The 107,795-nt window shown below is 63.5% G+C and overlaps 11 protein-coding genes and 1 non-coding gene across 32 annotated transcripts; 7 read left to right on the top strand and 5 right to left on the bottom strand.

Moving 5' to 3' along the window:
• The first annotated feature begins 15,350 nt into the window (after positions 1–15,350).
• Positions 15,351–25,180, top strand: TALDO1 (transaldolase 1). The gene is made up of 8 exons (XM_061202323.1): positions 15,351–15,494; positions 19,098–19,221; positions 21,862–21,969; positions 22,196–22,327; positions 24,082–24,257; positions 24,342–24,539; positions 24,734–24,879; positions 24,979–25,180. Exons 1-8 carry the CDS (start codon positions 15,398–15,400, stop codon positions 25,009–25,011), a joined length of 1,014 nt encoding a protein of 337 aa, XP_061058306.1. The 5' UTR covers positions 15,351–15,397; the 3' UTR covers positions 25,012–25,180.
• A 1,552-nt stretch (positions 25,181–26,732) lies between these two features.
• Positions 26,733–33,297, bottom strand: GATD1 (glutamine amidotransferase class 1 domain containing 1). 3 transcript variants are annotated; one of them, XM_061202324.1, is made up of 8 exons: positions 33,181–33,297; positions 31,554–31,630; positions 30,994–31,099; positions 30,518–30,625; positions 29,352–29,446; positions 28,554–28,647; positions 28,274–28,385; positions 26,733–28,197 (listed from the first exon to the last, which is right to left on the bottom strand). In XM_061202324.1, the coding sequence occupies exons 1-8, from the start codon at positions 33,242–33,244 to the stop codon at positions 28,191–28,193; spliced, it is 663 nt and encodes a 220-aa protein (XP_061058307.1). In that variant the 5' UTR covers positions 33,245–33,297; the 3' UTR covers positions 26,733–28,190. The 3 variants fall into 3 exon arrangements, with proteins under 3 accessions (XP_061058307.1, XP_061058309.1, XP_061058308.1); XM_061202326.1 differs by lacking the exon at positions 33,181–33,297 and adding an exon at positions 33,065–33,164; XM_061202325.1 differs by lacking the exon at positions 26,733–28,197 and having other exon boundaries at positions 28,270–28,385.
• Positions 33,298–40,280: 6,983 nt separating this feature from the next.
• On the bottom strand, positions 40,281–42,790 carry CEND1 (cell cycle exit and neuronal differentiation 1). Of its 2 annotated transcripts, none has more exons than XM_061203929.1 (2): positions 42,692–42,790; positions 40,281–41,327 (listed from the first exon to the last, which is right to left on the bottom strand). In XM_061203929.1, the coding sequence occupies exon 2, from the start codon at positions 41,228–41,230 to the stop codon at positions 40,790–40,792; it is 441 nt and encodes a 146-aa protein (XP_061059912.1). In that variant the 5' UTR covers positions 41,231–41,327; positions 42,692–42,790; the 3' UTR covers positions 40,281–40,789. The 2 variants fall into 2 exon arrangements, with proteins under 2 accessions (XP_061059912.1, XP_061059913.1); XM_061203930.1 differs by having other exon boundaries at positions 42,715–42,769.
• Positions 42,791–43,161: 371 nt separating this feature from the next.
• Positions 43,162–51,101, bottom strand: SLC25A22 (solute carrier family 25 member 22). 5 transcript variants are annotated; one of them, XM_061203925.1, is made up of 10 exons: positions 51,019–51,101; positions 47,729–47,870; positions 47,507–47,632; positions 47,246–47,301; positions 46,363–46,453; positions 45,573–45,691; positions 45,291–45,465; positions 45,054–45,208; positions 44,886–44,961; positions 43,162–44,807 (listed from the first exon to the last, which is right to left on the bottom strand). In XM_061203925.1, exons 2-10 carry the CDS (start codon positions 47,746–47,748, stop codon positions 44,657–44,659), a joined length of 969 nt encoding a protein of 322 aa, XP_061059908.1. In that variant the 5' UTR covers positions 47,749–47,870; positions 51,019–51,101; the 3' UTR covers positions 43,162–44,656. The 5 variants fall into 5 exon arrangements, with proteins under 5 accessions (XP_061059908.1, XP_061059909.1, XP_061059907.1 ...); XM_061203926.1 differs by lacking the exon at positions 51,019–51,101 and adding an exon at positions 48,929–48,960; XM_061203924.1 differs by lacking the exon at positions 51,019–51,101 and adding an exon at positions 48,583–48,693.
• A 553-nt stretch (positions 51,102–51,654) lies between these two features.
• Positions 51,655–60,100, bottom strand: PIDD1 (p53-induced death domain protein 1). 5 transcript variants are annotated; one of them, XM_061202320.1, is made up of 17 exons: positions 59,982–60,100; positions 59,767–59,903; positions 56,288–56,667; positions 55,438–55,851; positions 54,889–55,098; positions 54,748–54,802; positions 54,392–54,593; positions 54,189–54,314; positions 53,917–54,096; positions 53,691–53,838; positions 53,440–53,575; positions 53,208–53,358; positions 53,041–53,116; positions 52,797–52,915; positions 52,603–52,716; positions 52,265–52,464; positions 51,655–52,041 (listed from the first exon to the last, which is right to left on the bottom strand). In XM_061202320.1, exons 2-17 carry the CDS (start codon positions 59,790–59,792, stop codon positions 51,783–51,785), a joined length of 2,796 nt encoding a protein of 931 aa, XP_061058303.1. In that variant the 5' UTR covers positions 59,793–59,903; positions 59,982–60,100; the 3' UTR covers positions 51,655–51,782. The 5 variants fall into 5 exon arrangements, with proteins under 5 accessions (XP_061058303.1, XP_061058300.1, XP_061058299.1 ...); XM_061202317.1 differs by having other exon boundaries at positions 52,993–53,116; positions 59,982–60,099; XM_061202316.1 differs by having other exon boundaries at positions 52,993–53,116; positions 53,208–53,575.
• Positions 60,101–60,134: 34 nt separating this feature from the next.
• RPLP2 (ribosomal protein lateral stalk subunit P2) lies at positions 60,135–62,073 on the top strand. 2 transcript variants are annotated; one of them, XM_061202322.1, is made up of 5 exons: positions 60,135–60,244; positions 60,435–60,558; positions 61,060–61,108; positions 61,758–61,856; positions 61,964–62,073. In XM_061202322.1, exons 2-5 carry the CDS (start codon positions 60,436–60,438, stop codon positions 62,035–62,037), a joined length of 345 nt encoding a protein of 114 aa, XP_061058305.1. In that variant the 5' UTR covers positions 60,135–60,244; position 60,435; the 3' UTR covers positions 62,038–62,073. The 2 variants fall into 2 exon arrangements, with proteins under 2 accessions (XP_061058305.1, XP_061058304.1); XM_061202321.1 differs by having other exon boundaries at positions 61,961–62,073.
• On the top strand, positions 61,139–61,273 carry LOC133100171 (small nucleolar RNA SNORA52). The gene has a single exon (XR_009702413.1). It is a non-coding gene; the product is annotated as a small nucleolar RNA SNORA52 (small nucleolar RNA).
• Positions 62,074–65,271: 3,198 nt separating the features above from the next.
• PNPLA2 (patatin like phospholipase domain containing 2) lies at positions 65,272–70,354 on the top strand. The gene is made up of 9 exons (XM_061202309.1): positions 65,272–65,608; positions 67,382–67,614; positions 67,697–67,762; positions 68,120–68,329; positions 68,567–68,627; positions 68,740–68,916; positions 69,038–69,170; positions 69,382–69,504; positions 69,596–70,354. The coding sequence occupies exons 1-9, from the start codon at positions 65,422–65,424 to the stop codon at positions 69,864–69,866; spliced, it is 1,461 nt and encodes a 486-aa protein (XP_061058292.1). The 5' UTR covers positions 65,272–65,421; the 3' UTR covers positions 69,867–70,354.
• A 1,276-nt stretch (positions 70,355–71,630) lies between these two features.
• CRACR2B (calcium release activated channel regulator 2B) lies at positions 71,631–76,667 on the top strand. 2 transcript variants are annotated; one of them, XM_061202315.1, is made up of 9 exons: positions 71,631–73,435; positions 73,514–73,625; positions 74,052–74,250; positions 74,683–74,829; positions 74,958–75,048; positions 75,189–75,281; positions 75,490–75,656; positions 75,923–75,994; positions 76,226–76,667. In XM_061202315.1, the coding sequence occupies exons 1-9, from the start codon at positions 73,271–73,273 to the stop codon at positions 76,407–76,409; spliced, it is 1,230 nt and encodes a 409-aa protein (XP_061058298.1). In that variant the 5' UTR covers positions 71,631–73,270; the 3' UTR covers positions 76,410–76,667. The 2 variants fall into 2 exon arrangements, with proteins under 2 accessions (XP_061058298.1, XP_061058297.1); XM_061202314.1 differs by having other exon boundaries at positions 75,189–75,680; positions 75,731–75,994; positions 76,176–76,667.
• Positions 76,668–77,549: 882 nt separating this feature from the next.
• CD151 (CD151 molecule (Raph blood group)) lies at positions 77,550–82,264 on the top strand. Of its 3 annotated transcripts, XM_061202311.1 has the most exons (10): positions 77,550–77,669; positions 78,300–78,361; positions 78,615–78,679; positions 79,517–79,601; positions 79,693–79,893; positions 80,285–80,359; positions 80,858–80,962; positions 81,065–81,223; positions 81,357–81,443; positions 81,528–82,264. In XM_061202311.1, the coding sequence occupies exons 4-10, from the start codon at positions 79,518–79,520 to the stop codon at positions 81,585–81,587; spliced, it is 771 nt and encodes a 256-aa protein (XP_061058294.1). In that variant the 5' UTR covers positions 77,550–77,669; positions 78,300–78,361; positions 78,615–78,679; position 79,517; the 3' UTR covers positions 81,588–82,264. The 3 variants fall into 3 exon arrangements, with proteins under 3 accessions (XP_061058294.1, XP_061058293.1, XP_061058295.1); XM_061202310.1 differs by lacking the exon at positions 78,300–78,361; XM_061202312.1 differs by lacking the exon at positions 78,300–78,361 and having other exon boundaries at positions 77,553–77,669; positions 79,693–79,884.
• A 1,246-nt stretch (positions 82,265–83,510) lies between these two features.
• POLR2L (RNA polymerase II, I and III subunit L) lies at positions 83,511–85,016 on the bottom strand. Its single transcript, XM_061202308.1, has 2 exons — positions 84,855–85,016; positions 83,511–83,782 (listed from the first exon to the last, which is right to left on the bottom strand). The coding sequence occupies exons 1-2, from the start codon at positions 84,947–84,949 to the stop codon at positions 83,674–83,676; spliced, it is 204 nt and encodes a 67-aa protein (XP_061058291.1). The 5' UTR covers positions 84,950–85,016; the 3' UTR covers positions 83,511–83,673.
• Positions 85,017–85,162: 146 nt separating this feature from the next.
• TSPAN4 (tetraspanin 4) lies at positions 85,163–105,520 on the top strand. Of its 6 annotated transcripts, none has more exons than XM_061202304.1 (9): positions 85,163–85,271; positions 90,030–90,125; positions 93,284–93,363; positions 101,318–101,509; positions 102,812–102,886; positions 103,777–103,878; positions 103,978–104,109; positions 104,182–104,265; positions 105,045–105,520. In XM_061202304.1, the coding sequence occupies exons 3-9, from the start codon at positions 93,301–93,303 to the stop codon at positions 105,111–105,113; spliced, it is 717 nt and encodes a 238-aa protein (XP_061058287.1). In that variant the 5' UTR covers positions 85,163–85,271; positions 90,030–90,125; positions 93,284–93,300; the 3' UTR covers positions 105,114–105,520. The 6 variants fall into 6 exon arrangements, with proteins under 6 accessions (XP_061058287.1, XP_061058289.1, XP_061058288.1 ...); XM_061202306.1 differs by lacking the exon at positions 85,163–85,271 and adding an exon at positions 85,345–85,604; XM_061202305.1 differs by lacking the exon at positions 85,163–85,271 and adding an exon at positions 86,482–86,578.
• Positions 105,521–107,795: the final 2,275 nt, after the last annotated feature.

Below are 107,795 nucleotides of genomic sequence, written 5' to 3'. Positions count from 1 at the left end.
GGCCTCTGGGCTCCCAGGAGGGGCTTCCCCACCCTCCCAAGAACAGGCAGATGTGAGGGGCCCAAGTCACACAGCTGTCTGGGTGGGCATGAGGAGTCACTCTGCCTTCCACCCTGAGGGCATCACTCTCCAGGGCCCCCAGGCCAGGGGGTGACTGAGCACCACCTTCCCTGGTGACCCAGTGATCTCAGTACCCGGGAAGTAGGCGCAGACAAGAACAAGGCACAGGGCTTCCCTGGTGGCGCCGTGGTTAAGAATCCGCCTGCCAATGCAGGGGACGCGGGTTCGAGCCCTGGTCCGGGAAGATCCCACGTGCCACGGAGCAGCCCGTGCACCACAACTACTGAGCCTGTGCTCTAGAGCCCGCAAGCTGCAGCTACTGAAGCCCACGTGCCTTGAACCCGTGCTCTGCAACAAGTGAAGCCACCGAGGACCCAATGCAGCCAAAAATTTAAAAAAATAAATAAATTTACAAAAAAGAAGAAATTTCAAAAAAAAAAAAAGAACAAGGCACAGAAGGGCCAGATCCCCCGCCTGGAGCCCCAGAGTGGGTCAGAGCCTGGGTTCAAATGCAGTTTGGCCTGATGCGTGTCCCTAACCACTCAGGTCCCCACCTCCCACTCTGCCCTGGTCAAGCAGGGAAGAGGGAGGGTTGGATGGCACCAGCCCCAGCGGAGGCTGCGGGGGATCTGACCATGGGTGGAGCGGGGAACGTCACACCGGGGAGCTGCCCGCCCAGCACCCGCTCCGCACCCAGCTGAGCCGCCAGCAAATGTCCCCCCCAACAAGGCCGTCTCTGTCTTGGGGACAAGCTCGTCTTTGTGGCCCTCCTCCCACCAGCGTGGCATGGCTCTGAGTCCCCTCCTCTCCTCCCGTACACAGGCCCGGCCAGGAGGCAAGAGCGGCTTCCCGTGACATTTTGGGTGGAGCTGCTTCTTTTTCCTTTCTTTTTAACGTTTTCAAAATATTTGATTCACCAAAAGGTTACTGCACAAAATAGCATAGGGTGTGAGATGTCTTCACACCTACATCACGCTGCTGGGAACAGAATAGAGGTGAGGGGTACACCTGTCACCTGTGGAAGGTGGTGCTCGGCAGGGTCGGCTTCACGGGTGAGGACGGTACTGAAAGCATGAAAAGGGTCCCTACTAACCACCCGGCCCCACAGTGATTGACATCCTGAAGTATCAGGCTAACGCGAGAGGCAGAATTAGAGCTGAGGAGCTCTCGACCTGTTCAATAGTTAAACCGCACGGCGCGGCATTCCAGGTGGGGTCCACAGGTCCCTGGGGGGCCCTGAACGCTAAACAAGCTGCATAACAAGACAGCAGTACATTACAGGTTGAATTGTATCCCCCCAAATTCACGTAGGATAGGGTGATTAGGGTGGGTCCTGACCCAACATGACTAGTATCCTTATAAATAAGGGACATTTGGACATAGACACACACACACACAGAAGTCTAACCCTAACCTGAAGATGGAAGCAGAGATCAGGCTGCTGCTTCTACAAGATGAGGAGCATCTAAGATTGCAGCAAACCACCAAGGCTGGGGGAGGGGCCTGGACCAGATGCTCCCTCACAGCCTCAGAGGAGCTAACCCTGCCGACACCTGACCTTGGACTTCCAGCCTCCAGGACTGGGAGACAGTGAATTCCTGGTGTTTAAGCCGTGCAGCTTATGATACTTTGTTACCGCAGACTCGGAAACTAACACAAGGTGAGCTGCCTTTTTCACTGGGCTCCCGTGGCACAGACGGTGCAAAAGCCCCAGTGTGTAAAGCTCCTCAGCAAGGATCCCGGCGTCGCCACGGGGCAGGGCCCCCCCGTCTTCGCCACACACTCTCCCAGGGAAAGAAGCGCTTTCAGCAAACGTTCCTCATTTAACTGACTTCAGTCTGGGCCCTGGCACGTGAGGAGTCGGGTGGTGCGAGCGTCCCGCTGCGCTGGGCTCGGGCGACGGGCGAGGGGTGAGAACCACTGACCGACGGGCCGTGGCTGTTCACACCGGGGCTCTTGGTAGACGTTTTCTCCAAAACGAGAACAACAGCGGACAGTCTTTGTTGCCACGGTAAACTCGAGCTCTCTAGTGGGAATGAGAATTTTGGAACCTGCCAGCATCAGCGAGACAGCTTCCCGACCTGAAGGCCTTTCTCCGAGCTTGTGATGTAGGTGTGAGTTCCACGTGGACACGGAATGGGAGACTCTGAACCAGCGTTTTCCAAACGACCGATGCGCGATGTTACAGCATCACGGCGGGCAGAGACCCGTCCACGGGGCGAGATGGACCGAGGATGCCCGGGGCCCCAGTGAGCCGTGCACGCGGTGGGCTCCCGGTCCAGACTGCAGCCGCCCCGAGAGACGCCACGTGCTGGGGTTTGGTGTCGGAGCAGAGGAGAAAGTCCGCGAGGATCCCAAAAGGCTGTTCACGTGCTCCTGCCTTTCCAACTGCAAGTCTGGGCGAGGCCGGATTTTCTCTGGATGCTTCGACCAAGACGACATTTCCCAACTGACCGAAGGCAGACGTGGTGATGACGTCCAGCTGCCGCTGAGAAGCCTGACGTCAGGGAGATTCGCAGAAATGTGTATTCATGCCACTCTTCTTACTGAATTTTTAAAAAATATTTCTCATAGAAATCTATGCTTTATGTGTTGAATGCTGGCTCCCCAAAATGCTACCAAGGGACAGGTCGATAAAGCTACGCGGCTTAGCTACCTTGAGAGTCTTAGCAGGATCTGGGGGGGCAAGGGTAAGGTGTGTGTGAGGTTTGGGGTCTGGATTAGAATTAGGCAAATTCAAGACATAATTCGTTCAGGATTGGTGAGCACTTAAAGGGTTGGAAGTGAGTTTAGAGGATCAGCTGAGGTAAAGCATGGTATAGATGGTTTCTACAAGTCTGTCATCATTATTTTAAAAGGAAGAATAAATGCAGGTCTTTAAATTTTCATAGTTTTATTTTCTAATACAGTCAATATGGATGGATAACACACATAAGTAAAAGTTCTTTGGGGGCCTTAGTAATTTTTAAGAGTTTAAAAGTGTCCTGAGGGGAATTCCCTGGTGGTCCAGTGGATAAGACTCCACACTCCCAACGCAGGGGGCCCTGGTTGGGGAACTAGATCCCACATGCATGTTGCAAAGAAGATCCTGTGTGCCACAGCTAAGACCCAGTGCAACTAAAATAAATAAATAAATGAATAAATATTTTATAAATAAATAAATTTTAAAATAAATAAATAAATAATAAAAGTGTCCTGAGGCCCAAAAGCATAAGAATCGTTGATATGGAATCTACTGGGAGACTGACAACCAAGGACAGAGCCAGGAGCTGGGCAAAGCTGGGGAGGGTGTCCTCTGCGACCGTCCCTGAGCAGAGACTTGAACTCGGCCGTCAGAAAAGGCACAGAAACCACTTTCACCTCTCAGATGGGCAGAGTGGATGCGGGCTGAGGCCCAGGGTACCACCAGGCCGTGCTGGGATGTCCCCAGAGGACACCCCCAGGGGCGTGGGGAGTGGGAGAGACAGAAGCTGCAGAACCCACAGGAGAGATGCTCAGAGACGAGAAAGAGAGGCCCCACTTCAGCCGCCAATCCAAGGTCACCTGTGCTTCTCAGGAGCTGACTACAGATCGGAGGTTCCCACGACCCCCTCCTCTGGTTGGATTCACTTGCTAGAGCAGCTCACAGAATTCAGGAAACCAGCTTACTTACTAGATCGCGGGTTTATTATAAGGGATATTAAAGGATATGAATGAACAGCCAGGTGAAGAGATATGTATATAGGGCGAGGTTTGGAAGGGCTCCCAACAGAGGAGCTTCTGTCCCTGTGGAATTTGGGGCCTGGCACGTGGAAGGCCCCAACCTGGAAGCTCTCTGAACCCCTATCTTTTGGGTTTTCATGGAGGCTCCAACCCTCTAATCGTGGTTGGTTTCCCTGGCAACCATATCCCCATCCTTAGGGGATTTCCAATAGTCATCTCATTACCATAAACCCAGTAGTGGTGGAAAGAGACTTGTTATGAATAATAAGACACCCATTTCACTTCATGGCTCTGAAGGGATTTCAGGGATTGAGGCCAAAAGACCAAATATTGTAACAAAAGATGCTCTCATTGCTCTTAGGAAATTCAGAGGGTTCTGGGAGCTGTCTGCCAGGAAATAGGGACACAAAGTATGTATTGATTGTAAATCACAATATCATATACGGTTGTACCATGTATCTTTTATCCATTCATCCGTCATCAGACACTTGGGTTGATTCCAATTTTTAGCTGTTGTGAATGATGGGTGAACATGGGTGAAGACATAGCTCGAGGCTCTGCTTTCAAGTCTTTTGGGGATTGTGGAAGGAAAATAAAAGTGGGGTGGGGTTTGCTAAAAGCACACTTGAAAATTGAGCCGGGGAGCCATTGAGGTAGTGAGGCTTATGCACATCTCAGCCCGGATGGAATCTGACCGTTTGACCACTCACTGGCCTAATGCAGGCATCCAGAGCATCTGCCAGAAACTCACAATACTTATTGGACCCTCACCCTAAGATAACTCGTGATTCCTTAAGGACAAATATTTCCTGACTCACGTCAGAGTCAATCACAATTCTCAGCAGACAACTTTACAACCTGGTGGCTTTTGTCTTTATAAGGCCCTGACTCTCCCTCTTCCCCAGAACACTCTTTCAGTTTTACCCGAGTCTGTATCTCCTGAACTGCAACCCTTAAGACCCACATAAACTCTCTTTTCTAATTTGCAGCTTCCTGCGCTGTTTTTTGGTCGACAGGATACTCCCAGAAGTGGGATTGCCAGATCGCGTGGTAGCTCTATCTTTTGTTTTTTAAGGAACCTCCATACTGTTCTCCATAGTGATTGAACCAATTTACCTTCCCACCAACAGTGCGGGAGGGTTCCAATTTCTCCACATCCTCGCAAGCACTTGTTATTTTCTGTTATTCTGAGAATAGCCGTCCTCATGGGTGTAGGTAATACCTCTCCGTGGTTGTAGTTTGAGTTTCCCTGGTGATTGGTGACATCGGACATCTTTTCATGTGTTTATTGGCCACCTGTGTGTCTCTGGAGAAATGTCTAGTCAAGTCCTTTGCCCATGTTTGAATCGGGTTATTTGGTTTTTGTTGTTGAGTTTTAGGAGTTCTCTATACATTCTGGATATCAATCCCTCATCAGATATAGTGATTTGACATTTTTTTTCTCCTATACTCATGGGTTGCCTTTTCTTATTTTTTTTAACATCTTTATTGGAGTATAATTGCTTTACAATGATGTGTTAGTTTCTGCTGTATAACAAAGTGAATCAGCTATACATATACATACATCCCCATATCTCCTCCCTCTTGCGTCTCCCTCCCACCCTCCCTATCCCACCCCTCTAGGTGGACACAAAGCACCGAGCTGATCTCCCTGTGCTATGCGGCTGCTTCCCACTGGCTATCTATTTTACATTTGGTAGTGTATATATGTCCATGCCACTCTCTCACTTCGTATGGGTTGCCTTTTCACCTGGTTGATTGTGTCCTTTGATGCGGTGTTAAATTTTTTTAAATTAATTAATTAATTAATTAATTAATTTTTGGCTGTGTTGGGTCTTCGTTGTTGTGCACGGGCTTTCTCTAGTTGCGGCAAGCGCGGGCTACTCTTTGTTGTACGGGCTTCGTTGTACATACTCTTCGTTGTACGTTGCTGTGCACGGGCTTCTCATTGCGGTGGCTTCTCTTGTTGCGGAGCACAGGCTCTAGGCGCAAAGGCTTCAGCAGTTGTGGCGCACAGGCTTAGTTGTTCTGCGGCATGTGGGATCTTCCTGGACCAGGGCTCGAACCCGTGTGCCCTGCATTGACAGGCAGATTCTTAACCACTGCGCCACCAGGGAAGTCCTGAAGTGTTACATTTTGATGTAGTTCTGAGGCAGGAGATAGATGGGCCCCCGGCTGAGCAGCTGCAGTCTGTCCCCTGTGGACAGATACGCCAAGATAAAGAGAAGGGCTGGAGCAGAGAGGAGCTGAGTCCTGTCCAGATAAGAAAGAAAGACCACATATTCCTCATTCTCGAGGTCAAGGAGACCTTCCTGACTCCACACGTGCAGAAAGGCTCCTCAGGGACCAAAAAGGGAGGGGGCGCCACCCCATAATAGGTGGTGTCAACCTACCCACATGCCTCTGCGCTAGAATCCATCTTGGCTAAGAGATGCGCACACAGGGGAGGAGCCTGAGATAAACCAAATACAGACTCAGAGCCAGGCAAAGCGAGATGACTGACCAGAGGAAACCCGGAAGAAATGCCCCATATAAGTGATTCAAACCACCACGCGGGCACGACTCTCACTCTCAGCCCGCCCGTGTGTCTATCCACACGCACTCTTTTTCCTCCTAATACACACTTTTCTGTACTTTCTGTCTCTTTGTTGAAATTCATTTCTACAAAGCAGACAAGCCAGGGCCTTGTCACTGGCCATTGGCCCTCGTGGTCTAGTGGTTAGGACTCCACACTCTCACCGAGATCCCGCTTCAAGCCTCTGCAGGCCGAGGCCACCTGAGATCAGTTCCACTTACCTTTTTTTTTTTTTTTAAATTGCCTGTGCTTTTGGTGTCATATGTAAGAAATCATGGTGCTCCTGTATTCTTGGCCCATAGAAACTGAGAAAAAAGAAATGTTTGCTGTTTTAAGCCACTCTGCTCCAGGACAATTTCTTAGGCAGCGTAGACAACTGAGCTCTGGTTCCTTTCCATCGTTGTTACTACTGCCGTCGCCTGACTGACTCACCTTCCACACCCACCCTTGCTCACCTGACTCAACCCCCCACCCGTCCCCTCCCCCAGGACCTGCCCTTCTGGCCTCACCCGCTGTGTCCACACGGCCTTCCTCTCCCTGAGCAGCTCCCTTTCCCCCGCTGAACCCCAGAGGTTAAATCCACCTTCCGGCCCGCCCACACCTGCCCGGCAGAGCCGGAGGAGGAACGGGAGGCTGCACCCACCAGCCACATCCAGGTCTGCCCCATCTCGCCGGCCCACACCCCGTCACCCCTCCCCCAGCGCCCCGACCATCTGGGCTGGTGGACTTGCTTCCTGCAACATCCCTGAGGATGCAGAGTGGTCTGCGGAGCCACCCCCCACCCCCTGTGCCACAGCGTCTGCCCACTGCCCGTCTCTGCCCAGGTTGCTGCCCTTCCTCCCACCACCCCTGACGTCCTGTCTGGTGACAAAGGCCACGCTTGCATGCGTGCCCTGGATCCCAGCCCTCACTAGCCCTGCTCCCTTCACAGCAGACCCCCAAAAGCCTCGAGTGTCCACCCCATCCCTCCTTCTCCCTCCCACCCTCCACTGCAGCTGCCCTGGGCAAGGTCAGCACTAAGGTCCCAACTGGAGGCCACACCCCAGGCTCTGGAGTGCCCCTCCCCCACCCCAGGGCATCCAGTTCTCCAGAAGCTCCTCCCAGGTCCAGGCCTGACCTTGCCCTGGACCCTGTCCTTCTCCATCTACCCCCTCCCACCCCTGGGTGGTCCCTCCAGCCTCCTGGCTTCAGAGGCCCCACCCAGTGCCCCTCAAACATGTTTCTGCAGCCCAACCCCCGCCCTGAGCTCCAGACCACTAACCCCCCTGCTGCTTCACATACAGCACCAAGACCTCCCCAAACCAGAGACCCCTGCCCCCACCTGATGCCCTCCCTCCCCGACAGCCTGCGGGACTTCAGCAGCTGGCTGTCCCGGTGTTGCAGGGAGGGGGACCCCTTCCAGGGCCCGAGAGTGGGCTCTTGTCTAACACTAGGAAATGGATTGTCCGGGGAGACACACGTGCCAACAAAGCAAGAGACTTTATTGGGAAGGGGCGCCCGGGTGGAGAGCAGCGGGGGTAACGGGGCGAGGGAGCCCAGGAGGACTGCTCTGCCACGTGGCTCGCAGTCTCGGGTTTTATGGTGATGGGGTTAGTTTCCGGGTTGTCTCTGGCCAATCACTCTGACTCAGGGTCTTTCCTGGTGGCGTGCCCATCGCTCAGCCAAGACAGATTCCAGCAAGGAGGATTCTGAGAGGCTGGTAGGACATGGGGACTGGAGTCTCCTCTCTCCTTTTGACCTTTCCCGAGGTGTTCCGGTTGGTGGTAGCTTCTTAGTTCCGCGTTCCTTACTAGGACTTCCTGTTGTAAGATAACTTGTGCAAGTGGTTACTGTCATGCCTGGCCAGGGCGAACGGGCAGTCAGTGGTTGCCTAGAACACATCCTCTCCCCACCATGCACCCACCCCATCATGACCAACCTCTGGTCCCTGTCCCTGCCCCCAGGGAGAGCAGTGGCCCCTCACGCCTTCCAACTTCCACCCTTGCCCCTAAGTCTGTTCCTAACACAGCACCAGAGGGATCCTTTAAAACCTGAGTCCTATCCCTCCTCTGCTCCCAGCCTTCCAGGCTCCTGACACGAGTCCTCAGGGAGGGCTGGGATCCCCCCACTCCTCCAGACCTCAACCTTGTATAGTTCTTACGACAGGTGGCGACTCTGGCCTAGGGCCATTGCACTGGCTGTGTCCCGTCCGCAGCGCCCTGCCTGGCTCTCCCCCAGACCCTGGCATCTGCTCAAAGGCCAGCTTCTAGAGGGGCCTTCCCTGATGCCCCCACCACTCACAGGCCCACGGCCTCTGCCCCATGTGCTCCTGGTTGGCGTCCATGCAGCCACTTCTCTTGTCCCTGCCACCTTCTCTTTGCCTCCAGGCATCCGACCGGGTTCCCAGTGGATGGTGCCATGGCCCTGGCTGGGCCACAGGACAGTCCTGGCACTGCTGGAACAGGAGTCCTGGAGCCCTCCCTGTACACGCCGGCCTGTACGGCCACAGTGAGGCTGGACCTCCCCAGGGCAGCCTCCTGCCCACTGACCCAGCCTGACCCTTGGCCTGTCCCCAGGGATCAGTGGGGTGGGCACCTGGGTGGGGACCCCTGGGGGGCACCAAGGCTCCTGGGAGGTTTCCTGCAGCCCATGCAAGAGCACCTTGGGGTTATCCCTACCTTCCACCACCTGGGAAGGGGCTGAGCCAGGCACCGGGCCCCCTCTGGAGCAGTCAGAGCCGGCCAGCTGGCCCTCCGAGGCCCTTATCCCCAGCCCCTGCTCTCTCTCCACACCTCGCTCCTTCTGTGACCCTGAGGCTTTAGCTGTACCTCATCTCCCCAAAGTTACACCTGACACTGGCCCCACGCGGCCACCGTCTGGGTTTGCGTTAGAGCGTCCACGTAGTGGTACAGCACCTGTGGGTTCTCCAGGGCTCCAGAGGCCCCTTCCTGAGCCACACCAGCACCCTAAGGTCATGGAGTCGGTGGAGGGGGACATCAGCCATCACTCCTCACCATCTTCACGGCCACCCCCTTGCTCCTGGCCTCCTGCTGGGCACACTCTCGGTCCAGGCCTGGCACTGCCGGCCTTCCAGCGAGAGTTCGGACCCACAGAGCAGCCCGAGCCCAACACACGTGGGAAGCGAGGCTCCCAGTGCCCCTGGGACGCGTCCTGGTGACTGGCAGTGTTGGTGGTGATTTGGGGGTTTTAATGGCAAAGCCGGTAATCATGGGAGGATGAGGGAAGCTGTGGAAGGTGTTTCAGGTTTGCAGACGGATGCATCCCACCTTCTCTGATTCAGTGCATGGTAAACACCGGCCAGGGTGCGGTTCAATGGGCATCACAGCCCTCCACATGAGTGTCAATGAAAAAATTAATCAATAGTCAATCTAAGAATGACATAGAAAAAGAAATTTTTTGAGCCAATCTGAGGATTATAACCCAGGACACAGTCTTTCAGAAAGCTCTGAGGACTATTCTGCCCATTAGAGGTCAAAGCACAGGTAGACCTCTGGAAACTTGAAACCTGAAACTTTGGTTCAAGTTTTTGAAACAAAGGGTTACATGATGTGTTGACAGTTTACACAACCCAGATCTGCACGGATAAAGCGTACAAAGCAAGTAATGGGTCATCGGTGACCCTTTGCAAGATTAAGAAGGAATGTGGTCTCCTAAGGAGGTCTGGTTAATGCAGATGCACAACACACCTTAAAGGGGAGGGAGGAGGCCCAAGCGGGTGGAGAATAGTTTTATCTTTAAATTTTTCTTGTCCTGCCATAAAATATAAATTGTATTTCATCACAAGGTTGGAAGGAACTTCTGGTGTTCCCTGAGTCATCACGGTGTCAGGGGCCAGGTTCTTCGACACCTCCCTCCTGGCCCGGATCCCGCAGAGCCTGGAAGTGACCATGGCCCTGGGAGCCCCTGCCTGGCCAGACCCCCTCCCCCTGCCTGGCCCAGCTACTCGTCTGCGCCTCTGGGAAATGGGCTGCCATCAACTGTTCTCAGCCCACAGAGATTTGAATCGCGCTGAGGACCTGGCTGAGGCCAAGGGGGTGAGTGCCCGCTGGAGCACAGCCAGGGTGGGGCCTCCTGCAGGCAAACAAGCCCACGCCTTCTCCTGGAGTCTCCCCTTTCCCCCCTCCCCTGGGTGGGGCCCATGTGGGAAAAAGGCAGAGAGAGGGACCCCTGGAGAGACGCCTTGTCAGGCAACTGCCCAGCAGACTCTGCCCCACATCTTTGCAACCTTCCACCCCAGGATGTCTTGTATTGGGAACCAGTAGATGCCAGGCAGGTGCTGTTTCCGAGGGTCTGTATTTTGTTGTGTTTTTTTTTTTTTTTTTTTTTTAATTTTATTTATTTATTTATGGCTGTGTTGGGTCTTCATTTCTGTGCGAGGGCTTTCTCTAGTTGTGGCAAGGGGGGGCCACTCTTCATCGCGGTGCGCAGGCCTCTCACTATCGCGGCCTCTCTTGTTGCGGAGCACAGGCTCCAGACGCGCAGGCTCAGTAGTTGTGGCTCACGGGCCTAGTTGCTCCGCGGCATGTGGGATCTTCCCAGACCAGGGCTCGAACCCGTGTCCCCTGCATTGGCAGGCAGGTTCTCAACCACTGCGCCACCAGGGAAGCCCTTTTGTTGTGTTTTGTTCCTTGTCTACACTAAGTGACCACTACCCTTTAAATATACAGAGCTGAGGTTCTCAGACCCTGGCCTGCACCAGAATCAGCAAGGCCTTGTGGGCGGCCGGAAAACGGACTTTTCGGAAAGTTCCCAGAGGGAGGTGATGCTGGTGGTCCCGCCTCACTCCGAAAGCTCAACTGTAGAACACTCCCACCACCCCAGAAAACCCCCTGGTCCCCCTTCTGAAACCAAGCAGGACCCTGCGGGGCCCTCCTGGGTACAAAAGCCCCTCTGTGTCCCTCATTTCTTGTTTGTAGAAAAAGGCTCCAGCCTCCCAAGCCCTTCCTGAGTTCAAAGAGCAGGGACAGGCAGTTACTAATTAGGGAGGTGAGGGAGAAGCAGCTAAACAAGAAAAGTAAAGACAACAGTCAGTTCAGGATAAAACTGAACCTTAGCTCCTCCTCAAGGGATTTTCACAACAATCTGATGGAATTCTTTGAGTTGTTCTTCAGGAACTAAGACACCCGCAACCCGGGTGGATGGTGACTTACTTGCAGACCACAAGCTTGTAGACCCCAGACTGGTGGGAACCAGGAGGTTGATGACTGAGATTTCTGAAATGTCACCCTGTTACCTCATCACCAACCAATCAGAAGAAAATCCACGCGCTGATCCTGCCTCCGGAGAGTTGGGGTCTTTGAGCAGGAGCTGCCCGCTCTCCTTGCTTAGCCCTGCAATCAACGCTGTACTTTCCTTCACCACAACCCCGTGTTAGGTGATTGGCTTTGCTGCGCAGCAGGCGAGCAGACCCAAGTTCTCAGCTGGGTAACACTTTTTCTCCTTCTGTTCTGGTCTCCCCTGAGGCAGCCACTGTGGGGACTGGTGTCACTGTGAGCAGTCAGCCCATTCTTGAACTTTACAGAAATGGAATCTTTAGTGTCTGGCTCCTTTCACTCACCAGAACACTTGTGGGATTTTTCTGAGTTGCTGCAGGGGTCACTAGCCCATTACTTTTCATGGTCAGGTAGCTCCCCGGCATGGAGCTTCTGCTGATGGACATTTGGGTTGTTTCCAGTTTGGACCTTTAATCAGTGAAGCTGCTGTGATTATCTGTGTGTAAATCTTTGTGCAAATGTTTTTCTCTGAGGAGTGAGAGGACTGGTTCACATGCTTAACTTTTTTTTTTTTTTTCTTACCACACTGCGAGGCTTGCGGGATCCTAGTTCCCTGACCAGGACCAGGGATCAAACCCGTGCCCCCTTCAGTGGAAGCGTGGAGTCCAAACCACTGGACTGCCAGGGAATTCCCAGTACATGCTTAACTTTATGAGAAAACACCCAATTGTTTTCCAAACAGTTCTTTTTGTGCCATTTTGCATCCCCGACAGCAGTGTGTTCATTCCAGTTGCGCCACGTCCTCACCAGCACTTGGTATTGTCAGTTTTTAAAATTTTCACCATTTAAGTGAGAGAATGGAGACATCTCATTGTGGTTTTGATTTGCATTTCTCTGATGAATGGAATCTCTTTTCTTCTGTGAATTGTATTTCCCGTTTTTGCATTTTAGTGGAGAAAGGAAGGTCCTTTCAACGAGTGATAAGACAGGTGGAGAAAAATGACTCTTGACATCTACCTCGTAACACAGAAAAAACCAATTTGAGATTCATCAAAGACCCTAACATCAAAGCCAAAACTGAAACGTCTCTAGAAGAAACTTCCCTGGTGGCGCAGTGGTTAACAATCCGCCTGCCAATGCAGGGGACACGGATTCGAGCCCTGGTCCGGGAAGATCCCGCATGCCGCAGAGCAGCTAAGCCCGCGCGCCACAACTACTGAGCCTGTGCTCTAGAGCCCACATGCCACAACTACTGAGCCTGAGTGCCACAACTACTGAAGCCTGTGCTCCTAGAGCCCATGCTCCGCAACAAGAGAAGCCACTGCAATGAGAAGCCCGTGCACCGCAACGAAAAGTAGCCCCCGCTCGCCTTAGCTAGGGAAAGCCCACGCGCAGCAACGAAGACCCAACACAGCCAAAAAAATAAAAATAATAAATAAATACATAAATAAATTTATTTAAAAAAAGAAACCATAGGAACATATTTTTGTCACTTTGGAGTACACAAAGACTTTTTTTTTTAAGAGAAAATACAAAAAAAAGCACTAACCATAAAATTAAAAGTTGATATATTAAACTTCAGCAACAGTAAAACTCATCAAAGACACTGTTAAGAAAATGAAAAGGTAAGCCACAGACTTGGAGGAAATATCTGCAATACATACACATCTGACAAAAGACTTAATCGAGAATATACAAAGAACTCAATTCAAAGAAAGAAAGACAAGCAATCTCATAACAACCAGCAGTTACATTTCCTATGACTGATTTCGTACTTAATTCTCTTGGGACACCTTCTGTTGATGAAAAATTAATCAGTTGATCTAAGAAAGAAATGGAAAATTTTATTTGAGCCAAATTGAGGATTATAACCTCAGGAATAGTCCCTCAGAAAGCTCCAAGAACTGTTCCACCCATTAGAAGTCCAGGCACAGTTTTACAAGTTTTCTGAGACAGAGGGCTGTATATTAAATGATGTATTATCGACAGTTTACACGATCCAGACCTAAGTGTCACTGTGGCCCCTTACAAGGTCAAGAAGAAATGTTATCTTTTAAGGAGTTGTCTTGCTGATGCTAGGAGAATGTTGCTCATTATGGTTGAGCAGGTATTTCTTTCTTTTTTTAAAAAAACTAATTAATTTAATTTTTGGCTGCGTTGGGTCTTCGTTGCTGCGCACGGGCTTTCTCTAGTTATGGTGAGCAGGGGCTACTCCTCGTTTTGCGGTGCATGGGCTTCTCATTGCAGTGGCTTCTCTTGTTGTGGAGCACGGGCTCTAGGCACACAGGCTTCAGTAGTTGTGGCACTCAGGCTCAGTAGTTGTGGCACACGGGCTCAGTAGTTGTGGCTCATGGGCTTAGTTGCTCCAAGACATATTGGTCTTCCCGGACCAGGGATCAAACCCGGTGTCCCCTGCACTGACAGGTGGATTCTTTATTTATTTATTTGTTTGTTTATTTATTTATTTATTTTTGGCTGTGTTGAGTCTTCGTTGCTGCACGCGGGCTTTCTCTAGTTGCGGCGAGCAGGGGCTACTCTTCGTTGTGGTGTGCGGGCTTCTCATTGCGGTGGCTTCTCTTGTTGTGGAGCACGGACTCTAGGAGCACAGGCTTCAGTAGTTGTGGCACTCAGGCTCAGTAGTTGTGGCTCGCGGGCTCTAGAGCGCAGGCTCAGTAGTTGTGGTGCACGGGCTTAGTTGCTCCGCGGCATGTGGGATCTTCCGGACCAGGGCTCGAACCCGTGTCCCCTGCATTGGCAGGCGGATTCTTAACCACTGCGCCACCAGGGAAGTCCCTGAGCAGGTATTTCTGCCTATGGGGGAGGATGGGCCATGCATAATGCAGATACACAATGCACAGTGGGGGGAGAGAGGGGGCCAAAGGGCAGAGAAAATTTTTCATGTTTAAATTTTTCTTGTCTTGCCATAAAACGTGAATTTTATTTCACACTTCTGAACTTAGTACTACTTCTCTGGGGCAGATTCCCAGATGTGGGTTCCCAGAATCAAAGGCCCATCCTGGGGCTCTGGATCTGCAGGAGAAAATGAAACCACAGGCCCTGATTTCAGGCCACCTCACCTCTCCCAGCTCCTCCCCAGGCACCAGGCCCAGTTTGACCTAGGAGGGCTTGGAGGAGCAGCCAGGCCTGAGGGGAGGGCGTGCACCCCGCGCGCCCCAGGCCTCAGGAGGGCTGGGAAACAGGGGGGGGCAACCCAGACCCAGGCCCACACCCCCAGCGGCCCTCTTCCTGGTCCCCGAAGGCCGCGGCCCAGATGCAGGGTCTGGGGCGTCTAGGTCTCCCTGTGACTCCGCTTAACCCTCAGCCTTAACTCCTCGCGGGGGGCGGGGGGGCACCGCCCAGGGGGTGCTTCGCTCCAGGGGGGGCACCGCTCCGGGGGGGGCGCATCACTCCGGGTATCACTGCCCCGAGGGGCGCATCACTGGAGGGGTGAATCACTGGAAGGGGCCATCACTTCGGGGTCACAGCTGCGGGGGGCCGCATCCCTCCGGGGGAAACCAACGGTCTCAGGGCACCGCCCCGGGGGCGGGGCACCGTCTCCGGGACGCTTCTCCCGGCGGGACTCGTCGCTCCGGGGGTTCCGCCCTGGGGACACATCGCCCCGGGGGGCGTATCTCTTCGGGGGCACCGCCCTAGAGGCGCATCTCCCGGGAGACCTCAGCCGCACAGATCAGGTACTCCTCCGGGGGGCGGGGCGCCGTCTTGGGGGCGGGGCCTCGCCCGGGCGCAGGCGCGCAGGCCCGCCCTCCCGCGCCGCGCTTGGATTGGCCGCGCACGCGGGCAGGGCCCGCGGGGCATTCTGGGCCGTCCGCTCCCGCCGCCGCTCGCCATGTCCGGGTCCCCGGTGAAGCGGCAGAGGATGGAGAGCGCGCTGGACCAGCTCAAGCAGTTCACCACCGTGGTGGCCGACACTGGCGACTTCCACGGTGAGGCTGCGCTGGCCCCGAGCTCCGAGAGAGGGGCTTCGTGCGCGCCGAGCGCCGGCCGGCCCCGGGGTGAGGGGAGGCGGGGCGAGGTGCAGGGGGCGCGAGCGTGCGAGTGAGGGGCGGGGGCGGGCCGGGCCACCAGGCCTCCCTGGCCGCGAAGTCGGCCCCGGTTCTCCTCGGCGCCTCTTACCCGGTCCCTCCGCTCCCTTCTCCCTCGCCTCCCGCGCTCTTCAACTCGGCTCCCTCCTTCGCCCCCCCATTCCCGGTACCCCTTCTCTTTCGTCCCCCGCCCCCGGCCCCCTGTTCCTGGTGCCCCGATCCCTCTTCGCTCTCCGCCCCCGCGTTTCCCGCCCTCCTTCTCCCTCGCTCCCCGCCCTCGGCGCCCATGCCCAGCCCCCCTTCGCCTTCGGCCCGGGGCCGCCGTCCCCTCCGCGCTGCTGGTAGCTCGCGGGAGCCCGCCGTGAGCCGCCAGTGCGTCAGTGTCCAAATGCTTTGATTTGGGGAGAGACTCCAGGTCCGCCTTGGAGCTGCGGACCGTTTGTGGTTACACGGGGTAGTTTTGTTGCGCGAATGTTGACCGCTGAGCAGGAACATGAGTTAGTTCTGGGCCCAGAAAGACCAGAAACTGCGAATGACACCACCTGCTTTTGAAACCTCGTGTTGCACACACTTTCCACCCCTACCCAGGGGACAGCTGAGCACGCTGGTGCCTGCGGCCGGGTGCGGGCCAGTTAGACGTTCACCACGTTGGGCCAAGGAGCTGCGGGGATAAAACCCCATGCGCCGAGGAAAGCAAAGCTTGTCCCAGATTTAGATTTTCCTGGCTTTGAATCATGTTCCTTGGAGGCAGCAGGGGGACTTAGCTTTTCCTCCCTCTGCAGTGGAAACCCAGACTAGGTGAACCTCCATTCTGTTAGGCTATGAACAATTAAGATGTTCAGGAAGATCATGAAATTCTCTGGGTGTGAGTGCTGTGGGGCACACAGTACGGAAGGGACTTCCTCTCTTTTCTGCTTTCTCATGGTGACTTGAGAAACAGGCTTTAATTCCTCTTTGGTAAGAGTAAGTCTTTATCTAGCAGAGCCTAGGAGAGTGAGTAAGCATGTTTAGCTGCTTCAGTGTAAAAGCTGGAAACAGTGATCGGCTTGAGTCCAACCTGTACTTTAAACCATCTGCCAGAAGGTCCCCGCCTGGTCAGAGCTGGGGGCCCTGGGAGATTCCAGCTCCTGCTCACCCGGGAGGCCACGGTCTTCTTTCTACCCCCTCCCTGCCTCCCTGATCCAGGCCTCTGGCAATGACATCACTAGGATAGAGGGTGCTGGAAAAGTAGCTGCATGTATTTCTGCACCTTCTTAGCATGGAATATTTCCCATCTTTGTGAGTTGACAAAGCCCTGGTCTGTATTGTTTCCTGTCGGGTCTCACCAGGCAGCAGCCGCGGGATGGCTGGTCTTGTTACACCTTCTGTCAGTGTAGGGCCAACAAGGCGGGAGGGGTCCTGAGGAATGCTTGCTTTTTTTTTTTTTCCCCCCTGTTTCTTTTTAGAAATATCTAAACCCAAGTGCTGACATTTAAGATTTCTAAGTGAGGGCTTCCCTGGTGGTGCAGTGGTTAAGAATCCACCTGCCAATGCAGGGGACACGGGTTCGAGCTCTGGTCCGGGAAGATCCCACATGCCGCGGAGCAACTAAGCCCGTGAGCCACAACTACTGAGCCTGCGCTCTAGAGCCGGTGAGCCACAACTACTGAAGCCCACGCGCCTAGAGCCCGTGCTCCGCAACAAGAGAAGCCACCACAATGAGAAGCCCACACACCGCAACAAAGACCCAACACAGCCAAAAATAAATAAGTAAATAAATTTAAAAAAAAAAAGATTTCTAAGTGAATGTTAAGAACTTTATTAAAAAATACATTTGATGATAACGTGTATCCATAAATCTTACATAGTTGTAAATTTGTTTTTTTTTTTGTTTTATTTTTATTTTTTGGCCGTGTCGCCTGGCATGTGGGATCTTACTTCCCCGACCAGGGATCGAACCCACGGCCTCCTACATTGGAAGTACAGAGTCTTAACCACTGGACTACCAGGGAAGCCCCTGTAAATTCGGTTTGTGGTCACTTTATGAACTGAAGGTTCTTATCTTCGGGGAGTCGTGGGCCTCTTTGAAAATACAATCAAAGCTGTGGCTGCTCTTCCCAGAATGATGCCCCACACCTGGTTTTGCATTCAGTTTAAGGGTCCGTGGAGTCTGCAGTCCATCTGTCGACCCCAGATAGGTCTTGGTTTTGTTTGTTTGTTTGTTTTTAATAAATTTATTTATTTTTGGCTGTGTTGGGTCTTCGTTGCTGCACGCGGGCTTTCTCTAGTTGTGGCGAGCTGGGGCTACTCTTGGTTGCGGTGCGCGGGCTTCTCATCGCGGTGGCTTCTCTTATTGCAGAGCACGGGCTCTAGGCGCGCAGGCTTCAGTAGTTGTGGCACACGGGCTCAGTAGTTGTGGCTCACTGGCTCTAGAGCGCAGGCTCAGTAGTTATGGCGCACGGGCTTAGTTGCTCCACAGCATGTGGGATCTTCCCGGACCAGGGCTCGAACCTGTGTCTCCTGCATTGGCAGGCGGATTCTTAACCACTGTGCCAACCGGGAAGCCCCCTTGGTTTTGTTTTTAATTTTGCTAAAAGTCAGCTTTATCAAGGTATAATTTTATATGATGAAAGGCACCATTTTCAGTGCATTACTCTGGGTTTTAACACATCTGTGTAAGTTCTGCTCCAGAGTACTTTTTCTTAACTTGTCATTTTGAAATAATTATAGACTTTTAGGAAGTTGCAAAATTAGCCCATAGAGTCCCATGAATCCTTCACCCATTGTCCCCCAGTGGTGACATTTTGTGTGGCCGTGGTGTGACATCAGAACCAGGAACTTGGCACTAGCATGACACCGTGAACAGGCTTCAGGCCGGCTCCATGTCCACCGGTTTCCACCTGCACAGAGGAGGGGGCATACCCTGTGGCGGTTTTATAGTGCATAGGTTCTTGTAGCCACCAGGACGGGTAGGACACAGCTGTTCCCCGGCCACAGAGACCTCCCTCGGCCCTGAGAGCCGCCCCCCTTCCCTGTTCCCGTTCTCCATCTCTGTAGTTTGTCATCAGAAGATACTCTGACGATACTAACTTGCCCAATCAGCTTACTGAACCAGCTAAGCCTGGAAGCTGAGGGTGGTGAACCTGAGCTCTGCGCTACCCCGTGAGCCTGGGCCGCAAGACTCCGTGCACTTCCTGGCCTGGTTACCAAGAAGGGGCTAGTGTGGTAAAGGAGAATGCAGACCTGGGTGCCCACGCTGTCGGGCAGCCACCTCCCTTCTTGCTCCGGCGCTGGGCGGCCCTGGGCCCTCGGCACATCTGCTCCCTGACTTCAGTCTCCGTCGCTTTCTCATTGTGCACGCAGCTGCCTCTTGGCCAGCCTTCCGTGTGAAGTGCGGCCACACCCGGGCTCAGAAGACTTGCTGGACTCTGTTTACATGTTTAGGGCTTACAGGGGTTGGCTCGGGTTGCTGGCTGGAAGCGAGCACTCCACTTACTTCCCTGCTTTCCACAATTATTTCCCTAGCCATCGATGAGTACAAGCCCCAGGATGCCACCACCAACCCGTCCCTGATCCTAGCCGCGGCGCAGATGCCCGCCTACCAGGAGCTGGTGGAGGAGGCCGTCGCCCACGGCCGGAGGCTGGGCGGGTGAGTGCGGGTCCGGGCAGCAGCCCTCAGCTGGTCTGGTCGCTTCCCTCCCTCCCTGAGTTTAGTTCTCAGGTGTCTTAGACTCAGGGAGGGAATGCTGTCTGCTTTCCTGTTTCTTTTTGTCAGGAAAGAAATAGCCGACGTGTTATTTACACGTAGCAGGCAATACCCATTGTGCGTATACAGTTCGTTGAGTTTTATTTGCAGGAACATGTAGACACCACCCCAGAAGTCCCTCCCCGCTTTTGCAGTCAGTCTCCCCAGCCCTGGCGACCGTGGACCTGCTTTCTGGCGTTTTGTTATGTTTTAGCAGTTCTGCTGGAGTGAGATGCATTAAGTGCACTGTCCGATTCAGTCTGGTCGGTTTATGCAGTGGTGCAGCCACAGTCACAACCCAGTCCTGGAGCCTCTGCACCTCCTAGAAGGTTCCCCGGAGCCTCTGCCAGCGAGCGCAGACCGGCTCTCCTCTCCGTAGATCGGCCTTTGCTGGAGCCTCTGCACCTCCTAGAAGGTTCCCCGGAGCCTCTGCCAGCGAGCGCAGACCGGCTCTCCTCTCCGTAGATCGGCCTTTGCTGGAGCCTCTGCACCTCCTAGAAGGTTCCCCGGAGCCTCTGCCAGCGAGCGCAGACCGGCTCTCCTCTCCGTAGATCGGCCTTTGCTGGAGCCTCTGCACCTCCTAGAAGGTTCCCCGGAGCCTCTGCCAGCGAGCGCAGACCGGCTCTCCTCTCCGTAGATCGGCCTTTGCTGGAGCCTCTGCACCTCCTAGAAGGTTCCCCGGAGCCTCTGCCAGCGAGCGCAGACCGGCTCTCCTCTCCGTAGATCGGCCTTTGCTGGAGCCTCTGCACCTCCTAGAAGGTTCCCCGGAGCCTCTGCCAGCGAGCGCAGACCGGCTCTCCTCTCCGTAGATCGGCCTTTGCTGGAGCCTCTGCACCTCCTAGAAGGTTCCCCGGAGCCTCTGCCAGCGAGCGCAGACCGGCTCTCCTCTCCGTAGATCGGCCTTTGCTGGAGCCTCTGCACCTCCTAGAAGGTTCCCCGGAGCCTCTGCCAGCGAGCGCAGACCGGCTCTCCTCTCCGTAGATCGGCCTTTGCTGGAGCCTCTGCACCTCCTAGAAGGTTCCCCGGAGCCTCTGCCAGCGAGCGCAGACCGGCTCTCCTCTCCGTAGATCGGCCTTTGCTGGAGCCTCTGCACCTCCTAGAAGGTTCCCCGGAGCCTCTGCCAGCGAGCGCAGACCGGCTCTCCTCTCCGTAGATCGGCCTTTGCTGGAGCCTCTGCACCTCCTAGAAGGTTCCCCGGAGCCTCTGCCAGCGAGCGCAGACCGGCTCTCCTCTCCGTAGATCGGCCTTTGCTGGAGCCTCTGCACCTCCTAGAAGGTTCCCCGGAGCCTCTGCCAGCGAGCGCAGACCGGCTCTCCTCTCCGTAGATCGGCCTTTGCTGGATGTCAGGTTAAATTTTCATCCGGGCGAGACTGCTCAGCTGACAGTGAGCCTGCGGGGATCAGTGACCCCTGGCAGGAGCCACGCTGGGCTGGCCTGTCCCTTTCTGGCGGTCCTGTGTGCTGAGGTCAGGCGGTGTGCGGGTGTGTGTGTGACGGCTGCTCCATGCACTGGGCCGCCCTGCCCCCACCATGCGCCCCCCCCCCCCCCCAATCCTGGCTGCTTCCCTGTCCCTTCTTGGTATTCCTGGAATTGGTGACAAGTTGGTGCCCTTAGTGATCACCAGACTGGCCCTGCTCCCGTGTCCAGCCCGTGACACGCGGGCTGGAGATCTTTCTGGTCCGTTTTGGAACAGCATCATGTACCTTACTCATCTGCCCAGGCAGCTTCAAAGAGGTTGGAAAGACTGTTTTGTTCAAGTCCCCAAAGATGAAGGGGTTCAGTTTGGGAGGATGAAAACGTGGAGAATGGAAGGCAGGGATGGTTGCACCACAGTGTGCCCCTAACTAGTCACTTAAAAATGGTTAAGATAGGGCTTCCCTGGTGGCGCAGTGGTTGAGAATCCGCCTGACAGTGCAGGGGACACGGGTTCAAGCCCTGGTCCTGGAAGATCCCACATGCCGTGGAGCCACTAAGCCCGTGTGCCACAACTACTGAGCCTGCGCTCTAGAGCCCGCAAGCCACAACTACTGAGCCCGCGTGCCTAGAGCCTGTGCTCCGCAACAGGAGAAGCCACTGCAATGAGAAGCCCGCACACCGCAACGAAGAGTAGCCCCCGCTCGCCACAACTAGAGAAAGCCCGCGCACAGCAACAGAGACCCAACACAGCCAAAAAATTAATTAATTAATTAAAAAAAACCCCCAACAAACCTCATTTAAAAAAAAAAAAAAAAAGGTTAAGATGGGGCGAGTTCCCTGGTGGCTTAGTGGTTAGGACTCTGCAGTCTCACTGCCGTGGCCCAGGTTCAGTCCCTGGTCGGGGAACTGAGATCCTGCAAGCTGTGTGGCATGGCCAAAGTTAAAAAAAAAAAGGTTAAGATGGTAAGTTTTATGCTATGTGTGTTTTGCCACAATTAAAAAAAATTATTTTAAGAAAAAAGATGGAGGGAAAAGAATTTGGGAAATGAATAACAGAATTTGTTTTGTAGAATCCTGTGCATTTAAATCTAACAAGCTTCTAACCTAATTTTTTCCCTGGAATTTCAGATCACAAGAGGAACAGATTACAAATGCTACTGATAAACTTTTTGTGCTGTTTGGAGCAGAAATACTGAAGAAAATTCCAGGCCGCGTATCCACAGAAGTGGATGCAAGGTAAGGACGCAGGGCTGACAGGTGACGTGGGCCGAGGGCAGCAGCTGCTTTTCAGTCCGTGGCTCCCCACGTGGCGCCCAGGTGCTGCCGTGGCCGCTGATCCCCGTGAGCTGCTTGCCTCCGGCCCCTGCTCGAATATCAGTCCTGCTAAGCTGCTCCGAGCCGGGCACGCCACGCACCCCCTGGCTGGCTGCTGGGCGCCCCTGTCATGGCCCCGCCCCCGCAGGCTCTCCTTCGATAAGGATGCTATGGTGGCCCGCGCCCAGCGCCTCATCGACCTGTACAAGGAGGCTGGGATCAGCAAGGACCGGATTCTGATAAAGCTGTCGTCCACCTGGGAAGGAATCCAGGCTGGAAAGTAAGTGTACCCGTGAGGAGGGAGCTGGTGGGGACTCTGCCCGTCCCGGGTGGGCCTCGGGGAGCAGGCCCCGTGCGATGCCACACGTTGTCCTCATGTCGTCTTCCATGTACAGAACATAAGTCGTTTCCCAGCAGCTGTGCTCAGTGCGGAGGAGGTAGAAGCAGGTGCAGACAGGGAGCTGCTCTGGCGCCGCCCCCCCCCCCCCCCACTGCAGGGCCATGCTCGGCTGTCCTGGGAGCGCCCCTTGTGCACCAGCGGGGGCCCTGTGTTATCTGTTCCACTCCTGCAACCTTCTGCCTCTGGACGCGCCTGTTCTGGACTCGTCCGCGTGATGGAATCGCGCAGTACGTGGCCTTTGTGTCTGGCGTCCCTTGCTGGGCATGTGTTCAGGGCTCACACGTGCCGCGCGTGTGTCGGGGCTGCATTCCTCTTAAAGCTGTTGTTCGCCCGTGTGTATACACTGCATTTTCTGCGTCCGGCCTTCAAGGCGCGTGTGGTTGTCCTGCCTTCGGCGCTGTCGAGGGTAGTGCTGCTGTGAGCACGTGTGCTCGAGCTCTGCTGCCATCTCTGGTGGGCACACACTGGAGGGCGGAGTTGCTGGTGCTATGGTCATGGTGTCGGCCATCGAGGCTGCCCCGTGCCCCCTCAGCTGCACTTCGTGACCACCTTCCTGCGGCCAGGCAGCAGAGGTGCCTCTGGAGCTGTCCGTTGGGACAGGGACACAGCTGTTGCAGAGTGGGGCCGGGGCCCTGTTCTCACGGTCGACCCCAGGACGTCACGTGGGTGACTGACTTTCTGCAGGGTGGCCCAGAAGGGCGAGGGGGAGCAGTGGGGCCGGGAGGCCGCGGGCTCTGGGCGGGACCGAGGCAGGATGGCGCTGTGGTCGGAGGTGATGACGTGACGAGGTGAGGGACCGGGTCTGTGGCTCTCAGGGAACCTCTCGCCTTTGTCCCTGTTTTGAATTGTCGGTTTGATGAAGGAAGTTCTGGTCACCCACAACTCACTAGCCAGAGAGAGAGAGCCCTGGTGAATGTTCCAGAGTTTTTTTGGGTTTTTTTTTAGTGAAACGAACTAATTTCAACTCCACACATTTTTGTTTTTAAATATCTATTTATTTATTTTTGGCTATGCTGGGTCTTTGTTGAGGCCTGCGGACTTCTTAGTTGAAGCATGCGTGCAGGATCTAGTTTCCCAACCAGGGATCGAACCTGGGCCCCCTGCATTGAGAGCGTGGAGTCTTACCCACTGGACCACCAGGGAAGTTCCTCCAGAGTTTTTTGGAGGGTTTTTTGTTTTGTTTTGTTTTTGAATTATTTTATTTATTTTTGGCTGAATTGGCTCTTTGTTGCGCGTGGGCTTTCTCTGGTTGTGGCGAGCGGGGGCTACTCTTTTTTGTGGTGCACGGGTTTCTCATTGCGGTGGCTTCTCTTGTAGACGAGCACAGGCTCTAGGCTCGTGAGCTTCAGTAGTTGTGGCACACAGGCTCAGTAGTTGTGGCTCGCAGGCTCTAGAGCGCAGGCTCAGTAGTTGTGGTGCACAGGCTTAGTTGCTCCACGGCATGTGGGATCTTCCCGGACCAGGGCTCGAACCCGTGTCCCTTCCGTTGGCAGGCGGATTCTTAACCACTGCACCACCAGGGAAGCCCCCAGAGTTGTTCTTAACGAGGGTGGGGCGACCCTGTTCCTGCCTTTTCGGTTACTGAATCTCTCGCTGTGTCCCCGCTGCTCATGCCGCCCTCCCCCCGCCCACAGGCAGCTGGAGGAGCAGCATGGCATCCACTGCAACATGACGCTGCTCTTCTCCTTCGCCCAGGCCGTGGCCTGCGCCGAGGCGGGGGTGACACTCATCTCCCCCTTCGTGGGCCGCATCCTCGACTGGCACGTGGCCAACACGGACAAGAAGTCCTTTGAGCCCCTGGAGGACCCCGGTGAGTAGCACTCTGAGGCGGGGGCGGAGGCCGCGCCGTCAGCTCCTGGCGGCGGGCGTGGCAGCTCCAGGCATGTCCCCCCAGGAGTGAATAGCGTCACCAAGATCTACAACTATTACAAGAAGTTCGGCTACGAGACCGTCGTCATGGGCGCCTCCTTCCGCAACACGGGCGAGATCAAGGCCCTGGCAGGCTGCGACTTCCTCACCATCTCACCCCAGCTCCTGGGGGAGCTGCTCAAGGACCACAGCAAGCTGGTGCCCACGCTCTCGGTCAAGGCAGGTAAGAAGCCCCCCCGCCCCGCTCAAGGCCCCCATGGGGACACCGGTGCCTCCGTCACCTGAGGGTGTGGAGCCTAGAGCCGCAGGGCCAGCCTGCACTCACCTGCTGTCCAGCCCACCTGCCATGGGGGCCGCGCCAGGCAGGGGCCTTAGGGCGGCTCTGAGCCCAAGGCCCCGGCGCGTGCTCTCCCCCAGCCCAGGCCAGTGACCTGGAGAAGGTCCACCTGGACGAGAAGGCCTTCCGCTGGCTGCACAATGAGGACCGCATGGCTGTGGAGAAGCTCTCGGACGGGATCCGCAGGTTCGCCGCGGATGCTGTCAAGCTGGAGCGGATGCTGACGGTGAGAGCCCAGGGTTACGGTCGGGAGGGGCCTGGCCGGGGGGGGGGGGGGGGGGGGGGGAGGGGACGGCACACCGGCTCACACACCGCCCGTCTCTAGGAACGAATGTTCAGCGCGGAGAACGGAAAATAGCTTGGCACCTGAGGCTGGACCGCAGATATGCCGCCGACCTTGAATTGGGGCCTAATTGCACATGCATTGCGACGAATCTTGGATTTTTTTACTAATCGGAGCGGGGATGAATCACAGATTTCCGATTTTATGTAAAATTCTGCTCAGCGCATTAAAGGCGTCACTTTTCGTTCCCGTGTGTGCCTCCTTTCCCCTCCGCTGGCTGCAGCCTGGCCCGATGGAGGCAGGGTTGGGTCAAGAGCCCCCTGGGGGCCTCCAGGCAGGGGTGACAGCCCCTCACCTGCTTCTGGGAGCCTTGACACAGAAGGCGGGGACCCGCCTGAGCACTTCCTCTGTGTCTGGAGCCCGACGGCCCCGGGGCTTGTAGGCTGTGCTTGCGGAGTTGGGTGGGAGGGTGCCAGGGGCCCTCTGGAGCTGTGCGCGGGCCGGGCCCACAGAGAGGAAGGAGCCTCTGCGTCAGAGCCTCCTGCTGTCGGGACGGCCCCCATGCCCCTGAGCCTCTCCACGCTGCCCTGGGGCGGAGGCACAGCCGGGACCTGCCACAGGCCCCGGGTTCCTGTGGGGCGATGGCGCCACCTTGTGGGGACAGCGTAGCGTGTGCTGAGCAGGGCTTCCAAACCTCAAACCCCGAGCAGAGGCAGGGCACAGCTTGTGAAGACACTTTACTTGCACCCTCTGGACTTCTCAAGCGACAGGTGTGCTGCACTGGGAAGGGGTTGGTGGGGGGGCGGTGATGGGTGGTCCACAGGGGAGCCCCTTCCTCTCCCCTGGGACCAGCCTCTGTTCCTGGAACAGCGAAGCGGTGGGGGGGGGGAACGACGCAGGGTCTGGGTGAGACTGCCTGGGAGCACGAGGTGGGTGGAAGGGGCCCCGGCTGGCCCTCCAGGTCTGCACCAGTGGAGCCAGGTGTCAGGACAGGCCTGTGGGACGCTGCCCTGGGTCTGGCTGAGGGTCAACGGGGAGCCCCTGTGCCCCCCACCCCTGCCCTGGGGGCCCCTGCTGGGCCGGGCTTGTTCCCCATGGCTCCCTGCAAGTGAGTGGGGCTCCCGGAACCCCCGTCTGCTGGGGTTGGAGCAGGTGGCTGGGACTTGTGGTTCTGCAGCTGCCGCCCTCCCCAAAGGCAGGGGCAGTGCTGAGCAGGCAGGGCTCTGGGGACAGGCGCCACCCCGGGCCACCTAGCCTGCCCAGGCTGCCCCACCCATCCTGGTGCTGAGGGGGTGGTCTTGGGTTCGGTGGGGGTGGGTGCCACAGCACAGGGACCTGCTGAGGTGGGCAGGGCTTCTCGCCCCCAGCCCCCCAGCTGCCTGACCAGGTCGGGTCAGGGGGCTAAGGCTTCCTGCAGCCCCCTCCCCCTGAGGTGATCAAAGGGCTGTGTCCTAGGAGGACCTGGAGGTCTCAGCTCACCATCTTGCCTGGCCTGGGGCCTCAGGATGGAGGCCGTGGATGCCAGTGACAGACATGAAGCCCACCTGCTCACAGGTACAGCCCTGTGTAGCCAGCACCTTAGAGCATGCTTGTCCCCCGATCTGCCCCCATTCCCAGCCACAAACGACCGATCCACTCTGAATTTTTGGATTTTTCATATCTGTCTGGTTTCCTTTGCTGAGCATGACGTTTCCAAGGGTCCACCACATGGACATGAATATTGTCCAGTAGTAAGAATGCTCCTTTTATGGAAGCTACAACTTATCGCGAAAAACACCACGGATGTTCACGCACTGTTTTAGTGGAGTTGTAGGTCTTTCTCTTGGATAAACCTCAGGGTCTATTTTAAACACCCCGGGCATGTGGGGAACCCCCGGGGGCACAGGCACCTGCACCCACCCAGTGGCCACCCCAGTGCCCTGGACCTGGCATACCCAGGACCAGCCAGTGGGGCAGACTCAGAGAGCACCAGCCACCAGGGAGCAGGGCTGTGGAGGGGCCCCCGCAGAGCCCGCCTGGGTCTTGGTCTGCACAGTCAGAAGGCATCATCATTTGAAAAAAACTTTTTGTCCAGAGATGTCCATGACTCCGTGATGTGAGGACTGCAAACACGGGATGACCGATGGGGCTGCCCAGGCCCCACGTGTGCACAAAGCAGGCCAGCAGGTGGCAAGGGCCCTGACACCGGGAGATGCCGGACAGAAAGGAGCACGTGGGAGCATCGCCTCCGACTCGGGGCGCCCTGCTTCCTCCTCCTTTGTTCTGAGGGGTTGGATGCGGCAGAGCTAGTCAGGCTGAGACAAGGATGGTGACACACACGGGGCCAGAGCAGCTCCAGGAGGCCCCAGCCAAGGGCCACAGGCCAGGACAGGTGCCCTGGGGAAGCTGGAGAGCGACCAGGCTGCACTGGGACTCGGCTGGCTGGACAGCCACCTGGCATCCCCAGGACTGTCGCCGCCCCTGCCAACCCAGCCCAGCCAGCCACACTCAAGGCCTTCTTCCAAGTGGAACTCGGCTCCGTCACATCCACCTTGAAACAGGCAGAGCAGCTGCAAAACCAGGCTCGGCCGTCAGGACCCGAGGCCACCTGGGCAGGGCCGTGTGTTGTATCCACAATTAAGTGTTTCTCTCAACATCAGAAGGGACGTGGTGACACTGCAGCATCCACCCCAAGGTCCATCCTGGCCTTAACATGGAGTCGCCATCACGTTTGAAACCGTGCACTAGGCAAGGGTTAGGGTGAGAGCAGGTTTTTCAGCACCAGCCAGCGGGGCCCTCCCCACCCAGCCCCCACCAACGCCCAAAGGCCTGGGGAGACCGCAGGGAGGCCTGGGAGGAGCCTCAGCACAGAAGCGGGACCCTGGGATCCCAGCCGGCAGGCACCCAGCTTCCAGGAAGGCTCAGCCTCTGCTCCCCCCGCCAGGGTGAACAGGGACGGGCAGGGGAGCCAAAACCCCAGCCCGGACCCACAGCCGACCCTCTGTGGGGCACTCAAAATGCTCCAGGACCACCCGGCCGCCAGCGGGCCCCTCGGCGCTCCCCACCCCTCCCTGAGGAGACTCTGCAGGGTTGGGGGCTCAGCCCCTCCCCCAGAGCCTTCACCCCTCAGGGAGGATTCTCAGAGCCCCCAGCAAGCCAGGCCGGGGTGTCGTGGAGGTGGGGTCCCCGGAGGCCTGAAAGTCCAGCTGCCTCTGGGGACACCCAGGACATCTGGAGGTGGCGGCATCCGCTGGCGGGCTCAGTTCGGGGCCACCTCACTTCCTGTGGGATGGAGGCCGGGTCAAGGCGCCGGTCACAAGGCAGCATCCCACCCGCCACCCAGGCCAAGGCCCCTCACCGGCTGCCGCAGAGGAAGAGCAGGTTCTGCACGGCCGGGACGGTGGAGCCGGCGTTCTGGCCAGTGACCAGGTGGCGGTCCAGCACCACGTGCACGGCGTCAGGCTCGCTGGCTGCAGGAGACCCCCAGGGGCCCAGGCCTCAGGCCACGTGCTGGGCCGGCTCCTGAGACCCTCCTGCACCTGCCCTCCCGGGCCGGGGACTCGTGGTCAAGGGCTGGCCCCCCAGGTCCTTTGGATACTCAGCCCCAGCAGGCGGGCCTGGCCAGGGCCCCCACTCACCACTGAAGCAGGCCCCCGCGTCCTTCACGAAGTCCTCCACGACCAGGGGCAGGTGGGCGAAGCCGGGCGCCCGGACGAGCTCGTACACAGAAGGCTGCGAGGGAAGGGCACCCAGGCTCAGGGCACCCAGGCTCACGCCCGCCACGTGGGGGCTGCTGAGGGTGGAGGGGCCCGCAGCAGGGGCCGGGGCTGAGGCTCTCCCGCCGTGGGGTGGCCACCGTGGGGCGGAAGCTGCCTGTCACCGCCTCGCCCAGCATCGGGGCACACGGGTGACCAGAATGAGCCGGGCAGGTGACCGCAGGGCAGAACCTTTCAACGAGCAGAGGGGCTGGGGGTCGAGCACAGAGCCACGCGAGGAGTGGCGACCGAGGTCCCCCCCCTGAGCAGAGCCCCTGCCCCTCTCCTTCTGTCCTCTCCCAGCCACCGGCCAGGCCGGCCCCGTGCAGCCCCCGCGCCTAGGCCTCAGTCCTCGCCGGGCAGACCCCCCCAGACCTGCCCCAGGACCCGGACTCTGGCCCCACGTCCAGCCAGGCCCTCTGCCCAAGTGGCGGCACCGCTTCCTGGACCCGAAAGGAGTGACACACTCAACAGGCATGAAACAAGGCCCCGAAGGACCCCTGCTCCCCACCCCCTGCCCCATGCTGGTAACCAAGAGCCCCATCTGGGCAAACAACTGCTGCCCCCACTGGAGGGGACCCTGGGCCCCCAAGCAGGCCCCCAAGCAGGCCCCCTGCTCTCAGATGCGTGTGCACATCTTCCATACCCATCCACAGCCCAGCACCCCTGCAGCGCACTCACCCCCGTGACGCTGTAGCCTTGGAACACCCAGGACCTGTCCTCATTGGTGGCACAGCAGAGGGCGGCAACGCCATGGCCCACAGCACAGATGGGCTCTGGAAGCAGGGCCAAGGCCAGGGTGAGACACTGGAAGCCGCCCAGGCCCCTGCCAACACTCCCACTCCCCTGGCTCCCCTCCCCAGACACAACTCAGAACTAGGATTTGTTTAGAGCCCAGATCCCCTCAAGCCGTTCTCGTGGCCAAGAAACAGGTACAACAAGAGAAGGCGGGTGCCAGGTGCACCTGTCACACCGGAGCGCCGCCACCCTCTGCCCCGCAGAACCACCCGCCCGGCTCCAGGCCCCGACTTGGCCTCTAGGCACCGCGGGGCAGCCCGCCTGGGAGCCCCCCGCCTCCGAATGCAGCAGGGGGAGGCGCCCCGGCCCTCCTCTTGCCCCGCAGGCCCCTGGCTCCGAGCCTCCCTCTCAGGGCAGCCTGGCATGAGTGCGTTCCCACGGCCGAGGCGGCTCAGACAATCGCTGCCTGGGGAGAGGAGGCCCCGTTCCCACCAACAAAGGACGCTGTGTGGAGCCCCTGGGTTTGCCTGTTGGGCCCTAACGAGCATCCCATCCCCATCGCAGCGACTTGCCCATCACCGCCAATGCCAGGCCAGGGCAGTGCGCCATGTCTCCACAGAGCAGAAGTCCTCCCAGCCGCCCCACCCCACCGGCCTCTGAGCCCAAACCCCACCGGGAACAAAGCAAGCATCCTGCCTGCCCATCTAGGGGGGTAAGCATCCCCAGCCATGAGCCCCCGAGAGAGCCAGGCAGAGGGACCACAGGGGCAGCGGCCTGATGGGCACAAAGTCGGGGAAGGAGGGATGGGGAAGGGATGCCCCTCCTGAATGTGTGTGTGTGTGTGTGTGTGTGTGTGTGTGTGTGTGTGTGTACACATGCTGACTAAACTTGTCTGCTCACTGGTCAGAATCATGGCTCTTCACACCTACCCTATCTGGCTCCTGAAATGACCTGGCATCTCCAGCAACAAAACCTGAACCCCGCAGTCCATGGCCATCACCTCCCACGCCCCTCACTGGGCATCTCCCCACCTCTCCTCCCTGTTGGTGGAGCCCCACTTCCCACGAACCTGCATACACACCCCAACCCCAGTCCCGGGGACCACCTACTGCTCTCGGAGCGGAAGTGCTGCAGGATGCGAGCCAGGGACCCACTGCTGGCCAGGTCAGCCAGGGCCCCAGGACAGCTGGGAATCAGGAGGGCGTGGTACCGGGCACCTGGCGGGAGACCACAGCCCAGTCAGTCACAGACGGCGAGGTCGCCAGCTGGGACCAGGCCCTACACGGCCACCAGCCCAGCTCCTCTCTGCTCCTGCCAGCCACCGTGTCACAAGGATTGTGTCACTTATCCCCACGTGGGCTAAGGCTCCCAAGGCCCACAAACCACCTCTGTGTGCCTGCCAACTCCCTCCCCCAGACCGAGCTGGAGAACTCTGGCCACAGGACGCAGGACCGGACACGGCCCTGGATGGCCACAGTGCTTCGTGACAAGCCCCTGGATGCTCCAGGAACAGAGTGAGCGAGCACTTCGGGGCCATGACCCCAGCTGGAACCACCCCCCCACCCAGACCCCCAAGGCCCCGCACCGTCGATGGACTCGAGCTTGGCGGGGCTGGCGTAGGCCTTGAGGCGGAAGTCCTGCACCCAGCGCGCGTTGCTCTCGTTCACGTCCACGAAGTCCATGGTCTTCCCCTGCAGGAGCCCAGCATGAGACGCCCCGCTATTGGCTCAAGAAAATGCTGACAAGGGCTGGGACTGACAGCAGTCCCTCGGGACAAAGGGACCCGACCACCCAGCCCCTCGGCAAGCCTCGCCACACCCAACCCCCTCCTGCCCCTGGGTGGCCTCAGTCTCCTGCCTATAAAGTGGAAGCAAGTGTCCCACCCACCTCAGGGGTGACCCTTAGTGCAGTGAGAAACACCTGATGGGTCACTTCTGTGACCCTGAGTTCCACACCATCGAGGGCCGAGAAGTCCTCCCAATGGTAGGTCTGTGCCACCCTCACTCACACGTGACCAAAGGTCTCAGAAAATGGGGAAGAGAACTAGATGGTGCCACCGGGGTCGTGGGCCCTCAGCCCAAGCTGGCTCCCGGCTCCTCCCAGGGCGTGAAACGCTCTCCTGGAGAAGGGGGTGGCTGGACTTACCCCGGGGGTGGCCACCTGCAGATTGAAGGCGGCGCTGGCCAGTGTGAAGCAGTGGAGGAAGGACTGGGCCGACACGCCTGCGAGGAGATGCGGCCCGGTGGGTGCAGGGCTCCTCCCGGCCCCGGACCACCCTGGGGAGCAGCCCCTAGCCCCACCTCACCCCGGGGCCCGCCCCTCACATGGCTGGGGTAGCAGCCCTAGCCCCCCGGCCCCCCGAGGGGGGCTGTCTCCCCAGCCTGACCACTAAAGGCCTTTCCAGAAGGCAAACCCACGCATGAGGTTCCCTGACACTCTGCTTGTCTACGCACCGAACCACACGGGCTGAGCACCAGCCCCACCCCCGAATGCAGCCACAGAGGAGCGGCAGTGAGCGAGGCCTGTGGCCGTGGAGGTGGGGCCGCAGCAGGTGTCAGCAGGAAGCGCGGTGCGTCTGGTCTCCTCTGCACAGGCCGGGGGACGCTGGCTCCTTTCCTCACCGAGTTCCCGGGTCCTGCCTACCGCCCCAGCCCCGGGGCTGCGTGCAGCCTCTTCTGCGCATGCCCAGTCCGAAGGCTCCCGGCTGCTGGGAGCTGAGGCCCCCCACCAGAGACGCCTGCTTCTAAAGGGACTTGATCTGCATCCCTCCACCTTTATTTAATCGAGGGACCCAATCCCGAAACCTCGCCTTCACCTTTATTCACTCTTACAAATTAATACACATTCATCGTAAAGAGTCCACAAATTGGGCAAAGATGGTCTCCCCAGTTCTGCCCAGTTCCTCCAGCCCTCCCACCCCCACCTGCTCCGCCCCAGGGTCCCCTGAAGGGACTCTGGAGGGCCCGCTCGTCCTGCCCACAGAGCGCAGGAGCCTTGTCAGAGCTGTGCCCCCACCCCATGTCCTCAGCATCCCTTCCCCGTGGCACAGCCAAGCCAGTGCGACCCCTCCTCACCCTTACCCCACTCCGACCAGCCACCTACGTCTTCAGGACTGAACCCCACTCTCGATGGCTCACCCTTGAACTCCCCATGCGGGGGCGGGGGGCGTCCCTCGGTTCCTCCATCCCTCATTCTGGGGACAGCTCAGGGGCCCTGGGGCTCAGCACACTGTGACCCCATGACCCACGGTCCTCACTCCCTCGCCCACTTGGGCAGCTACAGAAGTCAAGACGGGGACAGACTCCAGAGTCGGACCCTGGGTCCCAACCCTGGTTCTCCACCTCCCCGCCATTCGACTTTGGGCTCATCACTCCTCTGCGATGGAGGCAGCAAGGGGAGGACCCAGGAAGTGCGCCAGCCACCCTCACCGGCTCGTTCCTCCCCTGCTGACCCTGAGCACCCAGAGGCCTTGGCGGAGAACCGGGCCCCACCAGCCACGGCGCCCGCGAGCCCACCGGACTCGTCCCTTCCCCACCCTCGTCCTCCGGGCCGTGTGCCGGGCCGGCGGGCAGCGGAGAGGGTGCGGGAAGGAGACACCACTGCCCTCGCCGCCCCGCCTCCCCGGCTCCCCCAGGGCGGCTGCCCGGCGTACTGACCAGACCCGCGGCGGGCCGTCATCCCCGGTTCTCGTCTCCACAGAGGCTCGGCCCGGGCGGAAGCACTCGCGGCGGACGGCCCCCGGCCCCGCCCGCCCCGCCCTCTCGAGCCTCACCTTCGGCGGCGCCGCTGGCCACGAGGAGGCAGGCTGGCCGGTTCGGGAGCCGCTCGGACGCCATGGGCCCAGCCACGGCCTGTGCGGCCTGCGCGTGCGCGGAGCGTGGCAGGGGCAAGGTCAAGGGCCGCGGCGGCCTGGGGGCTGGGCTGAGCCGCGCCGGGCGCATGCGCCATCCCGCCTCCCGCCCCGCCTCTCCCTCCCAGCCCTGGTCCGGGTCGGAGTCCAGGTCAAGGTCTGCCCGGGCCACTCCTCCGACGCCGTCAGCCTCTTGGCCCCGGCGGGCCCGCAGAGAGGTCTGAGCGTGGGCGCGGGGCCGCAGGAGAGGCCTCCGAGGGTCTTCTCGGGCCAGATCCCTCAGCAGCCCTGAGCAGACCCCTGGCCCGACTCCTGCCCGCGGTCAGAGGCACGGTTCCTTCCCCTTCCCAAGCCCAGTCCAGGGCCGCGCAGGCCAGCCTGCGAGGGTACGGGTCCCACGTGGCATGTGGAGTTGGGAGGGGCATCCTGCACAGAGGCAGCGGTGGTGGCATGGGGCCTCACAAGCCAGAAGCCTCATTCGGGATCTGGCAGTGGCCTACCTCTCCGTGTCTGCCCCTGTGTCCAGTGGGGAGGACACACACAAGATGACCTGTCATGATGACTGGGGTGCCCCCCAGGTGGGGTTGCAGGCTCGCTGCCCCTTCCTGAGTGGGTTCCCATCCCAGGGGGCGGCCCCTGTCCCTCACACCCCACCCCCTGCGGTTGAGGTGGGGCCTGTTACTCAGGCCCGGCCTCAGGGCCCACATCTGGGCCAGGTGGCCGTGCACACCTGGGGGTGATGGCGGCTGCTGCAGGGGAGCGACTGGCAGGTGACTCCTCCTCTCGGAGCAGATGCAGGAGGGCCTGGGGACCAGACAGATCTACAGCCAGCAGCCCAGACCTGGTGACTGTCTTCTGGGAAGGATCTAGACCTGAGAGGTTGGGGCTCCCCCTTCAGAGCCCCCACCCGTCCTGCTGAGCCCCATCCCACAGCCCTTGCCCTGGGTCACACCTGAGGTGTAGGGTCACCCACTTCCCCCCGGCATCATCTACACGGTATTCAGGTACCTCCTTGTCCAATAGCGAGTGCCCGGGTGGGGCAGGTGAAGGTGGGGGAGGCCTGGGGGCTGGGCACAGGGGCTCTGCTGTTGGGGGTTGTGACGCCCTTGAACCTGGGCTCTTGCACTTGTTTGGGACCCTGAGGCACAAGGTACGTGGGGATCACAGGTCCTATTGTCCTGCACCAGCGTTTCATTCCTGTCTCTGGAACTTGCTCACCCTGGAAGCCAAGGCCGGGTGAGTGGGGGGCCATTCCTGGGGGGCTTGGTGACCAGTGCTTCAGGTCACCCCTGCTTTTGCTCCCCTGGCAACTTCCTCTTTTCAGAGCATGCCTGAGCCTTTCCCTGGGGGCCTTTGCACTTCCTATTCCTACCTCTGGAATGCTGGAGTGCCTCTCTGCCCATCAAACTCCTAACCATCCGTCAAAGCCCATGGGCACTAAGGCACTGTCTACCCAGTTCTCCTGTTCTGAGAACACCCCATGCAAGGACTGCCCTGAGTGCCCCTTTGTTAGCTCAGCCTGACTGCCGAGTGGGCCTCCCATATAAGGACTTGGGATTGGGGCTCTCTCAGGGTGGGTGTGTCATGGGCAGGCCAGCTACCCAGGCAGCAGGCAGAGTGACCCATGTCCCAGGCCCAGGATGCATCCCTCTTCCCAGCAGGGCTAAGGCCCCTCAGTTCCGGGTTCTCTTTTGGCCAAGGCTGGGCAGGGTGGGATCCAGAGACTTAGACCTCAAGCACCTGTGGGTTATGCAGACCCCGCACCAGCCCCTAAAGCCTGGGGCGGCTGAGGCCAGGGCAGCGGGCTGGGCACAGGGTCCCTCTGCCTCGGGTGGGGCTTCAGCAGTACTGTTGAGAGGACAGATCAGCTGGTTCCACTGTCTGACCCCAGGCTGCCAGGGCCTGGCCGGAGGACATCAGGCAGTTGGGCAGGCAGTGGCGAACTGTGGCCTGGAGTGGGGTGATGTGACAGGGAGGTGGGTTCTGTCTCAAGCTGGCCCATCCCAATGCCCAGGACATCAGGACGGAGCAGCGGTCACCTGGAGGATCCAGAGGAGGGTCTGAATGGGGTTCCCCTCAAACACACCTCCGGGTACCACTGGGCTGGAGGGGGGCGCTGACTTACAACCAGGCTTTGTTCCCACGTGCTGGGGTGGATCCCAGGGACGTCCCCTCAGCGCTCTCTGCAACACACAGGCGTGCACTTCTCTCCTGCCGGGACAGGTGCCTGATGCCAGGGCTGGGGGGCGGGGGGCGTGGCATGTGGAGGTGGTGAGGCCTTTGCTCTGCTCAGCAGCCCTCGGGCAGCCAGCACCGGCTCCAGGGGCCGAAGGCACCAGACAGGAAGCCCAGGCACGGCGGGACCAGTCACTGGGGCACAGGGAGCCTCTGCCTGCCCGGCCCTGGGACCTCCCTGAGGTCAGGGAGCCTCGGGGCCAGGGGTGCGCTGAAGGCCCAGGAATCAGAGAGGCCCGATGCAGCAGCCAAGGGGGAGGGTCCGCAGTAGTGAGCCGCCCGCACCTCTGCCCTCCCCAGGCCTCGGTTGTTCTGCCCTGCTGGAGGAAGAGCGTTTCCAGAGGCCCCTACCTGGCCATGCCCATGTCTGCGGAGGGCAGGATCCTGAGGCATTGGCATTCCCACCCCCGGGCACACCGAGGATGCGTGCCAGGGTGGGGTCCCCAAAGGGAAGTTACGCTCGGGAGAGGAGAGGGTGCTAGAGAGGAAAGCAAACTGGACCCCTACACCTTTTGCGTCCCTATACGGTGACCCCATGTGTGACACAGCTTATCCTGGCAGCCCCTCCCTCAGTGCCCAGCCCACTGGGGCCTCCGTCCCTGGAGACGCTGCTGCCATCTGAGTTCTCCTGGTTTTCAGGTGTCCTTGTAAGTTCGAGTGGGATTTACAGTGTGTACTCTTTATACACTGAATACTTTTTATAGCTGGTATTTTGTTTAGACCTTAAAAGTAGTTCTGGGACTTCCTTGGTGGTCCAGTGGTTAAGCATCTGCCTTCCAATGCAGGGGATTCGGGTTCGATCCCTGGTCAGGGAACTAAGATCCCACGTGCTGCGGGGCAACTAAGCCCGCGTGCCGCAACTACCGAGCCCACGCCCTCTGGAGCCCGCAAGCTGCAACTAAGACCCGATGCAGCCAAATAAATAAATAAATAAAAGTAGTTCTGTAATAAAAATAAAGAAATAAAAGCAGTTCTGTAATAAAAGTAACTTAAGTTAGCCTGGGCATGCCCAAGAGGTTGTTTTTGTTTGTTTGTTTGTTTTGGGTTTTTTTTCTCATTTTGGAAGCATGCCTACATTCCTCAAGCTTAGAGATGCTATGAACGAGAAGCTGAGCCTCAGAAGAAACGGGAGATGGTTACACAGTGATATCACAAAACTACAGTGTGGCCTTGTGGCAGGTGCAGGCAGACCCAGGCTCAGGATAGGCCCTGGCTGTGTGGGAAGTGACAGCAGGAGACAGAGTCACCATGGGGCTAGGGGGACCGTCCACCGCCTGAGGCTGGCCCATCACACCTGCTGGTGAGAAAGAAAGACCACAAGCTCTCCAGCTTACTCCACACGAAACCTAAGGTCCAGATGCGTTAAAGGCCTAAATGTGAGTAAATGCCAAGAGTATTAGACTACAACAAGGGAGAATCCTTCTAACCGAGATTCCAAAACTTGCATGGTAAAGGGAACAACAGTTCTGTGTGATAAACTGAGATTTTGGAACTTCTAGATGCAGGAAACAGAGTGAGGTGTAAGCCAGCCACTGAATGCAGATAAGTGCCATTTGATGAAGGCTTGGAATATAAAACACATAAAGAGGACTTCCCTGGTGGCGCAGTGGTTAAGAATCCGCCTGCCAATGCAGGGGACACGGGTTCGAGCCCTGGTCCGGGAAGATCCCACATGTCGCAGAGCAACTAAGCCCGTGCGCCACAACTACTGAGCCTACGCTCTAGATCCCGTGAGCCACAACTACTGAACCTGAGAGCCACAACTACCGAGCCTGCGCGCCTAGAGCCCGTGCTCCACAACAAAGAGAAGCCACCGCAATGAGAAGCCCGCGCACCACAACGAAGAGTAGCCCCCGCTCGCCACAACTAGAGGAAACCCGCGAGCAGCAACCAAGACCCAATACAGCCAAAAATAAATAAATAAAATAAAAATCTTAAAAAAAAAAAAATCAGAAAAGGCAAGGCCCAGATGGCCAAGAACCTGGTGAAAAGTAGCAGTTGGATCAGTGCAAACAGAAACAACCAGAAGTGGCCAGCTTCCCCCGTTCAGATGGACTTTATTTTTATTTTTTATTTATATTATTTATTTATTTATTTATTTTTGGCTGTATTGGGTCTTTGTTGCTGCGCGCGGACTTTCTCTAGTTGCGGCGAGTGGGGGCTACTCTTCGTTGCGGTGCGCGGGCTTCTCACTGCGGTGGCTTCTTGTGTTGCAGAGCGCGGGCTCTAGGCGCACGGGCTTCAGTAGTTGTGGCATGCGGGCTCAGTAGTTGTGGCTCGCAGGCTTAGTTGCTCCACGGCATGTGGGAGCTTCCCGGACCAGGGCTCGAACCCGTGTCCCCTGCACTGGCAGGCGGATACTTAACCACTGCGCCACCAGGGAAGTCCCCAGATGGGCTTTAAAACCTTGAGTGCTTCACCTGCTCCTGTGTCACCAAGAGAGGGGAGCTCTCCTCTCGTGGCCGACTCATAGGCACGAGACAGGGCAGCCGAGTTTAAGGTGCACACACAGTGTGGCCTACCTCTGGGCGAGTCCCAGGAGAACCGCAGGGAGGGCCTCAGGTGTGCACACACCCATGTTCACAGCAGCCTTACAGGTAGAGGCAGCCCAGTGCCCATCAGCGAATGACGGACACACAAAAGGTGGTCCATGCATATGATGGGGTAGTCAGCCTTAAAAAGAAGGAGATCCTGACACAGGCTACAACATGGATGAAGCTTGGGGACGTTATGCTCAGTGAATAAGCCAGACACAGAAGGACAAATCCTGTCTGATTCCACTCACATGACGTCCCCAGAGTCGTCATTCATAGAGACAGAAAGTAGATGGTGAGGGCCGGGGGTGGGGGGGAGGGAATGGGGAGTGAGTGTTTAATGGGGACAGACTGTCAGTTTGGGGCGATGAATGATTTCCGGAGGCAGATGGTGTGATGCTAGCACAGCAGTGTGGATGTGATTAATGCCAAAGCCCTGTGCACCGAAAAGTTTAAGATAAAATGGTGAATTTTATATAATGTACATTTTACCACAATAAAATAAAGGTCAGATGTGCATGCAGGATGCCCAAAGACACAGGGCACCGGGGCAGGACAAGGATTTCCATTACTGCTTTGTCTAAAGTTGCAAAAATTCTGAAACAACCTAAACATCCTTTAATAGAGAATCGAGAAGTAAAATGAGGCAGCAACACGGGGAGAACATCACCACGTCGGGAGGACCGAGCCCTGGGTGTCCAGCTGAAGGTGACAGAGCTCACCTTCACAGTCACCTCCATCCTGCCCCAAGTCCCCTAAAATGGCAGAAGGATCCTCGTTTGTTTGCATTTAAGGTGCAAGCAGAACAGAGAGAAGGGGAGATGGGGGCTGGCTGGCTGGAGAAGGGAGGCAAGTGGCAGCCCCGTCGCCCGTGGGACAGGCGGGCTGGAGGCTGCGGGTGTGGGCACCGCCCGCCTGCTCTTTGTGGCCAAGCTCAGGCCAGATGGCTCAGGGCAAGGGTGTCAGGTCTGTTTGGGGTGTGTTCACCCCAAGGAAGGGCCCTGGACTTGTCTGGGCCCGAGGTATGGGTGCACCAATGGGGGATGAGTACCTGGAAAAGAAGGGAGAGACGTGCCCCCAACCAGCTTGAGGAAGTCCGTGGGGCCCAGGGTGACAAAGCCCGCAGAGCACTTCTGGAGCCCAGGGGGCCTTCCTCCCCACGAGCCCACGCCTGCGCGACTCCCCCAGTTGGACACCTGGCCAGGGTGGGCCGGGAGCTGCGGGCGGAAGGTGATGAGAGGAGGGACACCCCCTCCTTGCAGCGACCTCCCCATCCCCCCCGAGTGGCGAGCTCACCGCAGAGAGGGGTGGAGAAAGAGTCCCCAGCTGGAGAGGACGACCGAGGGCCAAGGTCCCCATTCCCCTCCCAACGTGGCTCCAGTACAGCTCGACCCCACGCTGCGGCCGGCAGCCTGGGCCTGGGGGTGGGTCCTGCGGCCCCTGGGTGTCCATCTAGGGTCAGGGCCTGCAGGAAGGCCTGGATGTGGCTGTCTGGGAGGGGCCAGGCCCTGGGCGGGGCTGTGGGTAGAGCCCACCAGGATCAAGGGCACGGAGGTGGCAGGAAGGGCTGGTGAGGGGCACCTGGGGGTCCCTGCCCCTCCCTGGAAGGCCCTCGGTGTGGATACATGACACGCCACACACCCAGGCAGGCAGCCCCAGCCTGTCCCTGCCGCGTGCAGGTGAGGACGCCAGCCCAGCCTTTAGAGAATTAGAGTTTATTTCAGACTCGGCCTCCTCTCAGGCCCGGGGTTCCAGTGGCCGGCTGGCCAGGCAAGGGCATATCGGGCTCCCACAGCGCCCACTGCCACCGTGCCACGGGCCCAGCAAAGCATGGTCTCCCTGCAGGCACAGTGGGGCAGCGGACGTGGGTGATGGTCACCCGCCAAGCGGTTCTACTCTACCTGTGTTATTGCATGTATACGCTTGTTAGACTCCGAGGACGCTGGGTGAGGCAGGAGGCGCCGTCTGTGGGGGGCTAGGCCGGCACAGCTCCCTCCCTGCCAGGCTCTCAGCTGCCCGCAGGACAACTGCCACAGGGTGGGATGGGGGTCAGGGCAGGAAATGTGGGGGCCCAGCTAGAAGGTAAACTTGGGGAGCCCCTCCCGACACCAGCCTTCGGGCTGTCTGTCCACCCAGCCAGGGCTCAGGCGACCGGGCAAGTGGCTCGGAAACTCCGCCCGCCTGAGGTCAGCCCCCCGGAGTCAGCCCCCCCAGATGAACGCCCCACCCCCGGCTGCAAGCAAAGAGCAGAAATGGGGAGAGTGAAACAGCCACACGCTTTAATGTCCCCACGTGGGCTGGACCCAGGTCAGAACCCATCCCAGACCCCTGCCCAGCCCCGGGGGCACCCACCCTGGGGGCTCATAGGGACGTTGCTGCCAGGAAGCCCACAGAACCACTGGGGCCCTTGGGCAGGCGGGCCGCACTCAGCTCACTCCTTCCTCCGCCCTCAGGTGCCCTGGTCCAGGCTGAGCCTCCACCCCATGTCAGGGCTCCGCCTGTGCTGCTCTGTAACCCACGGAGCCTGGGCTCCTCCTGCCCCCAGGTTCGGAGGGGAAAGTGCTGGGGACCGACCGACCGAGGGAGGTTGGTTTCCACTGCTGGCAGGGGGCCTGTCCCTCTCTCTCTTCCTCTGCGTGTATATGGGGGGTACACAAGTATATGTATTACGTATGTATAGATAGCTGTGTGTGAACTTGGCATGCACTAGATTCCCGAGGTCTGTACAGGAAGTGGCTGTGCCCCCACCTGGGCACCAGCCATCATTTCTTTCGGACCAGGAAGGCCACACCAAGAATCAGGGCTGCAGCTGCCACAGCCATGCCCCCAGCCACAAACAGGGGGGTCAAGTTCTCGAAAGGGCAGGGGTCTTGGCCCCCTGGGCCCCCGCTGGGGGCCTCGCCCTCCTCAGCCCCATCCCCAGGGCCCTTCGGCTCGGGGGCTGCATCGGGGCTGCTGGGGGCTGCGGGGGCCGGCTTCAGGTTGCTGTGGTTGTTGAGGAGGGCAGGGTCTGCCTTGGCCGGGGTCTTCTTCGCAGGTGGCAGGGTGGGGGCCGCCGGAGGCTCCTGCTTCTCCACTTGGGCCTCCTTCTTCCCTGGCTTAGCTGAGGGGGCTTTCCCATCCGCAGCGGTGGGTGCTCGGGCCTCAGCAGCAGCCTTGGTGTCGGCCTTGGGGCTGCTGGTCGACTTCCCTCTGGACTCCATGGTGGGTGTGCTGGCGGGCTGCACGGGGCGTGCGTGGACAGGCAGGTGTCTAGACCGCAGCAGCTCAGGACAGTTCACCCCTGGGCATCCTATGAGCCTGGTGGGGGGGGAGACCCAACGAGGCTGGGACAAGAGACTTGGCGTCCTGTCCAGCTCCCACCTCCTTGTCCCTATAGAGACCCTGTTCAGTTCTCTGGACCCTCTTCTTCCAGGGCTCGGCCTCCTTCTGGCTTCACCCACCTTCTGAGAAGCCCCTCCAAGCACACAAGCAGGGGCTGTGGGCCCCTTTGGGCTGGGGTGTCGGGATGAGACCAGCCAGAGGCTTCAGTTTCCTCATCTGTGACATGGTCTTGCCCACACGTGTGCCGTGTCCATCACGGTGGCCCAGCGTGGGGAAGAGAGCCCACCCAGCCCTGAGAAGGATGTGCGGTCAGGGGAGGTGGACAGCAGCCCCGTGGGCCTGGGCAGAACTGACTGCATACCCTTCTCAGGGCTGGGTGGGCTGGGGGGTAGGCAGGGCAGGGTGGGAACCCAGAGTCTGGGCTCTCGGGCCTTGGTGGGGTAGGAATGGGCCCAAGGCCGCCAGGACCTGGATGTGACAAAACCAGGGTGTCTTCTCAGAAGGCTGGAGGAGCCAGGGTGGCAGTGACAGGCCTGTGCCTCCCAGCCAACCATCTACTGCCCCCAGCGCCGGGCACCCACCCCCATGACCGGCCTTGCCTGCTCCGGCCTAAGAGCAGGGAGTCCTCCGTGACCCTGAGGCCACGCCTGCCTCTGGGAGTGGAGGGAATCCCTGGTGTGAGTCTGGGGTGGGCAGGCGTCCTGTCATCAGCCTCAGCATCCCTGAATCTGGGCCAGGCAGAGGACGGGGGCTCTGGGCTGTAGGGAAGGCCTGGCCCAGATCCTCAATGTCTGGGGAGGGCAGGGGGACTGCAGGCCTCGCCACTCTGGACCTGAGTCTTCCCTCCCTGGACACCTGGACACCCGGACACCGGCGGTCTGCCGCTTCTCCAGGACGTTGAGAACTCCCACCTCCACCCTCAGGGAGAGGGAGCCTGCGTGGGGGGTGGCAGCCCCAGGTCCCCACCCTGGCAATGCACACTAACCACAGTGAAGGTCGCCTGAAGGTCACGGCGTGATGGGGGTGTCCTGAGGAGAAGCCCAGCTGCTGTCCTACTTCCCGGGGAACCCCAGCAGCCCCTCACCCCTGCCATTCTGGAGGGGCACCCAGCTGCTGGGCATCAAGTTTGCAAAGGGCAGGGGGTCCACTCTCCACCTCCCCCAGACCCTTGGTTATTTCTGGCTCATACTAACGTCACCCGGCTACCCCTCCCCCTCCAGGCCGCTATGCCCGAGAGAGCAAGGGCCCTGGAGGGCCCCCGGTGACCTTCACAGCGGAGAACCGCTGCTTCTTCCTGCGGGGCCCAACGCCCCCACCCCGCGGAGTCCCCGCCGCCTTACGCTGCTGTTCCCGGCGCTCCCACCTCGGCGCAGCGCGCTCTCCGCGGGACCACGGCGGGCGGCGGGCGGCGGGCGGCGGCTGCGGATGAAGGACTGGGAGCTTCCCACAATGCACTGCTTCCGGTGCAGGAAGGGGGGCGGGGACCGCATCAGCGCTGGCTCCGCCCACCTGCTCTTGGCCACCACAGCGCCCCGGGCTGGCTGAGACCTCTGGGGCCCCCAAACCCAGCTCCGCTTTTGATCCCAAGGGCAGCTTAGAGTCAGGGAGGTGAGGGGCCGAGGCTGGCTTTTCCGCAACCCCATCCCGGATTGTGAGGGAGTCAGGAGGCCGCTCCGCCCAGGACCCCCTCCAGCCAGTGTGCCCGTCAGTGGGTGGGCAGACGGACCCAGGACTGCCGGGTGAGGGGAGCCAGTTACCAGGAGGGCGCCCTTCCCCTCCTCACCCCTACCAGAGTCTCAGAGAAGAGGCATCTATTTAGAATATTTATTTATCTTCTTACATGACAAGACACAAAAAGTTACAACTTCTTAAAACTCTTGAATTCGAAAGAAAAAAAATATAATTCTGTAAGCAGCAGCAGCAGCAGCTTCCAAGGTACAGATGTGACGGGAGAGGGCAGCTCCCAGGAACAACCGTGAACTGGGGGGCCCAGGCCTGAGCCCCAGGTAGTGTCACTGGGAAGGGGCCTCCAGGGAGGGGGCCTGGGGGGTGGGGGAACACAGCACCAGCACATCAGATCAATCACCAACACGATCACGTGGCTGGGGACACGGCAGGGCAGGGTAGGGTGAGCCTCTGCCTCAATTCACAACCTCAGTGGGGGGGGGTGGCGCTGGGAGGGCGGAGCTTTACTAAGTGTGGGGGGGGGGGCCGTGTGCAGAGGCCCAGAGAGCGGGGTGGGCCCTGGGAAGACTGGAGGGGCAGCTCCTGGCACCCCTGCAAGAGGAGCAGATGCTCCCAGGCTCCAGACTGGTCCTCGTGCCTGCCCTCCCCTATGGCCAATCCTGCACCAGGGTGGTGGTCTCAGAAGAGGGGTCTACTAAAGGTGCAGCAGGAGGGGGCAGGCCGGAGAAATGAATTTCTGGATGGGGGCAGTGGGGAGTCTAGGGCACACACAGCCCACGTGCGCGCGCGCGCACACACGCACGCACACACGCACACACGCACACACACACACACACGCCTGGCCACGTGGGGAAGGGCAGCAGTCCCCCCAACAGCCCCATCCCTGAGGGGCCAGGCCAGCAAAGGGCTGCCACCAGCTGCTCCCCACAACATTCGTACATGCGCCCCGACTTCACACGCTCTGGGTCCCCAGCCTGGGGTGGAGGCCAAGGGGCCTACCAGGAGGGAGGCTGGGTCCCACAGTGGGGGCGGGGAACCTGTCCTGGGAGTCAGAACACAGGGTGACCCCCAGCCTAGGATTCCTGGCTCAATATGGGGGGCAGGAGAGCCCAATCCCCCGCAAGGCTGGCCAAGGCGAGAACAGCAGCAGGGGAGGCTGGACGGACAGACGGAGGGATGGACAGAGCCACTTGTGCTCAAGAAGTTAATAAATAGGTTTGTGCAGGGTCCCCTCTGTGGACTAGGGGCCAAGCCTCGGGGACGGGAGCTGGTAGACTGGAGGGGAGGGTCCAGCTTGCCCAGCCCAGGCCTGGGGGCCCCCAGTCCAGAGACCAGCTCTGTCCCTGGGGGTGTTCAGGCGGGGGCAAAGGTGGGCAGGGCTGGCTCCAGGAATGTAAAGATTTCTGAGTTTTCTACATAAGTAAGACATTGATCCCAGCGGTCGTGCAGGCAGGACCCCACCAGGCCCACGTGTGCACACCGTGTGGACCCTGCACCCCTTCCTCCCCCCCCCTCAAGTCCATGTGGGGAGAGACTCTCTCGCATCATCCGGGGGGGTTGCCTGGCCCTGGCCCCACTCTGGTCCCGCTCAGCTGGAGGGTATGGGGTGGCTGCCGGGCTCAGGGCTGGACTCGCGGCAGCCCCAGCAGGGTCTCGGCGATGCCCAGGAAGTAGACCACCTGAGCAATGCCGAACAGCGGGGCGATGACCAGGGCGCGGCAGTAAGCACCCTTCAGGAAGGCTGTGGGGCCCTCGTTCCGCAAGATCTTCCTGTGGGGAGAGGGGGGTCAGAGCCGCAGGGCTGGGGCTGCCCCACCCCCGCCCCGCACCCCCCAGGGCCTTGCCCACCTGGCGCAGTCCAGGAACCCCGAGTAGGTGTCCTCGTTGACGCCACGCTGGAGCGTCTGGAGCCGGGTCTTCACCACTGCAGGGGGCGTGCGGGTCAGTGTGGGCCCCTCACCGCCGACCCCACTCCTCAGCCCCGTCCCCGACCCGGGCCCCGGCCTGGGCACTGACCGTCACAGGGGTTGACAGCCACGGCAGCCGTGCTCCCAGCCACGCAGCCGGCCAGGAAGGACACGTAGAAAGGAGACTTCTCCCCAGATGCCGGCCGGCCCAGCTGGTTCAGGTTGGCAAAGAGGGGGAAGTAGACGATGGAGAAGGGGACGTCCCTGCAGAGGGAGGGCGGTGGTGACTGGCTGGGAGGTGGGGGGCAGGTGGGCGGGCCGCTCCCGACCCTCCCTGCCCCCCTACCTGAGCAGCGTGGCCCCCAGTCCCTTGTAGAGGCCGGCGATGCCGTGGCTCCGCAGCAGGTCCCGGGTCAGCTGAGTGGCTGTGGGCCGGGGTGCCGCTGGAGCCTCCATGGAGGGCTGGGCACCCCCCCCGCCGGAAAGCTGGGCCTGGCCAGATAGGGTCTTCCTCTGGGCGGCTGGGGAGAAAGGGGACGGCCTGCTGGTCTCCCTCTCGGCACGAGGCACGAGGTTACCGGCCTGGCTAGTTCCCCCCCGCAGCTGCCCTGCCGCCCCGCGCCCTCACCAATACGGCCCGCATCCTGGAGCTGGATCTTCAGCATCTCCATGGGGGTGGTCACGATCACCTGGCAGGTGCCGGCCCCACAGCCCGCCAGCATCTCCTTGAACAGGGTCAACTTCTTCCTGTAGTAAAGAGGGTGGGGCTTCAAGGAAGAGTCAGAGGCCCCTGCTGCCCAGGGGGCCTCCCAGTGCGCCCAGGAGTGAGGGGGCATGGGAGGGGTGGAGGCGGAGGCAGCCCTGTGGGGTACAGATACCCACAGCCTCAGACACCCTCCAGGCTCTCCAGCAACAGGCGCTGAGCCCAAGAGACAGATGGCTCCTGGCAGGGCCAGGGAAGGGCCAAGGGGCCGGTGTTGAGCAAAGAGAAATGGAGTCGGAGGGGCGGTTCAAGTGCTCCAAGGGACTACTGCCCTTTCAGCCCCACCCTCGGGTGATGGGGAAAACTGGTCAGTGCCCCCCAAATCCCAACCTACAAGGGGCATCACGCAGTGGCTGGGGGCCAAGGACCCCTGGGGCCTGGGCACCAATGACTCAGCATCTGGGGACAGAGGAGGAGGAGGAGGAGGGGGGAGGAGGAGGAGGGGGGAGGAGGAGGAGGGGGGAGGAGGAGGAGAGGAGGAGGGGAGGAGGAGGAGGGGAGGAGGAGGAGGGGGAGGAGAGGGGAGGAAGAGGAAGAGGCCCTGCAAGGTCAGGGAGAGGGGCCCCCAGGAGGACAGAGCCTTCGTCCTTTGTCTGGAAGCACAGACCCCTCCCCCTCACGACCCTGGCCCCCAGCAGCCGGCCGAGCCCCTCACCCGTCCTTGGAGAGCTGATATCGGAAGAAGTCATTGGCTGCCAGCTTGATGGCCTTCTCGGGGGTGACGAGGGTCAGGTTCACGGCGGCGCCTGTGTGGCACATGGGGGAGCACAGACAGGTCAGGGGCCTGGGCTGGGGAGGCTCTCCGCCGGCACTCGCCTCCCAGTTGACAAAGCCTGCCCCCCGTCACTCCTGGGCTGCGTCCTCCTGCCCTCTCGCCCACATTTGTGCCTGGCGGGGGTGGGACCAGCGGGCCAGGCAGTGCCTTCTTCAGGCACTCCGCTCAGCCTCCCACATAACCCTCCCAGTCCAGTGGGCGGCCTCCCTGAGGGACACCTCCCCTGGGCTACAGACGTGCTTGTGTTGGGGCTCTGGGTAAGGCCACGTCCGGCCTGGCGCAGGTCAGAGCTGGGGAGGCAGTGGCGAGCCCCTCTCAGCGGCGAGGACTCAGGGCTGCACAGCATCTGGGCAAATCCAGGCTTGGAGATTGTCTCCTAAGCTGCTTTGCAGTAACGACCCCATCCCTCCCAATCTCCTGGCACAGACAGGGTCCCACCCGTCCCGGGAGGCAGGGGAGGGGGCTGCGGCCACTGTGGTAGAGACAGTGTCCTGCCATGCTGTGCACTGGTAGTGAGTGGGGGACGGGGCTGAGAACTGCCATGCCCCAGAGATCCCACCCCCTGTCCCCCCAGCACCCAGGGCCCGGCTGATGACCCCCGGTGCAAGTGCAGCCAGCCCCCACGGGACAGGTCCACACTGTCACACCAGGCCCAGGTACGCTGCCCTGCCCTGGCTTCCCACCTGCCTCCCCGCCGCTATGGTAGGACCCCTCTGGGGCTGCAGGAGGGTGCTACCCAGGCCTCCCCCGTCCCCAGCCTCACCGCGGTACATCCCGAAGTAGCCCTCTGAGCGGATGGTCTTGAGGAGGCAGTCAGACCTACAGCCCAGGGGGTGGGAGCGAGCAGGGGATCAGCCTGGCATCCAGCAACGGCCCCAGCCCTGACCCAGGGAGGAGCTCCCCCAGGCCTGCCCCCCCTCAGTTTCCCCTTTGGTTTAACGGGGGGGGGGGGACACGGGAGCAGAGCGCAGAAGTCTGCCCACATCCATGGCTCCACGCCCGCTGCCCCGCCCGGCAGCCTCACATGCTGGTGTACAGGCGCTGGCCGTTCTGCTGGTTCTGCAGCCTCGTCTTGGCCAGGTCGATGGGGAACACGCAGGTGACCCCGATCAGCCCAGCGATGCCGCCATTGATGAGCTTGGCTGGCAGACTGTGTGGGCAGAGGGAGTGTCAGGACGACCTCCTCGGCCATAGGTCGGCGGGGAGGGGAGGGCAGGGGTGGGGTGAGGCTGGGTCGGGTTCTGACCTCATCTGCTTATCAGCCATTTAACTCGGGAGCACTCAGGTAGGAGCCGCAGAGGTGGATGCCAGACAGCGGAGGTGGTGCTGGAGGAGGGGGAGGGGCGGTCCTCTACTTCCAGGGGAGTTTGAAAACCAACACTTCTGTCCTAGAAGAAAGAGGGGCCTGGGATCAGCGGGGGTGGGCAGATCCACCGCTCAGAGGCACACCAGAGGAGTAAGCCCCCCCAGCCTCCCTCCCAGGTCTCCTGAAGGGGCACCGAGCCCCTCCCCACAGCGCCCCCTCCCAGGCTGGGGCCCTCCGCACGTCCTGGGCGTGCAGGGTGCGGTGAAGCGCTGCCGCTTGGCCCCATCCCTGGGCCATCCGGCTTCCCCTCAAGGCCCCCTCCACCGGCTGCGTCCTCCCAGCTGGCCTCGCTCGCTCACGTGCGCGGAGCCCTTTAAAGGGCCAGGCGCCTCTGGGGAGGCAGCAGCAGGGGACGGGGCCAGCACGCCGATCAGGGCACCTCCACCCCTGGACGGGGCTGTGACGGCCCCCATCCTTGAGCAGAGGCAGCGGGCACCTGCCCTCTTCGGGGGGGGGGTGTGAGAGTGCCCCAGGATCCACGCTGGGGCTCAGCTCACAGCTGCCCGGCAGATGCTGCCCCCACTCCCGTGGCAACTCCACGCTGGACCCCCAGACCATCCGCTCCCCTGGTGACCGGAGAAGCGCCAATGCAGCCACAGCCAGCCCTGTGCCCACCCTCCCAGGAATTTCACCCCCAGACTCACACCCACACACACCCACAGACCCACACCCCCACACACACACATACACGGAGGAACCCAGCGACCAGGATCTCTGGGAGGGGGATGGCTGACCTTCCGAGGCTCCCTGGGGCTAGTCCCCCAGCTACTCCAGGGGTGCAGAGACAAGAGGCCCCTCTCTCTAGGGGCAGGGTTGGGGAGCCTGAGCCAGCCTCGGGGGCCTCCTATGGGGGGGCACAGCCATAAAAACTGGGCTGTGGGGTCCTCCCCCCCCCACTCTGGCCCCCTCAGAGGCCAGCTGTCACAGGCTCCCACCCGAAGCGCTGCCACCCAGGGTCACACGGCTGGCTCACACCTGTCGTCCCTCCGAGAACTGGTGACCTTCACCTCAGCTTTCCTGGGCCGGGATGTCCCCTGCCACCTCATCAACCCCTCCGCCCCCCGCCGCGGTCCCGCTCACCCCCAAGGTGCACCGGACCGGCTTCTCCTCCGAGACTACAGCCCGCGGGCGGGCGGAGGAGATCCAGCGGCCGGGGGCGGCGCCGGCTGCGGGGATTGGCTGCGGGGCGGGGCGGGGCGGGGCGGGGCGGGGCGGGGCGGGGCGGGGCGGGGCGGGCCTGAGGGGGGTGGTGACTTTCTCTTTCACTTTGGGCGGGATGAGGCTCCCTGCCCCTGTGGGAGAAGGGATGAGAAGGGGGTGTGACAGCTTCTGGGAGGCAGGGACTGGCCTCGGAGCCCCCTCCAGCCCGTGGGGCAGTGGGTCAGACTCGGGCTGACCCAGCCAAGCCACGCAACCGGTTCACAGGGACTCCAGACCCTGACCACCGTGCCCCCAGCTGCCCCATGGGTTTCTGTCTGCAGCCTGCAGGCTGCATCTGCCTAGGGCCCTGGGCCCCCAAGGATAGGGCTCTCTCTGTGCCCAGGCATGGGGAATCTGGTGCCATGGGGTGGAGATGGGTCTGTGTCCACTCGTGCCTGTGGGACTTGTGGGTCTTTTGGGGGAAGGTGAACTTCAGGGAAGACTCACGCTGGAGCAGAGAAAGACATGCTTGTCTGCTGTAAAGGCCAGGGAGGGGGTGGCTGGGCCTCAGAGGCCACTGGCTGCCACCCATAGGCCTGTTCACCTGGCAGGTCCAGGGGGCATGGGAACCAGCACTCCCAGAGCCCTCTGCCCTGCCAAGCTGCACAGCCCCCCCCCCCCACTCGCCCAGGGCCTCAGTGCCAGGACCTGCTTCTCCGTGCCCCACCCTGCAGAGAGGAGTCTGACCTCTGCACTTCAACCTGACCCTCTCTTCCCCCCCCACCCTCCCCCACCCTCCCCCACCCTCCCCCACCCTCCAGGTGCAGACTGGCCACAGCCGCCTCTCTCCGCTGTCCCAGACCCTTGGGGGCAAGGTCCACATCCTGCCCTATGGGGACTGAGTGAGCCCTGCCTCCCGTCTGGGGTAAGGGACATCTGGATGATGGGGGCCCCGGAAGTCAGACAGACTATCCAAGGTGGGGAGGAGAGCAGTTGTCCCAGGAAGACAGGCAGCTCTGGGGTCCCACATCACACTCTGCCGGCTGGAATGGGGAAGACGGTTGCAGAACTGAGAACAGTGGGGCGAGTGGGCTCTGCCGGGGGACGATTGGCAAGGGGTCCTCTGGACCCTGAACGCTCCTTTTTCTGTCCTCACTCAGTGTTCCCACACCCTGCTCATGAGACAGCTTGGAGGGCCCTCCCCTGGCGCCCCCATGTTGCCATAGAAACCTGGCAGCCACAGCCAGGCCTGAGGCCCCAGGGCTGTCAGCCCTCCCTGTACCCCCTCCGGTTCCCCGCAGCCTGGTAAAGCGGGGTTGCAGGCAAGGCTGTGGACACCGCAGCTCACAGAAACCACCCACAGGACGATGCTGCTGCTTCCAGGCCCCCCAGAGGTAAAATCTCCCACAAATGAAGCCGCTGAGCTCCCCCACCCCCCCAAAAAAAGGCAATGGGGGTGAGGCTCAGAGTCTGGGACTGGCCACTTGCTCCCCATTCAATCTCCCCCAGCGCCTTCCCCCCGGGGAGGCGCTTTCTGTCCAGCCGTCTGGAGGGGCGCCAAGCCGGTGACAAAGGAGGCGCGGGGTGGGAGTTCAGGGCTCCGCTTGGAGGCCGGCTCAACTCCCCGTCTCGCTGGAGGGGGTCCGGACGGGGCCCGGACGGCCACGCTGTCCCCTTCCAGGCGATGGCGACTCCAGCCAAGCACGTGTCCACATACGTCCAGCAGGGCCCCACGTGTGTCCCCCCTACGGCTGGGCTTCTGTTCCTTGGCCACCGGCCCCCGTCTCCTACCCCGCGGGGACACGTGTGCGCGGGGAGCGCGCCCGGCACCGCCCGGGGCCGAGCACGGCCTCCCACACTCCCCCACACTCCAGCGGCAGCGGGTCGCAGCATCCGCCGGCGCGGGCCCCGCAGGAGCCTCCTCGTCCGGGCAGATGTCACCTCCCACAGCCGTCGTGGTGCCCCTCGCCCCGTAGCCGGGCTGCACTCGGGTGGGCGCCGCGGAAGGGAGCCGCCCCGCGGGCACTCACCGCGCGCTCTGCCGCCGCCGCCGCTCTCGCCTCCCCGCCGCGCCGCGCGCCCGGCTTCACCTAAGCGCGGGGGCGCGTCCGCTCGGCGCCGCGCGCGCTCCGCCCCCGGTCCTCGGCCCGCTCGCGGCCTCCGGCTCCCTCTCCCGGCCGCCGCGGCCACTGCGCCCGGCGGGCCACAGCCCAGCGCCAAGCCCTCACCCTAGGTCCCCAAGGGTCTTCCCTGCGTGTCCGGCCTCGCGCCCGTCCGTGGGCCGGGGACCAGGGACTACTCCCGTCGGGCCAGCGGATGGCGAGGTGCGCTGGGACGAGGTGTCCTAGGGGAGGAGCGGTGCTGGGAGGGGACTGAACTGGCCAAGCACCCGCCCCTCACCGCCACCAAAGGGCAGATGTGCAATCCCGCGCAGGGTGACTTTGTATCCATCGGGGCTGCGGCCGTTACTCTGTAGCTGGGGCCCCCTCTCTCCCAGAGATCAGGACCAAGAGGAGGCGCTGGGCCGGAGACAAGCAGGAGCGAGGGCTGTGGGGAAGCCTGTGCACAGGCCGCCTCGCAGCAGGGGCCAGGCCTCTGATCTGGCCTCCGCATGCCTTCCGCCTGCCTCTCCACCCAGCAAATAAACTGAGCTCTGAGACAGCAGCCAGGATGGTGCACGTTTGTTACACAAGGAGGAGAGGGTCACTGTCCGCATACCCAGGGAAGGTTTGAAAGTGGGAGCTTCTAACCATTGGCCAGAGGATGGCAGGGACCAGCCCAAAGTCGGTAGGTTCTAGGCCCGGGCAGGCTCGGCGGATTGTGATGCTGAAGAGCCCGGCGGGCCAAGGTCCCCGGGGGCCAGGCTTGTGCGCTGGATGCCCTCCTGGTACTTGCGGCGGCCAAGCTCCAAGACAGCCCGCACCTCTTCGGCCACGTCCCGCCGGTCACTCTGCTCCAGGGCCTGCACGAGGAGCCCCACGGCCCCTGGCTGCCCAGCCTGGCGCTCAGCCCAGGAGAAGAGCATATGGCGGATCTGCCCATCCAGGTCATCCCTGGGGGGACAGGGGAATGGTGAGGGAGGGGCCCAGCCCAGGACCACCCGCCACACCCAGGGTCTTGATCACCCTCCCAAGATGGGTTCCTTTCTCCCTGGGCCAGGGGTGGCCAGACCCTCCCTTTCCTGACTTTGCCCTGCCCCCACCTCCCCTGGACAGAACTTCAGCTAGCCTCCAGTAGGCAGGCCAGCAGTGGGAAGGGAGGCTCAAAAGAACTCACCGGAACTCATGCCGGATGCGCTGCAGCTCACGGTAGGGCAAACCCAGGTGCAGGGCCACGGCTGGCCAGTCAGGGCCCAGGCGCCCGGCCACATTTAGCAGGTTGCTCTGTGTCAGGAACCCAGTCTCGGCGTCGCCCAGGTTCAGAGGTGCCAGGGAAAGGCCAGCCCCCTGCCCTGGGCCCTCGGATCCCCGCAGTCTCTGTGGGGAGGACGCGGTGGCAGTGAGCCCTGGCCCCACCAGGAGCAGAGGGCACCCGAGCGGCCACCTCTGTGCCCAGGCACATACCCCTGGCCACCCCCTTCCCCCTTCACACACGCTCCCCCCGCCAGGCCGCACCGGCAGCTTGATGGGCAGAGTGGCCATCCACGGGGCGTCTGCACCCCTCTTCTGCCTAGCAGCCTCCGCCTCCTCAGGCACCTCCTCTGGCACCTCTCCCCGGTAGAAGGACACCTGTGGGTGGGATGAGGTGGGCTTCAGTGCTCCGGCCTCGGCCCAGGCAGCCCGGGGGGCGCCCTACCCCGTTGGCCCACCTGGCCCCTCACGGCCTGAGCCCGCCGGTCCAGGGTTGTGGTCACGTACACCTCCTTCAGGTTCTTCAGGTGTGAGTAGAAGACGAAGCACACCCTGCCCTCCACACAGTCTGGACGGTCTGGGGGCAGGGGGTGGGCTCAGCAGGGACTGCGGGGGCAGGCCCCAGGGTCCCTTCTCCGGGCACAGGGAGCCTACCGGCATCCACGCTGATGCCCCTCTCGAAGGCAGCGAAGAACTTCTCACCCTCAAACATCTCCACGGTGTCTGAGGGCTCCGGGCCGCGGTACCGCTCCAGCAGCCGCCGCAGGGTGCTGTCCACCTGCGGGGACGACGCACTGGCTGGGAGCCCAATGCCCCGCCCCGGCCCCCGGCCCCACCCCGCCCGCCCAGCCCTCTGCCCCCGCCCCCACCTTGTTGCGAGGCAGGCACTGCAGCAGGACCTGCTCGGGGTCCCGGCGCCTCTGCAGCGCAATGAGGTTCACGCGGTGCAGCCGCAGCCGCTCCCAGGCCTTCCGCGCCAGGCCCCCCACGCAGGTCTTGGTGGTGTACCAGAGCCAGTACCTGGGAAGGCTGGGGGTGAGTGGGGTGCGCAGGCCGGGGCGGGGGCGGGGGACCGAGGAAGCGGGGGGGGGGGGCACTGACCAGGAGAAGCGCGCGACCTGGAAGCGAGCATACAGGTGGGTGAGCTCCAGCGCCACCTGCGCCGTGATGTCATCCCAGGTGGCCGCGGGAGGGGCCCGGTACAGCAGGTGCAGGTGCGAGCGGTCCAGACTCAGGCCTGTGGGTGGCAGGGGGCCACAGGCTGAGGCCTCCCTGCCCGGGGCCCCCCTTCTGAGCACTGTCCCCCCCACCCCGTGGCTACAAGTCCAGGAGGCCACACAGCCGCCTCTCACCTGTGACGCCGGGGGGCAGAGGCAGTTGCACGGTGACTGGCCGAAGGAAGCTTGGGGGGCCGCTCTGGGAGAGGTAGAGCAGGGGGCTGGCGGCCGCCTCAGGCTCTCCCAGCAGGGCCGGCAGTTCTCTGCTGCCCACGCGCACCACCTGGAGCAGAGGGCACCCGAGCGATCACCTCTGTGCCCAGGCACCACCCGCCACCCTTGGCAGCTGCCCTGCCCGTACCTGCATGCGGACATGACGGGGCTCCTCAGTGGCCCCAGGGGGGAATGTGACCTTGACCCCAGGATGTCCTGAGGAGCACAGCAATGTCCCCTCTGGTGGCACCAGGCAGGCGTCAGACACAGGGCGCGAAACCACGAGGAACCAGGAGAAGTGAGGCACCTGGCAGCGAGCCCAGAGCCGCTGGGCGTGGGGGGGTGCAGAGGGACAGGGTCAGGGACAGTTGGGCGAAGGCAGAGACGCTCCCTTCCCAGATGGGCCTGGACAGCCCTCACCTTGGGCGCCTCTTCCTCCAGGTGGGTCTCCAGGTCACTCCAGCTATTGTCACTCAGGGTCCTGACCACCACCTCACGGCAACGCCGGGCCCGTGGGGGCACAAAGAGCAGCCACAGGCCCACCTCCTGCCAGGCAAGCGTGGTGTGAGTGCCAGGGCCACGTCTGGGCCCTCCTCACCTGCCCCGACCCGCCCTGGCCGTGCCTTCTGGAAGGCCACCCCGTGGGGCTGCAGCTCCAGGACACCACTGAGCAGAGAGTCATGGGGACCCAGGGGGACGAGGCGTGGCTCTGGCAGCCACAGTCGATAGTGGATGGTAACAGGGGTAGCAGTGGCTCCCACGGGGAACTGCAGGCGGACACCGCAGGCCAGGGTCACAGAGCAGCCTAGGGGGGTCACGGTGAAGCTGAGGGAAGACAGGGCGGACATCGGGTCAGATGCAGCAGAGTCCCATATGTCCGAGTCTGGCACCCCGGGCAACTCTAGGAGATCCCCGAGGCACGGGCAGGTGTACAGAGTGCACAGATGCTCTGCAGCCCGGCCCCTCCTCCACACCACACCTGTCCAGATCTGAAGTCAGCAACAGTCTGGGCATTTCTGGGACCACGGGTGTCCCTGCGGAAGGACAGACGGGTCGTTAGGATGGTGACGACACCTGCGTCCTGTCTGTGGTCTGCCCCCGTCCCCACCCGCGAGCCTACCCGGAGGACTGTGGGGGGCGGGGCTAGGCCCACCCAGGGGGTTCCCTCGCAGGCGCACGAAGGGGGCATCCAGCAGCTCGGGGGGCACGTCCCGGAGCCGGTTGTCCCTCAGGTCGAGCCGGGTAAGCAGCGGGAGGTGGGCCAGGCCGGCAGGCAGCGAAGCCAGCAGGTTGCTATGCAGGAGCAGCCGCCGCAGGGCCCGCAGGCCGGCTGCAGGAGTGCCAGCTTAGGGCCCGCGGAGGGCCGCACGGCGCCGCCCCGCCCCGGAGCGCCAGGCCAGGCCGCTGCCGCTGGGCCTCCCAGAGGAGCCCTGTCAGTCTCTGCCCTTTGGCTGGACGAGAGGGCTCGGGCAGGCCCGCGCAGGGAGCCTCGGCAGCCAGGGAAGTGGGGGGCAAGCAAGGGCTGCCGAGGGGGGCGAAGGCTCAAGGTGGGCCAGCCTGTGCGCGCGAGGCCCCGCGGAGGAGAGAGGGCTGCGGGACAGGGCAGGTTGGGCAGTGGCCGACAGGCCGTCAGGCCCATCAGGCCCAGGGAGCCAAGGCTGCGACTCACCAAGGGAGGCAGGGAGGCCCTGCAGCCGGTTGGAGGCCAGGTTGAGCTCGGCCAGGCTGCTCAGGCCTCCGATCTCAGGGGGCAGAGCACCCAGCAGGTTCGCAGAGAGATCGAGGCGCTGCAGGGCGGACAAGGACCCCAGTGCTGTGGGCAGCGTCTGCAGGCGGTTGTGGGTGGCAGCGAGGAAGGTGAGGGCGGGGAGGGCCCCCAGGGCCTCAGGCAGCTCTGAGAGGCAGTTATGAGAGAGCAGGAGGGCACCCAGGCCACACAACTGCGGGACACAGGCTGGCAACGTCTCCAGGCTGTTGAAGCTCAGGTCCAGGTGGGCCAAGTGGGCTAGGCCACTCAGGCTGGCGGGCAGCGTGGAGAGGGAGCCCCGGAGGCAGGCACCCAGAGCGTCCCGATGTTGCCCACCTGGGTGGGGGAAAGGCAGACATGGCCCTCAGAGCCAGAGTCCCAGGTCCCAGCTCAGCCCTGCCAGCCAGGGAAATAGGTGCATGGAAACACAGACCTCCACCCCAACCCCACCAAGACAGCGAGAGATGGACACAGATACTGGAGGGTCACCAGCAGATGAAGGAGGCAGCGACAGACGACACAGGCTCGACTCAGCTGACAGTCATCACCCGTGACCCACCCCAGGAAAAATGCCCACACTGGGGTCTGCTGGAGACCCCACTGGCAGCTGCCAGGTCCAGGAGCCCAGGCTCAGCCACCTTCCTCTTGGGGGAAAAGGGGTTGGGTAGCGCTGTGCAGAGAACGGTGATGAGGCTGGGACCGGGGTTTGCCTTTCAGGACCAAGAAGCAGAGGCAGGAGCTAGCGATGAGGCTGGGACCAGGTGGGGCTCACCTTTGAGGACCAGGGAGCGGAGGCGTGGCAGGCTCCAGGGCAGACGCGCCAGGGTGGCCTGCAGCAGCTGAGGGTCCTCGTGGCCACTCAGCTGCAGGAACTCCACCTCCAGCAGCTGACGGACCTGCTGGGCACACAGGTGCAGCAGCCGGTGGCAGCCCCTGGGGTATAGGTCCAGGCTCAGCCGGTTCCCAACCAGGAGAGGGGGTGCCCCCAGTCCTGCATCCACAGCATCTGTAGCATCTCTTGCAGCATCTTCTACAGCCGCTGTCTCGGGCTCCAGCCCCTCCGCCACCGCAGCCATCGCCCACCGGCTGTCCTCGGGGGCCAGACATGTCCCAGCTCGCCAGGCAGGCCTGCTCAGGCAGGGCCCAGGGAGGCTGCAGAGTCAGGGGGAGGAGTGGGCAGGAGGGGGCTGGGCGTCCTCTAGCCAGAGGAAGGGGGACGCTGGCTGGGGGGAGCTCTTGAGCCAGGCCAGCTGGTCCAGAGCCCAAAGCCTAGGCTGGACAGATCATCGCTGAAATGGGGCCGGGGAATAGGACTCCCGCTGGGAAGGCAGCAGGCAGGGAGACCTCTGTGTGCAGAGGGGCCTGGGGACGTGCTTGAGGGAGGGGGGAAAAGTGAGGCTTCACGTCCCAAATCTGGAAACTTGACAAGGGACTCCTAGAGATGTCAGGTCCTATTCCACCCCCCACCCCCTCTGGGCCCAGCCCCACCTCCAACCTTCACATTCCTCGGCTTTGACCAGAGGTCCCGGCTCTCATCTACCACGTGGGGCCGGTGTTCCAGGCAAGGGCCGGGTGATCGTGCCCGCGTATGTCAGAGCAGTGAGTGTGAGGGGGTTCCTAAGGACTGGACCCCACTTCCTGGCGCCTGGAGGTGGGCTCCCCGCCACTTCCAGCTCGCACCTCGGTCCGCGGAGGAGGTCGATGCACCGCGCAGTCGCGGCCCCCACCGCTCGGGGCGGGTCCCGGGCGGGAGAGCACGCCCTCCCCCGCCGCCCTCCCCACGGCGCGGCCGCGGCCCGCGCGTCACCTGCGCTCCCGGCGGCGCGTTTCCGGGCGCCGCCGCATCGGAAGCTCGCCTACATGTCCGGCGAAGGTCCGCAGGCCGGGATCTCAGTGTCCCTCCCCGCTCGCCCGCCCTCCGCCGGTCGCCGCCCTGCTGCACTCAGCCTCCTGTAGGCCTGCGTGCCTCTGCCGTCCAGCCTTCCGCGGGAGGGCCCGCGTTGCGCGCCACCAAACCCAACCTTTCAGAGGTTCTCGGGCCCCGGGCCCGCTCTACTCTAGGGCTGTGCATTCCCGGCCCCATGTTGAAATGAGCTAGTGCGATCTCTGGCTGCAGGGGGTATCGGGTGCTGATCAAAGCTGCTGCCCCACACCCACCTCCTGCCAGAGGACAGCTCTGAGAATGTCCCAAGCCAGCCTCAAAGGCCTCCTCTCAAGCCCTGCAGAGCCTGGGCCCCAGCTCCAATGGCCCTACTTTTATGGTGATCACTGTGGGTCACATGCCCCCAGCAGTGGGCTTCCTCACATGCTGCCTCCTATCTTTTCGCATCTCACAAGGAAGGAAAAGGCGGCTCCGAGAGATCAGATGTTGCCCAAGGCCACTAGCTGGTGAGCGCCAAAGCCAAGGACCTCAAACCAGGTCTGTCTGACTCTCAAGAGAACCTTCCCCACTCCTGCTTCCTCACCCCGCACAGTCGGTGCCTATAAACGGACACATGAACACATCTGCTCCTGCCTGTTCTGCCCCAAATGATACTGTGTGCACCCTCTTTCCTCCACCCTCCCCAGCTACCGCCATCCCTCCCACCCAGATGGGCAGTTCCCACCAGGCCTCCATTCTCCCCAGCTCCTATCCCCCCTTCAGTTTCCACATAGCTGCCAGAAGAATTTAAAACAAACAAAAAAACAATCACAGGAACATTATTCAGCCTTAAAAAGAAATGAAATCCTGACACATGCTGTAATGTGGATGAACCTTGAGAGCATTACTCTAAAAGAAATAAGCCAGACACAAAAGGACAAATGCTGTATGATTCCACTTCTGTAAAGTCCCTAGAGCAGTCACATACATAGAAACGGAAAGTAAAATGGTGGGGGCCAGGGGCTGGGGGAGGGGAATGGGGAGCTACCGTTTAATGTGTATGGAGTTCAGTTTGAGAAGTTCTGGAGCTAGATGGGGGTGATGATTGCACAACAATGTCAATGCACCTAGTGCCCCTAAATTGCATGATTAAAATGGTAAGTTTTGGGCTTCCCTGGTGGCGCAGTGGTTGAGAATCTACCTGCCAATGCAGGGGACACGGGTTCGAGCCCTGGTCTGGGAAGATCCCACGTGCCACGGAGCGACTAGGCCCGTGAGCCACAATTGCTGAGCCTGCGCGTCTAGAGCCTGTGCTCCGCAACAAGAGAGACCGCGATAGTGAGAGGCCCGCGCACCGCGATGAAGAGTGGCCCCCACAACTAGTTGCCGCAACTAGAGAAAGCCCTCGCACAGAAACGAAGACCCAACACAGCCATAAATAAATAAAATTTTAAAAAATGGTAAGTTTTACATTATGTATTATTTTACCATTAAAAAATTTAAATAAAAACAATCACAACACTTTCTTGCGTGATTGCAGTTAAGTCCCATCCTTCCCAAATGGTTTCCCCACTTTACCGCAGCTGTGTGACCCTGAGCAAGAAAACCTTTCTACGCCTGACCTCATCTATACGACGGCGGGGGCGGGGGTGGTGGTGGTGGTGGTGGTGTACCGTGTGGCTTGCGTTAACAAACCAGTGCTTGGCGCTAACACGTGGGTTCACCTGCTGTCAGAGCCCGAATGGGCTGGCTGCTGCCTCTGAACCCATCTCCGGCCACCTTAGTTGGGCCTTTGCATCTGACCCCTGGGGCCTGACGCTCGCCCCACATCTTCGCAGGGCCGGCTCCTTCTCATCCTTCAGCCCCGTGGCAGTGTCAGCCTGGGACTGCCTCGTTTATTTACTTTTGTGTGTCCCCGCACTAGAACCTGAGTTCTGCGGAGGCAGAACCGGGCCTGTTCCCTCTCAGGACCGACGCCAGCCTGCAGCAGGGTTCCTGACACGGAGAGTGAATGAGTGACGTGTGCTACGTCCGCGTGGACCCTGAGATCTGTCCCGAGCCGACAAGGCCAGGGCGGGGTGGCGGGGCGGCGGGGGGTGGGGGGGAGGGGGGGAGTCACGCGGGCTTCAGCACTCCTGGCTCCGCTCCTCGGGGCAGCGGTGACAGGGCCTCCCAGCTTCGGCCGGAGCCCCCACCAAGGCGCTGGGTGGGGAGCAGCGGCTCGGTTCCGCGGTGTGAGCGCGCGGAGCGGCTCGCCCACCCCACTGGGCGGGCCGGACAGCGAACTCCTGTCCCCGCGGCTGGGAACCACCTGAGACCCAGAACGGCAGCGGGCTGGACCAGCGCAATAGCGCCCGGGCCACGTGCGGCCCGCGCAGGCATCAGCGTACCCGCGCTTCCGGTAGCCATGCACCATGGGACTTGTAGTTCGCCGGCCGCGTCGGCCTCTCCCGCAGAGATGCGTCCAGGGCGTGGAGGCTGCGCTGCATGGTGGGAGCTGTAGGCGCCGCGTGGCATCCTGGGAGCCCTAAAAGGAAAAACGTTGTACTTCGGACTCGCGCCTCGCTTTACCCCGCTTCCCCCAGGGATCTTGAGGGGCACTCACCCCACTGTATACAAGAAGGCGGCCCGGAACTGCCTTTCGCCTTTGCGGTGGTGGTTGCGGGACAACACGGGATAATGGCGTCACCTGCGTCCTCCTGGGCTAGGCACCGTCTGACATCACTAGACGGCGCCCTCAAGGGGCGCAGCGCGCAGGTTCCGGAGGCTTCTGGGTAGCGAATTACCCCCGCCCCCCGCACCGGCGCCTTCCTTTCCGTCCCTGACGCCGCCGAAGTCGCACGCGCGAGGCTTCTCCGCCGTCGCCAAGTTAGTGGGGCGGGCGGGCCGGGGCGCGGGCCGGGCCGGGCCGGGAGTGCAGCGGAGGGAGGGCGGGCGGGGCAGGGCACGAGCCGAGCCTCTGCGGGGTCCCCGGACCGAGCCACGCGCGCCCGCGCACGGGCCGGGGTGGGGGTGGGAGGCCTCCCCGTAACGCCGCCGCCTTCTCCGCGCGCCGCAGGATGCGCTACGTCGCCTCCTACCTGCTGGCCGCCCTCGGGGGCAATTCCTCCCCCAACGCCAAGGACATCAAGAAGATCTTGGACAGCGTGGGCATCGAGGCGGACGACGACCGGCTCAATAAGGTAGCCGCCTCGCTGGGGCCCGAAGCCCCTGTCTGCTCTGTACTCCGCACAGGGAGACCCCTCCCTTACCCGACCCGGCGTTTCTCTTGGGGAAAGTGTAGGTTCCCGCTGATATTTGCTAGCCGATATGGTTTTGGGGTTGCCCTGATGTACCGGTACAGCCCGGAGGAAGAAAAAGTGGGGGTGAAGCCAAATCTCAGCGTGGCTCAGTAGAAACACAAGTCACGTATAATTGAAGGTTTCTTAGTAGTTTTTTTCTTTTTTAATGAAAGCGGTGATGTTTATCTTGATCTTATTTCACCCAACTTGGTGAAACTTACTTTGACACATGTTGAGTGTAAAGTGAGATATTTTGCATCCTTTCCCAGCAGTAAGTTTTGGTGTTAGTTTTTACATGCAGGGCGTCTCGGTTCACCTGTCCTGAGTCGGTGGTGAGGGCTGTGTTGGGGGCAGGGGTGTGATGATAGGCCTCTCGTAAACTAGGCCATTTCTCTCTTTTAGGTCATCAGTGAGCTGAACGGAAAGAACATCGAGGACGTCATTGCCCAGGGTGAGGCTGTGTCCGGGGCTTTCTTTTTCACGGTCCATCCTAATTCCTGCCGGTCAGCCTGTGACCTGCCAGGTTTCGCTTGTGGACCAGAGCACCCTAGAAGCCTTGCCCAGAGGAGTGAGCGGGGTTTCGGTGGGCTCATGCCGCGGGCGCTTCTAGACAGCCCCGGGACAGGGCGCCCGTGCTCTCACTGGGCTTTTGTAAACAAGTCTCTCCACCGCTTCTTGGGGTGCTAGGGCTGACCACAGGCCCCTGCCCTGTGGTGTCAGACTGGAGTAGGTGAGACTTGTTTGGAAGTTGAGCTCTTGGGGAACTGTTCTGTCCTTGGGTCCATGACGGGGCAAAGCCAGCTCAGCAGACGGCCTGGTGTGTGAGCTCGCTGCTGGGCACTGGGGCAGCGGACTTTACCTGCCTGATGGTAAACATGTTTGCCTAGCTTACCTCCAGGGTAGGGCGCTGTGGTCTTGTAGCCCTGCTGGAGAGATTCCTAGAAGCCAATTTCTGGGAGTGACAACAGACCCTCCTGTATGGGAGAACAAGAACCTACGACGTGGATCCTAATACGTTGGACCGAGCGCCTCGTTACTCTTGAGCAGCGTTGAGGCCAGGCTCCTGCCGGGGTCTCACCTCTCCTCTCTGGTCTCTGTAGGCGTTGGCAAGCTGGCCGGCGTGCCCGCTGGCGGGGCTGTGGCCGTCTCTGCGGCCCCGGGGGCTGCAGCTCCTGCTGCGGGTCCTGCCCCAGCCGCAGGTAAGTGGACGCTCAGGCCGCTGGCTCTGCGGACGCCCTGGGGTCTGTGCTGGGAGCGTGGCCTGCACCGCGGGCGTTTCTCACCGCGCGCTTTCTCCCCGCAGCAGAGGAGAAGAAGGAGGAGAAGAAGGAGGAGTCAGAAGAGTCAGATGACGACATGGGGTTCGGCTTGTTTGACTAGAGTCCCCTCCCCTGCAAATAAAACCCAGTTTACGTATTTCTTGACCTGCCTGTGAGCCCTTTGTCAGAGTGTGGTCTCCGCATCCTAGTCTCATCCCGGGACGAACCAAGGCCCTTGCTCGATGAGGTGGAGCGGGTTGCCTGAAGAGCCAGGAGTGGAGTGCCTTGACGGGGGGCACTTTCTATGGGTCTTGAGTGTGTCCAAGCCTTGAGCCCCCTTCTTGGGCATGGTCCTGGCTCCTGTGGACTGCCAGGGCCTTCCTAGGAAATGAGGCCTTCAGGGGGACACCCATGAACACTTGAAAAGCCGGAGTGGGTGGTCTCTGCGAGGTGGGTCTGGCCAGTTGAGGCCAGCAGCTCCCACAAGGCTGGGAGAGCCCTCAGTTATGCACAAGAGGAGATGTGGTGGTGGGTGTGTGGTCCCCAGATGTCACTGTGGGGGTCAGTGCCCTGGCTCCACCTAATCCCCTGAGCAACTTGGACTTAGCTCCTCTGAGCCTGTGTCCCCAGCTGTCTGGTGGGCCAGTACCTTTGCTGGGCAGATTCAGAAGTGGTTTGTGGGCAGCAGTGTTGGGCTGCATGCTTGCTGTGTCCTTTTGTGTCGGGCCTGCCCATGCCCTTTCTGCCAGGCTCTGGCCTAGAATGTGGGGCAGAGGGGAGAGGCCCTCCCACTGCCCACCCAGGCACCATCCTGGCCCTACAGCTATTGGCAGTCGCCCACCAGTGCCAGGCCACCCCGTAGATGCTCAGCTTTGCTTTCTGAAGGCTGTGGTGTGGTGGGCACCTGCCATGTGCCCACCACATGGTAGGCATGTGTGAAGGACTTGCCTCTGTGGTCTTGTAGTTCTGGAGGAGAGTAATGAGTGTAGCACGAGACAGCAGGGCTGGGTGCGTGGGGGGCCCTCCCTCAGGAAGAGGCCCCAGGACAGGGGTGTTCATGGGTGGAGGGAGAAGACTGATGGCCTTTTTGCTACCCAGAGGAGTGGGGATTAGGACAGGGCCTCGGGGGAGGGGGTGTGGGACATGGGGCTAAGGGGGAATGAGGGGTCCTAGCAGTGTGGGCTGCAAGGGGAAAGTATGAGTGGGATGAGAGGTGGGGCTGTGGGTACCCAGAGACACAGGTGGCAAGGGGCCATGGTCCAAGGTTAGGGTAGAGACGGCCCCCCAGAGGAGTGACGCAGGGTCCAGGGGCAGAGCTCACAACCTCAGCCTTGGAGGCTGAAGAGAAGGGCCCTGTGTGGGCCAGAGGACACCATGGGAGTGGGAGCATGACACCTGGCTGGCAGTCATCAGACACCAGGGCTTCTCTGTGCAGACTGGGAGGGGGGCAGGTCCACTCCCACCCCCAGCCAGGATTCTAGGAAGGGCCACCCTGTTCCTGGCTGCAGAGCTCCTGGGGCCTGGTGGGAGGGATATGTACCCAAAACAAGTCAGCCAGGGTGTGGAAATGGGAGCAGAGGTCTCCCCGCACTGGGGTAGAGCCACCCTTCAAGCCCCACAGTCCCTTGGAAACGGGGAGGGCATGGGCTCTGGCCTGTCCTTGGAGCAGGTTGCGGGGATGGCCTGCTTAGGTTCCTGGCTCAGCTTGCACTGTCCCGGTCCTCCTTGGTGGCACCCTGGTGAACCCCTGAACTTTGCAGGCTGGCCCTGGGGGTCTGTTCCATCCCCACTGTGTCACACCCCTTGTCCCCTGCTGCATCCAGCAGCATCCCCAAGGGCTCAGTCACCCTTATGGGGCCACATCCTCTGCACTGCGCCGCCATCCCACCCAAGCATTTGGGGTTCTAAGTCAAATTCCCTCATCCCCCTGCCTTCCCCATTCCCAGCACCCACAGCACCCAGACCTGGGCTCCCCTCTCCTAATTCCCCCACCCAGGGCCTTCGAACGTCCTGTAGGTGGGTGGCCCTTTGCTTTCCCATGTTAATAGTGTCCACACACCTCTTCACCTTTCTCAGTCCTTATTTGAACTTAATAGAAACCATCTCTCCCCCCTCTCCCCCAAGTGGGGCAGGGTTTGTGTTGACTTTGCTCCCTGCTCATGGAGACCCATGCTGGTCCCCATGCCAGGCGCACATGGTGCTAAGTATGGGTGGCTTGGAGCACAGAGGCTGAGGACTGGGTGGCATGATGCCAGATGGCCCTGTCCTGGGGAGGCCCTGCTCTGGCTTCTCCACCTGGGCCTCGGGGCCGGGGCGGGGTGGGGGGGCCGCAGCCCCAAGCTGGGTCCTGAGCCAAGCTCCAGCCAGAGGAGCTAGTGTTCCTGGGGAGACGGATGCACACTGGCCACCCACTGCCCAGCATAGACAAGCCCCTCGTTTGGGAGGTGGGGTGAGGTGCAGGGCTGGCCCCTGGATCCAAGCCAGGCTAGGCCTGCCCTACAGTCCAGGAGAAAGATGCGGAAGAGGGGCGGGAGGGTGACATCACCAGCAGTGCTCCACCTGTCGGGGCAATTAGGCGGGACAGGGCTTGAGTCACACCCACGTAGACCCCACAGCCTGAGGAGCTGGGGCAGGAGGCAGGTCGAACCCAGGTTAGTGCCAAGGTGGAGCTGGGCGCGTGGCGGGCAGGGCTGGGTCGGGATGTCCGGTGTGGGTCTACCACGCCGGTGTTATCTCTAGAAGTTGTCTGTGTGTGATTCGCGTGCAGCCCTGTATGTTTATGGGTAAGTCTGTGGATGAGTCGGTGGGTCCTTCAAGCCCCTGACCCTCGGCGAGCTCCTCAGTGTCCTGGGTTGGTGTTGTAGGCCGACCCCCGAGGGAGGGGGCGGATGCTGCCCAGACAGCAGGGCCCTCCCCTCATGGGTATCCAGCTCAGACTGCGGTCGTCCTGGACCTGAGCTCGACCATCCCCACACCCCTGGGCCACTTGGTGTCCCCTCCCGCCGTCGACGATGGCGGGGTGGGCAGGTGGGGAGGCAGCGGGAGGTCGAGGATGTGGACTCTCGTCCGGGCCTGGCCAGTGTCTTTGGCGGGGCCACAGGTGTCGCGCCTCAGGGCCCAGTGGCCTGGACAGCGGGCGGCGGTGGGGAGTGGGGTGGGGGGGAGCCGGGCCGGGGGCGGGGTCTCTGGGTCGAGACGGGCTTCCGGAGAGGGGCGTGGTCTCGGGGCCAGGGACCGGGCTCCAGGGCCCGCCCCGAGGGCGCGGCCGTTCCTCGCGCGCCCCAATTGGGCTGCGCGTGCCGGCTCCGCCCCTCCCCCCGCTAAAATCACCGCCTCCGCCTCCTCCCCTGGCAGCTTCTCCAACTCCGCCGGCTGAGACCCCGAGCCACAGTGACTGCGGGGCCGGCCGGCCGGCTCTGGCCCCGGCTCCAGAGCGAGCGGCGAGCGCGCGGCGCACAGCGAGGCCGGCCGCCCGCGGAGCCCGGGAGCCCGGCGGGCCGCCGCGATGTTCCCCAAGGAGACGACATGGAACATCTCGTTCGCAGGCTGCGGCTTCCTCGGTGTCTACCACATCGGCGTGGCCTCCTGCCTCCGCGAGCACGCGTCCTTCCTGGTGGCCAACGCCACGCACATCTACGGCGCCTCGGCCGGGGCGCTCACGGCCACGGCGCTGGTCACCGGGGCCTGCCTGGGTGAGCGGGGCGGCGGGGGCTGGCGTGTGCTCCTCGTGAGCGCGGAGGGCCCCGCTCCGTCCGCACAGAGCAGCGGGCCGGGCCGCGGGGGCCGTGAGGCTCTTGGGGGTCTCTGCCCGGGACCCCGACCGAGGTTCCAATCCCGGACGCCGACGAGGGGCGGGGCCTGCCTTGTTTTGCTCCGAGGGTGCCCGGGGATTGGGGTAGGGCCCTGCGCGCCTCTGAGCGGAGGCTGCCGCCTAGGGCCCGCCCCTCGGGCGCAAAGGTTGGGGGCCGGGCCGGTGCAGCACGAGCTATTTCGTTGGAAAGAGAAAGCAGTTCGTGGGCGGGACCGCGAGAGTCGGGGGAGGGGCCTAGGCCGTCCTCCTGCCCCGGGCATCCGCCCGGGTGGCAGCGGTCACTGTTTCCTGGGGCTACGGCATTCCGGACTGCCATGGCCCCGGGGCTGGGAAAGGGTTGGCCTCTGAGGAGCGCGTCTGGGCACTGTGGCCTGGTGCCTCCCGAGGGGCCCCTAGAGGAGGAGCCGGCAGGTCAGGCCTGGGCCCGGCCAGCGCAAGCTCTCTGCCGCCCTCGCCTTCCTGGCGCATGGCCCACTGTGGGCCTGGGGCCCTCTGTGGACTGCGGCCAGACGTTTTTGCCCACTCCGTGGGGTGAGAGGTGCTTTAGGACTGTGCTTCCTCCACCCACACACCTCCGGCGGCCAGTGCGAGTGATGTTTACAGCACACGGAGTACCGCAGGAGTCCTGGGAATGCTGCCCGGCCCCCAGCCGACTAGGGCAGCCAAAGTAACAGAGGGGTCATTAGCTTCTGGAATGCCCTGCCCAGCAGGAGTCTGTCCAGTGTTCTCCTCTGCACCCTGCCGGTGACCTTTCCCCTGAGGAGGGTGGGGTGGAAGGAGCACAGCTCTACATTCTTGGGACCTGGGAATTCACCACTGTGGCCCTGCCCCTCCTACTCATGGAGGCTTTCAGGCAAGTGCTTCTCAGACCGCCGTGCTGGTCTCAGGTCCGTGGTACCTAGTTGAGGACATGGTCCCATGGCGCCTCCCCCACCCCACTCCCAAGAAACCTCTTTCTCATGGGTGGGAGTGGTCTTGGGCAGCTGGAGTCCCCACAACTTGGCAGGTGTTGGCGCCACCCTGCCCCACTCCTGACCTGGGGGATGGTCCTCGGCTTCTCCCCAAGGCCTTGCTGCTCCCTGACTATTCCTGGGCCTGCTCCCACCCTGGCTTTGTCCTAGGCCAGTGCCCACGGGCCCCCAAGAGGAATGTCGGGGGGTTGCTTGCTCTTGGCTACAGTGGGATGCGAGCGTGCTTCCCCAGGAGTGATGAGGCCCCGCTACGTCCAACCTCAGGCCCCTGGGCCTGTGGGACCCCTGGGCTGCACTGGGGTCGGTGCATCTGGATCTGGCCAAGCGGGTGAAGGCTGAGCCTGGTCAGAGTTGAGCCTCTGCCTTCTACCCTTCCCCGGGGTGGGGGCTGGGTGCCACGTCACGCCAGGCCCAGTGACTCACAGATCAGGGTGGGCAGTTGGGAAATACTGGGCAGAGAGTAAGCCGTGGCCCCAGCTGTCTGCCCTCCCAGGAGCCCCTCTCTCCCCAGGAGCAGGTGGCAGAAGCCCCAGCTGTGGGCCAGGCCCCACGGTGGACGCTGAGACTCCTCTAGGGTAGAGAGGGGTGCCGAGAGCCTGTGCCGTGGACCCTGGGTCTGGAGCCCTGGGGAGTGTGCAGAGCCCGGGAGTGCCGGCCCCTGACCTTTGCCCCTGCTGCTCCAGGTGAGGCGGGTGCCAACATCATCGAGGTGTCGAAGGAGGCCCGGAAGCGGTTCTTGGGCCCACTGCACCCCTCCTTCAACCTGGTGAAGATCATCCGGGGCTGCCTGCTGAAGACCCTGCCTGCTGATGGCCACGAGCGCGCCAGTGGCCGCCTGGGCATCTCCCTGACCCGCGTCTCGGACGGCGAGAACGTCATTATAACCCACTTCAACTCCAAGGAGGAGCTCATCCAGGTGGGCCCTGGGGGCCACACTGGGGGTTCAGTAGGAACCCCAAGGCCCCTGCTCACTGTCCCCCTCTGTCCCTGCCCCACAGGCCAACGTCTGCAGCACTTTCATCCCTGTGTACTGTGGCCTCATTCCTCCTTCCCTCCAGGGAGTCGTGAGTATCTCCTGGGCACCTTTCCTGGGTGACGAGAGTCGGCTCCTCTGTGGGCTGTGGGACAGGGAGGCGGGGAGGAAGCCATCTGTGCCTCCCCACCCCAGCCCCTCACTCCTGCCACTGCCTGTTGCCTCACTTCCCCCAGAGTTACTCAAGAGCCAGGCCAGCCCTGTGCAGATGTACCTTTCCTGTGGCTGTTCCCCACCCCCCCACTGTCTGGCCATCTGCTCAGTGGCCAGTGCCCAGTGGGTGAAACGCCCAAATGAAATAGCCACTGGGGGGGGCCTGAGGCGGCTGGGGGGCAGCCCAACTCACCCTGCAGGCCTGTCCCCGTGTGACCCCGTGTCCCTGCCACAGCGCTACGTGGATGGCGGCATCTCGGACAACCTGCCGCTCTACGAGCTCAAGAACACCATCACAGTGTCCCCGTTCTCGGGCGAGAGTGACATCTGCCCACAGGACAGCTCCACCAACATCCACGAGCTCCGTGTCACCAACACCAGCATCCAGTTCAATCTGCGCAACCTCTACCGTCTCTCCAAGGCCCTGTTCCCGCCCGAGCCCCTGGTGAGACCAGACCTCCCCACCGGGCACCGGGGACAGCTCCCCGGGGGCCTCTCCTGGCTACGGCCCACACTGCCGCTCCACTGGGGCAACCCATCCAGCCTCTGTCCAACCTGGATCTGGGCCTGAATCCAAGTTAGCTTGGAGTGGGGCGGGGCGGGGTGGTGGTTCAGGGACACTGGGGACTCTATCGGGCACGTCTGGCTCCTCTGCCCCAGTTTATGCATCCCCCTGCCTCAGGTGCTTCGAGAGATGTGCAAGCAGGGCTACAGGGATGGCCTGCGCTTCCTGCGGCGGAACGGTGTGTGGGGGCTGCCTGGGCAGCCGGGTGGGCTCTGCGTGGCCGTCCTCTGTGGGCCAGCCGGCCTCAGCCGTGCTGATCGCCTATCGGGTCCCCCCCCTCCCCGCCCCAGGCCTCCTGAACCGGCCCAACCCCTTGCTGGCGCTGCCTCCCGCCCGCCCTCCTGCCCCCGAGGCTGAGGACGCACAGGAGGCCAAGGTGGCCACGGAGAGGACCGGAGTGAAGGAGCACTTGCCGCCACCTGGGGAGGATCACATCCTGGAGCACCTGCCCTCGAGGCTCAACGAGGGTATGTGGGGTTGGCGGGAGAGGGGGGACCTGGCGGGACGGGGGGCAGAGGAGCAGAGGGGTCCTGGGCTCCACCTCCCTCCCCCACCGACCTCCTACCAACCTCCCTCCTGCACCCACAGCCCTGCTGGACGCCTGCATGGAACCCACAGACCTGCTGACCACACTCTCCAACATGCTGCCCGTGCGTCTGGCCACGGCCATGATGGTGCCTTACACTCTGCCGCTGGAGAGCGCCGTGTCCTTTACCATCCGGTGCGGGGCAGGGGGAAGGGGTGCAGGGACGAACTCTGGATCATCCCCGGGTGGTGGGCACTCAGGGAAGAAAAAGGCGGCCGGTTTAAGCGGCTGCAGAGATGCCACATCAGGGTCCCAGAAGCCAGGCACAGACGAAGGTGGGGTGGGGGGGGGTGGGTGTGAGGTTTGGGCCACAGCCCCTGAGGCCATGCCTTGTTCCCCGCCCCAGCTTGCTGGAGTGGCTGCCCGACGTTCCCGAGGACATCCGCTGGATGAAGGAGCAGACGAGCAGTATCTGCCAGTACCTGGTGATGCGCGCCAAGAGGAAGCTGGGCAGCCACCTGCCCTCCAGGTGAGCCCCTTGCTGCCATGTCCACCCCGGCCCGCAGCCTCCGGGGCCCCCACGAAAGCCCTCCCTCCCTCGGTCCTTTCCCCACCCGCAGGCTGTCGGAGCCGGTGGAGCTGCGCCGCACCCGCTCGCTGCCCTCCGTGCCACTGTCCTGTGCCGTCTACAGCGAGGCGCTGCCCAGCTGGATGCGCAGCAGCCTGTCGCTGGGGGACGTGCTGGCGAAGTGGGAGGAGTGTCAGCGGCAGCTGCTGCTGGGCCTCTTCTGCACCAACGTGGCCTTCCCGCAGGACGCCCTGCGCATGCGCACCCCTGCCGGCGCGGCCCTCGCGCCGCCCCAGCACCCGCCCGGCTCGCCCCCTTGCTGAGAGCCGCCCGCTCGGCCTTGCCCGCCCCCGGTGCCCGGTGCCGAGGGCCGGGCCCCCCAGCTTCCTTGCCCCGTGAGGCGGGGCCCCGGGGCCAGCTGAGCTCCCCCTCCGCGGCCTCTCTCCGTTCCCCCTGCAGAGTGAGGAGATGGGGGTCCCTCACGCTGCCCGAGGGGGCTTTGCTGTCAACCAACCACTAACTCGCTGCACTGAGGAGGGAGGGGAGTGGAGTAGCCCTCCCCTCGCAGAGGGCCCCCTGCCTGTGCCTTAACCTCCCCTTCCAGGCCCCGCCCGCCCTGGGGCTGGGGAAGGCGGGCTGGGGGCTCCTGCACCTGTGGCCCCTGCCGACGCCCACACCCGCGAGTGCAGTATTACTCCTGAGAGCTTTGCCCCTGCTCCTCCCTCCACATTTTTCTCGTTTGGCTGAAGAATGTGTGTGAGTTATTTATTTTTGCCAAAGCAGATGTAATAAATGCCATCGCTCAGCCTTACCTCCTTCACTCGTAGGTGACGCCCCCGACCCCCGCCGCCCCCAGCTGATCCCCCCAGTGTCCAGCCTCAGGCCAGTCCTTCCTGGGCTCCCGCTCTCCTTGAGCCTGGCATTCCGGCCCTGCCAGCCGGGCCTGGGGCTCCCCCCTCAAAGCACTGCGGGCTTCCTAGGCTGCAGCCCACTCCTCTGGCTGGGACCCTTGGGCACAGCTTTCCAAGGGCCAGCGGAAGTACTGGGGACCAAGATCCTTGCAAGATAAAAACAGAACTGTTTAGTTTCTTACCAAGGTGGTGTCTGCACCTCTGCTCCATGGTGCCCTGGGGGCGTGGGGCTGATTTCCCAAGCTGAGCGCTGCGGGCCTGCTCCACTGGGGGTGTTTGGCCCAAGGCTCTGTGGGTGGTGCGGGTCTTGCCCTTGCCACCAGGAGCCTCACTGCGAGGTGCACACACCTCGTTCCCCTGTCCCCCTCCCCCCCCACTGTGTCCCCAGTCTCGTGCCAGTATACAGGAGGGATCTGGAATGTTGGGCGGGGCGAGGTCTGCGCCAAAGGGGGCTGGATCTTGTTCTGGGGGAGACGTGGTTTCCTGAAGGCCTTCTCTGCCCTGCCTGGGCAGTCTGAGGGGATGTAACCAGCCCTCCTTGGTGATCACAAGGGCCCATGGGGTGGCGGGCGCCTGAGCAGAGCTGCGCGCTTGGCTGGAGGTCCAGAACTGTTAGTCCTGCCGGGTTCAGCCGGCACCTGCCCTTCTGCCCTTTCCCCTCGAGGCACGGGGCGGCGGCAGTAGCCCCCAGCCAACAATAACGGTCGGTAGTGGGACTGCAGGACTGGGAGAGCCGGCTCAGCAGGTCCCCGTGCACCTGTGCCAGGGGCCACCCCCCTTGGTCTCAAGGTCCTGTCCTATAGGCCCAACCTGTTCTAGTTCAGCAGGATCACAGGCCCCTGAAGAGGCAGAGGCCTCCAGCCCCCCAGCGCTGCCCGGACAGCTCTGCGAGGCCAACCCCTCCAGGTGGGTGCCAGGCTGGGGCCGGGAAGGAGGACCCCTGGGAAGATGATGGGATTTTCTCCCCCCCCACCCACCGCATGAAGGTCACACACAGGCCCCACCCAGAACCTCTGGCAGCCCTACCCCAACAGGAACCTGAGTCAGGGCTATGCCCCCAAAGGAGTGCTTGGGGCGCCTGCTGAGACGAGGACCTCCTGCTCCCTCCCCAGCCACTCACCCTCACACGCACAGGCACCTATGCCGCTGATTTAAGTACCATTTTCTTGTATAGTATGCGTTTATTGTTTAAAAATGGAAAAAAAAATTGGAGAAGTATAGGGAAGAAAGGAAAGTCACCCCACTTCTAGAGAAAACCGTTGAAAATATTTTGGTCTATTTCCTGCCTTTTTCCTGCACACACTTTGGCGCCTTAAATTGGGATCCTCAGGACTGCCCCCCAACTTTGGCCCTGTGCAGGAAGGGTCCCCAGGGTCATCCCCCCGCTATGCGCTCGAACTCTGCCAGGACAGACACTCGAGGGTCGGGCCATATGCGGGGGGGGGCGGGCTATGAGGCGAGCGCTGGGCCACCGGGGCAATGCCGAGAGGCGGGGACACAGCGGGGACGCGGCGGCGGCTCCGCCCGGGCCGGCGCTGCCGGGGTCCAGGTGCCCGCAGAACAGCCTGGTGTGCAGCAGGTGCGGTGGCGAAGCTCGCAGGTAGGCGCCCGGCCCGTCCCCACGCCCGCATTGGCTCCGCCCCGTCACCGCAAGGCGCGCCGATCCCCGCGTGTCGTGGTCAGGGACTCCGGGGCCGCTTGGGGCACACACTGACGGGGGCAGAGTGGGCTAGGCCCCAGGGTGCGGGGGCTCAGGCAGCCCTTTCCCCCGCTCCCCGGCCCGGCCACAGCGCAGCTTCCGGCTGGGATGGCCCCCAGGTCCTGTGGAGCCTGCCCCGGGAAGGCGACGGCATGAGGGGGAGATGTCTCCGCCCCTGTGTCCCCTCCTCTCGGCCTTCTTCAGACCTGCCCTCTTTGGAGGTCGCCTCCTGCATCCCCCAGGAATGGGTGGGGAGAGAGAATCACAGTCCTGGACTGGGGGGCGAGGACCCCAGGGTCCCAGGTGGGGGGCTGTCGCCACGCTGGGGGTTAGCTTTGAGAACTCTGGGGTCCAGGTGTCGTGGGAATGACAGGTGGTCTGATTAGGGGGCAGGGCGCCCCCATGGGGAGGGAGGCCAGTCTTGTGGAGAGCATAGTGCCAGCAGGAGGGCCTGTTAAGCTAGACTCTGGGCTTGTTCCTGACAAGGGCCACAGAAGGCATCGTGGCCCACGCGGGACCCTGCACCTGCACCCCTTGGAGCCTGGTACCGGTGGGCGGGGCTGCAGGCAGGGAGGGAGGAGCTCACCCGCCTGCCAGCTGGCTGGAAGCAGGGCCCAGAGGCCCAGACTCAGAGGCTAAAGACTTAGCCGGGATTGGCTGATACTCCCACTGGCCCAGCCCGGTCCGCCCGGTCTCCAGGCCCCGACTCCAGGACCTGTTCAGCTTCTCGGCAGCTGACCATTCTCTCACCCAAGCCCCTACCTCCTCATTTTCCATCACAAGATCTATAGCTGCCCCCCCCCTCCCCCAGCACATCCTCTCCTGCACCGGCTGACTCCCTGGGTGGCCCTGAGCCTGCAGGCTCCACCCATGCCACCTCGCGCCAGCCCCACCACCTGCAATTGGGCCACACCTCCCCCAGCTGCCCCTCCTCTCTGGGCCTCCACCTTCCCATGGGGGCAGGGAGGCTCCTCTGCTCCCCACCGCTCCAGCTTAGCCCTCAGCCACCCTTGCCCCTCACCCTCTCTGCCTCCGCTTCTCCTCTCCCCTCATTTCTCAGCTCTGCTCAGGCCGACTTCTTCTTGGCTTCACAGCGCCCAAGGCTGAGACCCCCGCCATGGCCAGCCCCGGGAAGCCTGGGGCTGGGGAGGCCCAGGAGGAGGAGGGGTGGGACGAGGGGCGCGGCCCAGGGCCACTGGCAGCGACACTGGAGCAGGCCCAGGAGCTGTTTCTGCTGTGCGACAAGGAGGCCAAGGGCTTCATCACCCGGCACGACCTGCAGGTGAGCCCCCAGCCCCAAGAGGCCTTCCACCCCAGGGCTGACCTTGGCTACTCAGCCTTGCCATCCTTGCCCGGCCAGGGCCTGCAGAGCGACCTGCCCCTCACGCCCGAACAGCTGGAGGCTGTGTTCGAAAGTCTGGACCAGGCGCACACCGGCTTCCTCACCGCTCGGGAGTTCTGCCTTGGCCTGGGTGAGCCCGGCCCCTGAGCCCCACCCCCTACCCCACTGCTCAGACACCCTCCGCTGGCACATGTGGGACTCTCTGGGTCCCACAGCCCACATGGGTGGCAGCCCGTGCTTCTCCCTGGCCTCCCTCCGGAGCACAGGCCGGTGTCTGTACACTCAGGCACCACGGGAAGCCCCCCAGATGCTGTGGCATATGTGGAGATGACCTGCTCCCTGAGCCAAACCCAGGTGGGGCTGGGAGCCAGGCATGCCTCATTTTGGCCTGAGCCCAGCTGTCACCTCCCATTCCCAGGACAAGAATTGGACCAAAATAAGGAAGAAAAACAGGAAACTGGGCTCAGAGAAAGGGCAGGATACGCGGGGGGCGGGGGTGGGCTGGGCTGCGGGTGGTAAGCCACAGACCGGTGATCTCTCCTTCCCATGCCCGCAGGGAAGTTGGTGGGGGTGGAGCCTGCCCCGGGTGCTCTGCCCTCCCGGGCTCCAGAGGAAACCTTCGAGGCGGGCTGGTCGGATGTGCAAGGCACCAGGGGCTCCCTGGAGGAGGAGGACGAGGAGGAGGAGGAGGAGGAGGAGGAGGAGAGATTCTGCTCTGCACTGGTGCAGCTGGGGGTGGCCCGGGTCCTGGGCGAGTGAGTCGGTGCTGGCCCGGCTCCCATCACCCTCACGTCCACCTGCATGCTGCCTGTCCGCATCGCCTGCGTGTCTGTTCCCAGGCAGGGTCCCTAGGCCGGGTCTGGGCCGGTCCTTCCCTCTCAGCTGCAGCTACTGCGTGCCGGGCGTGATTTCCCACGGAATTTGCATTTCAGGAGGCAGCAGCCAGGGCTGCGCCCAGCACAGGCACAGCCCTGTGTACACAAGGACACAACCCCACGCACACACACCTCCTGGCCACACAAGCCCCGCACAGGCACAGACCCCCGCAGGGGTGAAAGCACCCAGGAGAGGGATGCCCTGCTTGTGCAAGACTACGGGGGCCTCTGGGGGCTTCTTACCCTGCAGGGTGGGGTGGGGAGTCCCCGCTTCAGCTTCAGCCTCTGCCCTCCCCACCCACCCACCCCCAGGCAGCGGGCAATTCGGACGCTCTGGACCCAGCTGCAGCGTGAGCGACCCGAACTGCTGGGCTCCTTCGAGGACGTTCTGATGCGGGCGTCGGCCTGCCTGGAGGAAGCGGCCCGAGAGCGGGAGGGCCTGGAGCAGGCGCTGCGGCGGTGAGGGCTGGCGGGCTGGGGGCGGCCTGAGGGCCAGGTGGAGGGGCTCTGCGAGGTGGTAGAGGCGGGGCCGAGGGCTGTACTGCTGTCAGGTTCTAAGCAGCTGTCTCACCCCCGGTTTCCCGAAGGCGGGAGAGCGAGCACGAGAGGGAGGTGCGATGTCTGTACGAAGATATGGAGCAGCAACTTCGCGAGCAGCGCCAGCGCCTGCGGAGTCAGGTGGGCCCGCAGCGCCGCCCCGCGCCCAGCCCAACCCCGGACGCGCGGGCCTCCCCGGCCCCGCCTTCTCCGAAGTGGTCCCAGCCGCGCCCCTGCCGCTCCGCCGCCCGCGGGGGCTCAGGTGTCCCCGCCCGTCCTAGGACGTCCCCCGGGAGGAGCGGAGAGGCCGCCTAGAGCTGGAGCTGCAGAGTCGCGAGAAGGAGCTGGAACGCGCGGGGCTGCGGCAGCGGGAGGTGAGCGGCTGCCGGGCGGTCCCGGCCGGGAGGCGTGCACAGCGGTCCAGCCCAGGCCCCATCCTCACCGTCCCCCATGCACTCCTCGGCGTCCTTGAGGCCCTTGGGCCTATGTTCCCAGCCCCGGAATTGTTGGGAGTCAGGGGCAAACGCAGCATCCCGGGGACGTGGGGGGGTTCTCTCCAGCCTCGATCCCCCCACACCCCAGTTGGAACAGCAGCTGCAGGCCCGGACCACCGAGCAGCTGGAGGCGCAGGCGCAGAACGCCCAGCTGTGGCTGGCCAACGAGGCGCTGCGGGCGCAACTGGAAGGGGCGCAAGAGCAGCTCCGCAGACTGGAGAGCGACTTGCTGGGCCGTCGGGAGCAAACCCAACGGTGCCGGGGCGGGGGGGGGTGGGGGTGGGGGTGGGGGCGGGCGGGGGGGGTGGGGGTGGGGGTGGGGGCGGGAGGGCGGGGCGGGGCGGGGTGGGGGCGGGCCCTCAGGGGCGGACCCCGAGAAGGGTCGCGCTTGGAGCTCAGGGCTTCCATCCCACCCTGTCCCAGCCCCGCCTCCAGGGTCTCCGTGGGGCAGGGTCCTCCAGGGGGTCGTGGGGCACCCCGAGGAGCCTCCCTGCACCCAAATCACCACCTCCGTCCTGCAGAGACGTGGTCGCGGTCTCGAGGAACATGCAGAAAGAGAAGCTCAGCCTCCTGCGGCAACTGGAACTGCTCAGGTGCGTCACGAAGGGGTCAGCGCAGCTCCTAGCTCCCAAACAGTCCCGCTCACTGCCCCATCCCACTGCGAGGAAGTCCTTCCTTGTGTCTGCCCTCCATCCCTCATGCTGCAGCCCCAGACAGACACCTCTCTTCTGGTCTGAGGGAGCACCAGAGCCCGTGCCTGCATTCCCCACCTAGGAATGCTGCCTCTTGAGACCTCTCAGAGCCCTTGGACTCCTATTCCTCAGGGAGCTGAACACGAGGCTACGAGACGAGAAGGACGTCTGTGAGGCCAAGCGGCTGGGCAGTGGCCACAGGAAGGCTCTGACCACGGCCCCGCTGCTGGGGCCCGCCTGCTGCTGCTGCTGTTGTAGTAGCAGCTGGGCTCGCCCCCCCAGACGCGGCTCTGGCCACCTTCCCAGTGCCCGCTGACCAGCCCGAGTGACTCACTGGGCGTTACTTGGTTACTCGGAGAAGCTGCCCCTTGAAGGCGACTCCTCGTGGCTGGGGGCTGCCCATCCAGGACGTGGGCTCTACCCAGTAGGCTGCCTGGCCTGCCTGACTTGCAGACGTGAAGGAACTAATCCTGGGTGGCCAGGGTCTCACTGTGCCTCCCTGCCAGTCCTCACCCTACCCCCATCCCATCAAAACCAGCAGAAAACCCCCTCTTCCAAATAAAGTCCACTGACTTCGACCTCCTCGGCCTCCTGTGTGTGTGGGAGCCACAACATTTGAGAGGTACACGCATGAGATTTCCATCGTCCATGCGTGTCCCCGGTCATGTCCCCAAGCCCTCACTGTCCGTCAAAGCTGTAGGAACCAAGGGACTGAGGCCACTGACTCCCAGGAAGCAGCAGGCGGGGTTCCCTGCCCGCCCCCAGCCTCAGTCAGCCAACCCCTCCCCATGCCAGTCCTCACACAGTCCTGGGTGGGCTAGCTCAGCCCACTGGAGTCCTGAGTGGAGGCGCCGGGGGTAGGCCTGAGCTGTCCCCCGTGCCCCTCCGCCCTGCCAGCGCGAGCCTCGGGCAGGGAGCTGGGGACGAGTGCTGCCCACTGGCCACGGAGAGCCGCTCCCAGCGACTGTGCCGCCTCAGGGCCCGCCTGGGACTCCCCTTCCCCTTCTACTCCCGCTCTCAGCCCCCCAGCGCAGCGGGTCGGCAGCCTCTGCCCTCTCTCCTTCACCTCCCCCCACCACTCCCAGGCGATGCCCTCCAAACTGGACTCTCTCTCACACTGACCCCAGGCCTCCCCTCCAGGCCGTCCTCCCAACGGCGCCCAGAGAGACTCCTGTCTGCATCTGACCGCACCTCCAGAGCCTCCCCCCAGGCCCGCATCTGTTCCGTCGACTCCTGCAGCCTCCCGCCCCGCCCCCAGCGCAGCTCCTCCCGAGGGCATGGGCCGGCGGGGCTGTGGGCGCCCCCTGGCCGGAGCCCGCCCGGCCCCCGCCGCCTCGGGCGGACCCCCGGGGCCCGCCCCCGCTGGTGTTCCGCCCGCTCGCGCCGAGCGCTGTTCTGACCTGCCCCGCGTCGCGGCCGTGGGCGGGGCCTCCGGGCCCGGGGCGGGGCCCTGAGCGGCCCGGCGTGTCTCGCTCGCAAGCCCCCGGTCGGTCGCGCATTCTCTGCGATCCGAGCCGCCGCCTGCCTGCGCCGCCGCCGCCGCCGCCGCCGCCGGCCCGACTCGGACGCGTGGCCGGTGAGTGCACCGCCCGGCCCGGCCGGCCGGGAGAAGCTGCGCGCCTGGCGGCCCTGCAGGCCGCTTCCGGAGGGAGGCGGGCGCCCGGAGGCCGGGCGGGCAGAGGGTCCGCCGGGCGAGGGCAAGGCGCCTCCCGGGTTTCCAGACGGGCCTGGCGGCCCCTTCCGGCCAAGAGCTCCTCCCGAGCACCCCGCTCACTGTGCGCAGACACCGGTGCCCTCCCCTCCGCCCGGTGCGAGTGGGCGGGCCGTTCGCCTCGCCCGGGCGTGGGGGGCGGCGGGGGCGGTGACTTCATCGCGAATTCCTCACGCGGCCTGGCTGGAGCCGAGTCGGGGTCCCCCACCTTGGGCCCGGTTGGGCTGCGGGGGACGTGGGTGGGGCGGCTCTGTCCCGGGCCGCGGGAGCTATTTCTGGCCGGCCCTTTCCCTTGGGGATCATCTCCGCCAAGCACTCCCGGAAAGACAGGCCCCTCCTCAGCCGGTCGCCCGCGGGCGGGCCGTGGGGGCCGGATCTGTGTCTGGAAGCAGCCTCCCCGGGAGGCCTGGGACCCCAGGGCAGGCCCAGGTCTGCGGCACGTGGGGCTTCCACACCCCGTCTGTGCTAGCGGTCTGCGCCTCTTTTTCTTTTCAGGCTGCAGCTACTGCTGTTTGGTGGGGGAAGGGGCAGTGACAGGCCTGGTGCCAAGGCTCAGGGTAGGGGCCTGGAGAAGGCGTGCGGTCACTCCCAGGATCGGACTGTTCAGAAATGTCCTCTGCCCTGCCCCGCCCTGGCCCAGACCAAAATACCGGGTCTGGCCGCTCCCCTCTCAGCCACGGGCAGGGGGTGGACGCTGCCTGCTCTGGAAGGCCAGCTTGGGTCCAGTGCCTGGGTCGGCCAGAAAGAGGGGTGGCGGGATCCTGACCATCCAGGTTGAGCCAGACCTGTGACCTGTCCCTGCCCTTCTAGCGGAGGCTCCTTGGGCGGGAACGTCCGTCCGCCTGCCTTACAGACGAGACATCCCCACCAGCCAGGTGAGTGCTGGGCGGGGTGGATAGAAGTCTGGCTCTGGGAGGCACTGTGTCTGTCTGGAAACATGGCCCTGGGCGCTCAGCTGTCATCTGTGTCCCACAGCCACTCCCCCCACAGTGCGGACACCCCAGAACAGAGTGGGTGGGGTGGCCCTGGGGTGCCTCTGGGGAGGAGCACAGCCGGTAGCTCCACTTCTCCCTGGGGTCGGTGTGGCTGTCCCCATTCCTGTAATGAGAACCAGCACAGGAAGAACCCCCCAGGTCTAGGCGGGTGTGTGTCTGCCAGCTCCACTTGCCCCCGCTGGGAGGAAGGAAGGCCTGTCCTTTCACAGAGCCCTGAGGGGCTTTCCTAAGGCCGCAGGACTAGGCTAGGGAGGGGCAGGTCGGTCCATCTTTGAGCGGCCTCCTCCCCCCCAGCAGCCAGTGGGTTCCTGCCAGCCTGTGACGTGGGGCCCGGGGAATGCTTGGGGCGGGGTGGGGAGCCTGCATGAGCTCACCCCGAGGTGCCTGCTGGGGCTTCCTACCCTGGCTGCCAGAGGGGTGAGTCAGCCCGTGATGGTTGGGGGGTCCTCCAGGCCCCCCCTCACCGTGCTTGGGCTCTGGTCAGGGAAGCCTGGCCCCCTGGCCTTCAGCTAGGCTGTGGGCACCCCATCTGCCCTCGCTGCAGTGGGGGTGGAGGCTCCTGAGCAGCCTTCGCAGGAAGTGTCCTGGTTGCCCTGGACACTCTCCCAGAGCCTTCACCCGGGCAGGCAGTTGGCTTGGCCCCAACCTGGGCTGGTCTGGACATCTGTGTCCCCTCCTTCTGTCCCCACTGGTGTCTGGCCGTCCTCCCTGCCCCAGGATGGGCGAGTTCGGCGAGAAGACCACGACATGTGGCACCATCTGCCTCAAGTACCTGCTCTTCACCTTCAACTGCTGCTTCTGGGTGAGGCACCCCCTTCCCCAGCCTCAAGAGGAGCCTGGCCTGGGGCTCAGACCTGGGGCCAGGTGTGGTGACCGGTGTGCACTGCCCACAGCTGGCTGGTCTGGCCGTCATGGCCGTGGGCATCTGGACACTGGCCCTCAAGAGCGACTACATCAGCCTGCTGGCCTCGGGCACCTATCTGGCCACAGCCTACATCCTGGTGGTGGCGGGCATTGTCGTCATGGTGACTGGGGTTCTGGGCTGCTGCGCCACCTTCAAGGAGCGGAGGGACCTGCTGCGTCTGGTCAGCAGGGTGTGGCTGGCACTGGGGGCGGGGGTGGGGCTGCGGGTACCTGCCAGGGCTCCCTGCCAGGCTGCCGGGGGCTGGCTCTGGGTCCCTGAGGGAGTTAGAAGGGACTGATGGGGGTCGAGTGTGACACCGCAGGATAGACTCTGCTGTGCTCACCTGGGGGGCGTCCCTTCCCACCTGCCCAGTCCTGTGGGTCCCCACATCCCAACTGGGCCAGTAGAGGGAAGACACCTGAGAGTGAGCACCGGGCGTCCTGGTGGCCCCCAGCCCTCACCTGCGGCCTGGAGCCCTCACCGTGTGGCTCTGCTCCGTCGTGCCTGGGCCCGGGGAGTCCCCACGGACTGGGGGTGTCCGGGTCCCACCCCATCTCACTGGGCCCTGCCCCTCCCCCCAGTACTTCATCCTGCTCCTCATCATCTTTCTGCTGGAGATCATTGCGGGAGTCCTGGCCTATGTCTACTATCAGCAGGTGAGGGGCTCAGACAGGCCGTGAGGCGACGTGGACGTGCACGGGCACACACAGGGACACGCACGTGCAGCGAGATGGATACGCACACGCAGGCGACGTGTACATACACACGGGGACACAGACACCCACACACGGGGACACACACATACACAGGCAGGGCGTGCACATGCACACAGGACCCCACAGGCTCCAGCGCTGAGCATCGTGTCATCAGGCCCTGGAGGTGGGGACCGGGTCCTAGGGGGAGGGTGGATCACAGGGATGGACAGCCTGCCCGCAGCACCCAAGCTGCCTGCTTGGGGGCCCTGGCGGGGGAGGCAGGTGTCCACGGGATCTGGAGCGCCCTCTCTGCCCGCGACCCTCCCCATGGCCACCTGAGCCATGCGTCTGACCCCAGCCCTGACCCTGCGCCTCTCTCCCGTCTGTGCCCACTCCCATTCTGCCCCACCTTGGAGAGTCTTAGACTTTGTGGCTGAGGCTGTCACCCCCTCACCCCAGCTGAACGCAGAGCTCAAGGAGAACCTGAAGGACACCATGACCAAGCGGTACCATCAGCTGAGCCACGAGGGCGTGACCAGCGCTGTGGACAAGCTGCAGCAGGAGGTGGGTGGGTGGCGCAGGGAGGCACCTCCCCAGACGTGTGCGGGAGCCCCAGCCGCAGGGGTGGGCGGTCAGGGCTCAGCCTGGGCCGTGTTCTCGCTGCAGTTCCACTGCTGTGGCAGCAACAACTCGCAGGACTGGCGGGACAGCGAGTGGATCCGCTCGGGCGAGGCAGGCGGCCGCGTGGTCCCTGACAGCTGCTGCAAGACCGTGGTGGCCGGCTGCGGGCAGCGCGACCACGCCTCCAACATCTACAAGGTGGAGGTAGGCCGGCGGGGGCCTGCTGAGACGCCCAGGGCCCTGGTGCCCGGGATGCTGGGGGCTGGTGTGGCCCGACACCCGAGGGGGCCGGATGACTTGCTGCCTTCAGCGCACACCCCCCACCCCGCTCCCGCAGGGCGGCTGCATCACCAAGCTGGAGACCTTCATCCAGGAGCACCTGAGGATCATCGGGGCCGTGGGCCTCGGCATCGCCTGCGTGCAGGTGCGGGCACGGCAGGGCGGGCCGGCGGGTGCTGGGACGCGAGGTGTTGGCGGCCATGTCCACTCATGCTGGCCCCCTGCTCAGGTGTTCGGCATGATCTTCACGTGCTGCCTGTACAAGAGCCTGAAGCTGGAGCACTACTGACCTTGCCCGCGGGCCGGCCCTCTGTGCGCGCTGCAGCTTCTCGCCGTGCGCTGACTACTGACGGCCAGGGAGCTGCGGTCCAGGACGTGGCTCCGCCCCTCGCCTGCCAGGGTCTCCCCCTGGTGTTCTCGTGGCTGGGCCCCCCACCCGCACCGTGCCATCACCGTGACCTCTGGGGACCCCCAAACCCCGGAGGCAGCTTCAAGTGCCTTTAGCTGCACACCAAAGTCCCAAGGCCTGGGGTCGGCCCCGCCTGTCTGCCTGTCTGCTGGGCTGGGTGGGTGCGGGCCGGGGTCGTGGCCTCGGGTTGCTCCCTGAGGCCTGGGTTCGGTCAGAGGGGCCGAGTTGGGCAGAAATGGGCTGGCCCAGCGGGGAGCCCCGTGTGCCTGCCCCCAGGCCCCTCAGGTACTGGGGGCTTCTCCTTAAGCAAGCCACCTCCAGCCCCTGGGGAAAACCAAGCACGAGTTCTCCCGGGCCGAGCCTCTGCCGCGCCCCCTGCTGTGTGCCCGCTGCTCTCACCACCACCTAAAGGCCTTGTATCGCTAGTTCACTGTTGTCTCCTCTTCTCTGGAGGCAGGCGTCTTGCGGGTTTTATTCACTGCCTGACGATGCCTAGGACTGTTCCTGCTGTGGGGTAGGTGCCCAATAAACATCTGTGGAACAGATGGCTGAACTTACTACGGTGGTGACACAGACAGTTCTGGTCCCCAGGGCGGTCACATCCGGCAGAGTGGACAGACCGCCCCCCACCCAGGGCCACAACAGAGGAGGACAGGGGGCCAGCTGTGGGCCAAGGGGACTCAAGGGAGAGGTGGCTGGGGACAGGCCTTGATGCAGCACCTCAGCCATTCTCTGATGCAAAGCTGGTGGTGTGGCCAGAGCCCCAGAGGGAAGTGGGGCTAGACCTCGGGGAGTAGCCGGGACTGCTTGTGGTTTCCAGGGGCCCTTCTGGCCACGGCGCAGGAATCAGGAACGGGAGAAGGTGCTGGGGCTGGTGTCTCCGGAGCGAGTCCAGGCCGTGTCTGGCAGGATGTGTGCTGGCAGTGGGAGCCGGGGCCGGAAGGGGCGCTGGGCCTGGAGGGGCAGCCAGGGCGTGGCCCTCGTGCCCTGTCGCTCAGGGGCTGCCCAGCTCCCCACACCGCTGCGCAGACCCCATCTCCCTCCCGTGGTCCCCTCACCCGCATTCAGGTGACCCCGCTTCAGGCATCCGGGCAGCTGGGCCAGCCCTGAGGAAGGTGCCCAGGGAAGGGTGCCTCCCTCCCTAACTGCACGGCCCTGCCCTCTGCCCGCTGCAGGGCACCAGGGCCTGCCTGACCTCCGCCAAGGCGGCAGCTTCCCGTTCTGAGGCTCAGCCTGAGCCGCAACAGGACAGAGACCCCTGAGAGACAGCACTCCGGCTGGTTCACAGGGTGGCACGTCAGTGCCTGGGGCACCGAGAGCCCATCCAGCCCAGACGGCCAGCAGAGCCTTCTCAGGGCCTCTCCACCCGCTGTGGGTATCTCAGGGCTGTCTGTGGAGGGGGGCGGGCTGCTGGCCTTGGGTGCAGCCTGGAAGCTGCTGGCAGCAGCACCCTCAAGAGGGGCGTCTGTGACCACAGCGAGCACTCTACTCAGGGCTCAGAAGACCTCGAGGTTCTTTAGACACCGGGGGGGTGGGGGGGCCTCTGTCCTCAGCCTGAAGGGCGCCCGGAACACCGCTGTGGGGACGCCAGCGCCCCCGTGCCCCCAACGCAAGCGCTCCCGACATCTGTGCCTTGTGTGGAGCCGAGTGCAAGCCCTGGAGGAAAGCAGCCCCAGGCTGAGCGCTTCTGTGGGGATGGCCCTCCCTCCTCCCAGGCCGTGAGGGCCGCACCCACCCCCAGGCGGCCTCACGCTCAAGGCAGGACACACGAACGGGCGGTGGGGAGTCCCACAGAGCCAGGCCAACTGTCAGGACCTCCTTCTGGTCCTCAAAAACATTTACTGGATGGTTCTTTCCAGAGAGGGAGACCCATGCCAACAGGGCCACGGGCGGGCGGGCCTCGCTTCCAGCTCCCCACACCTCCAGGGAACGAGCCGTGGGCGAGACGCGGCCTGCCGGGCCGGGGTCACTTCTCCAGGGGCGCGTAGTTGAGCAGCTTCTCGATCAGGTCCACGTGGGCCAGCAGCATGCGGCGGCAGCAGTAGCGCTTCAGGCCCAGCGCATCCAGGGCGTCCCTGAGGGCGAGGAGAAAGCTGGCTGCAGCCTGTTGGTCCTGGCAGATGGAGGACCTTGCCTCGGCTGCAGCCAGCCCTGCTCAGCTGCCGTGGGCTCTGCTCCCCGTGTCGGGGAGGGAGACACCTCTCTCCTTTTCCAGAGACGCCGCCCGTCACCCTCAAGGCTTCTGGTGTGCAGACAACGCGGTGGCTTGGGAAAGGGGAGGCCAGGTCGGGTGGCCCCTGCTTGGGGCATCCTGGGGAGGGGTCCCGTACAGGCTGCCAGCATTCACTTGCACTCTGGTCATTTCAGCAGCCTCCTCGGAACCTGGTGCAAATATTAAGGCCATCCATCGCTTCCCCATTCATCCGACACGCTTGCACTAAGAGCCTACGCCTCCCTGGCACACCCCGGGGCCCAGAGGTTCAAATGTGATGAGGATGGGGCTGTCCGCACAAGGGCCCAAGGTCAGACTCTAGTCCATGGTAGAGACTCAGACAGGTACGTGGTAACTGCAGTGCTAAGGGATAAGTAAGCACAGAAGAGGGACCCCCACAATAGCCTGATGATGAGGCCTATGTGGTCAGGAAGCTTGTCCTATGTCCTAAAAAAAGCCAGTGAGTCTGCAGGACACGGGGGTGGGCCTAACAGCGGGGAGAAGAAGTTAGGGAGCAGGCGGACAGAGGCGGCTGAGGGCTTATTTGCCGTGGAGGCGGCGAGACTCGCCAGGATACCTAGGAGTCCCCAGACGGCAGCAGCTTGACGCCCGACTCCCTCCCCTCCCCAAACTAAGGGGGCGGGGGGGGGGCGCTTTCCTGAGAGCAGGTCCGGAGAACAGGGATGGAAAAGACTCTGGGACTGAAAGCTCCCCCGCCCAGGGTCACCTGGAATCAGATGTGAGTAGCCCCCGCCCCCGCCCTGCAGACTGGGACCCCCCCCCGACACCGGCCCGACACACCGACCCCGCGGGCCGGGACCCGTCCCCCCAGGCCCCTCAGGCCGGGACCCACCCCCCCTGCCCCGCAGGCTGGCGGCCCGGGGAGCGCTTCCCGACCGCGCTGGAGGCCCTCCCAGGCCGGCCCGGCGCCTCACCCCTCGGTGTACTCGGCCTGCAGCAGCCCCAGGTAGGCCTCCCACTTGTTGCCGACGATCTTGCCGCACGTGAAGCAGCGCACAGGGATGATCATGGCGGCACCGCAGCGGTCAGCAGCCAAACTCCTCGATGCTGCGGCGCTTCCGCCCTCGGCTCCAGCCCCGCCCCGGGCGCGCCCATGGCGCGGGGGGTGCCCGGCCGTCCGCCCTCCCTGGTGCCGTTGGCATCCGCTTTCCTCCGCGACGAGTTTCCGAGGCCCGTGCGGCCGCGGCAGGAGCAGGCGGCGCCCCCCCTCCTGCCACTTTGGTACATCCCGGCCTACGGCGTCCGGGCGGGGCCGTAAGGGCCCGGCGGCGGCGTTCGCGTTTCTCGTGTCCGCATGACTGACAGCTGCGCGACGAGCTGACGGCCCGCAGGTATAGCGCCCCCGGCGGGGATGCAGTCCGGGTCCCGCTGCCCGCGCGCCCGAGCCGGGCCCAGGCCCAAGCCGAGCCGGCGCGAATTTCAGGCCCCGAGCGCAGAGCCCGACCCGAGTCTCAGCAACAAGTTGCGGGCCGGGCCGGGGCGCGGCGACCCCGCTGCGGGCGGGGAGAGCGGCTGACCGGCGGCCAGTGGGGACCAGGAAGGGGGGAGGGTCTCTCCACCTGGAGCCGCTGCCCGTGGACACCCGGGGGTCTTTGCGCTGAGTTTGGAGGACCCTCGGAGTCGCCGCCCAGCCCGATCGCCCCCACAGTAACGGTCCCGGCCCGGTAGTTGCCCGTATCCCTGACGGCGGGAGGGCGCGGTGCGAGTGACCCGGCGGGTGGCGGGCTCAGCTGGCCGCTTCAACCCCCAGCGCCGCTTCGGTCCGCTTCGCCCCTGTTCCTCCTGCCTTCTTCCCGGGGGAGGGGCTGCGAGGGGGTGCGAGATGGGGCTGGCTGCACCCGTCCCAGGCCAGGCTCTGATGAGTCGGGCGCCTGCGATCTGGGAGCGTCGGATCTCTGAGGACCGGGAGGGTGGTCAGGGGGTCGTCGTGGAAGTGGTGTCCTTTGAGCTGAGCCTTGACAAGGGATCCCGAGTGTGTGTGAAGGAGCAAGACAGATACCGGCAAAGGGGACCCATGGGCTGAGGCCTGGAGGCTGTGCCTGTAGGACAGAGTAGGTGTTGGAGCTGGAGGTGATGGAGCAGGAGCCATGAAGGATTTAAAGGGAGGGGAGGCTGTGTCTCTGGAGATGGCCTGGGGTGAGCCCCTGATCCTGTGGCTGTGTGCCGTGAGAAGCATGGAAGGCTCCCTGGAGGAGGTGAGCTTTGGGCTGAGGAAGGTGGATGTGTCTCACGGTGGCCCCTGTAACCTAGGCACCTATGCAGAGTCTGGGCACATTTGCTGGCCTGGGGCGTCTGGATTTCTGGTTGGGGTGGGTGGGGCCTGACAGTCCTCTCAAGGTGGGTGACGGAGTCTGGATTTAGTTGAGGGGCAGGGAGATGGGGGTCCCCAGGGTCCTGGAGAGGTTGATCAGAGCTTCTGCCCGCCTGAAGTTTGGGCCCTGACAGCCTCCCCAGTGACGTTTGCCATCCCCCACCCTGCCACGTGCGGAGCCACGAGCAGAGGCCACCTCCCTGCCCAATGCCCCCCCTTCCCAAGCTGACGGGACACATCCTGTCCCCGGCCGGGGCAGGGGCCTTGAGTCACAGTGGCCTGGGGTTGGAACCGGGCTCAGCTGTAGAGGCTGCCGCACCTGTGGAGGTGAGGGAAACAGGGAAGGGATCTGGGATGCCATCGGGGTAGCTCTTCGGGAGCAGGAGCGGGTGTGGGCAGAAGGCTTCCTGGAGGAGGGGCCCATGGTCCGCCTCACCCTGCTCTGGCCCCAGAAGTTGTTTACTCCCAGAGACTGAGGGGCCCGAGAGCCAAGCTGACATTCCTGGAATTCTGAGAGCTGTGTGTAGATTGGGGGGAGTCTCCTCCCTCCAGCTCCTTGATTTCCCAGGAGAGGCCATGGGGAGCAGTGTGGCTGCCTGTGTGCAGGCCCCCTACACACATGTGCACAGAGGCCCCTTGGGGCACTTGACCCTCCGTCTCCACTCTGCCCTGGCTCAGGCCTGGCCAGGCTAGGCCTGAGGACCCAGGGGAGCCTCAGAGGTCAGCCCTGCCCCCTGCTCGGCTGGCCCCCTGCTCGGCTGGCCCCCTTGTGTGTGTGGGGGGGGCAGGCTGGGGCACGGGCCTGGCTCTCCTCAGGGTGGGCAGGAGCAGGAGGGCGCCCCGGGAGCCCAACACACGGGGTCGGGGGTAGCGGGGCCAGGCCTGCCTGCAGGGGCAGTGGGGTGTGAGCACAGATGTGGCCCAGACCTCTGGGAAGGGCCGGAGGTGGGGCAGGGAGAGTGAGGCGCTGGTTTTCCGAGAATGCGGTGTCCTGCCCCCAGGGGCGGGGGCACAGGGAGGGAGGGCTGTACTCACATGTGGTCTGGAACCCAAGAGCCCTGTTTCCTGCTAGAGGAGGGTCACTTCAGGGCAGGCAGGGGACAAGGGGAAATCAGCGATTGAAGTTTTAGCTGCCCAGAACCTCTGGCCCTGAGTGTTGTCCTGGAAACAGGCTGGGAGTCAGCTGACCCTGCCCCCTGGTCCTGGATCACAGCCTCCGCTTCCCCATCTGTGAAGCGTGGGTGGAACCAGACGCTGCCCAGCTGGAGGGTCCCCATACTGGCTGTGTGGGCCTGGGGGTCCCAGGCTCAGCCCGGAGCCCTGGCTGCTTTGGGTAGACTCGTGCTCATGTGGTGGGGTGAGCGGGGTGCTCGGACGCTTCCCCAGGGTCCGACGGGGTCGTCTGCCTGCAGCATCTATGGTAACCCTCTGGGCCCTGGGGGCTGGGGCCTCGAGAGTGGTGGTGTTTGCAGGCGTGCTTGAGGCTGAGCTGGCCTAGCCTAACGACCCTGTGGACAGGCCGGGCCCAGGGCCTTTGGGAACGTGATCATGTGATCGTCTGCCAGCCTGGCCCCACATGGGGCTCCCCGAGGGCACCGCTCAAGAGGGGGCGGGGGGGGGTGTCAGCGCTGAGGTGGGCGCGTACACTGTGGGCACCGGAGAAGGGTGTTCCCAGGGCCTGGGGTGCGCGGGAGCTGCAGGCTGGTAGGGGAGGGCCCTGAGCTTGGGCTTGGCCTCGGTGGGCCCAGGGAAAGCCTGGGGGCCCCTCGGCGGCCTCTTCCTCGGGGACCCCTCCCCTGGAGGGGGTGTCTCCCAGCCCCAGGGGCTGCAGTTTGGGTGGGGGGAGGTGGGAGGGTGTGCGGGCCGGAGTGGCAGCAGGAAGGCCAACACCACGGGCCTGTTTGTGTTGGCGGGGCCCTCCTGGCTCCTCAAAGCCGCCTCAGAGCCGGCTCGGCCTGGGGGCCGGGGTGGGCGGGCTGGCTCAGCTCTCCACCCTGCGCTGCCCACTGGGGTGTGTGCTCCGGGCCGGGCCCACTGCTGAGGCTCAGGGCGGCCACGCCACTGGGAGCTGCCCGCCCACCCCAGGCCTCCAAGGCCGCCGGGGCGATCTCTGTTTCGGCGTTCGGGGAGGTCCTTCTCTGAGTTAGACCTTGGTCTGGCCAGGTAGGCACCCACGACCTCCGTGTGGCTCACGCTCCCCCAGGGTCCCCACCTGCCCCCGCCCTGGGGCCCCGGAGAATTCAGAAGGCCCAGCCTAGGGCTGGCAGGCTGCAGGAGGGTCTGTCACGGAGTTCTCATTCAGCCCCATCCCGATTGCCGGCTGCACGTGCCATTCCGGGGGACGCAGGCCTGTCGGAACCTGTGCTCAAAGGAAGCCCAGAGCAGAGAGAGGCTTCCTGGAGGAGGAGGCTGGGCCTGGGTGAGGGAGCGAGCCAGCCCGGTGCTGTCGGGCCCTGCACCCATACCCTGACCGCAGGCTTGTGCCTGGGCTGCCCGAGATGGGGCTGGGGGCCCCGGGCTCATGGAGGGGTGCTGTGGGGGCCAGAAGGTGGGGAGGTTATTCATGGAGGGTCCAGGGGTGCCTTTGGGGTGGGGGCCAGGAGGGTGGGTGGCCGTGAGGGGTGCTGGTGGAGCTGCCCAGTAGGGCCTGACGGGGAGGCCCGTCCCCCCGACGCCCGGGTCTGGGGGTGCGGGGCGTGCAGACGCAGCCTTAGGCCTGGAGAGTGGTGGGCTGCGATGCATGGTCCTTTGCTTCTGCGGTGTGGCTATGGGCTTTGGGCCCCTCAGCTCCTGGGGAGGGGGTTCATCAAAGAACATGAGAGGGGCGCGTCCCTCCCACTCATTGCCCTCGATGTGTCACTGGGCCTGAAACCCCTCCACGGACGCGTCTTCCCCGGGCACAGCGGTTGCTGGGGGGGGCGGGGGGGTCCCGGACCCTGGGCCCACGTGCCTCCTCGCCCCACCGTGGTGGGTGCCGTTCGTCCCCCTAAATGAAGGGACAGGTCTCAGGTTGCCGGGGCCTCCACCCGCTCAGTGGCTTCATGTCTGCCCCAGGTGTGGGTGTGAGTGGACCGGCTGGCAGTGGGCTGCCCACGAGGGCATGGCTGTGAGGGGGTGGGCATGTGCCAGTGTGGCTGTCCCCTCCTGCCCCTGGGCCGCTGGAAAGACACCTGCCCCACCCCCAGGCTGCAAGGAGCCTCTGGTCTGAGGGGTGAGGTGTGAGGGGCGGGGCGTGTGAGCTTGGGTCCCCCCACCCGCAATCCCTGGCTGGTAGGGGAGGACAGAATCCCCCTTTGAGCGCCAACGGCAGATCCATGGGCCCCGTGTGAGTCATCGCCTGCTGGCTCCCTGGGGAGAGCATAAGGCTGGTGGCTCATGGCATCTGTCTGCTGGGAACCCAGGAGGGCGTGGGGTGCAGAGCACCTCGGGATGAGTGGACAATGCCGGCTGGTCTCAGGGCTCCAGGACCGCTGGGGGCTGGATGGCCCTCAGTCCGCGTGTGTGTCCACATCTCTGAACATGTGTGTTCTCTGTGTGCACGTCCCCATGTGGGCACTCTTGTGTCTGCCAGGGCATCTCAGAAGGCTGAGTGACCAGAGGGTGGGGATGCAGCCGCCTGGTCTGGGCCGCTGGTTGGTGCTCTGGTCCCCTGAGTCTGAGTGCACCACCACCCAGCCCCCAGCTGCCCCTGCAGGGACCCGGTCCTGAGTGGAGAGCCCCACAGAGGCTGGGAATGAGGTGCAGCACGGCCTCCATTCTGCCCGTCTTCCTTCCACAGAGCTCCGGTTTTGGCCTTGCTGACTGCTCACCTGCCACCTGGCCGGCCTTCAGGGGCGCCGGGCACCGCCTGCCTTCTTCCCTGCCACAAGCCCAGGTATGTCGCGGCCCGTGGGGCAGTGGGGGCAGCGCTGGGTGGCCTCCTGGTCTCCCCCACGCCTGGCCCAAGGGCCTTGCTGGCTGGATACTCTCCTGGTCCCGGGACAGACCGAGGCTGAGCCAGCCAGCTGTCACCCTCTCAGCATGTCTCACCGGGGTCCCACTGCTGGAGGAACGGCTGGACTTTGAGGACAGGGTCCCTGGGGCTGGCTGGGAAGCGCCCCACTTGGTGGCCTTGATGTGCTCACGTCCTCATTGCCATCGTCCCTGGCATCCTTGGTGGTTTTCTGGTTTAATCTCAGCTCAGACTCACAGGCTCACCTGAGGTGATGGGTGCAGGTTTTAGAGACAGGAGAGGGCTTGGCAGGAATTTGGGGGCGTTGGCATGGTGTTGGCTGAGTGAGGTGGGGGAGAGGGCAGCCTGGGTGCTGGGCCCCATCGTGGGAACGCAGGCCGGCCTTCCACCCCTGCCCTGAGCTGCAGTGTGATGAAGCGGAGGACGGGCAACGGGGGGAGGACCCCACCCTTGTCCTCAGAGGCCCTGCCCTGGGGCCAGGCTGGGGAGACAGACACATCCTTCAGCCCTCCTCAGCCCTCCTGTGTCCAGTGTGCATGCTGAGCGCAGGCCCTCTCATGCATTGTGACTCTCGGGGCCTTGAGTGTCCATCCCTGGCTTGGGCGTGTGGGGCTGGCTGAGCTGGGCCAAGGGAAAGGTAGCCAGAGGCTGCTGGAGTTCACCAGGATCTCCAGGGGTCACCGGCTGCCACTTGCTCTCTGGGCAGAGCTGCGGCCAGTGGTCTCTACAGGGCCCAGATGGGGGCCCTCCGAGGCTCACTTCTCCACTGGGCCCCTGGTGCGTGGTCACCGTTGTATCCCTTTCCAGGGGTCCAGACACGCCAAAGAATCCTTGGCGGAGGACAGGGTGGAGGGACTGTGGGAAGCCCCAGGCTGGCTGGCATGTGGGCAGGGCAGGGATGCTGGGGCTCTCCTGTCCCCACTCCCTGCCAGGGCCAGCTGGGCTCAGGGAGGACCTTGCTAGGACACCGCCCTGAGGGCTTGAGCTGCAGTTCTCCTCAGGGCCTGCCGGGGGCAGCGCAGGGCTGGTGCAGTGGTCCTCAGGGCCCCACAGGGCTGCCAGACCTCACTGGGCCCCCAGCCCAGCAGACGTCCCCCAGACGTGCTACCTCAGGCACCTCTCAATCTCTCAATGTGTCACTTTGTCACTGACAGGCCTCCTCCCCCGCCCCCACCTTCCTCCTCCTTCTTATTCCCCCACTTCTTTTCCTCTCTTCTCCCATCTGAGTTCTGCTGACCTTGGGCGAGTCCTTCCCTCTTTGGACTTCAGTTTCTGGGACCATCCTATGGTGTGGACGCCACCAGGGGGCGGCCTCAGTGACTGGGAAGACCCAGTCCAGGGTGCGGGGTGCATCCAGGCCTGCGGCCACTCTCCCCCAAGCCTGGCTCCCCTGCTGAGCTGAGAGGCCCAGGGCAGATGGGGAGGAGGCATCTGGGCCCCATGCTGAGGTCCTCCCCACACACCCCAGGGCCCCCACCAATGGGTGGGCTGTGGAGGCACAGCTGAGGGGAGTCTCCCCCTTGTGACTTCTAGGCTGCTCCTGGCGCCTGTCTGTCTGCACGGCAGCACGTGTGCACACCACACCGCCGGTGCAAGGGGCCTTGGAGCATCATGTGTCCCTGTCACCCCGCTTGTGTGGATGTGTCTGGGAGGGCCTGGTGCCAAATGAAGTTCAGGGCCTCTTGGTCAAAAATCATGGAGAGTTTCAAGACAGTGGCAGCAGCGCGTCAAACCAGAGAGGGGGTCCTGTGTGACATGTGTCATGGGCACATGTCACATGCCGGTGAGGCCGGGCCTGCTCCCTGACCAAGGAGATGGGACCATGGCAGGAGGACAGGGGGGCCTGCGTGAGCTCTGGGCCTGGAGTGGGCCGCCAGCCTTGGCTGCGGCCTGTCTCTGGGTGCCCAGTGATGACTCCTGCACTCCTGTGTGTCCGGCCCCTCCCTTTAAGTCTGAAAACCTCCCCTCATGCCTTGCAGAGTGACCCACCCTCTGGGCACCCAGGGTGCCCCAGAGCACCCTCCCCGCTTGTTCTCCCTCGCCCTGGCCCCTCTGAGGGGCTTGTCCTTCAAACCGCAACTCTGCTCCCTCTCCCAGGACCGCCCCCCAGGTTGGATCCCCCAGGCTGACCCCTGTCCTATGTGAGCTGCGGGAGCTTTGGGGTCCCCGCGCAGCGCTCGCTCAGCCCAGGGTGGGCCGCTGGAGAGTGTGCACCCCGGTGGGTTCCAGCTGCATTCCCCGCGCTACTTCGATCTGGGCCGGGGGCCCGGGCCGGAGCTGCCGCTAGTCGCCACCAGACAGCAACTGGGTCACCCCTCATTTGCATAGCGCTTTGCGTTTCGCTTGCGGTCGGAGGCCTCAGAGCCCAGCCGGCAGCGGGGTCCCGGCGCGCTGCGGCTTCGGGGCAAGGCCCGGGCCGTTGCACCCGGGGCTGAGAGCTGCCTGGACGCCCGCCCCTAGCCCCTTACCGCGCTTCCCGGGCCGGGCGGGGAAAGGGAGGGGGAGAGCGAGGGGCGCCGGCGCGGGCCGAGGGCCGAGGGCGGCGCGGGGGCACCGTCCCGGGGCTGCGATTGGCCGGCGCGGGGCGGAGCGGTCGGATCTGAGGGGCGGGGCGGCGAGGCGGGGAAGGGGTGGGGGGGGGTGGGGGGGGGGTGGGGTGGGGGTGGGGGGGTCCGCGCGGGGGCGGGGCCGGCGCGGATTGGCGGGCAGGCGGGCGGGCGAACGCGGGGCGGGGCCGGGGCCGGGGCCGGGGCCGGGGCCGGGGCTGTGGCGGGCCGGCCGGTGTCCCGGGCCCGCCGCGGGTCCGAGCGGAGCGGCGCGCCCGGTGCCAGCGCGGGCCGGGGCGCGGAGCCTGGGGCGGCCCCGGCGGCCCCGCGCGATGCGCCGCTCGAGCACGGACGAGTCCACGTACCGGCGCAGCCCGTCGCCGCCGGGCAAGGAGCCGGGCTTCGCGCGCTGCGGCCCCTTCTTTGGCCTGCACGCCAACCCCGGCCCCAAGGCGGCCCAGGCGCGCTACACGTCGCCCAAGGGCAACAAGTACGTGGTCTTCTACTTGGACCTGTCCTTCATCTTCCTCCTAGAGCTGAAGCGCTGCAGCATGGCGCGCGGCTGCCTGCAGGGCGTCAAGTACCTCATGTTCGCCTTCAACCTCCTCTTCTGGGTGAGTGGCGCGGGGCCCCGGGGTCGCTGCTCGCGCTGGAATGCGGGGGAGACACCCGCGACGCAGACTGGGGGGTGTGCCTGGGGTCGCCGGGGGCCAGGGCTGGACCGGCCCCTGGGGAGGGTTTCCGGTGCCGCTGGGGTCCGCCGGGCCTCTGCACTCTGGGCGGCCGCCCCGCGCCCTCTCCCCTCTCTGTCTATTCCTGAGACCGGCCGTGTCCCGCACCTGCCGCAGGTCGGCGTGGGGCCCTGCGCCTGGCCTCTACCGGGTGTGAGCCCCTGTCCGTGCGCTGAGCCGCTGGTGCCTTCTCCTCCGGCCCCTTGCCTCCCTCCCTCTTCGTGGGCGCAGACCATGTCCTTTCTGCACTCGCCTCCCCGGCAGACCGGCCTCCCTGGCTCCAGGGACCGCACCTGGGGAGGGGCTGGGCGGGGGCGGTGGGGGGAGACGGTCCCCAGCCTCCCGAAGCAGGGAAGGGAGAGGGAGGGTGTGTGGGTGAGCCCTCCGGCTGGACCAGACCCTGGGAGGGATGAGGAGTCGGCAGGAGACCGGGGCTTCCATAACTTTCGCTGAGGTGGGTTGGGTTTGCTCAGAGGAGGTGCCTGTGTCCAGAGTAGAGGTGTTGGCGCTACAGGGTGGCCCCTGTCCCCCCATACTGGAGGACACAGTTGCCACCCAGACCCAAACGGCAGGGAGGGTGTTGGGCTCGGGCTGTGGCAGGTGTCACACCTGACCAACTGGAGCACGCCTGGCCAGGCCTGGGCCCCACTGGCTGGGCTGGGGGAGGGTTGGTGGAGAGCTGATGCCAAGGTCACTTCCTGCTCCCACCCTTCTGCCACAACTGGGAGTGAGGGGGCGTGGCTTTCGCTCCGGCCTGGGCTCTGGACCCCAGAAGGAGGCTGTCAATTGTAAGCTCATTTGCATGAGGTCCAGTTAAGGCGAAATGCTCAGAAACCGGGGCCGCATTTCTGCACATCCCTTCTCTCCTGGACCCTGGCCTGGGAAGTGGGAGGGTCACTGGGAGGGGTGGCCAGCCTGGGAGGCTCCTGCCCCAGTTGCCCCCTCCCGAGGCAGTCACCCGAAGAGTTGTTCTCTGCAAGGGGCTCCTGGGAGGGGCAAGGCCCGGGCCCAGAGCGGAGGAGCCCCCCGAGAGGCCAGGAGCCAGCAGCAGAGGTGGGTACAGCTGGAGCTGTGCCCAGGCATGTGCAGAGGTGACTGTTTTCTCTTGGCGGGGGACACTGACCAGATGCAGTGGGCACAGGTGTAGTGAGCAGTGAGCTGCTGGCAGGGTCAGTGTGCTATAGGCAGTGTGACAGGAGAAGGCTGCAGGCGACAGTGTGACCAGAGCTGGCAGCCGTAGGTGTGACGGTGGGGAGCAGTGAGGGTGGTGGACTGACTGGGGGATGGGCAGTGGGTGTGGGGGATGGTCCCAGGTGGTGGGCAGGACCTGCTTCTCCCCTTCCCTGACCTCCCCAGTGACCCGGGTACCTGCTTGCCCGGAAAAGGAGAGGGGGCTCCTCGAGGGGGCCTGTGCTCTGAGAGCAGCCCACCCTAATGGGCCCCCAGGCCGAACTGTGTCTGCCCTGTGAACCCTGAAGGAGCCTCCGTACCAGCTGCAGGGCGGACGCACTCCACTGATTCCTGCCGTGGATGACGTCCTCAGCCCAGGAAAGAACAATTCAGGAACCCCCTGGGATCCTCTCCTGGGCTAGAAAATCCAGTTCCCTTTTATTATCCAATTACACTCCCCAGCCAAGCAAACTGGGCCCCTGCCAGTGTGCTGTCTTGGCCTCTCCACACCCCACCTTGGTGCCCAGCGGGGTTCGAGGCCTGGGGGTCAGAGAGGGGACACACGGGAAACACGCTGAGGCCAGGGGTGGTGAGCATGGTCGAGAGGCTGGCGGGACATCCATCCCCCCCTGGTCCCTGTGCAGGTGTCAACTAGGCCATTGCTGCTGGTGACAGAGGCTGCAGGTGGGTGGGGTGGGGCTAGAGCACCCCTTCCCCGGGAGCCTGGCTCGTCTGCTGTCTGGGGGTGCTGAGTCCCCACAGGAGGGGTAGGTTCCCCCCCCACTTTCCCACTTGGGAGGAGCTGAGGGGAAGTGGGAATGAGGATCCCAGCCCGTGGACCTGCTTGGAGGTCAAGATGCAGTGACCTCCCCGTGGCTTCCTCCTGCCCCCCAGCCCCTGCTGGGCACCCCTTTCCTTCAGGAGTCACCTCAAAGCCCCCATTGTCCGTAAGCAGACCCCCGCAAGGCCCTGTCACCCACACCTGGCCCCATTAGGCCCCTGCACGCCTGGCGGGTCTCTCTTCCCGGGCCTAAGCTCGCCTCCTCCAGCCACGCCAGCCCACCCCTCCCCCTCGGTCCCCAGTGCGGGGAGCGCCCCTGGCTGAGGATGGGGGAGGGGCGGGCTCTGAAGTTAATTGGCTCTGTGTGCCCTGTTTGCCGGGTTTTCCCTGGGGGCTTCTGGAAGGGCAGGGTTGAGGCCTCCAGCCTCGGGTACCAGTGGGGCTGGAAAACATCACCCATCTGTCCTGGTCCTGCGTGGCCTGTGGGTCACTGGCCCATCTCAGGAGAGGAAACACGCCCGCCCGTTGTCACCAGGGATTGCAGCTCGGGTGCCCTGAGACGGGGAGCCATCAGAAGGTGCCGGCGGGCAGCAGGGGGCACCCAGGGGAGGAGAGGCCCAGGTGCCGACCGACCCCCAGACCTCCACCTGCCCTCCTGCGGCAGCCAGGCCCTCACGGGGCAGGGACAGCTCCACTGGGGACACAGCTGCCCTCCTCCAGGCGTGCACAGGTGGCTGGATGTCGTTCCCCAGGTGACATCTCCTCAAGCTGTCCACTGAAATCTATGCAACTGACTGTAATTAGTTTCCTTAAACTCCAGCAAGCCCCACATCCCCCCAGGCTCCAAGATGAGAGGACTGGCTCCAGCCCATCAGGGAGGTGGCCCCACTGACCAGGGATCCCCTGAGGCTGGTGTCCAAGGAGGAGGAGCGGTGCCCTGCCAGGGCAGCCGGGGAGCAGACAGGGGGCAGGGCCTCGGATGGGGAGGTGGGGCCGGGCCCCCCGGCCTCTCCCCAGCCCCCTGCCCCGCTGCACTGGGCAGCTTCGGGCCGGGGTCCTTGAGCCAGCGGTGTCTCCCGGTGAGTAGGGCTGTGTGCGGGGGCGGGGGCTGAGCCGCCCCTGGGGTGCTCTCCCTCCCCCTCTCCAGCTCTGGGTGGGCGCTCAGGGCTCCCCCAGGGGCAGTTTCTGTGGCCCCAGGAGTGGTCTTGTTGGTTTGGGGCGGTCCTGGGCAGAGGCAGGGCTGGCTCTGAAAGGGGAAGGTGCTTCCGGGCTCCGTGGCCGGGGGGCCGCACCCAGGCCTCAGCCGTGTAGCCCAGCCCGCACCTGCCCAGCTGAGGGCCCGGCTCCCTGCTTCCCTGGCAGGGGTGCCTCCTGGTCTTGCATCTGGGCTCCTCCCTGCTCCGCCTCCCCCTGCAGTGTGGGCAGGGTCTGTGTGTGTGGCTGGGCTGGGGGTCGAGCCCTGCCTGCCGCCCAGGCTTCCGGGCAAGTCCTGCCCTCCTGGGGTCCTCAGTTTCCCCAGCAGCACCACAGGGGGGCCTTGGTTTTCCCCTTTGATGAGCTACAGACCGAGGCCTGGCCTGCTGTCGCTGGCCTCTGGGCAAGACGCCCTGAGACTGGTGGAAGATGCTGGCAAAGGGCTGTGCAGGGCTGGGGGACCACCTCCCCCAGCCCCGCTGCAGTTGGGGAAACAGGCACGTGCAGGGTGCCCTGCTGGAGGTCACGGCGCAGGGCTGGGGGCCTGCAGACCTGACCCCGTGGCTCCTCTTGGCCCCAGCCTTCTGGAGGTGCTGGGGGCGTCTGTGTGTTCTGGCTCCGGTTTCTTCCTGCAACAGGGTGGGGCAGGGCAGTGGGGGTCCTGCTGCCTGGGGACCCTGAGCCGGGGTGGGTGGGCAGCCCGAAGCGGGGGTCCTTGGCCGTCCTGGTCAGGTCAGGGGTCAGGATGCCACAAGATGTCGGCCCTGCACGAGCGTCCATTTTTGAATCATCCCACTCCCATTAGGGAGTTGGTGGCAGCAGTTGGTCGGGGGCCCTGGGAGTTCTGTCTGGGGCAGAGAGGTGTGGCCTCAGCCACTAAGCGGGGCAGGGGGCTGGGGAGAGGCCTGGGGGCCCGGCCCCACCTCCCCATCCGAGGCCCTGCCCCCTGTCTGCTCCCCGGCTGCCCTGGCAGGGCACCGCTCCTCCTCCTTGGACACCAGCCTCAGGGGATCCCTGGTCAGTGGGGCCACCTCCCTGATGGGCTGGAGCCAGTCCTCTCATCTTGGAGCCTGGGGGGATGTGGGGCTTGCTGGAGTTTAAGGAAACTAATTACAGTCAGTTGCATAGATTTCAGTGGACAGCTTGAGGAGATGTCACCTGGGGAACGACATCCAGCCAGGATGGTCCCTGAGGCCCTGCATTCAGTCCCCCCAGCCCCTGCCTTGGGCCCTTGCAGACCTGACTTCTGGCACAGGGGATAAATTTTGCCGTTCTTGAACTTCATAGAGATGGGTTCTCCCCGTGTCCTGTGGCTGTTCTTGGCTGGGAGGGGCGTGTCACCCCACCATGCCCGGCCCCCACCCCAAGATTGTGCAGGCTGCCGGGGGAGGGGCTTCTGGACACAGGCTTGGCCCCTGTGGGTACCCAGCCCTCCACCCCGTTCCGAGGACCTGGCCAGCTGCCCGGCCATCTGCCACCCTGAGCCATGTGGCTGGAGGGGCAGCAGCGGAGGGCCGGCTGGCACCCTCCCCACATGGGCCTCACCAAGTGGCCCCACCTGCCAAGACCTAGGCCAGCCCCCAAAATGTGTGGACAAGAAAAGAGACAGCAGGAAGTGGGGAGAACATGCCAGGCGATGGGCTGGGTTCCGGTGGGGACAGGTGGGCAGGGTGTGCGCCCCAGGGGTGTGCGAGGGGCACAGGCAGGCCCCGGCAGCCACAGGGCTGGGATGGGGGACCCCGATGGGTGGGCTGGGCTCCTCTCCCAGGCTGTCGTGGGGTTGGGGTCTGCTCCTGGGCCCCGCCTGGGCCTCTGTCTGGCCCAGGCAGCGATGAGCGGGGCTGGGGAGGTGCAGCGTGGGACACGGGGAGGGTGGGGGTGGAGTCCCAGCCGCCCTGTCCTGGGAGGGACCTGGAGCGCCCAGCCTTCCTGGGACTTCAGCCCCACTTGTCCTGAGTTTGATGTTCTGTCTGGGTCTAACAGGGCCCATCTTCTCCTGTACTCGGAGGCTGTAATTTTCCTGGAAAATGTTTTAAAAGCTGCCTACGCAGAAACAGTTTCAAAATTACAGGTAGTTTTATTAGCCACGTGCATGCATCCCGTTAGCGCTGAGTTTCTGGTGACTGGATGTGCTTGAACAGGGGGCGCCTGGGGCTTCGGGGCAGCGTGTCGGTGACGTGTGTGCGTGTTGTGGGTGAAACTGTGTGATGGTGAGGGACGTGGGCTGTGTGTCCGCGTCACAGTGCGTGTGACGGCAGCACCTGGGTGACAGCTGGCGGGTGTCTCTCCTGCCATCTCGGAGCTGGAGGTGAGGATGCTTTGTGGGGTCTTAATTGAAGAAGTCTGTTTCCACCAAGGCTGGGGGCAGCGCCCAGCCTCTCCAGGATACCCCCGACCCGGACGCCCCCCCACCCCCCGCCGCCTCCACAGCGACTTTGCCGCGGTGTCCTCCCCGTGCCCTTCCACGCGTCCCCACGGGGCCAGGGAGCTCGGAGGGGCTCATTTTCCTGCTGACGGGAGCCATCCGCGCTGCCCTTGAAGGCAGAGCCATCTGGGCAGCCGTTTGGTTTTAAATAACAATTCTCCTCTCTGCTCAGAGGCAGCCCCACCCACCCCGCCGGGGCCCTGGCCTGGCGGCTCAGCCCGGAGACGTAACCCTCCCAGAGAGGGCGCTGCTGGGCTCTGCAGGGGACGGACGTGTGTGGGCTGGGCGAGGGCCCAGGACAGCCTGGCCGGTCGCTGTTTCCTGCAGCCAGAGTGGCCCGACTTCAGCTCCCTCCAAGGGGAGGCTGCCCCCACGCTCACCCTCCCTGGCCTCTGCCCCAGGGTCCCTCCCCTGCCCCAGGGTCCCTCCCCTGCCCCAGTCCCGGCCAGAGGCCAGGGGAGCCCTCTCTGCCTGCGCAGGTCTGCAAGGGCCCCGCTGGCTGCTCCCAGCTCCAGCCTTCCCCCGGCGTCCTTGGAGCGCCCCTGAGACCGGGGACGGCCCCTCGGCTCCCCGTTCCTCACCTGCAGGTCGGGTGGGAGGGTTGAGGGAGCCAGCACCTGTCCCAGCCTCTTCTGTGTCCCATCATGGCACCCCCTGGGCAGGTGTGGGTGCCCAGAGGCGCTGGTGGCCGGTCTTGCTCCCTCGCGGTGGCCTTGCCGGCGGTCAGCACCATGGACAGCTCTGTCCCCGCACCGCTGGCCGGGGCCTGCCACACGGGGGTCATCCCCATCCCACAGGTGGGGGGCACACACATCTCCGTACAGCCAGCAGGCCCCACCATACCTGGGGCTGTGCCCAAGCCCAGCTCTGCGGTGAGGCTGGATCCTCTGGGCCGTCACCTGCTGCCAGTGTCCCCAGCCCGGCTGCTGGTCCCCCCGCCACCGCCCCCCACCCCGGGCACACGCCCAGAGCTGCAGCCCCCACCCCGCCCCGAGGAGGGCTCAGATGGGCGGGATGAACAGGCCAGGGCACGAGAGCCCTGTCCTGTCTGGGATGCTTAGCGCTGCCACCCAGGCCCCACCCTCAGCCAGGAGCATCCAGAATGGGTGGTTTATAATTTTTAGACAGAAGCTCTTGTTTTGGTGGAAGGTGCAAAGAGGGATGGGGTGGGGGTCAGAGAGGAGCGCTGTGTTTGCCCTGAGCTGACCGGACCCCCATGGGGGGTTGTCATTCCAGCCCGGGGGCTCTCCTGGCCCACTCAGCCAACCCCGGCGAGGCCCAGAGGGACCTTAGACGCCAGCAGGAGGCCTGGGCCAGAGCCCCTGGCGCCCGCCCACCCCTCGGGGACCCCACAGCTGCCCCTGCTCTTGGGCTGGGAGCTGCACCACCGCCCCCCTGCCCCATAATTGCAGTCTCTTGCCGGCCCGGCTTCACGCACGGTGTGTGCTCCCCGGTGGGTTAGTGAGAGCGGAGCAGCGTCCCCCATCCCCACCCCTGTAGCCAGGGCTGCCTGCTGGTGAGGGCGGGGTGAGTGAGTACACGCGGGGAGGCGGAAGTCTCCTCAGGCAGGGGTCTCAGGGCCCATCCGGCCTGTCTGAGTCTGGGGTGAGGGGTCCCTGCCAGGGTCAAGGCCAGATGTCGAGGAGGCTCCTGGGCCCGGGGGGTGCGGGGCCCCATGTGCTGCCCAGTTCCGAGTGGGGCAGGGCCCCCAGAGCTGCCAGCCCATAGGCATCAGTCCCCAGGTGGTCTCCCAAAGCCCAGGTTGCCGTAGGTCCAGGGTCTGGTCAGCCATGTGTGGGGGCTGCCCGCCCGCAGCCCGGCCCTGGACATGTGCTCCCGTTTCATCTGGAGACGACCCAGAGGCTCAGAACCCCCGGGGCTGGAGCCACAGCGCCCTCGGCGGCCGCACTGGCTCGCCCCTGTCCCCTGAGGCCAAGAGCCGTCCCCGGATTCATCACCACCTGGCCTTCTCTGCCTCTTCCTCCTGTTTTAATCAATTTTTGTAATAATGAGCAATTACGAAGTTCAATAAAAGCTCCAGTGGTCGAGGGGAGGGGGCCAGGGAGCGGGCCGGCAGGGGCTCCAGGGACTGCACCTCCTAGGGGACAGCTGGGGCCGAGGGCGTGGTGGGGGGGGATCCAGCCCGGGTAACAGGACAAGACTGGGAGGTCAGCAGGGCAACGAGGGTGCCCGGGGTCTGCCACAGGGGTCTGGTGGGCTTCTCACCTCCTGCTCCCGCTGTCCCTCTCGCCCTGTCCGGGGCCCAGCTGGGCGGCTGCGGCATCCTCGGCGTCGGCATCTGGCTGGCGGCCACGCAGGGGAACTTCGCCACCCTGTCCTCCTCCTTCCCGTCCCTGTCGGCCGCCAACCTGCTTATCGTCGCCGGCACCTTTGTGATGGCCATCGGCTTCGTGGGCTGCGTCGGGGCCATCAAGGAGCACAAATGCCTCCTGCTCACCGTGAGTCCGGGGGGAGGGGCACGCCGGGCGGGACGCGGTGGGGGGGCCGGTGCGCGGGGGAGGCCTCCCCTGACGGACTCGGACACGCACACCCACACGTGTGCCGGGCAGGGCCCCTCCAGCTGATACTGGGCCTGTTGCCTCCAAGACCCCCTCTCCCACGACCCCCTCTCCAGCTCCTGTCCCAGCCCTCTTGGCCCCCCAGGACCCTCAGCTTTGGAGATGGATTTAGAGGCGGGAACGTTAATCACAGATAATGGAGGAAAATGATCCCTGGGCCGGGCTCCCTACCTATTAGTGTGCCCAGCACAGAGGCCTCTGGCGGCCACCCAGGTCCTGAATCACCTGCTTCAAATGGGGTCTTTGTCACGGGTGGGGCCTCCAGAGGGTCTCAGAGGGCACGTCCCCCGTCTGTGCAGCTTCCGCAAGTGTCCAGCACGTTCCAGATGTTCCCGTCGGGGCTTGGACCCCTCGGAGCAGTGGGTAGGGTGTGGCTTCGGCCCCTTGGACGAAGGAGGAAGCTGGGGTGCGGGTGGGGCCCCGACCCTGGCCTTTCCCATGGGGTGACTTGGAGTTCGGAGGCTGGTGCCTCCTGGGGCAGCGTGGGCCCAGGTTGAGGGGGGACAAGATCGGGCACCCCAGGAGAGGACCGGGCCCGCTCCCGTGGCCCTGTCCCTTCTCCCCACTCTGTCCAGGGGCCCCATGGGGCCAGTGGGGCTTCAAAGAGCGGTGTGCCCCACTTACCCTGGCTTCTGGCCCCACCCCCCGCCCTCCTTTCTGGGGGAGCGACGTGGCAGGAAAGGAGGTGCCGGCAGGCTCCACTGCTCAGCCCGGTCGTGGCGCCAGGGCTGTGCCTCTGGGGGTGCCCGAGTGGAGTCTGCCACCCTGTGAACGGTCTGAGCAGTCAGGGGTGGTGGCTTCTCCAGCTTGGTTGTGCCTGAGAGGGCACTGCCCCCCTGGCTGCCCTTGGGGACGTGACCTGGGGGCTGGGGGTCACTGCAGTTGGACCCACTCCCTGGATGGGGCCTCCCGGGGCGTCGCTCCACCTGGCTGCCCATCATGAGGACACAGGCGCGGGCCACACGCGTGTGCTTCAAGGCGTGAGGCTTGTGCTCAGAGGTCGAGCGAGAGACAACGGCCCCTGGGATGGAGACGGGAGGGTTCCGAGGGAGGTGGGGCAGCACGAGGGGCCTGGTGGTCTCCAGGCTGCAGGCCTGGCTGGGGGCACCTGTCTGAGGTTTGCGGCCCCGCCCCTGGGGGCAGTGGGGGGCTGGCTCGCTGAGGCTGCCTCCTCGCCCTCAGTTCTTCGTGATGCTGCTGCTGGTGTTCCTGCTGGAGACCTCCCTCGCCATCCTCTTTTTCGCCTACACTGACAAGGTACCGCTGCCCCCACTTCGGGTGTGGGTGTGGGTGCTCCACCCTGCCCACCAGCGAGGGCCAGGTGCTGTGGGCGGCGAGGAGTTAGGAGGGGCTGGGAACCCACGCCAGGGACCCCCAGCTCTGCGTGCACAGACACTGGGACCCGGGCCGTGGGTTTGCTTCTAACTGCAACCCCAGGAGGCCAGGCCTGGAGGCTCCGGAAGGTTTCTGAGCTCCCAGGTGGCCCGGGCTGGGTCCCCTGCTCCTGTCTCAGCTGCGTGTCAGCTGGAGGGGAAAAATCTCTCATCCCCCACTCCCATACAGTTGTTCATTTACACAAGTGAGGGCTCATTTACGTGTGTTTTATTCTCTGGGTTATACTCCAAGACTGTTATTTTTTGCTCATCCGGTTTGGCTTTGGCGGCTGGAGCGCTCAGTCGGCTCCCGCGTCCCTGACCTGCCCCTCAGAGCACCTCCCTCCTTTCTGGTGCTAGAAGACACTCCAGGCCCATCTTGGGGGTTCCCCGCCCCAGCCCTGGAATCGGCCGTTTCTCCAGGGAGCCTGGTTCCTTTATCGGAGAATGAATGCTCTTAGGAACCAAGATCTGGGCGCTCTCGGCTGGCAGCACGGAGCCGCGTGGGTTGTAACCGGTGTGTGCAGACACAGCCCCAAGGGTTTCTGTGCCCGTCCGTCTCCATCTGTACATTAACTGACGTGTCTGACTGGGATCCCGTGCTCGGCACCACGGGAGGCCCAGGGAAACCTTGGGGCCAAGGCCAGAGCCTGGTGGGGGCTTCTGGGAGGAGGTGACCGCAGGGAGGGGGACAGAAGGCCCGGGGGCCGGGGCGGGCGGGGGTCTGGACGAGGTAGGTGGAGCTGGCCGCTGGGTGGCCCCGCTGTCCTCCAGATCGACAGGTACGCACAGCGGGACCTGAAGAAGGGCCTGCACCTGTATGGCACCCCGGGCAACGTGGGCCTCACCAACGCCTGGAGCATCATCCAGACAGACGTGAGTCGGGGTGTGGCCGGGGCGTGTAGGCGGGGGGGCGTGGCCGGGGCGGGGATGTGTCTCCCTCCCGCGCATAGTCCCAGCCCACCTCTCCCGCAGTTCCGCTGCTGCGGGGTCTCCAACTACACCGACTGGTTCGAGGTCTACAACGCCACGCGCGTGCCTGACTCCTGCTGCCTGGAGTTCAGCGAGAGCTGCGGGTTGCACGCGCCCGGCACCTGGTGGAAGGCGGTGAGCCTGGCCCCGGGGACTGGGGGAGGAGGGCCGGCCTCGCAGCCCCTGTGACGCCTGCTCTTCCTGCAGCCGTGTTACGAGACGGTGAAGGTGTGGCTCCAGGAGAACCTGCTGGCCGTGGGCGTCTTTGGGCTGTGCACAGCACTGGTTCAGGTACGCGGGGACCCACCCCAGCCCCGGCCCCGGCCCCCCAGCACCTGTGTGAGCCCAAGGAACAAAGCAGCAGAGGAGTGTGGGTCCCCAGGCGGAGGTCAGGCTCACAGGGGATAGTCAGGGACGATGTCCATGGGGAGGTGACCTTGGATGCCTCAGAGGGCAGGCCGCCCCGGACTCCTGAGCAGAGGGCCCTACCGTCTCCTCGTGGACGGAAGCACAGACTGGATGTCTCTGCTGAGGGCCCATGTGCCAGCCCCGTTCCTGCAGGCCCTACCCAGTGGCCGTGGTGGGCGGTGGTCACAGGACTGCCCAGTGCAGAGTGAAGTGGGCAGCCCAGGCCCTGGTGTGAAGTCCAGCCAGCCCGCCCCTGCTCCCCAACCCCCATGCAAGACCCGAGTGCCAGGACCCTGGGGGAGCTCGAGGTCAAGCAGTGTCAGGGCAGCCCCCGTTTCTGGGGTGCAGACAGGGGTCCCAGACAAACACTCCCCAAGGGGTGATGGCAGTTTGACAAAGAGGCAGAGGGCAGCTGCTGGGGGCCTAGCCTGGAACCCGTAGGCCCTGAGACCACCAGCGGAGCCCAGGGTGGCCAAACCCAACCCAAAGGGAAGGCGGGTCTGGGGCTGACACCAAGGGGCCCGTGGGGGGCAGGCCCTGCCCGAGGCTTCCCCAGGGAAGGGGGCTCCAGGCCACCTGGGAAGCTGTGGTGTGGGGTCGGGGTGCCTGCCGCGGGCTGTTGTCCCTGGAGCAGCCCTGCCCAGCCCCGCCTCTCCCCACAGATCTTGGGCCTGACCTTTGCCATGACGATGTATTGCCAGGTGGTGAAGGCTGACACCTACTGCGCGTAGGCTGCCAGCTGCCCGCCACCCCTGCTTCGCTGCCGAAGGACGTCGCCCCTGGGGAGATGACCATGTCCCCACCTGCCTCTCCCACTACAGGACCTCTCACCAGCCCAGGCATGGGCACGGGAGGAGCAGGCAGCCAGAGCCCCCAGGGCTCCCAGCCAGGCCTGTGAGCGCCGGCCGCGCGGCCGGGGCTGGGGCCGGGAGGGGCTTCTGGCGCTTCTTACACCCAGGTATCCTCCAGAGCAGTGTCTTCCCCCGCAGCCCTGTCCAGGGCAGGGGGCTGGGGTGGGAGGTGAGGGGTTGACCACTGGTCCTGGTGCTCGAGGCGGGTCTGCAGCCCCGTCCACCCACATTCCACAGCGGGGCCAGGGCCGGCTCTGCGTGCGTCTTAATAAAGTGTGTGGGCAGCAGCCCCCCAGCCGTGTCTCTCACTGCCCTGACCCCGGGGGCGCCACACCAGACAGGCCCCATGTGGCCGTGGGTCCTCCGCCCACCGATACCAGCCTGGTGCCGGAGTGGGGCTCCGGGATGTGCGCGGGCCCAGCGGGGGGAGCTCCCTGACCAGACAGACGGTGGCCCCTGCGCCCGCAGAGGATGGCAGGAGAACCTCAGTGAGGCTGGCTCAAAGCCGTGGCAGAGCCTCACTGACCCGCCCACGGCCCGTGCTGCCGACACCCCTCTCCTGACGTGGGGTGGCCCCCATCCAGCCTCAGGGCCTCGCCCTCCCCCAGGGGTGTCCTCCCGAAGTGGAGCTCAGCTCCATCTTTCCTGTCCTCTTTCTATTCCTGTTTCGTTCCTGGGAACTTTGTCCCTTAAGTGTCACTCACGGATTGTGCAAATAAGTAGGCTGTTGGCAGCGAAGCAGTTGCCACAAGGCCCAGAATCAGAGAAACGGTCAAACTGCGTCAAACCACCTCAAAGGTGGGGCGGGGCTTCCTGAGGACACGACTAACGGGGAGTGAGGAGGGTGGTGGGTCTGGGGGTCCAGGCTGGGGGATGGGCCCCTCCCAAGGGCCTCACTAGCTGTGGGGCATCTGACCCCCCAAATGGCACCCCATACTCTGTTTCCAGCCCGTACTCCTGCCGGCCCTGCGGCCCCACCCCCTCTGCATCCTTGCTGTGTGGCAGACCTGCCTGGTGATGCCTAGCCAGGCACTGACCCCGGCACAACCCAGACCACCAGGGTGCCTGGCCCCTCCTGGCCCTTGGACCCCCACCCCACGCCCCACTGGCCTCCCAAGTCCTCACTCCATGGAAGCCACCAGAAGGCCGGGAACCGTTCCAGCAGAAGTAACAGCGGTTCACGCACCAAAACCAAACTGTTCTCAGGCACCGCAGCAAACAAGCAGGAAGGAAGTGAGCAGAGTCCAGCCAGGCTGTCCCCCCAGCCCTGCCAGCACCCTCTGCCCTCTGCCCAGGTCCCCGTTCGCACCTCTCCAGCTCTGCTCGGTGAAAGCCGCTGCTCGCCTGTGCTTGGTCATCCCCGCGCGTCTCAGGCGCAGACTTGCGGACACCAGACCCTCATGCCCAGCCCCGACTCAGCTTCTCTCATGGCCCCCGAGCTGCCTTGGCAGCCCCGGCTCCACTGAGGTCCCGGTGGGACACGCGGGGCCTGTTTAACCCGGGGCCAGCCCTGCCTGCTGCCACACGTTGGCCCGCGCCTCCGTGGGGTTCCCAGGCCCCCTCCCCCTTCGCTGGTGTCCCCGTCCTCCAAGCCTAGGCTGAGGAACCTCCCAGGCACCCGGCATCCGGTCACCCAGCTGGCTGCATGTCCACAGACACCGAGCACGCTGTGGGCCCACAACTGGCCTTGCCCCCTCACGCCCCAGCTCCTGCAGACTGCCCCGCACCACAGCCCAGCAGCCACTCCCAGTGCGACGGCCTCCTTGCTCCCCTCCCGACCCGGCCTTTGAAGCCGTGGGGACCGGCCTACAGCCCCACCCTTGGGACCACAGCCAGGGGTGCAGCGGGCAGCGTGGGGCTGAGGGCCTTGGGGAGACAGGCTGGCACAGGCAGGTGGGGGGGGCATCTGACCTACCATCCCAAGTGCCCGCCTGAAGCCCACGCTGGTAGAAGTGGGGTGTCCAGGTGGGCTGCCGCCAGCCAGCCTAGTTTCCGCTGGGGGGCCACGAGGCCAGACCTCCAGCCCCACCACGAGTAGCAGGGTTCTTCCTTGGGACAGGTGCCGAGGGCCCAGCCAGGCCCTGACCCCGAGGACAGATACATGTCCCCTCAGGACCCTCCCCCACTCACGTCCCACAGCTGCTGCACCTGGGCTCATGCACAGCGTCTGACCAGCGGGTCCGGCAAGCAGCACCGTCAGACAGATTCGTCTGCTTGGAGCCAGCGGGCCCACCGAGGGGGCGAGGGCTGGGGGTCAGCTGTCCTTCGACTCCCGGCAACCCAGGGCTTCTCCCAGTGCTCCCTCCTGGGAGCAGGGCCGTTCCCAGCAGGCAGCGGGCCTGCGACGAGCTGTCGTTCCACAGTGACCACCCAGCCCACGGCACCACTGTGGGGTGGGGCCAGCCTCTCGGAGCCCTGGTCTCCGCCGTGGTGCCCGCACCCTCGCTGTGTGGTGCCCATCGGGCTCCCAGGCAGGCAGGGTGAGCCAGCGCCCGCAGGGGGAGGCCGGGGCCCCTCTGCACGGCCCTGGGGTGATGCCCACCGGAGCGTCCAAGTGTCGGG

Source organism: Eubalaena glacialis, chromosome 10, assembly GCF_028564815.1.
Source record: "Eubalaena glacialis isolate mEubGla1 chromosome 10, mEubGla1.1.hap2.+ XY, whole genome shotgun sequence".
Lineage (NCBI taxonomy): Eukaryota > Metazoa > Chordata > Mammalia > Artiodactyla > Balaenidae > Eubalaena > Eubalaena glacialis.
The sequence above is the reverse complement of the archived record's forward strand: the minus strand, read 5'-3'. Positions and strand labels throughout refer to the sequence as shown.

What these genes read in the sequence shown, in the direction of transcription:
- PIDD1 (XM_061202316.1), bottom strand. Translation starts at nt 59,792, where the DNA reads ATGGTGCATGGCTACCGGAAGCGCGG. An exon ending in CCCGTCATGTCCGCATGCAG is followed by an intron (nt 53,839 to 53,916) that starts GTACGGGCAGGG and finishes CCTCTGCTCCAG; the next exon opens with GTGGTGCGCGTGGGCAGCAG. An exon ending in TCTGCCCCCCGGCGTCACAG is followed by an intron (nt 53,576 to 53,690) that starts GTGAGAGGCGGC and finishes TGCCACCCACAG; the next exon opens with GCCTGAGTCTGGACCGCTCG.
- TALDO1 (XM_061202323.1), top strand. Translation starts at nt 15,398, where the DNA reads ATGTCCGGGTCCCCGGTGAAGCGGCAGAGGATGGAGAGCGCGCTGGAC. An exon ending in TGAGCCCCTGGAGGACCCCG is followed by an intron (nt 24,258 to 24,341) that starts GTGAGTAGCACT and finishes ATGTCCCCCCAG; the next exon opens with GAGTGAATAGCGTCACCAAG. An exon ending in CACGCTCTCGGTCAAGGCAG is followed by an intron (nt 24,540 to 24,733) that starts GTAAGAAGCCCC and finishes GCTCTCCCCCAG; the next exon opens with CCCAGGCCAGTGACCTGGAG.
- RPLP2 (XM_061202321.1), top strand. Translation starts at nt 60,436, where the DNA reads ATGCGCTACGTCGCCTCCTACCTGCTGGCCGCCCTCGGGGGCAATTCC. An exon ending in ACGACGACCGGCTCAATAAG is followed by an intron (nt 60,559 to 61,059) that starts GTAGCCGCCTCG and finishes TCTCTCTTTTAG; the next exon opens with GTCATCAGTGAGCTGAACGG. An exon ending in CGAGGACGTCATTGCCCAGG is followed by an intron (nt 61,109 to 61,757) that starts GTGAGGCTGTGT and finishes TGGTCTCTGTAG; the next exon opens with GCGTTGGCAAGCTGGCCGGC.
- PNPLA2 (XM_061202309.1), top strand. Translation starts at nt 65,422, where the DNA reads ATGTTCCCCAAGGAGACGACATGGAACATCTCGTTCGCAGGCTGCGGC. An exon ending in GGTCACCGGGGCCTGCCTGG is followed by an intron (nt 65,609 to 67,381) that starts GTGAGCGGGGCG and finishes CTGCTGCTCCAG; the next exon opens with GTGAGGCGGGTGCCAACATC. An exon ending in CCAAGGAGGAGCTCATCCAG is followed by an intron (nt 67,615 to 67,696) that starts GTGGGCCCTGGG and finishes CCTGCCCCACAG; the next exon opens with GCCAACGTCTGCAGCACTTT.
- CD151 (XM_061202310.1), top strand. Translation starts at nt 79,518, where the DNA reads ATGGGCGAGTTCGGCGAGAAGACCACGACATGTGGCACCATCTGCCTC. An exon ending in CCTATGTCTACTATCAGCAG is followed by an intron (nt 80,360 to 80,857) that starts GTGAGGGGCTCA and finishes CCCTCACCCCAG; the next exon opens with CTGAACGCAGAGCTCAAGGA. An exon ending in CCAACATCTACAAGGTGGAG is followed by an intron (nt 81,224 to 81,356) that starts GTAGGCCGGCGG and finishes CCGCTCCCGCAG; the next exon opens with GGCGGCTGCATCACCAAGCT.
- POLR2L (XM_061202308.1), bottom strand. Translation starts at nt 84,949, where the DNA reads ATGATCATCCCTGTGCGCTGCTTCACGTGCGGCAAGATCGTCGGCAAC. An exon ending in CAGGCCGAGTACACCGAGGG is followed by an intron (nt 83,783 to 84,854) that starts GTGAGGCGCCGG and finishes CCTCGCCCTCAG; the next exon opens with GGACGCCCTGGATGCGCTGG.
- GATD1 (XM_061202324.1), bottom strand. Translation starts at nt 33,244, where the DNA reads ATGGCGTCCGAGCGGCTCCCGAACCGGCCAGCCTGCCTCCTCGTGGCC. An exon ending in GGCCAGCGGCGCCGCCGAAG is followed by an intron (nt 31,631 to 33,180) that starts GTGAGGCTCGAG and finishes ATCTCCTCGCAG; the next exon opens with GCGTGTCGGCCCAGTCCTTC. An exon ending in TGCAGGTGGCCACCCCCGGG is followed by an intron (nt 31,100 to 31,553) that starts GTAAGTCCAGCC and finishes GGGCTCCTGCAG; the next exon opens with GGGAAGACCATGGACTTCGT.
- CRACR2B (XM_061202314.1), top strand. Translation starts at nt 73,271, where the DNA reads ATGGCCAGCCCCGGGAAGCCTGGGGCTGGGGAGGCCCAGGAGGAGGAG. An exon ending in GGAGTTCTGCCTTGGCCTGG is followed by an intron (nt 73,626 to 74,051) that starts GTGAGCCCGGCC and finishes CCATGCCCGCAG; the next exon opens with GGAAGTTGGTGGGGGTGGAG. An exon ending in GTGGCCCGGGTCCTGGGCGA is followed by an intron (nt 74,251 to 74,682) that starts GTGAGTCGGTGC and finishes ACCCACCCCCAG; the next exon opens with GCAGCGGGCAATTCGGACGC.
- TSPAN4 (XM_061202302.1), top strand. Translation starts at nt 93,082, where the DNA reads ATGCGCCGCTCGAGCACGGACGAGTCCACGTACCGGCGCAGCCCGTCG. An exon ending in CCTTCAACCTCCTCTTCTGG is followed by an intron (nt 93,364 to 101,317) that starts GTGAGTGGCGCG and finishes TCCGGGGCCCAG; the next exon opens with CTGGGCGGCTGCGGCATCCT. An exon ending in TTTTCGCCTACACTGACAAG is followed by an intron (nt 102,887 to 103,776) that starts GTACCGCTGCCC and finishes GCTGTCCTCCAG; the next exon opens with ATCGACAGGTACGCACAGCG.
- CEND1 (XM_061203929.1), bottom strand. Translation starts at nt 41,230, where the DNA reads ATGGAGTCCAGAGGGAAGTCGACCAGCAGCCCCAAGGCCGACACCAAG.
- SLC25A22 (XM_061203925.1), bottom strand. Translation starts at nt 47,748, where the DNA reads ATGGCTGATAAGCAGATGAG. An exon ending in CAGCGCCTGTACACCAGCAT is followed by an intron (nt 47,302 to 47,506) that starts GTGAGGCTGCCG and finishes CCTGGGCTGTAG; the next exon opens with GTCTGACTGCCTCCTCAAGA. An exon ending in GGGTTCCTGGACTGCGCCAG is followed by an intron (nt 44,808 to 44,885) that starts GTGGGCAAGGCC and finishes CTCTCCCCACAG; the next exon opens with GAAGATCTTGCGGAACGAGG.